At 39.9% G+C, this 144179-nt stretch overlaps 1 protein-coding gene, 1 non-coding gene and 1 pseudogene across 3 annotated transcripts; 2 read left to right on the top strand and 1 right to left on the bottom strand.

Moving 5' to 3' along the window:
• The first annotated feature begins 65779 nt into the window (after positions 1 to 65779).
• LOC103296988 (Putative N-acetylated-alpha-linked acidic dipeptidase) lies at positions 65780 to 123497 on the top strand. 2 transcript variants are annotated; one of them, XM_008153609.3, is made up of 19 exons: positions 65780 to 65897; positions 67768 to 67876; positions 75146 to 75332; positions 80701 to 80802; positions 88835 to 88960; positions 90846 to 91032; positions 98771 to 98864; positions 102150 to 102248; positions 102543 to 102628; positions 104570 to 104689; positions 106697 to 106779; positions 108181 to 108244; positions 111055 to 111122; positions 114387 to 114478; positions 115899 to 115989; positions 118941 to 119205; positions 119472 to 119553; positions 121054 to 121146; positions 123257 to 123497. In XM_008153609.3, the coding sequence occupies exons 1-19, from the start codon at positions 65780 to 65782 to the stop codon at positions 123444 to 123446; spliced, it is 2256 nt and encodes a 751-aa protein (XP_008151831.2). In that variant the 3' UTR covers positions 123447 to 123497. The 2 variants fall into 2 exon arrangements, with proteins under 2 accessions (XP_008151831.2, XP_054580870.1); XM_054724895.1 differs by lacking the exon at positions 121054 to 121146.
• A 3753-nt stretch (positions 123498 to 127250) lies between these two features.
• LOC129151235 (sestrin-1-like) lies at positions 127251 to 128909 on the top strand (annotated as a pseudogene).
• A 3633-nt stretch (positions 128910 to 132542) lies between these two features.
• On the bottom strand, positions 132543 to 132650 carry LOC114229763 (U6 spliceosomal RNA). Its single transcript, XR_003615699.2, has one exon. It is a non-coding gene; the product is annotated as a U6 spliceosomal RNA (small nuclear RNA).
• Between the last annotated feature and the right edge of the window lie 11529 nt (positions 132651 to 144179).

The raw sequence follows: 144179 nt of genomic DNA, 5'->3' as shown, positions 1-144179 counted from the left end.
CTGTTTCCTTCTCATTTTCTACATCCACATTATAGCTACATATTTATTTTTATTTTTCTTACTCCAAGTGAAACATATTTCCATCTTGCTACCTCTCAAAAGACTTAAAAAGGCAAACATCAAAAACAAACAGGCTAATAAATGATTGTACTTGATGTCTGGAAATTACCAGCCTGTCCTTCCAAGTTCTCTCTATTTTGAAGTGTGGATTTTCCAACTCTTAGTGCAGGTACAAAGGAATTCCACTAGAATAAACCTGAATTGCCAACCTTTTCATAGCATCAATTGGCTCCTGGGGAGCAGGGATAGTGTGGCTACTAATTACACTTTTCACCTTCCTCAGCACTAACTAAGTTATTCATTCCTTATTTCCCACGTCCTCCTTGGCCCATTCATTGATATTTTCCTTGGTAATTTGATAATCCAAGTCATTGCTTCTCCTTCCAAGAATATTTTTCCTCTACTCATCACAACTCTTCTCCTCACAAAACATTATGCCAGTCATTGTACCTATTTTGAAACGCAGTGTAATTATCCATCTCCTTTAGGAAGCTTTCTAAGTAGTGTCTATTTCATCACAATCCCTTCTTTATTTGAATTCAGAAAATTTAGATTTCACAGATTGGGTAGGGACAATACATAAGGTACTATCTTGTGACATGTTCTTATGTCGTTATGTAACTGTTCCATGAATATTGTTATTTATTCAACCAGATTGAAAGCTTCTTGAGAGCAAAGTCTAACACTTAACAAATGTGTGATATTTAGCAAGTTACTTAACCTCTCAGAACTTAGTAAGACAGAAAATGGAGGTCATAAATCTGTACTCTCTAGGTTACTTGAATTTAATAAAATAAAGAAGTAAAATACATAGTTTAGCACATAATCATGTTGAATATATGCTGTTTAATTTTCATGTGCAGTTTTTGAATATGTCTAACAAATGCTTGCTAAACATGTTTGGTTGAGTCATTACTGTGCTCATAGTGTAAATTAGAAAATACTGTTGCACAGGTAGGCCTGATGCATATGAAAAATAGGCAACTGTGATAGAGGTGATACATAGAATACCACCAGCCAGTCCTTGGTTCAGTGATTTTTTTCTTTCTTTCAGACATATTCTGATAAAATAAAATATTCCTTCAAGTTATAACCTTCAGCTATTAAAACATTAATTTTGATTGTTTTAGTTCCAATGCAGGAAATAAAATCACATGAATGAGAGTGATGTTTGGGCTCTCAGATACAGGCCTAAAATAAGAATCCTGGGCAACTGAGGACAACATAAATGTTCTAAAAACATCAATGAACAGTGGTGAAGAGCAACAAAATAACCAATGTGAGGAGAGTGGGGGGTACATAGGGGGGAAATGAACAAAATAATCATTAAAGTCAGAGTTTGCAATTTTTATGACCTCAAGTAGACTTAAGTTTGAAAAGGACCTAACAATCATGTAGTCCAACTACACAAGTCACGATGGAGAAGACATATTATTTATATTGAAAAGAATGGCTTTTCACAGCAAGTGTATTTTCTGTGCTGGTCAAAGCACGTTGGCAGCTGTTTGCATAGCTATTAAGGGCCCCCTTTATGTGGCTGCTGCACATTTTTTCTTGGTTCCAACCTTAGGAACATTTGTAAGAAAAAGAACACCAGAAGCTATTGCTTGCTTGTTAGCAGCACTTGAGTACATCCTTGTCTTCTGTGGCTCTGTTTTATAGTTTCTGTAGAGTCAGGGCCATTATTCAAAAGTAAAAGAGTTGGCTACCACCTGGTTTTAAATGGCCTCAGTAAGGAATATGGAATTTGAACAAGAATAAGTTCCTGGTCTTCATCTCTTCTCAGATACCTTTCCATTAACTAATAGGAAGGGACTAAATGTTATATTCCTGATTATAAGAATTTAAATTCTAGCCCAGCTACAGTGGCTCAGTGGTTGAGCGTCAACCTATGAACCAGGAGGTTATGGTTCGATTCCCGGTGAAAGCACATGCTGGGTTACAGGAGGCAGCCAATCAATGATTCTCTCTCATCATTGATGTTTCTATCTCTCTACCCATCGTCCCTTCCTCTCTGAAATCAATAAAAATATAATTTTTTAAAAAAGGAATTTCAAGTCTAGGAACAAATAAGCACAATGTGGTTTCCATGAAGGATGATGAGAAAAACAATGCCAATGTGTATGAATGATCTAAGCCCGGGTGCAGAGGTCACCAGGGATACCTGTTAATCACACAGAGCCCAGTTTATTAAGTTTGCTGAGCAAGCCACAACACAACGTTAACAAGGATAAACATAGTTCTCAAAAGGAAACATTTAAGGAAAGGTACTTATAGGATTATGGGTTGGAGAGGAGGTAGACATAGTGGTTTTGAGCAGAAGTTGGTAAGCATGGTCTGGAGAGGGGTTTGTGAGAATTTATAAATAAGACAAATTAGTGGGACAGTCAGTGGTCTTCTCTTTGAAACACATGAGTTCAGAATTAGGTTAAACCAATTCACCTGCAATCTTATCTTGAAACATATGGACCTAAATGGGGTGCTGTTAAAGTAATTTGGGCTTATGTAGTTTATGTTGCATGGCATCATTTAGTACAGTTTGTGTTATAAACTGTCATTTCTATTTTAACTTCTCAGAATATATGTAATAAGCCCTTAAAAGAGATTTCCAGCCTCACTACATTTGTGGGTTTCTAACAAGGAAGAATGGGGGCGGGGGGAATATAGCAGGTCCTCCAAAAATGTTGTTTCATTCAATGTCATCCTAATAAAAGAGTAATATGCAAATTGACCATCACTCCAACACACAAGATGGCTGCCCCCATGTGGTCAAAGATGGCTGCCCCCATGTGGGCACAAGATGGACATCACAAGATGGCCAGCAGGGGAGGGCATTTGGGAGGGACCAGGTCTGCAAGGGAGGGCAGTTGTGGGCGATCAGGCCAGCAGGGGAGGGCAGTTGGGAGAGACCAGGCCTGCAAGGGAGGGCAGTTGGGGGGACCAGGCCAGCAGAGGAGGGAAGTTGAGGGTGACTGGGCCTGCAGGGAAGGGCAGTTGGGGGGGGACCCAGGTCTGCAGGGGAGAGCAGTTGGGGGGGACCAAGCCTGCAGGGGAGGGCAGTTAGGGGTGACCAGGCCTTCAGGGGAGGGCAGTTAGGGTTGACCAGGCCTGCAGGGGAGGGCAGTGAGGGGCAAACAGGCTGGCAGGGGAGCAGTTAGGCATCAATCAGGCTGGCAGGGGAGTGGTTTGGGGGTGATCATGCTGGCAAGCAGAAGCGGTTAGGGGCAATCAGAAAGGCAGGCAGGCGTGCAGTTGGGAGCCAGCAGTCCTGGATTGTGAGAGAGATGTCCAACTGCCTGTTTAGGCCCGATCCCGGTAGGGGTCCCAGATTGGAGAGGGTGCAGGCTGGGCTGAGGGACAAACCGCACCATGCACGAATTTCGTGCACCGGGCCTCTAGTTTCATTATAATGTTGATGAGATGCTGTATGATCTTAACTCTTGTTTCTATCAATTAGCCTATGGTAAAATTGGTCTCAATATATGTTTTTTCACATAAAGCAGAGGTGGGGAATGTCTGGCCCACAGGCCGTATATGGCCCTGGAAATCATTTGGTCTGGCTCTTCCAAGGCATTGGGAGTGAGTTAATTTTTAAGTTGATAATTTTGTATGGACTTAAATGATGTCACCAATATCCAAATGGCCGCTGGCAGAAAAAAGGTTCCCCACCCCTGACACAAAGCCACAGAATCTATCAACAACACTAAGTGAGGATTTACTGTACTTTTGTGTTTGAAGGGACGATTCCAAATTTTGGGGTGGAAAATCAATGCTGTTATTACTTTATTCATTCCATCCAGGTGGTTTACTGAAGCAATACCTGGGAAAAATACATCAGATACTAGAAAACTTTAGGGTAATTTCTATTTCTGGAATATATCAAATATATATTTTATATAAGAAATATTGCCAGCCAGCCAGAATGGCTCAATGGTTGAGGATCGACCTGTGAACCAGGATGTCATGATTCAATTCCCGGTCAGGACATGGTAATATTCCCAGGTTGTGGGCTTGATCACCAGTGTGGGGCATGCAGGAGGCAGCCTATCAATGATTCTCTCTCATCATTGATGATTCTATCTCTTTCCCCCTCTCCCTCTCTTAAATTAATCCTATCTAATAAAGAGGTAATATGCAAATTGACCATCACTCCAACACACAAGATGGCTGCCCCCATGTGGACACAAGATGGCTGCCACAAGATGGCCGGCAGGGGAGGGAAATTGGGGGTAACCAGGCCAGCAGGGGAGGGCAGTTAGGGGTGACCAGGCTGGCAGGGGAGGATAATTAGGGGTGACCAGGCTGGCAAGGAAGGGCAGTTAGGGGTGACCAGACCAGCAGTGGAGGGCAGTTGGGGGTGACCAGGTCTGCAGCAGAAGACAGTTAGGGGCAACCAGGCCAGCAGGGGAGGGCAGTTAGGGGTGACCATGCCAGCAGGGGAGGGCAGTTAGGGGTGACCAGGCTGGCAAGGAAGGGCAGTTAGGGGTGACCAGGCCAGCAGGGGAGGGCATTTGGGGGTGACCAGGCCTTCAGCAGAGGACAGTTAGGGGCAACCAGGCCAGCAGGGGAGGGCAGTTAGGAGCAATCAGGCTGGCAGGGGAGCAATTAGGTGTCCATCAGGCTGGCAGGGGAGTGGTTAGGGGGTGATCAGGCTGGCAGGCAGAAGTGGTTAGGGGCAATCAGGAAAACAGGCAGGTCAGGTGAGCGGTTGGGAGCCAGCAGGTTTGGATTGTGAGAGGGATGTCCGTGCAGCCGGACATCCCTCAAGGGATCCCAGATTGGAGAGGGTGCAGGCTGGGGTGAGGGACACCACCCCCCCATGCATGAATTTCATGCACCGGGCATCTAGTGTGTGTGTGTGTGTGTGTGTGTGTGTGTGTATTTTTTAAAAATAAATAAATATTGTCAAGAACATCTGGCATTGTGAATGATTCAGCCATAATTTATCAGTCTATTTCCTAACAATGTCATCACAGTGACTGGAAATGCTGGCACATTTGCCTTTCAATCTAGAAAAGGCATTGTGTGCATACCAGAATATGACAGAAGCAATAATATACCTTTTGAGGAGCAAAGTAAACAGCGTTTTTAGAATGTGTGTGAAGCTTCTAACTCTAACCATACCCCCAACTTTATAACTGCCAGCATAAAATGGTTACTATTGGGTTCTAACTCATTTGCTTAAGCTTCAGCTTACTTAAAAATTAGGTAGAGAGTAGCAGAGACTTTCTTCTTAAAATTACAAATAACTAAAACTTATTTATGGCTAACACTTCTTTACTCTTTACTCTTGGGGAGTGCTCTTTCTCATTGGGAAATGTGCAGGAGACACTTGAGATCATTAATAGCCTACCAAGGGCATTGCACAACCAGGAACTGAGTTCTACAGCCAGAATGAAATTGCTGAATTTATCTTGACAATTGTGTCTTTCAATTATTTCAAACTTTGATGCACTTGAGTAAAACTGTGTGGTGTGATTTAATGAGCTCTGGAATAGCAATAAAAAACTTGGCTTCTTATGACTGTGCTCATTTTTTTTTATTCAATAGATATTTATAGAGCAGCTGCTGTGTGCCACGCATTGCTAGGCATAGAGTTCAGTAGGAGGAAACACCTACCCTCATGGAGCTAATGGTCTAGCAGGCTTACAGGCAGGTGGACAGTAATTAAACATGTGGTTATGTTTGTGCAAGTGAAGGGAATGGTAAGAGCTGATGGCAGTGCAGCTAACAGTAAAAGGTGTTAGAAGAAAGGCATAGAGACTTCCTATTGAAGTTAAAATTAAGAGAGGAAGAGAGAGCAAGGGGGAAGAGATAGAAAGCCTAGAGAGGAGGGAAATCATGCCTCCTTAAGATGTATATGTGTTGCTGTGTGTGCCAGGATTCCTTCCTTTCACATGGTTTTAATGGTCTTGATTTTATATGACTTTGTGAACCAAATCCTGATTGATTGGTCCAAGAATGGATAACTGGGCTAGCTCAAGCAGAAAGAATTTCTATACAGTCTCTCTGATGCCTAAAGTCAAGAAATGTAGAACTTAAAAAACTGAAGAGAGCAATATATCCATATTGGGAGAAAGCTGATTTAAAATGAAAGACTAGATACTAGGGACAGAAAGAATTCTAGCATCATTTGAGTCTCTAGTTCCAGGTCTTTCCAGAGACTAGCTATGTTCCTGTCTTTCCTGCAGCTTGGTTGTTTAACATTTGTTTTGATTCCATGTCGATAAAGCAATTCCCTTTTTTTTCAACACTCAGGTGAAATTGGCCTTTTTCTGGCTGATAGTTACTGGATTATTATAGCCTCTAGCATATGAGCTCCTTGAAGATAAGGGCCATGTCTTACTCACATTTGCATTTCCATCACCTGGCCATAGGCAGCTAGTGTCTATTAAAAAGTTCAGCTAACCTGAATCAAGTCACATATGGTCATCATTATTTGTTGAGCACATACTAAGTGTGTGACACCGAGTATAATGTTAGGGGAAGAGATTCCATATCTGTCTCCCATCTACCTCTCCAATCTCATCTCACAACAACTTTATTCTTCCCAGCCACATTAGCTACTTCTATCCATGGGTTGTTCGAAGTCTGCATTATTCTTCCCAATCTTTCTGCCTCTTACTTCACTCTTTCAGGAAAGCCTTTTCATACCTTGGCGTTAAGACTTGGTCAACTCTCCCATATATAGATCCTCAGAGGACCATGCACAGGTATCTCTAAATAGCATTAATTAGAAGTAGATTTTTACATTTGTTATTGTGATTACTTGTTTAATTTCTGTCCCCTCCTGTAATTTAAAGACCTAATAAAAACCCTAGGAATAATATGGCCCCAATATATATTGCTGAATGTATGAATGTATAAATAAGGTTGAAACTTGCTTTAAGGAGCTTATAATCAAGATAGGCTATACATATATTTCAAATGCATTGAATCTTTATTTTTATTTGGTAAATCTGGAGAGTACAGATGAGTCATAGAGACACTTAAGGAAGGCTTTGTCAAGGAGACAGTACATGAACCGAATCTTATTTGAAAGTTATCAATGAGAGTATTCATCTACTTTTGTTCTAGTAGCAAATGTTCCCATTATCTAAGTGGTTTATAGCAGCAAACATTTATTTCTTACTCCTATCATATGAGGACTATGATATGGCTGGAGTGCTAATGAACTGTATGCAGCTTGGCTTGGCTGAGCTCAGTTCAGCTACCCCTGTTTTCTCATTCTGGAATGCAAGCAAAAGGAGTAACCACTATCTGGGATAAACGGTATTGTTTGAATGGTGGAGGGACAGAGCTAGAGGCACTGCGTCACCCTGTGCATGCACATTCTGCTCAATTCCATCCACCAAAACAAGTCATGTGCCAAGGCCAGAGTCAATGGGAAAGGAAGTTTACTCACCTACCATAAGTAAGGAGCATGGGAAGGGAAATTGTAAGAACCAGTAAGAACAAAAGGACAGATGTGAGAACGCTCTTGTCAACAAATGTTTTGGGGGACTTCAACTTACTTTTTATTAAAGTTTCTATTTTAGAATAGTTTTAGATTTATAGAAAAGTTGTGAAGGCTGTATACACCCACATTCAATTTCTCCTATTAACATTTTACATTTATATGGTACATTAAATAACATTGGTGATTATTTGCTTAATTAATCACAATAATTCAACAATTTGATTATTTGTTTAATTAATGTTATGACCAGCATTACATTATTAACTTAAACCCATGCTTTATTCAGATTTTCTTAAATTTTACTCATTGCTCATTCACTGTTCCAAGATATCATGTAACTTTAGTCATATAGGCTCCTTTAGGCCATGACAGTTTCTCTATTTTTTGTTTTGTTTGTGAGGACTTTGGCTATTTTAAGGAATACTGATCAGATATTTTATATAATGCCCCTCAATTGAAGTTTTACTAATATTTTCGTTATAATTAGAATGGGTTTCATCATAATTAGAAGATCACAGAAATGAAATGCCATTTTTATCACATCACATTAAGGATGCATACTACAGATATGACTAATCACTGCTGATGTTGACCTTGATCAACTGGCTGAGACAGTGCCTATCAGCTTTATCATCTATAAAATTTCCCCACTCTATTTCCATACTATACTTTTTGAAAAAAATATCACTATGCACAGCCCATTCTTAAAGAATAGGCACTTTTGCTCCACCTCCTTGAGAGTGAAGTATTCACATAAATTATTTGGAATTCTTCTGCATGAGAGATTTGTCTATTTTTCCCATTTATTTATTTATTCAATCACTTATTTGTATCAGTAAGGGCTCATGGATATTTATTTTATACACAAAGTTTTATGAAGAAGTTAGACTCAGATTATTTAGAGCAAATAAATTAATCATTATACCAATGCAACAAAAAATAACATTTTTGGATGTACTCATTTTATTTTGTGTTGTTCCACTTTTCTATATGTTTGTAAGGAAGGCTTTCCTAATGGCATATGAACTTTGAAAGGCCACTGAGTAGAGAATTTTATCCAGGTAGAGAAAACTTAACAATGACTTCTTTAAAGCACAGGTATATATTTTTCACCTGGTGAAGTAGATTTAGCTGATGGATTTGGAAACCAATTGTCACTACTATGGAGGAACAGCTGAACTGAAACTAGTAAATAAATTGTGAGGTCAAATTTGGCTCAACATAAGAAAACCTTTTAAACAATTCTCAATGCACCCATTCAATAAATAAATATTTATTAAGCAACTAAAATGTGCTAAGCATTGCTCCTGAACTAGGACTATAATAACACTGTACAAGATGAAAAAGCCCCTTTCCTTACAGATTTTACTTTTCAGGTAAACAACAATAACAATTAAACTGAAGGAGAATAATTTCAGAGATGATTAAGTGTTCTGAAGAGAATAAATAGGCCCCAACCAGTGTGCTCATTCAGTGCACCAAAAGATTGCGGGTGCAATTCCCAGTCAGAGCACATGCCTGGGGTGAGGGTTGGGTCCCCTGTTGAGGTACATGCAAGAGGCAGCCTAGCAATCTCTCTCTCTCTCTCTCTCTCTCTCTCTCTCTCTCTCTCTCTCTCTCTCTCTCTCCTTCCTCTCTGAAATCAATAAAACCATTTTTATTGATTTTAGAGAGGAACGGAGAGCAGCAACCTAGCGATCTCTTCTCTCTCTCTCTCTCTCTCTCTCTCTCTCTCTCTCTCTCTCTCTTTCCCCTTCCTCTCTCTCTCTCTCTCTCCCCCTTCCTCTCTGAAATCAATAAAAACATTTTTATTGATTTTAGAGAGGAAAGGAGAGCGAGAGCGATAGAAACATCAATGATGAGAATCACTGACTGGCTGCCTCCTGCATGCCCCCTACTGAGGGTTGAGCCCACAACCTGGGCATGTGCCCTTGAATGGAATAGAACCCGGGATCTTTCAGTCCTCAGGCTGATGCTCTATCCACTGAGCCAAGCCAGCTAGGTCAAAACATATTTAAAAAACAAACAAACAAAAAAAGAATAAATAGGCTTCTATGATAAGATATATTGGTGGAGAAGTTGGAAAGGCCATTGAAGAAAATTTCTAAAACTATTATGCTAAGTGAAATAAGCCAGGCAGAGAAAGATAAATATCACATGTTCTCACTCATTTATGAACTATAATGAACAACATAAACTGATTAACAAAAACAGATCCAGAGACAGAGAAACATTGATCAGAACATCAAGCCTCAGGGAAGGTAGGGGAGGGTGGGGGTAAGAGGGAGAGATCAACCAAAGGACTTAAATGCATGCATATAAGCCTAACCAATGGACACAGACAACAGGAGGGTAAGGGTATGAATGGGGGGGGGGGGTTGGGGAGTAATGGGGGAATAAGGACACATATGTAATACCACAATCAATAAAGAAATTAAAAAATATATATATATATAATAAATAAAAATAAAAATAATAAGAACCACCTTATCAGGTAGCAACATTCTACTACCATAAACATTCCCCCTGTACAATATCATTAACATTAATTGAGAACTTTCTACTTCCCCAACATTTTTTTATATTGATTTCAGAGGAAGGGAGAAGGAGAGAGAGATAGAAACATCAATGATGAGAGAGAATCATTGATTGGCTGCCTCCTGCACACCCCATATTGGGGATCGAAACCAGAGCATGTGCCCTAGACCGGAATCGAACCTAGGACCCTTCAGTCCACAGGCCAATGCTCTCCACTCAGCCAAACCGGCTAGGACTAAACATTATTTAGTTTTTTGTGTTTGTTTGTTTTTTAAAATCTTCACAGGAGGATATTTTTCCATTAATTTTTAGAGAGACTGGAAGAGAGAGGGAAAGACAAACAGAAATATTGATGTGAGAGAAACACATCTATTGGTTGCCTCCTGGACCCGGGCCTGGGAGGAGCCTGCGACCGATGTACATGCCCTTGACCAGAATCAAATCCAGGACCCTTCAGTCCACAGGTCCAAACAAGCTAGGGCCTCCCCAGCATTCTTTAAGTGCTTTACAACTCATTGCCTTCTCAAACCAGCCAAACAGGAAATCTCCTCCAGCCAAACAGGAAATTGTGGAGCAACTATTCCCTATCAGAAGTGTCTGTGTTCAGCAAGAATTGTTAGGTCCTTATATCACAGCCCATTCATTGGCCAAGGGCCACTCCAAGGATGATGTGACCTCCACTCAAAGGCTCAAACCACCCTGACAATACTAGCAGCTAGAGGTTGTCAGGTAACTTCACTGTCTGCAAATGACAGGAAAGGAAATTCAGTCTGAACATCTTCCTTTCTGCCACAGGGGCTTGTCTGTATTGGGTAAGAGCAGCGATTTTCAACCTTTTCCATTTCATGGCACACCAACTAATTACTAAAATTCTGCAGCACAACAAAAAATATAATTTTTGCCTACCTGACACACACAAAAAATGTTGTATTGGCTAGTTTTTTTATTTGACAATCTAAGGGAAAAGAGGTCAGTGTCCCTGACTAAATAGACAGGTACTGCATGCTTTTAAAATTCTTGCGGCACACCAGTGGGCTCCCACCGCACACCAGTTGAAAGTCATTGGGTAAAAGCATCAGCTATATCGGTGTTTCCTGAATTCCAGGAAGCACACTTACTCCCTCCACCTGCAGACACAAGTCTTCTTCCTCAGGGACATTGGTTGTCAGGCAGCAGCTCCTCCCTTCCCTCAAGTCCTCCTTTCCCCAATCCTGGAATCCAGAGTGTGGAATTTCAGAGGCTTGTCATTTCTGCATGTAATTGGATTAAGAAACATAAATGATCTTCAGAGATTCTTAATTTATATAATCTCTATTAAATACCATAGGATATAAACCTAGAGGAAATTTCCATTGACATAATTAAAGAATAAAAAGAGTTCCTTTTTTCAAAATGAAGTCTAAACTGTGATCTTATTGTTTCCTCCTAGATCCTAAAAAGATATATTTATAACTGCTGGTATCTTAGGGCATGCTTGCTTCTGCATATTACAAAAACAGACTGAGATACAGTCTAGTACTTTCTGTGGACATCTGAATGACATATATTATAGAAAATCAATGGTTGACTTACTAAGAGACTAAAGAAATGCTGAAAATACATGCCCTCTTCCACTCCTATATTAATTACATATACATGAAATATTACAGATAATAAATGACAGTCTTTTAGAAATATAATAAAATATGCAAAATATTAGCTTATTGAGGGGTGTCACATTTTACGTGTCATTCTACAGAGTGAATATGAGGCACCATATCTGTCAGATTTTTTTTTCTAAGGAAGAGATCTTGGGCTTCCAACAGATTGTAAAGTAAATGGGCGTAGTATAAAATATAAGGAGTAAAGTTTAAAGTAAATGTACAGAAAAACTATGGTAACCCCTTTTTCTAAACAAAAATTGGATGGATATTCTTAAGTGGTTTGAAAACCAAACAGTTTACTAGAAATAAATTTGTCTGCTTTGCAAAACTGTAGAATGTTGAAATAGCTGACATTTATTGAATAGACTAAGTAGGATTATAAATATTGATCTAGTATGACAATGGCCTATAAGATAGGTTTCCCCATCTCCATTTAGCAGGTAAGGGAAAGAGACAGAAAAATTAAATAACATGCAGAGTAAGGGACAGAGTCAGGTCTCTAACTCTGGCACCAGAGTCAGTGCTGTAATCTCCACTCCCTGTTGCCTCTCCTACAGGGCAATCTGAGCACACGCATGATGAACACAGAGACAAGGAAGGACATGTTCCCATTTCCAGGAGTGCTATCTGTAGACTCTTCTACAAAGGGGTTGTCATGCCCTTTGGGATGTGCCTCAGATTAGAGTGCCCCTCGCACAGTCACATCCTTCCAGGGACTCCCCACATTCAATGGCTGAGGTGGGGTGGTAATGGCCCAATAGTGAGCAACCTGGATTGGCCATTTTAGTTCGGGAGCACCCTGTGCGGTTTGTCAGGGCTCTCACCGGGTCTGCATGGCAGTGACTCCTTTGCCCCGTGCTGCTTCCTTTCCTTCCTACCACAGCTCTGGATCACAATGGCACTTCCTAATAAAATGCCCTGAACTCTGGGTCAAGTTGGCTTCCTGTGTAGACCAATGATGACAACATGCCTATATGTGAGAGGTTATGGGAAATGAAGGAGATTTTCTCAAACTCCCGATTCCCCATATACAGTAATAGAGATGAAATAATAATGATTAATGTGGCAATAGCTATACAGGGAGTGAGCAAAAGTAGGTTAAAATTATGAGTATGTGAAACACACAGCTAATAAAACTACTATAATGATAATCCGCATGCATTTTTCCATACAACAACTGTAAACCTACTTTTGCCCACCCTGGTATGTGTCCGGCATTATTCCTAGCACAAATATTTTAAATAAAAGTATTTTCTCAAACACTGTGTGAAAGTGGTACTAATAGCATCCCTATTTTACAGGTTTATAGAGGAGACTAGGCAACACAGAAATTAACTTGGCTATAAAAGGACTTTTTCCCTCTTTCTGGGTCCTTTAATGTCCACAATGCCATGGTGAGAATGCTCAAGCTCATATATATGTCTACATGTTTCCAACTTTTTTTTTAAAGTTAAAAACCAACAGATCACTATCAAAAAAGATATGAGTGACTCTTGTAACCTTCCAGTTATCTACACACTTAAATAAATCCTTAAATGAGAAGTCAGTAAGTTTAAAGGCACAAATAAAGAGACAGCCTTTTTGACTTTGCTCCAGAGCAAAGCTCTCATATTGAGACATTTGCTAAGAGTGCCAAATAAGGTCAGAGATTCCCATTTGAGAGATGGTACTGACAAAGCAAAGGAAATTTCATCAAAGGCCTGAAAAACAGTTTGAAAGCAACCCGGGCATACTAATATTCAAAGGGTTGGCATGGGTGCGCGTGGTAAGTGGTATCAACCAAATCCTTTAGGTACAGTCAAGTAATTTACTTAATCATGCAATAAGGATTTATTTAGTAACTACTATAAACCCACCAAGCCAATTTCTTAGAGCTGCACAGAAATAGTCTATTATAGTCTGTGTCTCTAGCTCCTGATGTTAGGCAATAAGCCCTTTGATGCCAAAGTCTATACCTTAGTCACTATATATCCTCAGCACCTTTTGCAAAGTGTGATGCAAAGCAGGCACTTCAGGACATTAAAAACAAGTAAATATTTTCAATTAAGTACTGTACATTTCAGGCAAACAAGGAGTAGAGTGATGACCATAATTAGGCTCAATGGTGCCACTTGAATTGTCCAGTAAGCATTCATTGCTCATATGAAAAAAGAAGAAGAAAGCTTTCATATGCAAAATAACTGGGAAGCATTAGGTTAAGTCTTAAAAGGCAGAGAGAAAGAAGTATTGCCAAGAAATTAATGTTAATAAAAACATAATTTGTCTTACATTGCATTTGATGTGTCATATACTTTGATTTCTTAGAGTATATATTGACATTTTAATCAGCTAAGCACAAAGATGCTACACTTACGTTTATAGTCATATTTTTCTCTTTTCAATAAGGGTAAGAAGCACCACTTCAAATTCAAACAAGATTAAAGCCAATACTAAAAATGTCAGTTCAAATAGAACATGATACACATTGATGAAACAAATCTTAATTCCTTCAAGATCAAAACAGAAATATAATGCTCCTAATTGTTTCAGAAAAAGTCAGAATGTGTAATTCATTTTTGTGTAATGGACTTCATTTTTATTACAGTGTTGTCCTACCCAAATGCAGATGATGAGGGTGGATTGGAAATCCCTTCCAAACTACTACTGGTCAAGGACACTGTCTTCTGATGTCAAGGGTTAGGAATGTCCTGGGAAGCTAAGTGAGGAGTAGCCACAGCACAAACAGTTCAGGTGAACTCAGCGAATTGCCTAGCATAGCTGCTCAGCCCTTCTACTAGAAGGTTCTTACACATGGAGCAGGTAAGTGATGATGGGCTGCCCTGTCCAACAGTGCTAGGAATAGCTAACATGGAAAGTCGCATAGGTGATGTGCAGAAGCCAAGCAAATGGCCACCAGCTTAGGGTTACAAATCTTATCTTAGCATCCACACAGCTTCCTAGTGTTGATATCTGATATGTATTTAACAATCTCTTGGTAATTCTGCTTTGCTCTTCGTACCACCTCTCTTTCTATTCAGGCCCCTATGACTTATTCCAACTAGATCTACCCCTAACTTTCAGTTCATGAAGTTCCTTTTTAAAAATATGTTTTCATTGATTTTTTTAGAGAGGAAGGGAGAGGGATAGAGAGATAGAAATATTGATGAGAGAGAAACATTGATTGGCTACTTCCTGCACGCACCCTACTGAGGATTGAGCCCCCAACTGGGGCTTGTATTCTGATGGGGAATCAAACTGGTGACTTCCTGGTACATGGGTCAATGCTCAACCACTGAGTCACACTGGCTGGGCAATTTCATCTGGTGTCCACCAAAAGTGGAGTTAGACTGAGACAATAAAAGAGAGACCTAAGCAAACAAGTTTTTCCTAATATTAACCAGAATTTGACTCTATCAAGGAATATTTTGAGTGCTGGCTACCTACTCTTAAATTAGTTTCACTCTCAGGTCTCCTATTCAATGTCCTATAGATTCATATTTTTGCTAATAAGTGTTGGGATAAAGTAATTAGTGTAAGTAGAAAACTAAAAGAGTTGTTTCACTATAAATTTTGTAAGTTATTGAGATACATAAATATTTTATATTAATGTGGAATAGAGCCACACTAAAACTGGGAGAGGGATACGCTCCCTACTACTCCAGCAAGAAATGCAGCCCAACTTCAGGTTATTGGTCTTGAAGACTATAGTGAGCTCTGATTTGGTGCCTCCAGGATGTAGCATACCAGAATACCTGTACTCAGTAGTGAGTGCCCATTGCATGCAATTTGTCCTTGGAAAGGGAGCTAAAGCATTAAGAATAGAGAGGGAATTTGAAGCAAGGAAGCTGCTGATCAACTTAATCTGTGACATTTTGAAGTAGAATATTTGTAGGGATATTATCAGGAGGTGGGCTGAAAGCAAGTAAAACCAAGACTGAAACATAGATTGCATACAGGTGAATAGGAAAGATGAGCAAAAGATAATTTAATGAATCTTAAAACTGTTGATTATTTTAAAAACAAAAAACAAACAAACAAACAAACAAACAAACTGTTGATAATTGAGACAACAGCAAACAACCAGAACACAAGCAAGCATGAATCACAGTATAACTCTGGCCAAAATGGCTATATTGAGGGTTGAAATGGGATTAGGCATATAATTCTGAGTTTGATTGCTTGTGCTTGGCTGCTGTTAAGATAAATCTTTTGCAGAATGGGCTTGCCAAAGATAAGATGAAACAAGAGATAAAATTTAATCTGCTGGGATTTACTGCCAACGGGAAGAAATAGAGGTACTTTTAGGATGCTATGATATCCTGATGACTTATGGTTCTGCCTGTGCTTGGACACTGGAAACACAAAGGCACTTTGCCCATAAACATGGACCTATTGTAGAAGTATAGCAGAGGGCATTAGAAGGCTAGCAGGCAACTCTAATTCTCCAGGAAATGTGCATTCACTGCAAAACAACTATTATGGGATATATTGTGTTCAAAGGCCAAGGATGTCTGCATGCATCATAAGAAGCTGAGTGTTGAGGAATTAAATGTGGACTATGACTTGAGGTCTGAGAAATCTACCTCCTGATTGTACAAAGGGACAAGTGCTCACCACTGCATCAAATATATATATGTTGTTAAAGTTCCTTTTCACTGACTATAAATCTATCATCTGTCCCAATGCTAGCTTGTCTTAGAGTTAAAAATATTACTATGCTTAGTACTTCTAATTTTTGTGGCATAAAACAGTGTAAAAGTAGAGAACGCTAATACAAACAGAAACTGAATGTAATAAAATCCTGGGGAAAACATATAAATACGTAATAAAGCTGTACTACAGGAAAGAGAGGCTCTTGAAGACTTAGTGAGAAGAAATGTTCCAAAGGGAAATGAAGGAGAATCTTCATTAAAAACAAGTTGTAAAGGGAGGAAGAAAAGGAGATTGCAATGATGACAATGAAAAAAAAAAAGCTGTTATCTCAAGATGTGACACTGGAAGAGAATTTTGCTTCTGGTCCACATATCTTGAAAGGGAATAAGGTTACTGGAAAATAGCATAAGGCTATACTTACTGGCCAGTGAATATCTGAAAGGCATGGGGTACAGAGATCATAGGATAAATTCTGTGAAGGCCAGGAGGAGAGAGAGAAAGGAAAAAGACCTCTGCTGAAGGGCCTCCCTTAGTTCTCACACCCCTAAGTAGTTAATTCACTCACAGGCCAGGAACATGGGAGTGAGGCTGCAGAGGCAGGGAGGGAAAGAGGAAGAGGAATTCACCAAATGTCTATGTAATCCTCTCAGTTAATCCGAAAATGTGTGGGGTTTGTTTAAGCATGCTGATGTACCTCTGTTCCTGTAGTGCCTGATACATGCAAGTACAAGAATACTGCCTACTTTATTATATTACACTAGAGGCCCGGTGCACAAAATTCGTGCACTCAGGGTAGGCGGGTCCCTCAGCCTGGCCTGCTCCCTCTCGCAGTCTGGGAGCCATCAGTCGGACATCCTTAGTGCTGCCATCAAGGCAGGAGAGGCTACTGCCACCACCTCTGCACTCACCAGCCATGAGCCCAGCTTCTGGCTGAGTGGCGCTCCTCCTGTGGGAGTACACTGTTCACCAGGGGGCAGCTCCTGTGTTGAGCATCTGCCCCCTGGTGGTCAGTGCACGTCATAGCTGCCGGTTGTTCCACGGTTCAGTTAGTTTGCATATTAGCCTTTTATTATATAGGATATGAACTATTAAAACACCAACCAAAATGAGATTCTTTAAAAATTGTGCCATCGGCAGCTCTCAAATTCATAAAATGAGCAATAGAAATTATAAGCACAATTATAATACTCTCTCGGCACACTTTGGAAATGTGTGACAAGGAGCTAATATTTTACCCAAATTAATAGGTAAAATAAACTCCATCCAATATTTAGATATATCAACCATAACTAAATATTGGATGAAGTTTAGATGGCAAGAGGTTACAGGTTGGGTTCCCTGAGAAGCAGATTCTGAGAAGCAGATTAGTTTGCAAAAAGCGCATTAACAAGTGCCCTTGGGGTCCACATCTATATGCCTGAGGAAGGAGATGGAAACAGGGTAGGGTAGGGAGACATGGATCTGCAAGGTAAACTCCACAACAGCCTCAGCTGACCCCATGGGGAGCTCTGTAGCTACAAAGACTTTCTAGTGTTGTCCCAATTTGGGTCAACATAGCCAGGCCTTTATGCCCTGATACTGATTAATTATTTTATGTGGGTTACTCTGGGAAAAGTATATGTTTGGGCAAGGTGGCTATGTAGCTGGGACAATCTCTGAGAGGGCTGATAGTTAAAGGTTGTGATTGACAGCACACTCAACTTCAGGGCATTGAGTCCTTCACTGATGGGGGATCTGGAAAGTACATGGTATGTTCACCCCCTGGGATGTCTATGTATTCAAGATTATACCAGATATAATATGGGGAATATAGATGAATAAAATATTTAAGATATGTTTCTCTCCCTTAAGTAATAAAGTAAAAGACACCATGTAACACACACATTCAAGACAAAATAGAGCATATGTGAAAGTCAGTTCTGACACTTGAAAGTTGTGTGAGCTTAACCCTTCTATGCCTATCATCTTTATTTGGAAATCCTATCTAATAATAGACAAATATGCAAATTGACCATACCTCCGACACACAAGCCACACCCACAAAGCCACGCCCACCATCCAATCAGAGTGAGTATGCAAATTAACCCAAACCAAGATGGCTACAGCCACAGAGAGCAAGGTTTCCTAGGTAACAGAGGAAGCCAAGCTTTCTGCCTGCCCTGGCCAGGCCTAAGCCTCCACTCAAGCTACAAAGTTTCAATTATAGAAGGTAAACAAATTCAAACAAATGGCGGCAGAATGGAGCTTGAGAGAGCAGGCCAGGGTTGCCGCCGGCAACAGGGGAAGCAAAGCTTTCTGCACACCCTGGCCGGGCCCACCCGCTTAAGGCAACTAAGTTTCAATTGTAGAAGGTGAATTAACTGCCACAGAAATGGCTGCCGCCCTGGAGGGAACAGCAGGCTTGGCTCTGCTCCAGGCTACAAAGTTTCAATTCTAGAAGGAAAATAAATTCCAGATACCAGGGCCTCTGCTTGGGTTGCCAGGGGGCGTGGCCGGCCTGCAAACCATCACAAGCCCCTCGCTCAGGCCGCCCCACACCCCAAGGGAACCCCCACCTGATCCGGGACGCCCTTCAGGGCAAACCAGCTGGCCCCCACCCCTATACCAGGCCTCTATCCTATCAAATAAAAGAGTAATATGCAGATTGATTATCACTCCAACACACAATATCGCTGCCCCCATGTGGTCAAAGATCCTGCCCCCATGTGGACACAAGATGGCCACCACAAGATGGCCAGCAGGAGAGGGCAGTTGGGAGGCACCCGGCCTGCAAGGGAGGGCAGTTGAGAGGGACCAAGCCTGCAAGGGAGGGCAGTTGGAGGTGATCAACACTGCAGGAGAGGGCAGTTAGGGGTGACCAGGCTGGCAGAGGAGGGAAGTTGTGGGCAAACAGGCTGGCAGCAGAGTGGTTAGGGGTGATCAGGCTGGCAGGCAGAAGTGGTTAGGGGCAATCAGGAAGGCAGGCAGGCAAGCAGTTGGGAGCCAGCAGTCCTGGATTGTGAGAGGGATGTCCGACTGCCTGTTAAACGGGCAGTCGGACATCCCTTGAGGGGTCCCATATTGGAGAGGGTACAGGCTGGGCTGAGGGACAACCCCCCTCCATGCACGAATTTTGTGCACCGGGCCTCTAGTTATAGATAAAACTGTATTTGTGCCCAGTGTGGCTCAATGGTTGAGTAGTTGGCCTATGAACCAGGAGGTCACGGTTCATTTCCTGGGTTCTGGGCTCGATCCCCAGTGTGGATCATGCAGGAGGCAGCCGATCAATGATTCTATGTAATCATTGATGTTTCTAATACTTCCCCCTTCCTTCCTATCTCAAATCAATTAAAAATATATATATTTTTAAACTGTATTTGTTTTCAATAGCTGGTATAACAAATTACTACAAACTTAGCAATATAGAACAGAACAAATTTATTCCCTCACAGTGCTGTAGGTCAAACGTCCAGATGGCCTTGCCTGGTTTCTGTGCCCTGGATCCCACAAGATGGAAATCCAGGTGTCAGTAAGGCTGTGTTCCTTTCAGAGGCTCTATGGGAGAATCCACTTCCTTGCTCATTTGGGATATTGGCAGAATTCAGTTTCTTGAAGTTGTAGATCAGGGGTCCCTATTTCTTTGCTGACTGTCAGCTAATGGCCACTCCCAGCTTCTAAAGGTCACAGATATCCCTTGGCTTGTGGCTTCCTTTCCTTCATCTTCAAAGCCAATAATAGTGGGTCAAGTCCCTTTCATGCTTTGAATCTCGCCTGCATCTTATTCTCTCACATCTCTGATTGACTTGACTACGTTCCTCTTCCATTTTTAAGGACTCATGTGATTGACTGGGCCCACTCAAATAATTCAGGATAATCACCCTATTTTAACATTTATCACCTTAATTTGCATAATTTATTTTACCATGTAATATGTTCACAGGTTCCAGGGATTAGGGTGTGAACATTTTGGGGAGCCTATCACAAGTCCTAGTGTTGTGTGAAGAGATAATATTAAATGACTATATCAGACTATAGTGTAAACCCAGCAGGCAGAGGTAGGTAGAGGCAGACAGAGGCAGGTCTCAGGATGCCTTAGGCCTGTTGCTGACTTGCTCCTGGGCTCAGTGCTGGTGGAAGTCAGCCACTGTGCACAGCTTGGTCCTACCCATGCACACCCATGCCCAGCAAAGGTAACCACAAAATGTGGATCACTTTGTAGCTCCAAATATGTTGGCCACCACAGGCAGCATCTGATATTTACTTGCACCAAAATCCCTCCCAAGAGTCTGAGAACCAACACACCCAGACCCAACATGCCCAGATCAATTGGATCTTGATTTGTTGATTTCAGAAAACATCAAATCAAGATCCAATTAGCTTCAAAAATAGCTCATTAAAGAGAGCTCTCCACAGGCTCCAGCCCCTACTGAGGTAAATTCCACTTCATGTGGTCAGCACCCACAGAGTTCATACACTGTGGTCCGGGTTGATCCTCACAGTCAGTCAGTTTGAGGACTATCCCATGTACAAATGGGCCAGAAATAAGCAAGAAGACTTACTTACAACAGGAGGGCCCACACAATCCACACAAGGGACATTCCTGAAGCACCAGGCTCAGGTGATCATAGAGACTGTACCACTGGGTTCCACAGGACACCTACTATGTAAGGCCAACCTATGGAAGACATAGTAGATCTACATAATACACAGAAACAAACACAAAGAGGCAGCCAAAATGAGAAGATAAAGAAACATGTCCTAAATGAAAGAACAAAAGGATTCTCCAGAAAAATATCTAAATTAAATAGAGACAAACAATCTACCCAATATAGATTTCAAAAAAAAAAAATAATAATTAATATATATATATATATATATATATATATATATATGAATGCTTAAGAAACATAGAGGAGTAATAGATTAAATCTTTAAACAAAGGGATAGTAAACATGAAAAAGAACATAGAATCCATAAAAAAGAATCATTCAGAAATGAAGAATACAATATCTGATATGAATAATACACTAAAGGAATAAACAGGAGATTAGACAAAGCAGAGGATCAAATCAATGATTTGGAAGTCAAGGTAGGAGAATACACCCAATCAGAGAACCAAAAAGAAAAGAAAAATTTAATGAGGATAGTTTAAGAAACTTTTGGGACAATATGAAGTGTAACAACATCTGCACATAGGGGTACCAGAAGGAAAAGAGAGACAGTAAGGGATTAATAAACTATTTGAAGAACTAATGACTACAAACTTTCCTAACCTGGTGAAGGAAAAAGACACACAAGTCCAAGAAGCACAGAGAATCCAAAAAAGATGAACCCAAAAAGGTCCATACCAAGATACATCATAATTAAAATGGCAAAGGTTAAAGACAGGGAATCTTAAGAGCAGCAAGAGAAAGACAGTTAGTTACCTTCAAGGGAGCTCCCATAAGACTTTCAGTTGTGTTTTGTTTTTTAACAGAAACATTTCAGGCTAGAAGGGATTGACATGAAATATTAAAAGTGATGAAAGCAGGGACCTACAACCAAGACTACATTACCCAGCAAGGTGATCATTTAAAATTTAAGATAAAATAAAGAGCTTCCTAGACAAAAACACAAACAACAACAACAACAAAAAAAAAAAAACTAAAGGAGTTCATTACCCCTGAACCAGTATAACAAGAAATGTTAAAGGGTGTTCTTTAAGAGTAAAAAGGAAAAAACAAACCAACAGAGGAATAGTGTCATAAGGAATAAAATGATAATAAGTACATACCTATCAACAATCACTTTAAGTGTAAATGGCTTAAATGCTGCAATCAAATGACATAATGGTAACTGAATGGATAAGAAAACAAGACCCATACATATGCTATCTACAACAGACCCATCTCAGAACAAAAGATACGCACAGACTAAAAGTAAAGGGATGGAAAAATTATTTCATGCAAATGCAAATGGGGAAAATGCTGAGGCAGCATTACTTATATCTCACAAAATAAACTTTAAAGCAAAGGCTACAATAAGAAACAAAGAAGGATACTACATAATGATAAAGGGAGAAATCTAGCAAGAGAATATAATCTTTATAAATATTTATGCATTCAACATAGGATTGCCTAAATATATAAAGCAAATCTTGATGAAAATAAAGAAAGAGATAATAGTAATAAAATCATAGTAGGGGATTTTAACACCCTAATAACATTAATGGATAGATCTTATAGACAGGAAATAAATGAGAAAACAGGAGCCTTAAATGACACAATGGATCAGATGGATTTAATAGGTATATTCAGAGCATTTCACCCAAAAATATACATTTTTAATTGCACATGGAACATTTTCTAAGATAGACCACATGTCAGGACACAAAACATGTCTAAATAAATTTAAGAAGACATAAACCATATAAAACACCTTCTCTGATCATAATCATATGAAACTAAAAATTAATCACAATAAAAAAATACCCAAAGACACAGAGGCTAAATAACATGTTACTAAACAATTAATGGATTAATAATGAGATCAGGAAATAAATCAAAAGATAGCTTGAGACAAATGAATATGAGAACCGAACAACCCAAAATCTATAGGACACAGGGAAAGCAGTGCTAAGAAGGAAAGTCATAGCATTTCAGGCCTTCTTCAAGAAACAAAAAAAATTTCAAATATATCTAACCTTACATGTAAAGGAACTAGAATATGAACAATGAACAAAGCCAAAAGTGAATAGAAGGAAGGAAATAATAAAGATCAGAGCAGAAATAAACAAAATAAACTCTGAAAAAAAAATACCAAAGATCAATGAAACCAAGAGCTGGTTCTTTGAAAAACAATAATAAACAAAATTGATAAACCCTTAACCAGACGAGGACCTAAATTAATAAAATCAGAAATAAAAGAGGAAAAGTAACTGACATCATAGAAATACAAAGAATTATAAGAAATATTATAAATAACTATATGCCAACAAATTGGACAATCTGGAAGAAATGGATAAATTCCTAGTAACATAAATCTTCCAAAACTGAATCAAGAAGAAACAGAAAATCTGCCCTAGTTGGTTTTGCTCAGTGGATAGAGCAGACTGAAGGATACAGGTTCAATTCCAGTCAAGGGAATGTAACTCGGCTGCAGGCTCCTGGTCCTGGTCTGAGGCATGCAGGAGGCAACCAATGGATGTGTCTCTCTCACATCTCTCTGTCTCTCCCTCTCCCTTTCACTCTCTCTAAAAAAAAAAAAAAAAGAAAAGAAAAAAAATCAATGGAAAAAATATCCTCAGGTGAGGATTTAAAAAAAAAAAAAAGGAAGAAACAAAAAATCTGAACAAACCAATTGCAACTACTAAAATTAAAGCAGTAACCAAAATATTCCAACAAACAAAAGTGTGAGACCTGATAGGTTTACAGGTGAATTTTACCAAATATTCAAAGAAATTGAAGAAGATACAAGTAAGTGGAAGCATGTACTGTGACCATGGATAAAAATAATTAACATCATTAAAATGTCCATACTACCCAAAGCAAACTATAGGTTCAACACAATTCTTATCAGTATACCAATACAACAGTGGAATTTTTCAAAGAATCAGAATATTCCAAAAATCTATATAGAACATATATATATATATATATATATATATATATATATATATATGTGTGTGTGTGTGTGTGTGTGTGTGTGTGTGTGTGGGTATATATATATATACATATACATATATACATATATATATATATATATATATATATATATATATCCACAGCAATCTTAAAAAAGGACATAGTTGAAGGAATCACACTACCTGATATCAAATTATACCATACAGCCATAGCATTCAAATCAGCATGATACTGGTATAAAAACAGACATATAGATCAATAGAACAAAATAGAGAGCCCAGAAATAAACCCACTCCTTTATAGTCAACTACTACTTGACAAAAGAGGCAAGAACATACAATGGAGTAAAGACAGTCTATTCAATAAATAGTGTTGCGAACATTGGACAGAAAACAATGCAAAAAATAATGAAAGTAGATTACCTTCTTACACTGTACACAAAAATATACTAAAAATGGATTAAGGACTTAAATGTAAGACTCAAAACTATAAAAATTCTAAGAGAAAACATAAGCAGTAAAATCTTGAGCATTTCTTTTCATAATATTTTTTTCTGATATATCTTCTCGGGCAAGGGAAACAAAAGCAAAAATTAAAAAATGGGACTATGTAAAACTAAAAAGGTTTTGCACACCAAAGGAAACCATCAACAAAATGAAAAGACAACCCACAGAATGGCAGAACATATTCACCAGTATATCTGATTAGGAGTTAATTTCCAAAATATATAAGAAACTCCTAAAACTCAACACCAAAAAAACAAACAATCCAATCAAGAAATAGGCATTGTTCCTGAATAGAGACTTCTCCAAAGAAGACATACAGATGGCCAAGAGACATATGAAAAGATGCTCAGTATCACTGATTGTAAGAGAAATGCAAATTAAAACCACAATGAGATATCACCTCACACCTGTCAGAAGGACTATCATCAATAAATCAACAAAAACAAGTGTTGGCAAGGATGTGGAAAAAGGGGAACCTCTGTGCACTGTTGGTGGGAATGCAGATTGCTGCAGCCACTGTGGAAAACAGTATGGAGTTTCCTCAAAAAATTAAAAATGAAACTGTCTACGACTTAGCCATTCCACTCTGGGAATATATCCAGAGAAACCTGAAACACTAATTTGAAAGAATATATGCACCTCTATGTTCACTGTAGCTTTATATATATAAGAGTCAAGATCTGAAAACAGCCCATGTGCCCATAAGTAGATGAGAGGATAAAAATGTTGAGGCACATTTACACAATAAAATACTACTGGGCGTAAAAAAGCAAGTAATTTTACCTTTTGCTATAGCATGGATGGATGTAGAGAGTATTACGCTGAGTGAAATAAGCCAATGAGAGAAAGTCAAATTCCATATTATTTCACTTACAAGTATATGTGGAATCTAATGAACATATTAAACACACAAATAAAAAATAATTGTAGATACAGAGAACAGACTGATAGCTTTCAGAGGAGAGTGGTGATGGGGGTTGGGGGAAATAAGTGAAGGGATTAAGAAAACACACATACACAAAAGCTCATAGACATAGAAAACATTATGGTGATTACAAGAGGGAAAATGGGGCAAGAGTAGGTAGAAGATGGTAAAGGGGGAATGTATGGTGATGCAGAGACTTGACTTTGGGTGAATGCACAGTACAATATACAAATGATGTATTATAGAACTGTACTCTTGAGACCTATATAACTTTATTAACCAATGTCACCCCAATGAATTCAATAAAAGTTTTTTAAATAAAAATAAATATATTTTAAAAATGGTAGACTGAAAAATCCATCATGAATCTATTCTCTCAAAACTTCTGCTGTTTTTTTGTCATATAATCCATATAATCATATTTGGAGAAATACAAAGGAGAAGTTAAAGTGAAATTAAATTATTAATTAATACATTATTGAGGAAGTCAGATATTGGGGGCTTCTTGCACATACTTGAAAAATAAGTTTTGTTCTAGTTTTGGTGCTGCTACCCATTGATTGTGTGATTTTTGGTAAAACATTTTAAGTCTGTAGTTTCTTCAGCTATAAAAAAAGGTATTCAATCATACAAACTTTAAGAATTCGCTTGATCTAGAATTCTATATTATAAAAATATAAATAATGACTGCATTGGGGACAAATTCATTTTTCTCTTTCTTTAACCACCATTGGCTTTTCATATGTACTTATATTTTATTAACTTATTGCATATGTGATGTCATCTCCAAGTCTTTTTAAAGAGGAAGCAGCATATAATTAATTAGTCAATATAAAGAGAATCAACATTTAATAATAATCATCATTTCTTCATAAAAACACAAAATAACTAAAATTACATTTTTCTCTGGAATTGTAATGTTGCAGTGTTGTGAAAGAATGAAGAGATTTCCAAAATAAGGAAGCCAAGTTAAGTGTCACATTGATAATTTGAGGAAGTCCATGCATATGACACATTTAGACCTCTCGAATTACCTTCTCTGATGGATAGAGGCATTGGTACAGGGAACCTAAAAACAATTATGTTATGTCTAACTCTGAACTAAGCTTAAAATTGCTTGTAAACATGACTGTATCTAATGTCCTTAGGATTAACACTACTTCAAACTAAATAATGAAAGTTTAATTCAGGAGATATAGAAGTGCCCAGTTTTACTGTGTAACCAATACGTTGAAGACAACAAAAATGAACACCTCTGCTTTCAAGTACAGAAATAGCTTCAACTGACTAACCTAATTCTTCAACTTTATTTTCCCTCAGCAATCAATACTTTGATTTAAATGACACTTTTGGTGTTGAATTAATCCTGAAGTCAGAAGACCTGTGTTAAAATATTGGCACCTCCTTTGACTAGATTTGTGACTTTGAGCAAGGCCACAAACTCTGTGAACCTCAATGTGATCATTTGGGACATGAGATTAACAAAGAGTTATGTCTCCCCTGTGTTCTTCAAATGATTATGAATAAGATATAACAAAGGAATTAATTATAAAATTACTTTGTGTAATTACATTTATAATGATTTGATAAATTATTATAGACTAGAGGCCCGGCGCACAAAATTCGTGCACCAGTACAGTCCCTAGGCCTGGCCTGCGATCAGGGCCATCTTACCCAGCTGTCTGCAGCCAGCCCGCCCCCCATCACCACCCACCCCCAGTTCCCCATTCACCATCAGGTAATCGTTTCTTGACAGCTGGGGGAAGGGACCCAGAGGTTGGCTGTTCCCACCTGCTAACCAGCCCCGCCCCCGCTGCAGGTGGCCATCAGGTGATTGGAGCCTGCTGGCCAGGGAAAGGAACCAAGAGGTGGTCAGTGCACCTCATAGTGACTGGTCCAGCGGTCATTTTGGTCATTCTCCCATTAGGGTCAATTTGCATATTACCCTTTTATTATATAGGATAAAATAAAACCAAATGTAACAATATATGCAAGTGATATTCATTACACTAATTAACTTCATATTTTATGCAAATGTTATTAAATAAACTACAATTTTAAAAAATAAATTAAGTTTCAAGGATAAAATTATCTGAGAAGATATATGTATACATAAGAAGACTTTACATTCTTCTACTGACAACTTGTGTAAATCTCTAAAACTCACTGGAATTCACTTTTCTTAGCTGTAAAGAGTATGGGTTTGGTGGCGTCCATGCTTTCTTGAAACCCTAAAGTATGATTTGAAGAAAAGATTTGGAAGAAAGCTGCCATTTGAAAGTGAGATTTGGCATTAATAACAAAACTGTTGCTAGTGCATATTGCTTAATTGCAAATAAAAGAATCAAAGAGAAGGGTAGTATCTTTAAATCATTTTCTAATAGTGGATAGAATGATTGACTAAAAAACCTGCAAATGAATAGCACTCAATAGTGACTTAAAAGTTTATGATAACCATGACAACCAAACTCCATATCACTTATTATGATTTTCTTTCAAAATGTCAAGTGCCATAAGGCACCACACAGGACTGCTGTGTTTTCAATTAGACTCTCAACTTTGGCATGTGCACCCTCATAAACCCATTAAATGGGCACTGTACTTTGCACAGTGCCGTGTGATGCTGTTTCAGCAACCAGAGCACTAAAATTCTGCAAGTAGTCGTCCTAGGCTGTCAGGCAGAACAGGGCAAAGGTGCTCAATTTTGAGGGCTTGGAACCCTACATTTTTTGAAATCAGTGATGTAATAAAAATGATTCCTTAGATCATATAATGTTTTGCATACTTTATCTCATGTGATGCTGCCAAGTAGGTATAGTAGGTAGGATTTTTCCGTTGTATAGATGAGGAAAAGGATATATGTTACTGAGGTGATATAGCTAGAACTGATGCTAGAACTAGACCTCATATTTTCTAACCCACAGTCCAATCTTTTGCTTTGTTTTTATTTTTTTCACTGTTCCAGTCTTGTCAATAATAATTATGGCTAGTCTGACCAGTGTTCCTCAGTTGGTTGAGTGTCATCCCATGAACCAGGAAGTCACAGTTCAATGCCCAGTCAGGACACATGCCAAGGTTGTGGGCTCAATCCCCTGTAGGGGGAATGCAGGAGGCAGTTGATCAATATTTCTTATCAGTGTTTCTATCTCTCCCTTTCTCTTCCTCTCTCTGAAATCAATAAAAATGTTAAAAAATAGTAATCACAGCTATTATTTACCAAGCATTTACTATGTGTCAAGCACATGTTGAGCTTCTTTATTTTTTTAACTAAATCTTTTTTTCTTTAATTGATTTCAGAGAAGAAGGGAGAGGGAGAGATAGAAACATCAATGATGAGAGAGAATCATTGATTGGCTGTCTCCTGCATAGGCTTTTACTGGGGATCGAGCCTGCAACCCAGGCATGTGGCCTGACCAGGAATCTAACCGTGACCTCCTGGTTCATAGATCAACATTCAACCACTGAACTGTGCTGGCCAGACCATGCTGAGCTCCTTAGATACTCCATTTCATTTAATCAATGCCAAACCCCAGAGAGTAGAAACTTTTCTTATCTACATTTTACAGGCAAAGAAACTGAAGTTTGGGGGAGAAGTAGAAAAACCTTGCTCCAGGTCTCATAGCTAAGGGGTGGGGCCAGGACCCACACCCATGTCTGCCTGACTTCCACCTCTCCTAACCTCTCCACTAGGCAGCTTATTTGTCTCTGGAAGTTGCCATTGCAAAAGCTTCCCCTTCAAGTTTGCCTTGAGACAAAAAGCAGTTTGACTTAAAAATATGAAGGCAATGCAGTGAAAGAACCTACACTATTGCCTTTATAGGGCTCTCTTTTGGTATCTAATATTAGAATGTGATATTATTTTATATAATCCATACATGCTGAGTTTCAATTCCATGCCCAACATTTTGGAACAGAACTCTCTATCAAGCTGCTTTTCCTCACAAAACAAGATTGATAAGTAGTTACATGGTTCTATGTATATTTACCCTTGCAGCTTCATCTTGTTTGAGGTGCTCAGGAAAGTCCTGGACAACAACAAATACTCTCAAACCTTTATGTAATTCTGACTGCTCATCTATATTGATATATAATGATTTTAATATATTTTTTAGAATCCACCATACTCTTAAAAAATATTAATTTCATCACTCACTACAACAGTCATTCTGTCCTTTGCTTTTTTCTTCCTTCCTACCTGCTTGCTTTCCTCTCTCCATTCTTTTCCTCTCCCCTTCCCTCCCATCACTCATAGAATAATAATTCAGTGTGACTACCGAGTACAAACATAACCTGAGGGAACTCTATCTGAGGCAAGGGCCCATAAGTAAACAACTAACAGATACGTGAAAAGTAGGAACACTTCTCAGACTGTACTTAATGTAGATTTATGTAAATTAGCAAAGATCATGAAGAACAGTTCCCTAAGAAACACCTGCCCTGACCTTTGAATAGTACCAAAACACATCAAAAGAAAGAAAGAAGTCAGATAGCATTTTATACATTTCAAAGAGAAAGCAATGGGTAATATGAATTCAGTCTCATGTTCTGGCAAATCATTCCTCTCACTTACTAACCAATAAGCACAGGCTGTGTGCATGCTATTCTCCAGTTTGCAGTCTTATACCTCTGTTCCTTTGTCTCTGCTGCCCCCTTTTGAATAGTCTCCCAACCTCCTAACCAAACCTGAAATTTTTTGAAAGTCAGTTCAAGGGTAAGTCTTTAAGTCCTTTGTGAGCCTTCTTTGGTTCTGCCCTACAGGTTAAGCTTGCCTTCCTCCAGCTCACCTCTGCACACTGCACATCACACCTCTGTAGCAGTCATTGCTTTGCTGTGTCAATACCTGCTCATCTGTGTCCATGTCGCACTGAGTTACTTGTTATCTAAATCCTAGAATATCAATAGTGTGGCGCATTAATAAATACTCAATATATGTTCCTGGAATGAATACATTCTTAAAGAAACATTTGTGGCCTTGGTCTATATAATTTGGGTAGTAGAATCGTGGCCCTAAGTGTTAAGAACTCCAATTCGGGTTAGTCTTAAAAATACTTCTTCTGGCCTCAGCCTGGTGGCTCAGTTGTATGGAGCATCCTCCCATACATCAAAAAAGTTGCAGTTTTGATTCCCAGTCAGGGCACATACAGGAGGCAACTGATTGATGTTTCTCTCTCACATTGATGTTTCTTTCTTCTCGTTCTTTCTCTCTCTCTCCCTCTCTCTCTCTAAAAATCAATATACATAACTTCAGGTGAAGATTTAAAAAAATACTTCCTCTGTGGCTTAACCCTGAGTAAAAGAAATATAAAGAATAGTTTGAAATGAGAATGAATGGTGAGAGCCCTCACCGCAGAATGAACTACACTGTACATGCAATGTAAATATCTAACCAATACATAAATATTACAGAAAGAGATCAATGAGGCATTTATACAACAGTTTTTGAGTCTTCTACCAGGAGCTTATGTTTGCAGGCTGCTGTGGAACACAATGAATAAAATATTGAGCTGTGTGCATTTTAGGTAGGCGGATGGGTGGGCAGTACAGAGAACTGGTAACCAACAGAAAAAAATATTCAGAAATACCGAAGATAAGAAATTCGTTTCCCAGTGAGAGTGAAACAAAAACAAAACAAAACAAAAAATGACTGTTGCTAAAAGTGTCACACTTACATGACATCTGAAACAAATTTTGTGCAATATTTTTATAATAAAAATGAAACATTTTCTGGATGGAAAAGAGATTTCACACAACATATTAACCAACATCTGGAGACTGTGGAAGTGAAAAAGAACATGAAGGTTTTTCAGCATCACAGTAGGGCATAATGCAGGGGAGCCTGTGCTTAGAATAAAACTGAGTGTATAATAGGTACCCGAAATTCTCATGTGAGCTGACATTCCCAGTCACCACTGGAGATGAACGACTCCTTTCTACACTCCAAGCAACAAGAGGAGGGAATGGAACCATCACAAGTTAGAGCTGGAAAGTAGTAGGGACCATCTTCATTTGCCACACTTATTTTCAGATGAGGAACTCTTTCAGAGTTCAGAGAGTCAAAGAACTAAAAATGTCAGAGATGGAGCTAAAACACAAAATTTCTGATTCCCAGCCCAGTATTTTTCTTCTACACTAACCTATGTCAAAATCAGCAAAAGAATAAAATACTAAAACTACTAGGCTTAGAATTCAGAAGAATTTCTGTAAGGAAAAAGATTTTGCTCTATGTTTCAGTGTTGAGTCTTTGTTTCCTTCTTGTTTACCAGAAAGAGTGACATGGACCACAGTCTCCTAGTGACATCTTGTGTCTAAATCAGGGTAATACAAAGTATAGGAATAATGAAAATTAAGCACCTATTTTTATTTATTAACACTTTTCTGTGGTAATTAAATCCAAAGCTTGGAGAATCTATACTAATAAAAGGATAATATGCTAATTAGACCAAGAGACCTTCTGGGAGACTGGCCAGGGAGGGCAGTTGGGGGCCATGAGGCCAGCAGGGGAGGGCAGTTGGGGGCCATGAGGCTGGCAGGGGAGGGAAGTTGGGGGCCATGAGGCAGGCAGGGGAAGGCAGTTGGGGGCCATGAGGCTGGCCAGGGAGGGCAGTTGGGAGCCATCAGGCCAGTGGGGGAGGGTGGGGAGTTGGGGACGAGGAGGCTGGTGAGGGGGGCAGTTGGGGGTGAGAAGGCTGGCAGGCGGAGTGGTTAGGGGCGATCAAGCATGCAGGCAGGTGAGCAGTTAGGAGCCAGCAGTCCCGGATTGCGAGAGAGATGTCCCAGATTGAAGAGGGTGCAGGCCAGGCTGAGGGACACACACCCCCCCTCCAGTGCACGAATTTCATGCACCGGGCCACTAGTATGTTATAATTTTTTAAAATATATTTTTATTAATTTCAGAGAGAAAGGGAGAGAGCTATATAAGCATCAATGATGCGAGAGAATCATTAATCATTGATCAGCTGCTTCCTGCATGCCCCATACTTGGGACTGAGATCACAACCCAGGCATGTGCTCTGACTGTGAATTTGAACCATGACCTCCTGGTTCATAGGTTGATGCTCAACCACTGAGCCATGCCCGCCAGACTGTTACAATTTTTTGAAGATGGCTTTCCTGGTTCCCTTCCTCATTAACATGTCTAAAAAGTGTCTACACTCTTTCAGTAATAACTGAATTATTGGCAATCTTGTGCCATCTGAGTCTAAATTACATAGTGTATTCAACAAAGATTTAAGAAAACCAACAATGCGACAAAAACAGTTTCAGCAAGAGGAGAGTGAGGAGAGGTGAAGGAGGGTATAGAAGGGATAAAGAGTGATGGACAGAGACTTGACTTGGAATGGTAAATACACAAAACAATGTACAGATTATGTATTGTAGAATTGTAAACCTGAAACCTGTATAGTTTTGTTAACTGAGGACACCCCAATAAATTCAATACATAGGAAAACAACAGTTCCAGTGACTGGAGAAGCAAAGATAGATATCTATTATCTCTTTCCTCAGGAACATCACTGCCTACCTGGGGAAATCAACTCATTACAGGGAATTAAAATACAATGTGATGAGGGATAAAATTAAGATATGTATAAAATATGCTGAGGAAGAAGTGACTGGGAAGTCAGGAATGCTTCAGAGAAAATGTGACCTTTTTATCTTAATATTAAAAGGATTTGGGAATCTACATAACAAAAAGCATAGGGTCTCAATTTATTATACTAAAAGATACTTATATATATACTAGAGGCCCGGTGCACGAAATTCGTGCACAGAGGGGGGTTCTCCCTCAGCCCAGCCTGTACCCTCTCTAATATGAGACCCCTTGAGGGATGTCCGACTGCCCGTTTAGGCCCGATCCCAGTGGGATCGGGCCTAAACGGGCAGTCGGACATCCCTCTCACAATCCAGGACTGCTGGCTCCCAACTGCTTGCCTGCCTGCCTTCCTGATTGGCCCTAACCGCTTCTGCCTGCCAGCCTGATCACCCCCTAACCACTCCGCTGCCAGCCTGATTGATGCCTAACAGCTCCCCTGCCAGCCTGTTTGCCCCCAACTTCCCTCCTCTGCCGGCCTGGTCACTCCTAACTTCCCTCTCCTGGAGGGTTGATCACCTCCAACTGCTCTTTCTTGCAGGCCTGGTCCCTCTCAACTGCCCTCCCTTGCAGGCCTGATCCTTCTCAACTGCCCTCCCCTGCAGGCCGGCTGCCTCCCAACTGCCCTCTCCTGCTGGCCATCTGGTGGTGGCCATCTTGTGTCCACATGGGGGCAGGATCTTTGACCACATGGGGGCAGCTATATTGTGTGTTGCAGTGATGATCAATCTGCATATTACTCTTTTATTAGATAGGATAGAGGCCTGGTACAGGGGTAGGGGCCAGCTGGTTTGCCCTGAAGGGTGTCTCTGATAGGGTGGGGTTCCCTTGGGGTGTGGGGTGGCCTGAGCAAGGGACCTGTGGTGGTTTGCAGGCTGGCCACGCCCCCTGGCAACCCAAGAGGAGGCCCTGGTATCTGGAATTTATTTTCCTTCTACAATTGAAACTTTGTAGCCTGGAGCGGAGCCAAGCCTGGGGCTCCCTCCATGGCTGGCAGCCATTTCGGTTGGGGTTATAATTGAAACTTCGTAGCCTTAAGCGGGTGGGCCCAGCCAGGGTGTGTGGAAAGCTTTGCTTCCCCTGTTGCCGCCGGCAACCCTGGCTTGCTCTCTCAAGCTCCGTTCTGCCTCCATTTCTGTTTGAATTTGTTTACCTTCTATAATTGAAACTTTGTAGCTTGAGTGGAGGCTTAGGCCTGGCAAGGGCAGGTGGAAAACTTGGCTTGCTCTGTTACCTGGGAAACCTTGCTCTCTGTGGCAATAGCCATCTTGGTTGGGTTAATTTGCATACTCTCTCTGATTGGATGGTGGGTGTGGCTTGTGGGCATGGCTTGTGGGTGTGTCTGAGGTATGGTCAATTTGCCTATTTGTCTATTATTAGGTAGGATAGCATCTGGCATCTGAATGTTTTTATTACACTTCATTTATAAGTATGATCGTCACCAATATGTCTTTAATATTAATCAACTTGGTCCTTATAGAGAAAAACAGTATGCCACTGTTTCTGGTCAATAATATAGGGTCGTTCCTAATATTCTCAATATTTCTTATTTCTATATCTGGTAAGTAGAAGAGCTGGGGAGGGGGAACAAGTTGCTGATTTTGAAATATTCAAGTGTTACTTATATTCTTCATGGTACTGGAGATAAAAAGTGAAATCCATGCTGTCATTGTACTTACATTCTGCAGGGGAAGACAGTCAATAAATAAATAAGTTAAGCTATATAGTAAATTAGACTACCATAAATATTATAAAGAAACATTATCTCTGGCCAGTGTGGATCTGTTGGTTAGAACGCTCTGGCCACTGTGGATCTGTTGGTTAGAACGTTGTCCCTTACACCAACTGGTCATGGGTTTAATATCCTGCCTGGGTTGAAGATCAGTTCCACTTGGGGTGTGTGCTAGAAGCAGCCAATCAATGTATCTCTCTCTCTCTCTCTCTCTCTCTCTCTCTCTCTCTCTCTCTCTCTCTCCCCCCTTTCTCTCCTTACCTCTCTCTAAAAATCAATAAATAGATTTTTAAAAATAAACAATTAGAGATGAGGAATGGATAGTGCTGGAAAGGGTATAATTTTAAATATGGTGGTCAGAGAAAGCCTCCCTGAGAAACTGACATTTTAGCAAAGGCCAGAAGGAAGTAATGGAGGGAGACATGTAGGTATAAAGAGAGCTTCAAACAGAGGGAACAACAAGAGTAAAAGCTGTATGTTAGGAGCATGCACAGAGTGTGAAGAACACCAAGGAGGACAGTGTGATTAATGAAGGAGGTCAGGAAAGTATAGAATAAATTAGTTCTGAAAAAAAATAATGGAGGCCAGATAATGCAGGACAATTGGCCATTATAAGAAGAATGGTTGGAAACCCTTGTAGAGTTTAGGGTATGGGGATGACACCACCCAATCTGGCCTCGCTGCTTTGGTCAGAATAGACTGCAGGAGAGAAGCAAGTGCGGAATCAGGGAGACCAAAGTACAGTATTATATTTATCCAGGAAACAGATGGAGGCTACCCGGAGAAATGTTGGCAGTGAGAAAGTAATAACCAGATTATTGATACATTTTAAAGGTATAATTAACAGCACTGATTGAGGGATCAAATGTGATTGAGAAAAAGAGAAAAGTCACTTGGGAGGTGACTCCTACTTTCTTAAACAATTGGAAGAAGTTGACATTAAATGAAATCAGGAAATGTGTAGGAAGATCAAGTTTGGAGGAGCTGGATATCAAGGGTCCAACGTAGGATATATGAAATTTGAGATGTCTATTAACAGCACAAGTGAGGATGTCCAGTAGTAGTTGAATATAATCCTGAATTTAGTGGAAAGGACATTTGAGCATTATTAACATACAAATAATACCTAAAGCCATAAGATTGGGCGATATCACCTTGGGAGTGAGTGTTGATAGAGAGGGAAGTAAGGACTGAAACCCAGTGAACTCCAGTTTAAAAATAAGTGTGATCAGTAAAGAGAGCTACAGAAAGCAACCAAGCAGAGTAGGAGAATTGAGGAAGCAGTTTCCAGAAGCGAAGTAAAGGAGGGAGTCATCCAGGGCATCAAAGCTTCTGAGAGTTAGTTATGCTCGCTCTATTCCCACTGAGAGGTGTGTTTTTTATCATAAATAAATGCTGAATTTTGTCAAATGATTTTCTGAATCCATTGATATGATCATATAATATTTATCCTTCATTTTGTTTATGTGGTATCACTTAAACTGATTTGCAGATATTAAATCTCAAGATCATAAAAGCCATATATGACAAACCCACAGCTAACACAATGCTCAATAAGGAAAAGCTAAAAGTATTTTCCTTAAGATCAGGAACAAGACAAGGATGTCCATTTTCACTAGTTTTATTCAACATATAATTGGAAGTCCTAGCCACAGCAATCAGACAAGAAAAAGAAATAAAAGGCATCTAAATTGGAAAGGAGTAAGTAAAATTGTCATTATTTGCAGATGACATGATACTATATGGAAAGAACCCTAAATATTTCACCAGAAAACTATTAGAACTGGTAAATTAATTCAATAAAGTGGCAGAATACAAAATTAATATTCAGAGATCAGTTGCATTTTTATACACCAATAACAAACTATCAAAGAAAGAAATTTAGAAAAACAAACCTATTTACCATTGCATTACAAAAAGAGAAAAGAAAATAAGAGTCATTACCAGGGGTCCCTAAGGATATAAATGCATCAATTGCAGACACATATATCATCTAACAGAATAGAGACCCCAGAAATAAAATTATACTTATATGGGCAATTAATCTAACACAAAGAAGGCAGGGACATACAATGGGGCAAAGACAGTCTATTCAATAAATGGTGTTGGAAAAGCTTTACAGACACATGCAAAAAAAAAAATGAAACTAGACCACCTTTTTACACCATATATAAGAATAAACAACATGGATTAAAGACTTAAATGTAAGACTCTAAACCATAAAACTCCTAGAAGAAAACATAGGCAGTAAACTCCGCTGACAGTGCCCTTAGTAATATTTTTTTTCTGATATATCTCCTAGGACAATAGAAACAAAAGAAAAAGTAAACAAATGGGACTACATCAAACTCAAAAGTTTGTATACAGTAAAGAAAACTTTCCATCAACAAAAGCAAAGACAACCTACTGATTGGGAGAAGATATTCACCAATGACACATCTGAGGAATTATTATCAAAAATTTATAAAGAACTCATACAACTTAACACTAAAAAAAACAAAACCCAATTCAATAAGTAGGCATAGGACCTGAATAGATATTTCTCCAAAGAAGACATACAGATAACCGATAGACATGAAAAGATGCTCAAAGTTACCACTACTAATCATCAGAGAAATGTAAATTAAAACTACAATGAGATATTACCTCACACCTGTCAGAATGACTAGCATTAATAAATTAATAAACAAGTGTTGGCAAGGATGTGGAGAAAAGGGAACCTTTGTATATTGTTTGTGGAATTGCAAATTGGTACAACCACTATGGAAAATAATATGAAGTTTTCTTTAAAAAATAGAATTACTTTATGACTCAGAAATTCTACTTCTGAGTATTTATCCAAAGGAAATCAAAACATTAATTCAAAAATATATATGCACCCCTATGTTCATTGCAGCATTATTTACAATAGCCACAATGTGGAAGCAAACTAAGTGCCTATTAATATATGATGGATAAAGAAGAGGTGGCATATATATATAATGTAATATTACTTAGCCAAAAAAAGAATGAAATCTTACCATTTGTGACAACATGGATGGATCTAGAGAGCATTATGCTCAGTGATATCAAACAGATACCATATAATTTCACTTATAAGTGGAATCTAAAGAACAAACAAACAAAAAACAAAACACAGAACCAGACTCATAGATACAGAGAAAAAACTGATGGTTGCCAGGTGGGAGAGGGCTTAGGAGGATGAATGAAAATGGTGAAGGTACTAGGAAATACAAATTAGTAGTCACAAAATAGTCATGAGGATGTAAAATATAATATGGGGAATATAGTCGATAACATTGTAAGAACTATGTATGGTGCCAGGTGGGTACTAGACTTATTGGTGGGATCACTTGGTAAACTATATAAATGTCTAACGACTATATTTTATATCTGAAACCAAATGAAAATAAAGGATTGTGATTTTACCATTTAATTTAGCACTATGAAAGTCATGGGTAATTGTAAAAAGAACTACTTTTTCTTTTTCTTTTTTCTTTCTTTTGTTCGTGTGTGTGTGTGTGTGTGTGTGTGTGTGTAGACTTTTGGAGTAAATTCAAGTGAGAATGGGAGAAAAGAAAGGGGACAGAGTGAATTCAAGAAATCTCTCTCAAGAAATTCTGATGTATAGGGTAGGAGAAAAATTAGTTGATGGTTGGAGGTTGTTTTAAGGAATGGGGTTATTTTTAAAAAGATGTTATAGTATATGACTATGGGAAAGACCCAGTTGAGAAATATATTGCTTAAGGAAGATAGAGAGTCCAATTGAAGATGTGAAAGAGAATGAGACCCAGTACCAAAGATTACCAGATATGATATGGCCATTTCATTCAAGGTAACACAAAGGAATAAATAAATCATGTATAGAGAGGACAGGTGGTAGGAGGAAGAGGAGTGATCTACTGATTATTCTAGGTACAACCAAGACTTGGGCAATTAAAGGAGAATGAAAGTTCTCTGAAAAAGATATTGGGATTTGGGAATTTTAATCCATGGACATTTACAAAGATTTATGACAGGAATGTTGTAAAGACTGATGTTAATACACACATGAAAAAATCCTAAGGCCATAGAGAAGGGTAATGAGTAATATAATCTGACTAGAGGCCCACTGCACGAAATTCGTGCATGGAGGGGGTGGGGTTCCCTCAGCCCAGCCTGCACCCACTCCAATTGGGGACCCCTCGGGGGATGTCTGACCGCCGGTTTAGGCCCTGTGGGATCGGGTGTAAAATAGCGGTTGGACACCTCTCTCACAATCTGGGACCGCTGGTTCCTAACCACTCACCTGCCTGCCTGCCTGATTGCCCCTAACCTCTCTGCCTGCCTGCCTGCCTGATCACCCCTAACTGCCTCTGCCTGCCTGCCTGATCACCCCTAACCTCTCTGCCTGCCTGCCTGCTTGATTTCCCCTAACTGCCTCTGCCTGCCTGATCACGCCTAACTGCCCTCCCTTGCTGGCCTGATCTTGTCCCCAACTGCCCTCCCCTGCCATCCTGATCTTGCCCCTAACTGCCCTCCCCTGCCAGCCTGGTTGCCCCCAACTTCCCTCCCCTGCCTTCCTGATTGCCCCTAACTGCCCTCCCCTGCCAGTCTGATCTTTCCCCCAACTGCCCTCCTCTGCCAGCCAATTTGGTTCTGATTGGTCAGTTTCTATGCCAGTCAGCGTCAAAAGCTCTGCCTCCTAGACAGCCATTGGCTCCTTACATTCACCCAGATTTGGTTCTGATTGGTCAGTGTCTCTGGGCCTATCAATGGGGCCTGATCAGAAAGGTTGGGCTGATCAGCAGCCCTAATGGAGTCCTGGAGAGAAATGGAGGTGCAGCTGTTGGCCAGGCCAAGAGAGAAAGAGAGGCAAGTTCTGATCAACGGCTCCACAGAGGCTACAGATCAGACCCTGCCTCTTTCTCTGCAGGCCTCTCTCTGCGCCTGATCTGCAGCCCCCTAGGCAGTCAGTGCTGGGTCGGGGTGCTGGCAGTGGCCCCAGTCCGTGCTGGGTCACCACAGCAACCCAGCACTGACTTCTGGTCTGGCCGAGCCTTCGGTCATAATGGTCATTATGACCCTGGCTCTTTATTATTATAGACGATATGAGCATCAAGTTGGAAGATTTTTAAGGACAACAGAGGGAAAAAAATCTGGAGTGTCAACTAGGAGAAGTTGGGACAACTTCTGTATATCTAGGTCCAGTGACAGAAAAGGTATGGCATACAAACCAGCAACCACGTGAGAGCACATATTTCCTAGGTTTGTTATTGCTATTTTTCTTTCAACAGATATTTATTGGAATGCTTGCTATGTTCAGGTAAATCAATAGGGAGTTAAATAAAGACTCCATCATGATTTGATCCCTACATTTATTTTAATAGGTTTCACTTCTTTCACTTCTATTGGCATTCAGCATGTTTTAGAGAAGGGTTTTTCACATCCCTGTGTGATAGCCAGTTTTCAACTCAGAACATCATATTGTGCTTTCCTACTATTTCAATGGAAGAAGCTATTTTTTGGCTTCCTCTCTAAGGAATTCAGCAGAAAGAATGGTGACTGCATGTTTCCAGAGTGGGAGATTCAAATCAAGTGGTGCTTTATATTGTCTCCTGATGGAGACACTTCAAAGTGCTTTAAGTCTCTTCCAAGTGCGTTAAGAGTCTGTAGAGGAAAAAGTACCCATAAGACTTGCTAGGAACTTAATCATGTACCCTAAGCAACCAATCACTCAGATATAATTGGTAGGGATTTTATTTTAATCTTTTTTAGTTGCTCACCTGTCATCATCCCTGTACCCCACGGGTTCTTTCTCGCAGGCTTACAAATTGTCTTCTTTAAATGTGTTCTCTTTTTCAATTCACACAACCCTAATGATTCTTCTTTGTCTAGAGTCATTCACTCTGACAGTTCAATTCAATTCATTCATATGCTTATTATGAGTAAGATATCGGATCCTAGAGGGATGGAAAATGAAAAGATGAATAAATTCTGGTCCCTGCTGGCAAAAGGCTTGCTGTGAGAAGGAAGTTTGGTTCACACTGCCTCCCTAATCCTTTGGCTGGGCAAGAACAGAATATTGTCTCAAGCCTCCTCACATTGGCAATCTCCTGGGCTGGTGCCTAGCAAAAGGAATTATTAAAAAGCACCTCCGGTACTTCTTGTGCACATTAGGCCTATATTTGTCATCTGGATCTCCCTTTAATATGTGCTAAGGGATCCTGCTTCCCTAAAATTTCTTTCGGCTTCAAATTGCAGGTTATGTTATTACTTTGTACAAGTTTTATTTCTCTTTGTTTACTAAAAGTAAACTTCACAATCTTTAACTAAGAATACAAAGTATTCTAAAATCTGCCTGCAACCTATCTCCTGATTGTACACTTTGGGAAAGAGTACTCTTTCAAAAATAGAGTGTTAGAGTCAGAGACCTCATTCCAAATCACAGTTATCCCTATGAATAAGTCTTGGTGGTGTGTAGTATGGTAGAATAACATGAATCCAAAGCAAGGGTTGAGCAAACTTCAATATCCTTATCTGTAAACTTGGGACAACTACAAGCAACCTCAAAAAATGAGAAGGTAAATTAGGTAATGTAAATCTTTACTCCAGTCTCTGCAACTAAGTAATAATAATAAATAATGACAATAATAATAATAACAATAATAGCTACCAATGCCATCCCATTCTAGTTATTCTATTTCTCTATGCTCCAGGCAAATAGACTAGTGACCCAGAGGTTCTTGCTCTTTCCCATCATGACAAGTGCAAATGGGCTCTCTCCCAACCCTGCATCAAAATCAACTGTGCCTTGTAAGCTGAGGTCAAATTCTCTCACTTGAAGGACTTTCCAGACCATCCCATGGCTAAGGTTATCAGTGCAACCTATTCTTTATACATAGCTGTTTCTTTCCTATTTGGTAATTATCACCTATTTGTATGTATAAAACTACTGTTATAACATGTTGTTTGCCTTCTTTTCCTTCAACCTATTGATCATAATGTACAATTATTTTCTTTGTGTATGCTCCTAATGCTCTACCCCACGGTCGTCTTTGAGACTATTTGCTCCATGAGCAGAGAACACCCTCTGTGTTCACCACTGTATGACCCATATTCTGGTTGAGTGACTTGCATACTTACATCAGGCACTCAATAAATATTTGATAAAATAATTTAGTTGTGTCTTACAGTTTATATCCCTTACAAAACTACCACAGAAAATGTGACAGGCTAGGTTACTTCTCTTGATGAATGTATACTCCAGTATAGAACAGAAATGCCAAAGAAAAAGTCTGCAGTTAACAATATATTGTTTTGTTTTGTTTTTAATATGTTTTTATTGATTTCAGAGAGAGGAAGGGAGAGGGAGAGATAGAAAAATCGATGAGAAAGAATTATCAACTGGCTGCTTTCTGCATGCCCCCTACTGGGGATCGAGCCTGCAACCTGGGCATGTGCCCTGACCAGGAATCAAACCATGACCTCCTGGTTCATGGGTCAACACTCAACCACTGAGCCACATCATCTGGGCAAGATATTGTTTTAATCAGAGCACTGTATTATTTTCCCAGGGCTGCTATAACAAAATACCACAAGTGGGTGACTTAAAAAACAGAAATGTATTGTCTGACAGTTATGGAGGCTAGAAGTCCAAAACCAAGGTGTTGGCAGGGTGGGTTCCTTCCGAGGCTCTGAGAAAAGGACCTGTTCTGTGCTCCTACTCTATCTTCTGGAGGTTTGTTGACAGTCATTGGCATTCCTTACTATGTAGAAGCATCACCCTGATCTTTGCATTCTTCTTCACAATGCATCTCCTTCTATGAATGTCTATGTCCAAATTTCCCCTTTTATAAGGATACCAGTCATGCTGAACTAGGGCTGACCCTCATGATCTTTGTTTTCACTTCATTTCCTCTGTAAAGACCCTCTCTCCAAAGAAGGTCACATTCTAAAGAACTGGGGGTTAGGATGTCAATATAAATTTTTTGGGGAAAACATTCAACATATAATAGGTAGATAGAAGCACAGAAGTGACACATTTTTATACTCAGTCCAAATAAAAAAATAATTTGAGGTGGCTTACAAAAGATTCACAAAGTACAACCAAATGAAAAATATAAAAGGATATAGGGAAGATGTGTTAAATTAGCATGCTTCCCTAACATGTTGTGGAGCAAAAGTGATTAACCAAAAATAATTCTAAACTAATTCAAAAGGAAGATATTAAATGCAGTTATACGGGAAGTGCCAGGCATCCACATTTCCGTGCAATGTGAGGAAATTTTTCACTTGAGATCTCCATGAATAATATACTTTTTCTATGAAGAGTATAAGGTGTAGGCACAACACTGGTCAACTCACACAGGGAGAAACAGAAGGCAGAGAATGAAAAGGGAGTTACCCTGCATATATACACACCAGGGTATATACGGTGAATTTTGAAAATTATGTATGTGTATGGTTAATTTATTTTCAGTACAAAGAAACAGAATTCAGAAGGGTATAGTAAAAGAACATACTGTGAAGACAAATAGAAGAGGATTTGCATAATTTAGGCCAAGCAATAAAGAAAAATCCAACCAACCAGAATAAAAAATGAGTATCATAGGCATTGCTGGTTAAGGGATTACTAAAATAAAATAAAATAAAGTATTTATACCAGACTAGGCCCAAAGGTGAACAACTCCAGGGTGTGCCATCCATATCGAGCACCATTTGTATCCAATGGGGAACTGTGTAATGTTGGAAAATACATTAAAGAAAATTTCAAAAACTAATAAGAACCACCTTATCAGGTAGCAATCACTTTACCACTTCTCCTGCATGTGGGGTCTCTGACTCTCCCATGTATGCAGGAGATATATATATATATAATTTTCTCTTGCTAATCTGTCTCATGTCTATTCAATTATTGGACAAGCCAGAAGAACCTTGAGGGTTGAGAAAAAGTTTGTTCCTTCCCCAAAGGTGCAATTAGTGTGTTTTGTGTTTAGGCATAAGTAGGGAGTATTCCAGGAAAGTGTAATTTTTTATAGTCAAGCTAAGTAACCAAATATAAGATAAGTCTGCCTTTATTATCATTATTACTAGAGGGCCGGTGCACTGTGGCCAACCTCCCACATCCCTCTCTGGCCCCAATCATGCACTAGTGGGGTCCCTCAGCCTGGCCTGCTCCCTCTTGCAATCCAGGACCCCTTGGGGGATGTCAGAGAGCCAGTTTTGGCCCAATCCCCACAGGCCAGGCCAAGGGACCCCACAGGTGCACAAATCTGTGCACCGGCCTCTAGTATGCATATAAGATCTTTGGTTAATCTCTTCCCAAGCTTCCCCCTCCCCTCTGAGATTCATCAGTCTGTTCCATGTTTCCATGCCTGTAGTTTCTGCTCCTGCATTGAGTGTCTGCCCCCTGGTGGTCAGTGCGTGTCATAGCTACCAGCAGGCCAGTTGGCCTGTCACTTGGGCTTTTATATATATAGATTTGTTAACACATTAAGCGCCCAGTCAGTCACCGATGACTGACACTATACTTTCTGTCCGGAAGACAAAACAGGCTGGGCACTTAATGTGTTAAATATAGGCAGCTGGATGTTTTAGTTCCACTAAATAGCAGTCCCCACAGCTTGGGCCTTGCAAGACTAGTATATTTACTGTCATAGATATGTAACATCACTGAGTTATACCCTTCATTCAGAGTCTCTGGGGAAACATGGTGCTATATAATGGGGTGTAAATCCAAGATTTTTAAAAGGCCAGAGTAGTATTCTCATTTTTAAGTTTCTCTTTTCCCTTCCTTCAACTGAAGAGAAATAAGGCCATAAATATTTCTATCCCTTTCCATTTTTATTGTTGACTTTACATTTGAATCAGAGCTGTTGCCCTTAAGAGATTATCAGAAGATGGAATAAGTTATTGACAGAAAGACCCCTTTCTGGAATTTGTCATGCTAGATAAACTCTATCATTCAATTAAAACTCTGCACAGAAGAAACTAATTTGGATTAATAAGCAAGTGGGATAGATATTTGTGCTAGCTCATATTTTAATAGATAGGAGAATTTATTATTATTATTATTGCATACTTTGGGTTTGTACATTCTGGGCACTGAAATTTTGACAGCAAGGGTAAGAGAAGCCAAGCTGGCTCTATGGTTGAGCATTGACCTATGAACCAAGACGTCACTAGTTTGATTCCTGGTCAGGGCACACACCCAGGTTGTGGGCTTGATCCCCAGTAGGGAGTGTGCAGGAGGCAACTGATCCATATTTTTCTCTCATTAATGTTCTATCTCTCCCTCCCTCTCCCTTGCCAGTACTCTTTAGATTGATACATCTATAAACACATTTCATAATTTCTAGAAATATATATATATATTTCCTCATAGCACAAAAGAAAAATTGAATGTTGCTAATATTTGTGAAGAAAGCACTTACTATATGTACTTAACCTTGACAAATGAGTCTTGGAGCCATAGAAGCAGTTTGTGTTTTTAAAAACACACTAGTGTTCCCCCGCCCCTTTTTTTTTTCAGTCTTAGGAATTGGGGACGACAAAAACAGGTGGACTTCAACTGCATCTAGAGCTGCATTTCTGGTTTCACAAAGATTTGTAAGATTACAATATCTCTCAAAATTTGGGTTGAAATTTAAGTGACATCATAGGTTGATCTACATGTGTAACTACATAATCTCTAATTTGCTTCTTTCCCTCTGGGTATATAGTTTTATTTAGCTTAGGGAGGGGGATCAAAATAAAAATTCCTATCAGATTCTGGCATTAGTTTCCAATTTGGCGAAAATTTTGATTAAAAAAAGTTATTAAATCTTTTCAAATGTCTCATCATGTTTCAGCTGAGACAAATAGTAAATATTTCTGGCAGTTTTAAACAATTCAGTGAACCCAAGTGAATACAAGGGTTACTATCTTGTTGAGTCTTTCCCTCTGAAAGTCAGTGAAAGAAATGACAGCCTTCATGTCCCAGTTCCCCAGTGAGACACAAGGTCTTATTTCCACAATGCAATCAGGTAGAAGAGATGCAATCCATTAAAGTTGACATAAACATTTCAATTTTTATAATCTTATCAATTCTTACATTTTCTTTTTTTTTTTTTTCAGTCTAATTGTAGGCTGAGTAAGAGCTTCACCAATGGGTTTTGGTACCACAGTTCAAAAATTCCCATATCAAGGAGTTCTCTATCTCCTCATAATTTTAGCTCAAGAGTAAAAAGAGCCCTAGCTGGCTTGGCTCAGTGGTTAGAGCATCAGCTCTTGGATTGAAGGGTTCCAGGTTTGATTCTGGTCAAGGGCACATACCTGGGATGCAGGCTCAGATCCCCTGCCCCAGTCAGTGTGTGTGCAGAAGGCAACCAATAGCTGTTTCTCTCTCTCTGTCTCTCCCCCCACCCTTCCACTCTCTCTAAAAATCGAAGGGAAAAAAAAATATCCTAGGGTGAGGATTAACAACAAAACCCACAAAACAACAAAAAAGAGTAAAGAGACTTTGGGTCCCCAGCAAGGGGTTTAGCTAAGAGATTCTGGCTGGCCCTGTTATCAATCTTAAACTCGATTTAACTAGCCTGATGATTGCCCCAAATGATTGCAGGTTAGCTTTCTCATTGTAATCACTTTATACCAGTCTTTTAAATATCTCTGTACGCAAGTAAATAGAACAGACTTATTTGGGACCCTTAAATTTTGGGGAACCAATATGGGGTCAATTTGGCTCATTTAGCCGTTGGTACTGCCATGCTAAAACATTTGTGTTAACTCCATCAATGTTTATTTTATTTAGCCAATTTTTCCCCTAATTAGCACATTCCTCATTATAGTAGCCATTATTACTTTATATTATAATTTCCTTGAAAATGGAAGCAGTTTGGTAGGACCCTAGTCATAAATGGAGTTTAGCTCACATTTCCATCTGACCGTATTTTAGAGCTTCCATTCTGACAGCTACCTAGCCAAGTTCTTAGAATATAAATTTTTTAGATTGTCTTTGAGTAATAGTTTGCCATTCTTTTTCTTTCATTTTTCTTCTTAAGTGCAGGGCAATTGTATTTTTAATGTCCAGATTTTTACAATATCTGCAAAAGATAAAGGCAAATAGGAAGGGAAATGAGTAGACTGATTTTTGTTCCAATTTCTGTTCTTGCATCTGATTAAGAGAATCTTAATGACTAGCTAATATAACAATGAGAACTCTATAAGAAAAAAGTTTAGTTATTTATTTTTGATTTAGAAGTTTTTCTAATTAAAAGAATCCATTGTCTGGCCTTAATTGTAGGATCTATAGCTACTCAAGCCAATACTATGGATGCAAGAAGTATCCCCAAAGGAAAGTAGAATAAGATGTAACTCAAACAAAGTTTACTCCCAGAGTTAGCCAAAGAAAGATGAAGAACTCTGTCTTTATCAGCTGTTCCAAAACATAGGGAATAATGTGCTTTCCCCCTTTGAACAGAATAAAATTTAAAATTCCCTAAGCTTGGATCCACAGCCTATTCATCTGCCTGCCAGATGCATATCCATCATCTAACGGGCATCTCTGGGAGGAACAGAATAGACACAGAAAATTCCTTGAGAGCTTGTGATGGCTAGGTAGAGAGCAAGATCTGACTTGGCAAGTACATCCGCTGAATGATAGAGGCCAGAGAGAAAATTTTCTCACTAGTCATAAAGCCAAGCTCTCAGGATATATAACAAGATGAAAGGGGAGAACCATAGCTGAGTAATGGCCACAAAGTCCAGACTTCTGGCAAACTAAATATAACATCTCAACCCAAGTTACATTTCAGTTCCTGAGCCCTAAGGTGGAACAACCCCTTGGCTACTTTCCTATGAGACTGGACACAGGGATGCCAGAAAAGGCCTCAGAACTATTCTTAAGGCCTGAAGAAATTATTGATTACTCTTATCTCACCTCCAACCAATCAGCTCCCAGCAGGATTCCAAACCCCTAACTCATGATGTCTTGTGATTTTGCCCAATATAATCTGTAACTGAAATAGTAGACATTTAGATGGACATGAGCTGAGTAGGAACCATAGGCCAGATACAGAAGGCCACCATAATGAAGGCCCTGGTGCCTAGCAATGGGAAAACAAGTTATTGTAGCGTAGAACCTCCCGCCAGGGTGACCTTTCCTCCCTTAGCACATCACTGCATGGTAATACAGTTTAGACAGTCTGACATTTTATATCACTGGTCATGTGGTTCAGACCCTTCCTTGATGTTTTCTCCCCTGGCATGTCACTAGATATGGGTAAACCCTCTAGGAGGAGGAACAAGGAGGCCAGAGAATAGCCTCATATGACTCCAATACAAGCATTTGCATGACCACTCCCTTGAGCATTAAGCCCTCAGGACAATGAGGTTTGACCAGCATCAAATAATCTTAGGAACAAAGCTTTGGGTCTTTGGCTACAGAGACAGAGTTTTGATCAAACTAGAGATAACATTTAGGCCTCAATTATGATTCAGCACTAGGCCCAGAAACACGGCAAAATTAGAGAAGGCAATACCATGGCTGGCATTGGGACCAGTTGCAATGACTAATGACTCCTTACTCTAGCGTCAACCAATCAGTAGAGACCATGACCTTAAAAGAAGACACCTGGAAAGCTGATGAATATTATACTGAAATCCTCCCAAGGCCTCCCCTAAAGTCCCAGCCTTTGGAGAGCAGATAAAATCCCTTAAGACAAAGAACCCAGCCAGAGTGCTGCTTTCTATCTCACATGCCACACCTTTCCCCTTTCCCCACTTCAAGGTACACACCTTTGCTTCTTTCTCCTAAGCTCCAAGAGCCCTTCTTTTGCCTCTGTAACTTGTTTCCTGTGTCCATGCAGCCCAGCAGACTCACTTCTTCCTCTGTGACTTTCTAAATAAACTATAGCTTATATTTGAGTTCTTGCCTTTGAATTCTTTCTTAGCCAAACTCAGGGACCAAGGTCTAAAATCTGTTGCTGTTTGCCATTAACATAACCTGCATGCCATCAGAGCATTCAGGCTTTTGAGCATTAGCTTCCTGTTCTCCAGGGTGGCAACATTCATAAGAAAATACACAATATTTCTCCATTGCAATTTTCCATGTTTAGTGTTTGGCTCTGCGAGTGCTGGATGGACACACTCTTTCTGTTCTATAACAAAATAAACTGGTGAATAAAATAGAATCAGAGGCATGGAAACATGGAGCAGACTAATGAATATCAGAGGGAAGGAGGTAGGGGGGTTGGGAAGATGTTAGCCAAAGATCTTACATGCATATATGCATTACCGGTGGACACACACAATAGAGTGGTGAAGACCTGGGGTGGGGTGAGAACTGAGTGGAGGGGAGCAATGGGGGGGAATAAAGGCACACCAGTAATACCTCAACAATAAAGATTTTAAAATTTAAAAATTTTAAAAAAGTCCTTCTGGGAGGAACCTGCATTTTTTTTTTCTTTATATATTTGAGATGTTAATGTTCTACTTGGTCTTCCCAAAGAACCAAGGGCCATTATTTTGAAAATTTCATGGAGGTAACTTTTATCAGAAGGAAGAAAAAAAAAGGGGGGGAGGAAAAGCTATTTGGAAATTAGATGAATAAAATGTCTTCAAAATCTTCTTCACAAATATTACAAGTTTAAGCCATCTGAGCAGGTGCATTTTCCCAGAAATACAATTTGGATTCTGGTGTGTGTGGGAGGAAATCAATCGATGAGTCTCTCTCACATTAATGTTGCTCTCTGTCTCTACCTCTCCCTTCTACTCTCTCTAAAATCAATGGAAAAAATAGCCTCGGGTGAAGATGAACAATCAACAAAAAGAACTTCATTTGGTAGGGAAAAAAGGATAAAGACAAATATTTTCATGCAAGAGATGGATATGATCTATTTTTTTTTTAGGAGAACACAAGTAGTAGGGCATGAGCAAAAGAGCAGGAACCAAGGCTACTTTGTTTACTATCATATCTGCTGCATCTGGCATAGCTCCTGGTGCATAAAAGATACTCAGTAAATATTTCATAAATGAATGGATAAAGAATGACTTAGGTTTTTATCCTGAAGAACAATGGTGAATGTTGTCAGATAGGGCAGACAGGGAAGCCTGCCAAGAAGTTGGGGTGGGGTTGGGAGGTGGAGAGAAAATTTGTTGGGGTGGGATGATGGTTAATTTTGTGTAAACCTGATTGGACTGGAGAATTCCCAGATAGCTGGTAAAACATTATTTCTGGGTGTGTCTATGAGGATATCTCAGGAAGAGACTGGCATTAGATTTAGTAGACTGAGTAAAGATCTGCCCTCAGCAATGTGATTGAGTCAGTAATAGAACAAAAAGGTGAAGGAAAGGTAAATTCCCTCTTCCACTTCTTGAACTGGGATGTCCATTTTTTCCTGCCCTCTGAGATTGGAGCAACTAGTTCTCAGGACTTCAGGATTAGAGACTTACACCAGAGACTCCCCCACATATACACATACACAGCCCTTCTCAGGCTTGTGGACTTGGACTGAATTATATCACTGGCTTTCCATTCTCCAGCTTGCAGAGGACAGATTGTGAGACTTCCTGGGCTCCATAACCATCAGTTCCTATATATCCTATTGGTTCTATGTCTGTAGAACCCTGATTAATATGGGTGGGTAGTAGACCAACTTTTCTTTGCCCATGTGAAGTTTGAGTGGCCTAGTACACTTCCAGGTGGAGATCTCAATTAAGCAAGTCAGTATTTAATTCTGGATCTTGGGGGTGAAGTCTAGGCTGACAATAAACATGAAAAAATGAACGATTCTATTAAGATCAGTGATATTTAGTGACACCAGCTTCTGTAACAAATAAATTTGTTGAGTTAAAAAAATAGTTTATTTTTCACTTCTCTCAAGTCCAGCTAGGCATTCTTTTTTTAAAATATGTTTTTTATTGATTTTTAGAGAGAGAGGAAAGGAGAGGGATAGAGAGATAGAAATATCAATGAGAGAGAAATATCATTGATAGGTTGCCTCCTGCACACCCCCTACTGGGGATCAAGCCCACAACCTGGGCATGTGCCCTCAATCGAACCAGGGACCTCTTGGTTCATGTTTTGATGCTTAACCACTGAGCAACATTGGCTGGACCAACTGGGCATTCTTGATTGCTGGTCACTCCTCCACACACTGATTCAGGAATTGATGATTTTTCCATTTGAGGCTATATCATCCTTCAGGGCTTCTGACTCCTCTGATAGATCCCATGCATTCAGGCAATGGTTGTGGTGAAAAGAGAGAGTGGAGGATTGTGTAGGAAGTTTTTAAGGGCTAGGTTTAGCAGTGACATGCATCATTCTGATGCCATTGTAATTACCTGGTTATTATTTAACAGGAAAGGAGGAAAGGGAAGACTAGATGTAGGCATGCCATTTATGAAGCTTTGCCAAAAATCTACATTTAACACTGTCCAAGTCTGTTCCCCACTGGTTGATGGGGGAAGACACTGGACAAAGGCAGTTTAGAGGCATGCCCAGCCAGGTCTGTGACATGGGAAGGTGCTTGCCTGTCAATCACACCTGAAAACAGGTAATTGGCCAGGATGGGCGTGGCTGCTGCAAGTGCTGGAAACCTGAATATATAAACTTCCAAACAAAGAAGTTCACTCTCCCCTCTCTTTCTCACACCTGCTGAACCATCTTGGGACTTCTGCTGCAGGGACACACTCTCCTGTGGCCACATGGCTCATGCCCATGTAGGGCTCCACACATGGGTTAATAGATTTTAATCTGGCCTGAATACCTGGCTGCAACATGGAACAGAAACTCTGGACACTGGCCTTGTTTCCGGCTCTGCTGGAACCCCAGCTGCACCTTTTTCAGGATTGGCTTAAGGGGCAGGGGACTAAGGAACCTGAGAAATGGGTTCCACATCCCATCTTCCTGTGGGGGCTTCTGAAAATGCTTATTTCAGCTCTGCCCCGAGAACCTCCACCTCATTCCCACTAGTGCCTGGGAAATCTGGCCCACTAATTCTTCTGGTATCAATTCCTCCCACATTTTATTAGCTCTTACACAGTAATATGGGCCTGCCTAGATTCAGAATAGAATTGAGGTTTTTTAGTCTCTATCTATATGCCTAGGAAACAGGGAAATGTGTTTGGTGAACTTCTAGCCAGTTTCTGCCAGAGACAGAATTTGAAATTTCTTAAGAAATATTACTGAAAGAAGAGAGCACAGGGCCAAGGCAGAGCCTTGAGACACCCCCACATTTAAAGGGCTGGTAAAGGAGGAGTTGGCCAGGAGACTGAGAAGGAATGGCAATATGAAAGGAGTGACAGTGTCTAGAAGAGAAAGTGTTACTGGAGAACTACCAGTTAAATTTGCTAAACTCTGAGTGTCTACACTGTGACACTTTTTTTTTTTTTAAATGTCCTTGAGGACATTTTTGGAAAAAACTATTCAGAATTTTACTTTGATTTTGATAATCAACATTTGGTTGACTGAAATTAAAATTTTAAATTTAATTTAGCATAGATATCTTATTTTGCTTATAAATCTAACAAATTTTAACATTTATAATTTTAGTCTTATTATGCCCACTTAGTTATTTAAATACTGTCAAACATTTTAAATGCACTTATACATTTAATTTAGTCTATTAATTTTTAGTCACTTCAATCGTCTGTCTAACAAACCTCTCAAGTACTTAAAATTAATTCTTATAAGTGTAATACATTCATGTTATAATTACAGGGAATCTTAACTATTTTATCCATTCCAGTAAAACTGCATATAAATACAGTAAGTAATTTGAATTTAAGACCCAAAAGATAAACTCAATTATTGTATTATACAGCTTATATTAGAATCAAAGCTAATTGAGTAGGCCAAATTCTCCAAAAAATTAGACATCACATTTTTTTGAAATACTAAATATGCATACATTTTTTACAATTAATAGATTTAATTACTTACCATTTCTATGTTTAAATCTAAATAATTAGAAATATAATATGCTTTCTCATAAGGGAAACATTGGTGTCAGCACAGAGTCTTCAAGGACACTCTTAGATGTTTGAAATTTGCATTATTTACATGATCTGGGATACTGACATATATGCCTGTGACACAGTAACTATATCAACTCACTAAATAATCTTATAGATCTTATAATCCTTGTAGATTTCATGCTAAAGTTTAGATATTAACTAATTCTTCTTCTCACAAGACTCTGCAACCCTACTCTGGTAATTATATCACTGGATTTGATTTTCTTTGGTTCTTATATTATTTAAAATTAGAGGCCCAATGCACAAATTTGTACATGGGTAGGGTCCCTAGGCCTGGCCGGCGATCAGGGCCAATCTGTGGGGTGACCGGTGGGTGATTGGGGACCCCCACTGGCACCCACTTTGGCTGGCCTGGTGCCACCCACTCACCAGCCCCGCCCCAACCGCCGCCCCATCCCCTCCCAATCACCCCCGCCACCCTGCCAACTGGCCCTGCCCCCTGATCACCCCACTGCCGCCGGTCGCCTCCCTCTGCAGGGTGACCAGCGGGGCAATCAAGGGGCTCCCACTGACACCCGCCTTGGTTGGCTTGGGGCCTGTGGGCTGGGGGCAGCTCCTGCGTTGAGCATCTGCCCCCTGTTGGTCAGTGCGGATCATAGCAACTGGTCGTTTCCCCAATCGTTCCACTGTTCAGTCGATTTGCATATTAGGCTTTTATTATATAGGATATCTTCCTAGATAAGTCTAAATACTTCTGATCTTCATGGAAACCTACACTTTTGTCATGCTTTTTCTATTTGGTAGGAACAGATGTCTTCTGGATCTAGATAACTTGCATGGTTATACAGTTCCACCAAATTCACTTATTTCACAGAAAGAGAGAGAAAGAAAGAGAGAGAGAGGAATTGGCCATTGCCTTGAAAAGAGCATTTTCAAGTGGAGTGGTAGAGATTGTAAAAGGGGGTAAAATTGAACACTTTACCTATAATTGTGTATGTAACTGAGACAGATTTACAATCAAGTATGTATGATTTTAAAGTCGCAACTTAGAGAAGATATACTTGGCATATTTGCATTTGTGAATCTTTGTGTCTTTTCAATATTTGTTGTTGCTGTTGTTCATTTTTTTATTAGGTTAATAACCTAAATGAATCTAAGATTTAACATTTTAGAAGCTAAATTTTCATTAATTTATTATCTTGGTTATAATTTGGGCCTTTTAGATACTTGTTTTTAGAATTTCCATCTACTTTTTTTTACTGTAGTCAGAATACTTAACGTGAGAGCTACCCTTTTAACATATTTTTAAGTATACAAAACAGTATTATAATTTACTAGAGGCCCATTGCAGGAAGATTCCTGCAATAGGGCTTCCTGCGGCGGTCTCCGCTGCCCCGCCTGCTTCCCTCCCTTCTCCCCCGCCCTGCTTGCTTGCTTCTCCGCAGCTTCGATCCCTTCTGCAGCACTTGGCTTCCTTCTACGCTATCTTCAGTCTTCGCTCTGTGCCTGGATATGCAAATTAACTGCCATCTTGGCTGGGTTAATTCTCTCCTGATTGGCTGGTGGGCATGACTTGTGGGTGTAGTGGAGGTACAGTCAATTTGCATGTTTCTATTAAATAGGATACTGCACAATATTACCTATAGGCATAATGTTGTGCACCAGATATCTAGAGCTTATTAACCTTGCAAAACTGAAATTGTACAACCCTGATTAGCAACTCCCTGGTAACCACCATTATATTCTTTGCTTCTGATTATTTTAGACTAGAGGCCCAGTGCATGAATTCATGCACCAGTGGGGTCCCTCGGTCTGGCCTGTGGGGATTGGGCTGAAACCAGATCTCTGACATCCCCCGAGGGGTCCTGGATTGTGAGAAGGTACAGGCCAGGCCAAGGGACCCCACCGGTGCACGATTGGGGCTAGGGAGGGACGCAGGAGGTTGGCCAGCCAGGGAGGGATCATGGGAGGGCTCCAGGGCATGTCTGGCCTGTCTCGATCCCATAGGGATCAGGCCTAAACCAGCTATTGGACATCCCTCTTGCAATCTGGGACTGCTGCCTCCTAACCGCTCACCTGCCTGCCTCGTCACCCCTAACTGCCCTCCTCTGCTGGCCTGGTCGTCCCTAACCGCCCCTGTCTCAGCCCCTGCCACCATGGCTTTGTCCAGAAGGACGTCCGGAAGGATGTCCAGAAGATGTCTGGTCTAATTAGCATATTATCCTATTATTAGTATAGATACTTCACATAAATAGAAGCAAGCAGTATTTTCCTTCTGTGACTGCCTTATTTCATTTAGCATCATGTCCTCAAGGTTCAGCTTGATGTTGTTGCTTTGCATATTGCAGGATTTCCTTCTTTTTAAAGGATAAACAATATTCCATTGAAGGTATATAGCACATTTTCATGGACATTTAGGTTGTTCCTACATCCTGGTTGTTGTGAACAGGGCTGCAATGAACATGGCAGTAGTAATATTGCTTGGAGATCCTGCTTTCAATTCTTCCAGATATATACCCAGAAGTGAAATTGCTGAATTATATGGCAGTTCTTTTTAAGATTTTAAGGTCCGGCGGGGGTGGCTTAGCGGTTGAGCATCGACCCAGGAACCAAAAAGTTGCTAGTTCAATCCCCATTCAGGACACATGCCACAGTTGTGGGCTCAATCTCCAGTGGGGGGCATGCAGGAAGCAGCCAATCCATCATGTTCCTCTCTCATAGATGTTTCTATCTCTCTATCCTTCTCCCTTCCTCTCTCTCTAAAAGAATCAATAAAAATATATTTAAAATAAAAGATTTTAAGAAAACTTCACCCTGTTTTCCACAGATTCTATACCATTTTGCATTCTCATCAACAGTGTACAAGGGTTCCAATTTTTTTTTTAAGTAAAAATCAAGCCACAGAGATTCTGTTCGTTTCTAGTTTGAAATAAACAATGAAACGTGTTTCCAATTCACACTCCTCTCTCCCCAATAAAAATGCACTTTAACTGAACCTTCCTTCAGTTTCTGTTCCACATATTCTCTCAAGAGCTTTGAAGAAGATATTTCTTTAGATATATGCTCATTCAATTCCTTTCAGTTTAGCTCTTAATAACATGTTTTTCTCAGAATTTCCATTAAGGACCTTCAAAACTATGACCTTTACCTATGTTTCTTCCCACTCAGCTTCCGGCTGAGTACTTACTTTTATATTTCAAACCAATCTCAACAGTTTTCATTTTGCCCCTTACAAATCACATTCATCTTGCTTCTTGCCACACTAAAATCTAACATGCTATGATTATCCTGCTATGTGTGGAATAAAAGGCCCTTTCTACTTCCTCTGTGTGGAGAATGCCTTTTCATTGTTCAAGTACTTAAGGGCCACTCTTTCCTTTTCAATGTGTAATCACAACAAAATTTCTGGTGTTACTTTCCAGGACAGATTTCAGCTTTGATTCAATATATTAAATTTTTGGTAAGCTTAAAAATAAAAATTCCACTTTTCACAACTATTCTTTAAAATATTATATAGTAAAGCTACTAAAAATAACAAAGGAGGTAATTTATGCACTGATATAAAAGTCTGCATTATTGAGTAAAACAAACAAATTTTAAAATTTTAGGCATACATTAAATATATAACTTTCTACAAAACAAAAAGAAAAAAAAAAGTAGAATATCCAGTAAAAAATTTGACAAAACATTTGAATAGTCACTCTAAAAAAACAGAAGTGCAAATGGGCAGCAAACATAGAAAAATCTGTTCCATTTCATGATCCATTAGGGCCGTGGTCGGCAAACTGTGGCTCGCGAGCCACATGTGGCTCTTAGGCCCCTTGATTGTGGCTCTTCCACAAAATACCACGGCCTGGGCGAGTCTATTTTGAAGAAGTGGCGTTAGAAGAAGTTTAAGTTTAAAAAATTTGGCTCTCAAAAGAAATTTCTATCGTTGTACTGTTGATATTTGGCTCTGTTGACTAATGAGTTTGCCGACCACTGCATTAGGGGAATTCAATTTATTTGATAAAAATGTGGAGGAATTAGAATTTCATATACACTGCTGGTAAGAGTGTACATAAAAAGTAGGCCCATTTTCTAAAGCTAAACATAAACATACTTGTGACCTCTAGATAAATATACACTGAAATAAATACATATGACCTCCAATAGATATGCAAAAGAATCTTCATAATTAAAAAAAAAGAAGAAAAAAGAAGAATCTTCATAGATGCACACTTTCTAATAGCTAATAATTGGAAACATTCTAGATGTCTGTCAAGAAGAGAACGGATAAATAAATTACAGCATATTTGTACAATTGGTTAGTCCATAGCACTGAGAATGAATGAATTATTGCTACATGGGAAATATGGTCAAAAACAAAAACAAACAAACAAAAAAACCCTAACCGGTTTGGCTCAGTGGATAGAGCGTCGACCTGCGGATTAAAGGGTCCCAGGTTCAATCCTGGTCAAGGGCATGTACCTTGGTTGTGGGTACATCCCCAGTAGAGGGTGTGCAGGAGGCAGCTGATTGATGTTTCTAACTCTCTATCCCTCTCCCTTCCTCTGTGTAAAAATCAATAAAATATATTTTAAAAAAAAGTTTAGTGAAATATGGTCCAATGGTATGTGGAAGACTGCTCCTACAAGATTATAAGAGGCAATTATGGGCATCTCTTTCCAACTGCATGTTCAGTTACATCATGTTGTTAGCTTGAAATCTGCTATGGTGGGAGAATTTGAATAATGGGAATCAGAAAATGTACAAATCAGGATTTGTCCCCTCCTTGGCAGAGTAGATTTACTAGCACACCACTGAAAGTATCTCACAAACATAATTCTGAGTGAAAGAAGCCAAACACAAATATATATATATATATATATATATATATATATATATATATAGAGAGAGAGAGAGAGAGAGAGAGAGAGAGAGAGAGAGGAGGGAGGGGCCCGGTGCACAAAATTTGTGCATGCGGGGGGTGGGGGGACCCTCAGCCTAGCCTGCACCCTCTTCAATCCGGGACCCCTTGGGGGATGTCCGATTGCCGGTTTAGGCCTTATCCCCAATCATCCTTCTCACAATCCTGGACCACTGGCTCCTAATCACTCACCTGCCTGCCTGCCTGGTCGCTCCTAAATGCCCCCCGCAATGGCCTGGTCACCCCTTACTGCCCCCCCTGCTGGCCTGGTCACCCCCAACTGCTGCCCTCTCCTGGCCTGGTCACCCCTAACTGGCCCCCCCTGCCAGCCTGGTTGCCCTCAACTGCCCCCCCCAACAGCCTAGTTGCCCCTCAATGACCCCCTGCCAGCCTAATCACCCCCAACTGCCCCCCTGCCAGACTGCTCGCCCCTAACTGACCGCCCTGCCGGGCTGGTCGCCCCACTCAGCCTGCTTGCTCAGTCGTTTGGTCATCCCTCACTAACCCCCCTGCCAGCCTGGTCGCCCCCAACTGCCTCCCTCTGCCGGCCTGGTTGCCCCTAACTGCCCCCCCTCCCTGCCGGGCTAGTTGCCCCATGCAGCCTGCTTGTTCAGTCGTTTGGTCATCCCTCACTAACCCCCTGCTGGCCTGGTCATAGGCAGCTATCTTGTGACGGTGTGAGGGTCAATTTGCATGTTACCTCTTTATTATATGAGGGGATATTATATATACTAGAGGCCTGGTGCATGACACTCATGCACTGGGGGGGAGGGGTCCCTCAGCCTAGCCTATGCCCTCTCACAGTCCATGACCCCTTGGGGGTCCTTAGTGCTGCCACGGAGATCGGAGAAGCTCCTGCCATCTCCTCTGCGCTCGCCAGCCATGAGCTCGGCTTCTGGCTGAGCAGCACTCCCCCTGTGGGAGCACACTTACCACCAGGGGGCAGCTCCTGCATTGAGCATCTGACCCCTGGTGGTCTGTGCGTGTCATAGTGACCGGACATTCTGCCATTAGGTCAACTTGCATATTAGGGTTTTATTATATTGGAGATAGATAGATAGATAGATAGATAGATAGATAGATAGATTCCATTTCAAAAATAGGCAAAACCAAACATTGGTGTTAGAATACACAACAGGAGACTAGTGGGGATCCTGCAGTGGGAAGAGTAGTGAAGTAAAGGGGATTTAGGAGGTCATCTACAGTTCATGGTGATGTTCTATTTCTTTTTTCTTTTAACATATTTTTATTGATTTCAGAGAGGCAGGGAGAGAAAGAGATAGAAACATCAATAAGAGATTCATTGATCAGTTGCCTCTTGCACGCCCCCTTCTGGGGATTGAGCTCGCAACCCAGGAATGTGCCTTGACTGGAATTGAACCTGGGACCCTTCAGTCTGCAGGCCAGTGCTCTATCCACTGAGCCAAACCAGCTAGGGCTATTTCTTGATATTGATGCTGAATTACCAATCTTTTCACTTTTGTAAAAGTTTATCAAGTTGTGATAAATTTTCTTGTGTACTTTTCTCAATGTATGCATACATTAATTAAAAGCTTTCTTAAAAATAAAGACATAGCATAATCTCATTTTTTGTGTTTTTTTAACTTTATCATTGAAAGTATTACATATGTCCCCTTCATTTTGTGTTGTGTTTTTTTTAAGTACTGTATGTATGCATTTAACAAAATGTCTAGGAAAGATTAGTACCAAAATGTTTACAGTACTTCTGGAAGGTAAGAGGGGACTAAAAGATTGTTTGAGCTTCTTCCCATACTTCTATATACATTTATTAAATAATAAGCAAGTTTTATTCTACTAATAAAAATTAACAGAAAAACTACATTTTACTTAATGATTACAAACTGTTTTTCATCAAAAATGTCCTTTTACCATCCTGTCCCATCATTAGATTGGAAAGAGTATAGTTAAGTTTTCTTATCTTACTCAAAATTCCAAAACAAAAAAATTTGCAAAGATTCCCCTAGTATAGGTCAAGTTAGCATAAGGAGAATGGGAATTAATTACTCTGAAAGAGTAGAATTTAAATGAATCATTAAGAAATATTCTCATTTATGCTCCTATCTTATTGTTTAAATCAATTTTCTTGATTTATAATTTAAATATAATAAAATGCATAGATTTTAACTGTATAACCCAAAGAGTTTGGCAAATGTATATACTCATATAAACAGCCTTCAACATAAAAGGACTGAAAATTTAAACACACACACACACACACACACATATATATATATGTATATAATCACTTGGAGAAGTTAGTTCTTTTATCTTTCTGTGCTATGCCTTTTAGTGTATAATTTAGAGTTCAGGAATGCTGTGTTTATACTTTAACTAGCATTCAGGAAATATTAAAATTTTTCCTCGAGGAAGTATTTTTGAAAAGTAAATTTGTATTTGAGGCTGGGGATAAAAGTAACTAAAATAATTTATATTGTTTTCTCTTGAACAAATCCCAGAGATGAGTATAACACTCTTTCACTTAGTTCATGTCTATAGGGATACATCTTATCCTCATTATCATTTTTACTGATATGATCTCTTTCAACTTGTAAAAGAAATCTTAGTATTATACACAGAATATTTTATTTTTACTATTTGGAATGTGTTTATTTACTGTTTTTATAAAAATGGGTTTTCCTTAACTTTAGGTTACCATAATGATAATGTATTGGTTTTAAACACAGGAGATTACTGAGTACATATATGAGGGTTTATTTTAAATGGTCTGTTCAAATAAGCTATTGATTTTATATGAATTTTTTAAAAATATAGAATGACTGCATTTGTCACTCATTCAGTTATCTAAATGCTAGACCTCTTTGCTAACCTTTTAAACTACTATGTACAAATGGAATTTTATTATTCCTATTTTATAGATGAGTAAATAGAATTAGCAAGACTAAGTAAATTACATAAAAGTATATGACAGGAAAAGTAATGGAGAATGCTGCCAAAAAGAGTTCAAAATGTAGACAGCCTACAATGCTTTGTTAAAAATTTAGAATCCAGCCCTAGCCAGTGTGGCTCAGTGGATCGAGTCCGCCTGCAGACTGAAGGGTCCCCGGTTCCATTCCGGTCAAGGGCATGTACCTAGTTGCAGGCTCCTGGTCCTGGTAGGAGGCAACCAATGGATGTATCTCTCTCACGTCAGTATTTCTCTCTGTCTCTTCCTCTCCCGTCCACTCTCTCTAAAAATCAATGGAAAATATCTTCTGATGAAGTTTAAAAAAAAATTAGAATCCACATATAGTTCTTAATTGGGGAATTAAAATCAGACTAGAGACCTTGGAAAATCAATCTGACCTGTTAGAGCTCTCGAGACTTCTTCCACCTCAATTCACAGGAAAATTTCAGGATTTCTTGGTCCATGCTGTTTTAAACCATTTCATCCTAACAAGGTTAGATTATGTACAGTCTCTCCAAGGCTAGTTAGCCTGTAACTATTTTTTTCTGATTTAAAAATACTGTGGTTCCCCCCTGATCTGCAGCGGCTATGTTCCAAGACCACCCCCGCCCCCCAGTAGATGTCTGAAACCACAGATACTACCACACCCAACATACTGCTTTCCCTATATATACATACCTATGATAAAGTTTATTTTATAAATTAGACACAGTAAAAGGTTAACAACTAATTTAAAAAAAAATTATAACAATATATTGTAATGAGTTATATGAATGTGGTTTCTCTCTCAAAATATCCTATTGTACTGTACTCACACTTCTTGGATGTTAGCTGACACCGTGCCTACGTGAGATGACGTGAGGTAAATGACGTAGCGTGGTGATGTAGACGTGGTGACGTATGTGTTGACGCAGCGTCAGGCGACTATTGGCCTTCTGAAGATTCATCAGGCATATCGTGGAGCCATAACAGACTATGTCTTGTCTTCTATCCACAAATTTAATACCTTTCCCATCTTAAATAATTACTTACCATGCACTGTGGCCGTAATTTTTGCTTTTTGAGCTGCAGCAGCAAAACTAGCATGAATTTCTTTTTCCTTCTTCACAGCTTCACCGGAAGAAGACTCTGTTCTTACCGAAGAACTTAACAATCTGAGTATAGGAATTTTTTTTTCTTTAGTCAAGAACTTTCACTTTTTTTTTCTTAAAGGAAGCACTTTATGGCTTCTCTTTCTCATATTCCAATTGCCACCATCACTATAATCTAGCCAGCTGCTGTGTGGTTAAAGAAAGCGATGGTTCTCGTCCAGGCTGGGATTGCCAGGATATCGCGAGATTTCAGCACGCTATGCAAGAAAACTCAAAATTTAATGAATTGTTTATTTTTGGAATTGTCTATTTAATATTTTAGACCTTGATTGACCACTGATAACTGCAACTACAGAAAGTGAGACTGAAGAAAGCTAAACCATATTGAGGGAGGGTGGGGCGTGGAACTACTGTAATCAATTCTAGCCGGGCACAGGTGGGAGTCATAATGCCTACGACCTATTGTGCATCAGCTTTTCACGGAACATTTACAATTCCAAGAATCAGAAATCGCAGCTTAAGAAAAAAAAAAAAAGTTTTGTTTTTTGTTTTGTTTTATTTTTTGGTGTTTCTATGACCCAGCCAGTGAAAAGGTTAACTGGAGAACACAGGCTTGAGCCTTACAAAATCTCACAAATGTCAAAGGGAAAGCTCATTCTGCTAGCCTAAGCCCTGCACAAACATGCTCCCCTTGAGTGGTTATTTCACAGAAATTCCTGAAAACCATCACCCCTGCACAGCCTATCAAGAAAGGACGTCTGGCGCCAGCAGAAGGGCAAAGGACAAGGCCATAAAACTAGGACCGGGCACGGTCCTGATACCTGGGACAAGCCGAAGCCCTGTCTGCAGCTCTCCCTGAGCACATAAAAAGCCTGCTCCCTCCCCAGTTCACCGCTGGCTCTTTCTCCAGTCAGACCACCTGCACCCAGGTGCCTCAAATAAACATCATTTTGATTACACTAAGTCTTGAGTCCATTCTGTGGGACCTCAGCCCAACCCTGAACCTTTCACCCAGTACTTGGGCCATGGTGATAATTAAGAAATGCCTTTTAGATGGGATGAAATGCTAGTAGCAGAGGCAGGTATATTACCTTTTCCTTATTTAATGTTTCTATTCTGGAATCTACCATTTCCTGCACTTAGAGAAGAAAAAGCTAGTTAGGTCATATTTTACCTTCTCTGCCTACCCACAAAGTAGTGCCACACATTTTCTTGTATGTGTGTGTATGGAAGGGCATATGGCACTATAAAATATTTCAATATATTTTTCCAGCAAGAGCTATTGAAGTTAATATGAATCATTAGGACTGCATATGTTCTCCTGAACACAAGCTGTTGCTGTTTTTTTAATCTCCGCTTTCGGCTATTGTTATTTAACCTTTTATTTAGGCCTCGTCTTCCCACTTTGACTAAAGTTCTTCAATAACAGTAATCATTTCTTATACCTCATAATCGCTTCATTGCTTAGCATAGCATTCATTCATTTCAAAGGATGTTATTGTGTAACTCTAGAAAACAGACAGGAACAAGATATGGACCCTAGCACCATGAAACAAAATCTGAAAGGAAATAAAAGAGTAAAATGTGTAAAAAAAAAAAAAAAAAAAAAGCTAACAAAAATGAAAGAAAAATAGAGATCAGTATTAGTATCAAAACAAGAATAAACATGTGTCAGATCTTATAAAAAGGATTGCTCCTCTCCTCATGGGACTTGCAGTCTGGTGGGGAAGACATACCTTTTATAATTAACTAGAGGCCTGATGCACAAAATTCGTGCAAGAGTAGGCCTTCCTTCCCCCGGCTGCCTACACTGGCTTCCCTCTGGCACCTGGGACTCGGGCTGGCTTCCCTCAGGCTGCCTGTAGGCACCCAGGACCCAGGGTGGCTTCCCTCCAGCCATAGTTTTGTTAGGAAGGATGTCCGGAATGACATCCGGTCAATTAGCATATTACCCTTTTATTATTATAGATTAATATTATAAATACATTAAACATGGAAGGCAATGCACTATGTGCTTTAGATGAATTATTTCATGTAATTATCAGGACTTTCCCCAAAAGAATTAAAAAATCTCTAATATGTGGTTATGCAAGCCAAATGAGGTTTTTCTGTTGTCACTTCTATTATTTCTCTTTCATATATGAGGAAACTAATGATTAGTGTAATTTGCTTTGGTAAGCATTAGATCACATTATACCTCCTGTTAGGTCTGGTCAAATAAGTGAGTCGATACCCCTCCCCTGGGAACTGACTTTTCAGGCCATTTCACTATGGACATTCCCTTTTGCTGAGACCACACTTTACTTGCTGAGACCACATTCCCTTATCCCTCCCCTCCGGACCTGCACAGAGAACTCTCTTCCCAGAAAAAGCCCATCAGAAGTCTTTTAAAAACCGCTGACTCCCATCACTGGGTGCTGGAGCCATCCAGGCTCAGCCACCTGGTGTGCTGATGATCCAATAAAGTCGTAATACCTCACCGCCCTGGCCTCGTGCGTTCCTCCTTCGGAGACCTAACACTTCCTTCTTCAACTATTGAGGAAAGATGGTAGATGACTTTTCATATAAGGACTTCTAGAAGAAGAATAATGTGAAACCCAGTTGGAAACTCTCTTGTTTCTCTTGATTGTGTATCTATTATATTGTAACTTCTTGAGGTGAGGGACTTTATTTTACACATATTTGTATCCGTAATTCCTGGTACAAAATAACCATTTAATAAATACACTTTCAGCCCTACCTGGTTTTGCTCCATAGTTAGTGTAGGCCCATGGACTGAAGGATCACTGGTTTGATTCCTGTCAAGGACTCTGTTGCAGGCTCAATCATAGGCCCAGTCCAGGCACGTGCAAGTCAGGCATGTGCAAGTGGCAATCAATCAGTGTGAGAGATGAGTTGATGTTTCTTTTTTAAAAAATATATTTTATTGATTTTTTTACAGAGAGAAAGGGAGAAGGATAGAGAGTTAGAAACATCAGTGAGAGAGAACCATTGATCAGCTGCCTACTGCACACCCCCTACTGGGGTTGTACCCACAACCAAGGTACATGTCCTTGACCGGAATAGAACCTGGAACCCTTCAGTCCGCAGGCTGACGCTCTATCCACTGAGCCAAACCGGTTAGGGCGATGTTTCTTTCTCTCTGTCTCTCCCCATCCCTTCTACTCTTTCTAAAAATCAATGGGAAAAGAAAATCCTTTGATGAGAATTAACAACAACAAAAAATATAAATACACTTTCAATGAATGAATGATTGAACTGGAAAACTTGCCTTCAGCAAGTTACAATATAATTTCTTTAAAAACGGTTTAATAAAATAGTTTATTAAAATCAATGATGTTCATTAAGAGAAAGAGCACAGTGGTAATTCAGCTTGACACCACCACCTCCTAGACAATCCAACAATCAGAATGGAACACGAATTTTTTTTTAAAGCTTTATTGTTGAAAGTATTACATATGTCCTCCTTTTCCCCTTTGACTCCTTCTAGCCCGCCCCTGCCCCCAGCCCCAGGTCTTCACCACCCTATAGTTTGTGACCACGGGTTATGCATATATGCATACAAGGTTTTTGGTTGATCTCTTCTCACCCACCTACCCCACCCCTCCCTTCTCTCTGTGATTCCTTTCTTTTTTCTTTTTTTTTTTACTTGACTTTACTCATTATAGTGCCATAAAGTATTTAATAGGATTTCAGAGCTGAAAAAAACAACAAACATTTGAGAGATCATTTAGTTTAGTCTAACAACTAGCCTGGAGCCAGGTCCCTCCCTGCACATTTTTCTAGACAGACGAAAGGGGAGCATTCTATTAAATTACACCGGCAACCCTTACTTGTCTTTTTGAGAATCAGATTTTGGACTGGAAGTGAAGAAAGGAGACCAGCTGCTTCCTCCTTCCCTTCCTTCCTTTTCCCCCCCTTTTGGTGAATAACCGAGAGCTAGAACTTTTCAAGATAAAACTTTTTTAAGCGTTTCTCCCGAGGGGCCGGGCCGGGTTTTCCTTTCTGGCCACTTCCACGGCCTCCCTCTCGCTGGGATTGGTTGAACATCAGCTAGAAATACCTTGAGGGCGGAGAAACTGGACCCCGGGCCGGGAGTGGATCCTAGCCTCCCGGGAAGTCGCGGATCCCCTGGGCCTGGGCTGCAGGAAGCCTTCCACCCGCAGCGGGGCCGCAGCAGAGGCGCAGGTGCCCGGAGCCGCCGGTCCCCGGAGCCGCCGCCCTGCGCGATGTGGAACCCCCTTCCCGAGACCGACTCGACCTTCGTCGCCCTGCGCCGCCCGCGCTGGCTGTGCGCTGGGGCGCTGCTGCTGGCCGCCGGGCTGTTCCTCGGCGGCTTCCTCCTCGGTAGGGGCGCCGGCCGCGCACACCCCAGCTTACCCCGCAGTTCCGTGCTTGGCGGGACTCGCGGCGCCCGGCGATGTGGGGTCCCGGGACGGTGGTTTGGATTGGGGGAAGGTGGGGATGAACCCCCGCCAACTAGATGAGGGTTCCCGGGGGGCGGTGCAGGGTTGCGCTCTGGACAAGCTCCTGTAGGACAGGCACCCAGGGTAAGGAGTAGGAGGGAGAGACCCTGAAACCGGACTTCCGAAGGTCCACCCTCTGGGGCCTGGGGAACTGGTATGTTTTAGGGGGAGCAGCAGGTTGTCCAGGGAGCTTTGCAGGAAATGACTCTTACCTGTCTGGGGTCTGTTTCTACTCCTGAGCTAAGATTCAAGGATCGGCTGCCTCCTGCATGCCCCGACCTGGGGATCCAGCCCACAACCCAGGCATGTGTCCTGACCACTGGGACTCGAACTGCGACCTCCTGGTTCATAGGTCCATGTCCAACCCCTGAGCCACCCCAGTGCGGCCCTTTCCTGGACTCAGAAGACCAGTGCATAGACCAGCTAGCTAGGTCAACGCAACTTAGCCCTCTTGCCTCCTGGGTGACCTTAAGGATCATTAAAAAAATTTCTGAGCCACATCCTACTCATGCTAACATGTGGATATTAGTAACTGCCTAGGGGTGTTGTGGGGCTTACGTGAGATAAGGGCTCCGTAAAGACACACTTCAAATTAAGTTTCCATGTTCTCAGTTGTAAAAATGGCAAGGTTGGCATGGGGATTAAAACCTGTATCTCTTCAGGGCATTTTATTCCGACTATAGCCCTCAGCCCCATCTTGTACTCATTGCTCAGTGGCTGACACATTATTTTCACTCCGATTCTCTGCTCTCCCCTCCCCCACAAGCCTCTCTCCCCTTCATCCAGTTCATTCTCCAGATCTCAGTTCCAGCATTTAATCCTCGGTGTGTCCTTCCCAGACCCCACAGGCTAATCCTTTGTTTTGTGTACAGGTGGACCTGGATTGCCACTTGCTGCCAACTATTTATTTCAGTGTGCCTGTGTGTGTGTGTGTGTGTGTGTGTGTGTGAGAGAGAGAGAGAGATTAATAACTGGAAAGTTGAGTGCTGATTTTGGTAACTCCTTTATGCCCAGATCATATTATTTCTCTAAATAAATCCTGTAATCCTTTCCCTGAGTTTAAAAGCCAGCTACAAGGGCTTCCTTTCTATGTCTTCTGGCTACCCATTGCCTCTGGCCTGTGTGCACTGGGTGTCTTGTCTTGCGGAGATGATGGGTAAATTATCATTTCACTGTGGCTTTGAGAAGTTGAACTTCTCAAGCCTACTTCAACTGAAAACATAAAAGCTTCGTTTATTTTCCTTTAGTTTTTGAGCCAAAACAAATTACAGGTCTGAGTTTCCTTTAACTCTTTGAAATAACTTATGTACTTGAAACATACTCATAATTACTTCATTATAAACTTTGACTAAGAGCTTATTCTGTATCAGCAGAGAACAGTCCCTGGAAATATATGGAGCTCCTTATAACCTTAATTTTCAAGAGATCTTGTTTATCCCTATTAGTTGAAACATTTAATTTTAGTGTGGATTTCCTCATAAAACATTTCTTAGAATAATAGCAATCTAATCATTGAAATCAGATAAAATATGTAGAAGTTGATTTATAATTTAAAAGTCTGTGTGCATGATTTTTTTTTCTCTGTAGAAGTAGGCAAAATAAATCTCAGAAAATTGCAATGAATGCTGGAGGTCATTGGTAGAAAAAATAATAAGGAAGAATATTTTACATATGGTAGAAAAAATAATAAGGAAGAATAGGGCCTGTCCATGAGCTCACTTCTCATTTCTATATTTGTATGTATTCTACAGGATGGTTTATAAAATCTTCCAATGAAGCTCCTGACATCGTTCCACAGCATAACATGAAGAAGGCATTTTTGGATGAACTGAAAGCTGAGAACATCAAAACATTCTTATAGTAAGCATATACTTGAAAGTTTATATGGACAGTTTGTTGGAAAATTTAATCTGTTTCAAAGTTTTGATCCAAAATTGCACATACAGGAACTGACTTTTTAAAAGCTTTATTTGTTGAAGATCTTGTATCACATTTTATCTGGACAGGATTATGTATTGCAGCTGAACTAAACCGGTATGGATGTTTTAAAGCAGGAGTCAGCCAACTCTGTGGAAGGCGCCTGCTTTTGTAGGCCAGCTGATCTCTGTCACAAACCCAGCTCTGCTATTGTAGCACAAAAGAAGCCATAGAAACTGCATAAATGAACAAGTGTGGCAGTTCTGATAAAACTTTAGTTATGGACACTAAAATTTGAATTTTATATAATTATGTCATCTATTTGAATTTTATATGATTTTTCACCTATGAAATGTGATGACCATTCTTAGCTGTGGGCTATACAAAACCAGGAAATGTGCTGGATTTGGTTGGTGGAATTTGTTTTCTTCTGTTTTAGAGGAAGATAGTGTATTTTGGTCAAAATAATAAATGTGGACTTAAATTCAAATTTGACTTTACATTTCATCTTTGCCCATTGATAGCAAAGTAACTTTGAGTGAATACTTAACCTTCCTCAGCCCTCCTTTCTGCATCTATAACATGAGGACAATGATACAGCTGTGATGAGGATGAACTTAGAGAGCATATATGTGACATAGTTTACAATCTAGCTTCCTATTTCCTGAAATAGCTTTCTAGTGTAGAGCCAAAGAGGTAATTGAGTAAATTAAAAATGTATTTTTAAAGCAACTAAAAATAAAACCCTTGTATAGACTGTATATATATATTTGATTAGAATTTTAGCTTTTCAAAGCATGAAGTTCATTTGTTTATTTATTTTTAAGTATGTCATTTTATTTATTTTAGAGAGAGGAAAGGAGAGGGAGAGAGAGCTAGAAATATCAATGAGAGAGAAACATTAACATTGATAGGCTGTCTTCTGTATGCCCTCCTCTGGGTATCAAGCCCACAACCCGGGCATGTGCCCAGACCGGGAATCGAACCAGTGACCACTTGGTTCATGGGCTGACGCTTAACCACTGAACAACACCGGCTGAGTGAAGTCCATTTTTTTAAAACAAATTTGCTTAGTGCATGTGTTAAAAAATACTTGTCCCTTATAGTAATTGAAAGATTCTTTAGTGAATACAAGTTATAATTTTATATAACAAGAGTTTTATATATACATACATACATGTGCATAGTTGTGTACACACATAATCATATAGACACATATGCCTATTTTAATTTTGATAGAATCAAAACTATGAGTAAATATTTGTTGAGGCACCTCCCAGGTCTTTGGCAGGGCCTTTTCAACAGAGAGACCCTGAAGCTTAAACTTTGGAAATCCATCCTCTGCCTCTTGCTATTTCACTGTAATCCTATATAATAAAGATGTAATATGCAGATGGTCCTTACGCTTTGAATCTTAATGACCAGATCACAGATCAGCAGGAGGGTGGGGCAGTGAGCTACAAGCAGGCTGTGGAGAGCTACAGGAGAGGGCAGGGCAGCAAACTATGAGGGCATGGCTGGAGGGGGTGAAGGGAACTCCGGGGGGGGGGGGGCAGCAGGCAGAGAGCTACTGGAGCACGGATTCGTGTGCAGAGCTACTAGTTAATTATAATAGCTATAATTAAAATGGAGGTCAGGCAAGGTTTAATATTTAGAGCTGCTGTCCCTGGTTCCTTCTCTCTTTCCTTTCATGTGGTATGGATTGACCAGAAAAGAATAAAAATTAATGTCTTTTGTTTATTTCTTTTTTTGGACCCTCAAGCAAGATTGAAACAGTCAGCATCTTGATTATTCTCTATGGCCCTGACCAGGCTGTTCTAACTGTTCAGAATTCAAGGATGTTTATCATTAACACACAAAAGGAAGAGATTAAGAGAACCCTCATTCATCCCTCCAAGGACTGCAGAATCTCCAGAAGCCTTCTGAACTCCAGATTTCCAATCTTCCCATACAAATTGTTAGCAATTTTAAACAATTTAGAATTATTACTATTTTTTTAAAAATTGGTATTCTTGCAGGATCAACAAATTACTTGTGACATACTTCTCAATTGATTAAAACAACAAATAATGTCAAAACTGCTGTTTAATGTCAGTTATCTAATTGAGCCTCAAATTTTTGAGAACAAGTGAGGTGGCTGCAGCCTCCCATGTACAGATGAGAAATTTCTGCCATGGCCAGGATTACATATGTTAGTGGCAAAACCTGAAATACACCACTTGTCTGATTTTATACCGATTAACTTACTCATTCTTGAAAAGGAGTCTTTTTTTCTACTTGTCTTTTTCAGGATCAGCTTTGCTCTAAATGAGTGGGTTCAACCCTGATCATAGCACATGGCTGTATCCTAGTTGGTGAGAATGAAACTGATAAAAGAAGTTTCAATCATATAGCAAAGTATGATAAAGTCTCCTTTTTTTTTTTTTTTTATGTGAGCATGTTCAAGACTCCTCATAACAACACTTCTTGCTTGTAGGGACACAGTTGTAGCTGTGACTTTAGGAAATATGCCTAATCTGCATCTGCTTCAGTTATGTCACAGTTTGTGATCTGTGTAAAATAGAGGAAAAGAGCCACATGTTAGCTATTTTGCTGTATTCTTTGCAGTAGGTATACACTGATGAAGGAATAGATAGACTTTCAGCTGCCTCTTAAATTTCTGTTCTTTTTCCAGAGTAAGTAAAAGGGAGGAAATAATAAAGATTAGAGTGGAAATAAATGACTTAGAGACTAAAAAAACTCCACAACAATATAAAAGATCAATGAAACCAAGAACCGGTTCTTTGAAAAGATAAACAAGGTTGATGAACCTTTAACCAGACTCATCAAGAAAAAAAAAAAAGAGTGGACTAAATAAATAAAATTGAAAATGAAAAAGGAGAAGTAACACCTGACACCACAGAAATATCAATACGGAATTTTTGGACTGGAACCCAGATTCTTTGTCCGCCGGAATCGAAGAATGAATCCACGGACAGGAAGTGGTATAGCAAAGGTGGAGATTTATTGAAGAACAAGTACAGATTCCCACATGGGGAGAGGGAAAGAGTCCCACAGAACAGACTTCCAAGTAGGGAGGGGAAAGGGTCCCACTGAGTTCCTTTTTCCGATTTCTTATAAAGGCTGCAGATCCTGGTGCCTTGATATCCCCTCTGATTGCTCACTATTCCCTTGGACTTGTTACTATAGTAACTCCTGGGCTCAAAGGTTGAACCTCACATGGGACATGTGAGGTTCTCCCTCCCTCCTTCCTTAATGTTTTTCTATTCTCTTTGGGCTTCTTCTCTTTCTGATGAAGGGCTTCCTTCCCTTTATTTTGTAAATATAGACCTTTTGCTGTCCCCAGCTCCCTCATTCTATGGAAATGTACCTGTTGTAGCTTTCCAGCTCCCCCTTTCTATGGGAATATACCTTCTGCTGCTCTACAGCCCTGTGCTTTCCTCCATGGTCCCCTTAATTTCCAAAATTTCTAAAATTTCCCAAACCTGTCCCATCTTACCCCTAAAATTCCTATTTCAATATGAAGGATTGCAAGAAAATATTATGAATAACTACCTGCCAACAAATTTGACAGCCTGTGCAAATGGATAAAATCCTAGAAACATACAATCTTTCAAGTTGAATCTGGAAGAATCAGAAAACCTGAATAGACCAATTACAACTAATAAAATCAAAGTAGTAATAAAAAAAAAAAAAAACTCTTACCATATTCCAAAAATGTTGGGAAGCACGAGAATTGGTTGGAAAGTTTGTAAGGAGGACATTCTGATAAAAGGGAAGTGTGTGGAAGGCTGCCTGCCCTGTTTACCGGAATTCCAACTTAGGGGAGACTTAGGCGAGTGTGAAGGCAGTGTCCCTATTATTCCTTGACTTCTCCAAACAAGTCTGTGTGCATGCAGACCCCTGGGTGTTGACTGGAATCCTTATGCTTAATCCCTGGGTGCCCTTGCCTAGAGGACAATGTAAACACATTTGTCTTCTCAAGATTACTCACCCTACTGACTGTATCTAAAGATAAAAATTCCAATAAAAGCCTAATGAGGCAGGCAATCGAGGCTGCCTGGCTTCTTCCGCCTGGCCATCCCTTAGCCCTCTCCCCCACAGTGAAACTGTGTTGGAGTAATCTGTTCATCACAAAAATTTATATGGAACCACAAAAGACCCTGAATAGCCTCAGCAAGCTTGTGAAAGAAAACCAAGGCTGGCGATATCACATTACCTGATATCAAACTATACTACAAGGCTATAGTAATCAAAACAGCATGATATTGATACAAGAACAGGCATTTAGATCAATGGAACAGAATAGAGAGCACAGAAGTAAACCCTCACGTTTGTTGTTATTTAATATTTGACAGAAGAGACAAGAATATCCAATGGGGTAAAAGACAGTCTCTAATAAATGGTGCTGAGAAAATTTGACATGTACATGCAAAAAATGATTCTAGATTATCAACTTACATAATACACAAGGATAAACTCAAAATGGCTTATAGACTTAAATGTAAGTTAGGAAACAATAAAAATCCTATAAGTAAAAAGGCAATAAAATGTCAGACATTTCTCAGGGCAATATTTTTGCAGATATATCTCTTGGAGCAAGGGAAACAAAGAAAAAAAATAAACGAATGGAACTACATCAAACCAAAAATACTTTTGTACAGCAAAACCATCAACAAAATGAAAAGGGAACCCACTGAATGGGAGAACACAATTGCCAATGATATATCTGATAAGAGGTTAATTTCAAAAATATATAAAGAAATCAAACAACTCAACACCAAGAAGACAAACAACCCAATTAAAAAAATGGGCAAAGGGCCTAAATAGACACTTCTCCAAAGAGGACATACAGTTGGCCAATAGACATGAAAAAATGCTAAAAGTCACTAATCATCAAAGAAATGCAAATTAAAACCACAGTGATATATCACCTCAGGCCTGTCAGAATGGCTATCATCAATAAATCAATGAACAAGTGTTGGTGAGGCTGTGGAGAAAAGGGAACCCTTGTGCACTGTTGGTGGGAATGCAGATTGCTGTAGACATTGTGGAAACAGTATGGAAGTTCCTCAAAAAATTAAAATGGAACTGCATTATGACCCAGTGATCCTACTTCTGGGAACATATCTGAAGAAACCCAAAACATCAATTTGAAAGACTATATGCACCCCTATGTTCATTGCAGCATTGTTTACAATAGACAAGATCCAGAAACAGCCCAAGTGTCCATCAATAGATGAGTAGATAAAAAAAACAGCATTATGTTTACACAATAGAATACTATTTGGCTGCAAAAAAAAAAAAAAATACCTTTTGGGACAGCATGGATGGACCTAAAGATTATTATGCTAAATGAAGTAAGTCCATCAGAGAAAGACAAATATCATATGATTTTATTTACATGTGGAATCTAATAAACAAAATAGAGTGACAAACAAAATAGAAATAGGGGCATGGATACATGGAGCAGACTGTCAGATAACAGAGGGGAGGGTTTTTGGGGTCTGTATGAAAGAAAGGATTAAGCAAAAACCAAAATATGTATACAAAACACATGGATAAATGGTCTGGTGATAGACAGAGGAAAAAGGGGAAAAGGGGACCAGGGGTTAGGTGGAGATGGGCAAAGGAGTGTGGGGCGGGGGGGGGGGGGGGGAAGAGCCTGTGCTTTCAGGAATGGGCACACAATGCAATGTGCAGATGATGTTTTGTTGAGTTCTATACTTGAAAACTATGGTTTTGTGAACCAGTGTCACCCCAATAAATACAATTTAAAATATTGTGTTTTTGCTTGGCTGGTGTTGCTCAGTGGTTGAGCATCCACTCATGAACCAAGCGGTCACCAGTCAGTTCCTCGTCAGGGCACATGCTCAGGTTTTTGGCTTGATCACCAGTAGGGGGCATGCAGGAGGCAGCTAATAGATTTTGATGTTTCTCATTGATGTTTCTATTTCTCCCTCTCCCTCTCTCTCTAAAAATCAATTAAGAAAAATTGTATTCTTTTGTTTCTATATTTTGAAAATATACAATATAAATCCTATGTAGGTTGTTAAGGCCTTAAAATTTACTGAATGGGGATTTTAATACTATTATTGTAAATACAATTTGAAATATTTTAACATAAGTATAAAAAGTAATCACAGGAATTTTTTAAATTGAGAGTTATTTTTCTTGGCAGTTGATTTTTCAAATTAAAAGTTCAGATACACTGTAGAATTAAACATTTGAAGTTGGGATCATCATAGCTATGTTGCCTATTAATTTTTTTAAATTGCCCTAAGAATGGCAGATTGATTTTAGTAAAACCTCCATATTTAAAACCAGAAATTGATGAAGTTCAAGAAGTTAATGAGCTAGAAATAAATAAATGTCTTTACATGATATATGATGCTTTGACATGTGGAATTTTCTTTTTCTTTTTTTCCATTAAGGAGTATAAGTTGAAAATACCAATGAGCTGAACCTTCAAGGAAATAACAAATTTCCAGGCAGAACATATTTAAAACACACAAAAACACCAGCATCTACACATATATTTAATGAGGAATCAGTCTACTCATGAAAATTATATCTGTTAGCCAAAATATTGGTTACAAAAATTTAGTTTTTAAAGATATTCCTGGTTAAACTAATTCTCACCCTTGCTTTTGAAGTGTATTACTATGCATGATGGATAGAGTTCAAGAGGTTCAGTTTAAGCTTGTAAATATGTTCACATTATTCCTTGCTAATCAAAAGGTTTCTCACTTGAATATAACTTTCAATATTGAAAATACTTGTAATTACCAGTAATTCTTGGCATGTCACAGCTTGGTATTTTGGATGAAAATATTTTTTCTCTCTCAAATATTTTGCACAGTGACATAAAGATAGGCAATTCTATGAAAGTTTCAAAAGTCATGGCTCTTCAGGAAAGAATATGGCACTTCCCTCATGTGCTATTCAAGGATATGTCCACTGGGTCACATGTAACAATTCTCTGCACAGATCAGTTTCTCCACTTTTTCCCTTCAATGAGGACAAATTGGATCATGAAAACTTCAAAATACACTTTGAAAATCTACTTGCTGCAATAATTCTACCATTTTCTGTTTCCAATGTATTACATTTCAAAGTATTTTTATGTAAATCTGCCTTAATTGGTTGTTGATTTGAGATAAAGTCTGACTACACGTTAATTTCTAACTACTTTCAATTTTTGTTCGCCAGTAATTTTACGCGGATTCCACATTTAGCAGGAACAGAACAAAACTTTCAGCTTGCAAAGCAAATTCAATCCCAGTGGAAAGAATTTGGCCTGGATTCTGCTGACTTAGCCCATTATGATGTCCTGTTGTCCTATCCAAATAAGACTCATCCCAACTACATCTCAATAATTGATGAAGATGGACATGAGGTAAAGAAAAAAGAAAAGAACCCCCCCCCCCATCTATTCTTTTCAAATACTTCCTATGAAAGAATGCACTATACATCTGTAGTTATTGATATAAATCAATATTATTGAAACTGGTAAATGATGCCTTGAATATTTCATTACCAGTATCAACTTTCTTATGCTGTTCGAATTTAATGCTGATGTTGGAAAGATTCTGAGAAATTAATATTTGATAACAGTTGATATTTTCTATTTTTTAGTATGTACACTAACTTAAACTATGAGATAATAGTAAGCTCCCAAACAACTAAAATTGATACATTTCTGAGAGGTTCAACTATAAAAGATACTGCATAGGTTGAGGGATGCTAGGAAAATCAGAGACCCAGTGTGCAATTTGAGCCAGAAAGTTTTTATTGGTTCTTAATGATTATGTCTCATATGGTCATATGGTCATGTGTTCAGCTCTGTACCCAGAACTCAGATGTGAGTACTTGGAAGGAAAGGCTATAACATATCTAGTCTAAAGAATTTACAATCTTGTTTGCAAGTTAGGGCACATACTTAAAGAGAAGACAGCCCTGGCCAGTTTGGCTCAGTGGCTAGAGCATTGGCCTGTGATGGAAGGGTCCTGGGTTTGATTTTGGCAAAGGGCATATACATTGGTTGCAGGCTCTATCCTTGGCATTGATGTATCTCTCTCACATCAATGTTATTCTCTCTGTTTCTTCCCTGCCCTTCCATTCTCTCTAAAAATCAATGGAAAAATAGCCTCCACTGATGATCAACAACAAAAAAAGGGAGGGGGGGGAGGTAATCCATGTAATTGAGCTATTTCTTATCATAAAATATATTCAGTATGAAAGCTCAGAGCTCATATATTCATTGCTAGTTAGCACACCTTAGTTTTAGAACTACCGTACCTAACTAAAATAGTCCTCCTCAATCCAGATAGCGTCCTTCAGTTCTTTTCTTAGCTGGAGCTTCTAAATTATATAAAGCTTCAAGTTTGTTTAGCTTGAATTAGTGGTCAAGCTTGATCAATAGTGATATTAAAAATATACATATGCTTAAATCTCTGTCCTGATCTATCAAATGTGGGGATTGTCTATGTACAATCAGGAAAATAGCTAATTTCCAGTCCCTTTTTCCTTCGTTAACTCCCAATTTTGACTGTAGCTTTGCTTTTGTTATTCCATTTCATTATTTTTGCCATTACAAACATTTATGCAAGTCCTAAAGCCTGTTACATAATATAAGCATATCATAGAAGTTTCCTTTTGGGGGTTTTCCTGAATGTTGTTAGTTGCCTAAAGCTTCTTAATTTTTTTTAAAGTTATATCACTAGTTTATTTTCATTTATGTTGTTTAAAATTTTATCTTTATTGTTGAAAGTATTACAGATGTCTCTTTTTTTTTTTTTCCCCTTTGCTATTGACTCCCTCCACCCAGCACCCCTCCACCCCCCTCTCAGGCCTTCACCACACTATGGCTATGCAAATCCTCCTATATAATAAAAGCCTAATATGCTAAGTGTCCAGTCGTCCAGTTGTTCATTCAACCAATCAAAGTGTAATATGCTAATGATATGCTAAGGCCACTCAACCACTCACTATGACGTGCACTGACCACCAGGGGGCAGATGCTTTGATTGGTAGGTTAGCTTGCTGCTGGGGTCTGGCCGATCGGGACTGAGCGAGATGGCTGGACACACCCTAGAGCCCTCCCACGTCCCTCCCTGGTCCCGATCGTGCACCAGTGGGGTCCCTCGGCCTAGCCTGCACCCTCTCACAATCTAGGACCCCTCAGGGGATGTCGGAGAGCCGGTTTCAGCCCAATCCCACAGGCCAGGCCAAATTCATGCACCAGGCCTCTAGTCTACACTAATAAAAGAGAAGGATGCAAATTGACCATACCTTCGTGATGCCCACCAGCCAATCAGGAATGAGTATGCAAATTAACCCAACAAAGGTGGTAGGTTAATTTGCATACGCAGGTGCCAAGCGGCCGGGGGCGGGGCGAGACGCTTGCGTCGTCACCATGGCGACGATGCAGGCATTCTGCACCGCCTCAGCTGCTCCGGGCCTCTGGGCAGCATGGTTAGATGGAAAGGCAGCTCTGGGCCAGAGCGAAAAGGCCGCTCTGGGCTAGAGCGAAGGTGGTGCCAGCAGCTACGGGAAGGAAGGCCCATTCTTGCACGAATCTTTGTTTATCGGGCCTCTAGTATCTAATAAAAGGCTAATATGCAAATCAACCAAACAGCAGAACAACTAGTTGCTATGACACACACTGACCACCAGGGGGAATATGCTCAACACAGGAGCTGCTCCCTGGTGGTCAGTGCGCTCCCACAGGAGCACCACTCAGCCAGGAGCCAGGCTCACGGCTGGTGAGTGCAGCAGCGGTGGCAGGAGCCTCTCCTGCCTCCACAGCAGCGCTAAGGATGTCTAACTGACAGCTTAGGCCTGCCCCCCACGGCCTAAGTCGTCATTTCGACATCCCCCGAAGGCTCCCAGACTGCAAGAGGGTGCAGGTCGGGCTGAGGGGACCTCCCCATCCCCGTGAGTTCAGGAATTTCATACACCAGACCTCTAGTATGCATATAAATTCCATGGTTAATCTCTCCCCTCCATCCCCCATCTTCCCTCTGGGATTCCACTAATTTCATTTATGTTTTTATCCAAGTTCCACCTGCACATAAAGAATCACAGAATCGTGTAGTTCTCCAAAGTGCCTTGCTTCCTTCCTAGTTCCCCCTTTCCTGAGGCAATCACTATTCAAACCTGAGTTGATTCTTTTGATATTTACCACTGTTTCCTTAAATAGCATGCTTATATTGGTTGTGTTTCAGATTCAGGCATTATCTTTTGACATCCTGATAGTTCAGCTCCATTTTTATCCCGCTGTCCTAACTACAAACGCTCTCTTACTGTCTCCCCAGTAAGGGGAGAGGAAGAGAGAAATATCCTTGCCAGAGGGAAACATTGATTATCTGCCTCCTGCACGGCCCCAACCAGGGATTGAGCCTGCAACCCAGGCATGTGCACTGACCAGGAATTGAACAGGTGACTTCTTGGTGCATGGGTCAATGTTCAACTATTGAGCAACACTGGCCAGGACAAACTGTAACCTTTATTCTCCTTTGCAACACAGACAAGTTCCACTTCCCACAGGCAACAGATATTAGTGTTTTGTAGATTCCAGAAATATTTTAAGTATATACAGACACATTTTTTATCTTTGTTTATGTAGAGATAATATATAATATAAATTGAACTACATATTGACTGGTTTATCATAACAAATAAATAGAAATTTGAAAGCCAAAATTGTTTTAGTTATGCTCAGAATAGTTAATTTGGGGCTATATTAGTGAATTTTGGAAAGTGAACAATGTACATTGGTATATAAGACTATATATATGACCTTTGAAAAAGTCACCCAAAATGATTATTTCCTTGACTTTAAAAAAGTTTTTGTAGTTGTTAGAATAACTCATAAATGCTTTAAAATCCACTTGCTCAGTAGTGCTATAAAACTGAAGATTAGTAAAAAGGCAAATCAAGTGAGACAAGCTTGAATACTCCCTTGGCTGAAAGACTTGCTGATGTAGTGACTTTGCTTCTAGACGTATTTTTATTGCAGTTTAGTGTATTTTCTTTTATAATCCTTCCCAGTGATTCAGATGAGTTTGCACCCTTTGTGGATACCAGAAAAATTATGAGAAATATGGGAGATGTGAGGATTTTTGGAGGATAGTAGTTTGGTTTTATGTTAGGCTCTGTCAGCCTCAGGAGAGGTAGCTTACTAGTGCTCCGGTTAGTACAATATGTCATCCCAGATTCACTCCCCAAATCCCATCACCTGTACTGCTGCACTGGCATAACGTTCAAAAGAAGTGGTGATAGCAGATATCCTTGACTGGAGGGAATGTTTTAATCATTAATTTTGATATTTGCTGTAACTATGTTAAGGAGGAATCAGATTTTTCAATTTCCAAACTACAAAAAGACATAAATTAACATAACCTATCCAAAAAAAAAAAAAAAAAAAGGAAAGAAGCATAGGGGGAGAAAAGGGGAAGTAAAATCATATAATAAAAAGGTGTAAGTGACCTTACCTACTATATATTAGTAACTACAAAATCATATAATTAGGAATTCCTTGGGGCAATTTGTTTCCCTTCTACTGCAAGCCATCACTTTTTGTAGGACAGGTTTATTTCTAGTTTATTCTTAATCCTAAAGAATGTTGCTTTTTTAAAAAATATATTTTTATTGATTTCAGAGAGGAAGGGAGAGGAAAGAGAGAGATAGAAACATAAATGATGAGAATCATCTATCGAATAGGCTGCCCCATACTGGGGATGGAGCCTGAAACCCCTGCATGTGCCCTTGACAGGAATTGAACTGGGGACCCTTCAGTCTGCAGGCTGATGATCTGTCCACTGAGCCAAACCAGCTAGGGCAAGGATGTTGCTTTTGGAAGACTCAGCTTTTATGCAGAGGTCTCCTGTTACACTCTATTATTTGGATGGGCTCTAAATTTGTTTTTTAATGCCTTTGCCCTCCCATGGAGTCCTAGGCTTTGATAGATCCAGCTAAGGGAAAAATTATTTTATTGCTCATCTCAGAATTCCTGCTTTCATGTTATTCTTTTAGCTTCTGATTCTTTCCTAACCTTACCCCCCTCCCCCAATTCAGTGATACACTTAAAAATATAATACTGTATGTTTGGTTCAGTGTTTTAAGCTCTTTTCAGAGTGAATGTTGTTTATATATCTAGATACTATCAGATATAGATTCTCCGCAAAATGTAATTTTTGTTATTGAAGTGAACTTAATATTTAATGTGTTCCTAAGCTTTTATCTTTGCATTGTTCTAAGTCTGTGGTCGGCAAATTGCGGCTCACGAGCCACATGCGGCTCTTTGGCCCCTTGAGTGTGGCTCTTCCACAAAATACCACGGCCTGGGCGAGTCTATTTTGAAGAAGTGGCATTAGAAGAAGTTTAAGTTTAAAAATTTGGCTCTCAAAAGAAATTTCAATCATTGTACTGTTGATATTTGGCTCTGTTGACTAATGAGTTTGCCGACCACTGTCCTAAGTGACTATGATTACCATACAATGTTGCTTTTTATTTTTAGAATAAAATGTTTCTTCTAAAACAAAAGCTGGTATATATAGATTTCCTCAGGGTCTGTAATTTCTTCATCTCATAAAAGCCTACCATAGCTTCTAGCACAGTGCTAGGTGTTTGATATGTATTCTCAAAATACTGAAGGATTGATTAACCCTCTACTGACAAAAAAAGATAATACACGGTTATCCTTATTTAATTGTAGAATCCAAATTTTACCTGATTTACTTCTGATTATTCCATTTCTCTAGATTTTCAACACATCATTATTTGAACCACCTCCTCCAGGATATGAAAATATTTCAGATGTTGTGCCACCTTACAGTGCTTTCTCTCCACAAGGAATGCCAGAGGTAAAAATCTAATGCAATAAACAAAACAAAACAAAACAAACAAACAAACAAACAACAGCACCCCTCATACATCCAGGCAATAATTAAGGGGCATCCAGGCAATAATTAAGGGGGCATTAAAAGGTTTTCTTTTTTTTTTTTTTAATATATTTTTATTGATTTTTTACAGAGAGGAAGAGAGAGGGATAGAGAGTTAGAAACATCGATGAGAGAGAAACATCGATCAGCTGCCTCCTGCACACCCCCCACTGGGGATGTGCCCGCAACCAAGGTACATGCCCTTGACCGGAATCGAACCTGGGACCCTTGAGTCTGCAGGCTGATGCTCTATCCACTGAGCCAAACCGGTTTCAGCAAAAGGTTTTCTGATACATTCCAAATTCATCCTTTTTCACACTTAAGAAACTAGAATTTCTTACTAAAAAAAAGGAATATTTATTATTGTGTTCATAGTACATTTTAAGATAAAATTTACTATGCATAAATCAAAATGTACATTTATTGACTTTTGACAAATTGATTTTTGACAAAATTTACTATGCATAAATCAAAATGTACATTTATTGACTTTTGACAAATGCCTATACCTGTGCAATTCAAACCCCATCCACATATAGGCTATTACTAACAAAAGTGCTTTATGCCCCTTCTCAATCAACTCCACACACCCCGAGGCAACCAATGTTCTGATATTTTTGCCACTGTTGATTAGTTTTGCCTATTCTAGAAATTCATATAAATGGAATTGTATAGCATGCAATCATTTATTTCTAGTTCTTTTTGCGAAGCATAATCTCTGAGATTCACATTTTAGCGTTTATCAGAAGTTTGTTCCTTTTTATTGCCAAGTAATTCCTATTGTATGAAAATACAATATCCTACTGTTGTATAGCACTGAAATTTTCAAATAATTCAAATAATCATATTGTTGCCATTTTCAAATGAAGAGCATGAATGTCCATTCTAGAGAGTCTTATGTGATTTTCACAGTAAAGCACTGTGCATACAGTCATCTGAAATTGTACAACTAACCCCCAGGTATTTGCACAGTATTTTGTTTTTTATGAGACAGCTATATTTGAAACAGTTGAATATAATCTATTAGTATATTTTTTACAAGTTTTCTCTCCTGCTATAATATTTAATATGAAGTAAATTCAAGTTTGAACATATTAATTTTAAAGTGCCTAGGATATATTCACAAGAAGTTGCTAATTGACAGTTGGGTATATTGAAGCATCACTCAATAGAGAGTTAAGGGCTTGGGCTATTATTGGAAACATCTTGAGTAAAAAAATCACATTTAGAATTACATTGATATTTACAAAACTATCTTCACCAATCAGGATTTATAGGGACAAGTTAATATCAGATAATGCCATATTTTTAATGAGAAAGTTAAAATTTATATTATTTTTTATTATTTTCAAATGTATTTGATTAATTAACTTATTTATAATTTTAAAATGTCACAAACTTAGAAGAATTTTTTTTGTTGTTGTATGAAATTTACTTTGAATGAATACTTGATATTTTACCTAATGATATAATATTGGAAAAAAAATTCCCTAAAATTATTACATAAACAGAATGTTTGCAATTATTTAATAATTTTATAATTGACCTGAGGTAGAAATAAGTGATATAACAGTCAGCAATATTGTTTCTTAAATATTTGTTATTCATCTCATACTGGTTTAAATATTACAAATATCTTCTAATTTTTTTTATTTGTTATTTACATTGTTCTTTATTTAAAATAAATCTTTAGTTTTGATGTTGTATAATTGTTATCTTTATGTTTATACAAGTTGGATCTCCTTTATTAATCCCCTCCATTATTTATAGTGATATGTTTGTATAAGTGGAATATAAAAAAGCACAAATACATCTTTATTATAAAAATAGCATAATACTACCAGATTGGAGTTAAATGTGTGTGTGTGTACACAAATGATATATAATAGCAAAAATTATAACAAATTTAATTTAAAATAGACATAAAAATAAATAAAATAAAATATAAAATACATTTTAAAAATCTTAAAGTTAAATGAGTGTGAACTAGTTGAAGAACACTGAAATTTATTGATCTGTGAAAATATCCTATCTAATAAAGAGGGAATATGCTAATTGACCCTCACCCTGTCGCAAAGATGGTGGCGCCCACAGCTAATAAGGAGGGAATATGCTAATTGACTGCCATGCCCTCAAAGATGGCAGCACTCACAGTCACAAGATGGCAGTGCCCAGTCCCCTCAGCCCCATTGGGGCTGCACGCACGTGGCTGCTCTGCACACCTGCCTTCGGAGTCCCCCAGTCCCCTCAGCCCCCCAGCTGCCTAGGGCCAACCCAAGGTGCAGGCAAGCCTCAGATGGCGGCTGCCCGAGGCTCAGGTAATCAGGGCTGGCTGAGGCTTGTGCTGCCAGCAGTGGCAGCAGCAGAGGTGTGATGGGGCGTCGCTTTCCCATGATCACCAGGTCGCCTCCCACCCCTGAGGGCTCCCAGACTGTGAGAGGGGGCAGGCCGGGCTAAGGTACCCCCCCTCCAGTGCATGAATTTTCATGCACCAGGCCTCTAGTCCTATCTAATAAAGAGGGAATATGCTAATTGACCCTCACACTATCACAAAGATGGCGGTGCCCACAGCCAATAAGGAGGGACTATACTAATTGACTGCCCTGTCCTCAAAGATATTGGCACCCACAGCCAATAAGGAGGGAATATGCTAATTGACTGTCCCACCCTCAAAGATGGCAGTGCCCACAGCCACAAGATGGCGGTGCCCAGTCCCTTCAGCCCCCTAGCCACCCAGGGCTGCCCGAGACTCAAGAAACCAGGGCTGGCTGAGGCTTGTGCTGCCGGCAGTGGCAGCAGCAGAGGTGTGATGGGGTGTCGCCTTCCCCTGATTGCCGGGTCGCCTCCCGCTGCTGAGGTCTCCCAGACTATGAGAGGGGGCAGGCCAGGCTGAGGGACCACCCCTTCCAGTGAATGAATTTTCATGCATCGGGTCTCTAGTTATGTATAAATAAACATTGTATTTCTGGATGGGAAGACAGGGTTATAAGGAGGAAAGTATACCCACATTAGTTTTGGGTTTTTACTGTAAAACTCCCTAAATAATTTTTGAACTTTGACAGAATTATTCTACTCATAAAAGAGTCATAGTGATTATTAATGCACATTTTTTAAGTATACTTAAACTACTCCAGATTAATAGGAGGACCTAAGGAGCATGCAATTCTTCATGGGACTGCTATTTGTATTCAAATATTAGATGAGTTTGCTGGATGGTATGCCTCACTGGGTCCTCTATAACCCAGCCAAAGGAGTGTTAATTCTTTTAAAATTATGTCTGTTTGTCTGTGTGTTTAAGGTATTTCCCTGTCAGTAATTTTGAATCTTCATCTGAATCATCTGGAGTATGAAATTCTGGATTTTGCTTTAGCCTATTTGAAATTAGCAATTTGACAATGTCCATAAAATGTAGTCTAATCTAGGGGTTCTCAAACTTTAGTATGAATCAGTGTAATCCAGAGGGTTTGTAAAACTCAGATTCTGGTCCCTACCCCCTGAGTTTCAGTAGGTCATAGGTGAAGGTTGAGAGTTTGTTCCCACGGTCCCAGGTGATGTTGATTCTGAGGGTTCAAGAACCATGCTTTAAAAACCACTGGTCTTGCCTCTCAGTTTTGTGTTCTATTAACAAGAGCAGAAAGATGGAAGCTTGAAAGAAATGGAAAATTCTAGGTTAACAGTGCAAGATTGTATTTATTTTCAGTCATAGAACAATGGTGCAGTGTAAATTTTACAAGGTCATTGTCTGAAAACAAAGCTTTTTTCTAATTCACAGTGGCAACTTGCATATCTATCACAGTGTTTTCATTTTCAAAGTCTACTGTCACTTTAAAACTACTGTCTTCCTTAGTGCCTTCTCTATTATAATTTGTTTTGTGAAAACTGCAGATTTATCAAAAGATTGACAAAATTTATAGAGATTTAAAGCAGTAGTCTTTAAATAGGGATACATTTCAAGTAGGATACTTAAAAACAAAATTCACTAAAATCGAATTGCTTCATTACTCTGTAGTCACAAGTAGAATAAGAGTGAACTCCAAAGAGGCCTAACAGTGCTAAATCAGACATACAGAACTATCATTAATAGTGCATTAACATTGCATTGTATTAGGAGAAATAAAAGTAATCCTTTTACTGAAGCAAAGATTCAATTGCCACCTTTTCAATAGACTTTCCTTTCCTCCTTTTTATTTAAAATGGTCCTGCCTGAGTACCAGTTCATTGTTTGCCTACTCTATTTAAACTTTTTTTTAAATATATTTTTTATTGATTTTTTACAGAGAGGAAGGGAGAGGGATAGAGAGTTAGAAACATCAATGAGAGAGAAACATTGATCAGCTGCCTCCTGCTCACCCTCCATTGGGGATGTGCCTGCAACCAAGGTCCATGCCCTTGACCGGAATTGAACCTGGGACCTTTCAGTCCGAAGTCCAATGCTCTATCCACTGAGCCAAACCGGTCAGGGCTATTTAAACTTTAAAAAAATTTTTTTCTACAGCACCTATCATCTTTTAAAATACTGTGTCATTTACTTAGTAACTTTATTGTTTATTATCTGATCTCTCCTTCCACAATTGTGTAAGTTCCTTCAAAGTCAAGAATTTGGCATATCTCTAATTCCTAGAACTCTACTGAGCACATAATAAATTCATATATATATATATATTATTTATATATATATATATATATTTATATTTGTGAAATCTGAGAATACACTTGGAAACAACTTCATTTTAGTATCTGTTATAAATTTGTTGTGCATATGCCATGAGAAATGTAGTCAAAGAGGGAAACAAAGATGTTAGAAATCGTCTAGGGACAGGGGCTTCAAGCTAGAATGTGTGAAGACTTTCCAAAGGCAGGCATGGGACCATTTTAAAGAGATGAGTTGCATCATCTGTTTCTCAGTGTACAGTGTACTCTCGGATGGAATTGGGAATTAGCCTGTGGTGAGATCCTGCTGGTACTCTGTCACCATCTCCTTATTTATAGTCATTTGTTTTCCTCTTATTAATGAAAGACATCCTCCACCCGTTCTCAAACAATATAAAGCATATTTTTGATTTGTAAAAGAATCCCTGTGGCTCCACACAAAGAGATGGTAGTGCAAGATTCTAACAGCTGGCTGGGTAACAAATGATTTGACAAATCATTTTTCAAAATTAAAGCTGAGCCTAATTGAGTTTCCTACTGGCATCGTTAGAATTAACCTGTATAATAGATCAGTGTATGATTTGGGGTTTATATCTTGGAAAGAATTTAAATAATTTAGTGAAGATTTCATGACAAATATTTTTCATTCCTATCCCAAGGTTTCTGAGAACTTTTATCTAATAACAGGAAGTGTGAACAGAACTGATGCTGAGTCCTGTCTCATTCTAGCAATAGTTTGTTTATTCACAGATCCATGGCCTAATTTTTAATATTTCATAGCATCAAGAGACATTTTTCAAGTACAATTTGATGCTTAAGTACTATTTATAAAAAATTGCAATGATGTTGTTAGACTCAGTTAGATACTATTATTATTATAACTTACTTCTGGAGAATTTTCATTACACAGATAGCCTGTCATAGGCAATACTTTTTTATTGTTTTGTTTTGTTAATCCTCACCGAAGGATATTTTTCCATTGATTTTTAGTAAGAGTGGAAGGGAGGGTGGGTAGGGGAAAAAGAGAAAGGAAGAGAGAAACATCAACATGAGAGAGACACATCCACTGGTTGCCTCCCCCCATGCACCCTGACCTGGGCTGGGGATTGAACCTGCAGCCTAGGTATGTGCCCTTGACTGGGAATAGAATCCTTAACCCTTCAGGTGTGGGCCAATGCCCTAACCACTTCCTAACGCTGGCCAGGGAGGAAATACATATTTTTAAAAATTAAATTTACATGTTAATCAAGGGACGTTTGCCAGTGATTAATAAAAGACTTTCAAGCATACCCAGAGACTGAAATGGAATTTACTAGTAACATGCTAAATGTTAATTAAGTAGTGTTCTCTTGGGATCGATATTTTTGGCAGGGAGGAGAAGGAAGCTGGATTAAGCAGAGGGAGAAGTTTCACCTCAATGCCAGCTCACGGACACCCTCAGCTGACAGGATGGGCAGCTCTGGAGTCAGAATTGCCCATCATATTGGTCCTGGGTTGGACTAAGATGTCCAGGTCTTTAACACTTCCACGTCAATCAGTCATTGAATGTGTTGCATTCTAAAAAAGGACATGACTTTGAGCAAGGTGACTGTCTGTAGCAAACCTTGAGGAAGGGGCTGACACCAGAATGCTGTCTGCTGAGAGCCTTCCCTGCAGCTGGAGCAAGAATCTCTCACTGAAGGGAAATCTGGCAGCACATGCCAGAGCCCAGCACAGATACATTTTACTTTAGAGGAAAATGTTTTGGGGGAAAAAGGGACAGAAGTTCGGGGGGGGGGGGGGGGAAATCAATGATAAAATTCTGACTAAAGAGAATAGTGTATTTCTGTATTTTTAAAATGATGATATTGAATAGTAAATCATAATAGTCTTTAAATTCTTTTGGACACAAAAAGTGAGGAAAAATTCCTTGAAAAATGTTAATACTTATATACTGAAAATTGCATCATTTACAACTCCTTAAAGGTATGATAAAAAATTTTAGATGCCAACTTAAAAATATTGTTTTTCAAAGTCAGTGTAGGAAGTAGGTGAGCAAAATACGTTTGAAGACTATTGATCTAATCTAAAAGGCCATTTTATAAATGAGAGTCCAGTCATATGCCACTTGGGACATGTTCTGGAAAGTGCATTGTTAGGCGATTTCATCATTGTGTAAACATCATAGAGGGCACTTCCACAAACCTAGATAGTAGAGCCTATGACACACCTAGGTTATATGTTATGTCTCTGTTGTCTGTGCTGTCCCTCGTTGACCGAAATGTCGTTATGTGGCAAGTGACTATATTGAAACTCAGAGATGTTGTAAGACTTACACATAATCATACTAATGATGTGAAGCCAGACCGTAGAGCAGTGATATTACTTGACCTCTGACCTTTCTCCCTTACCTAGTGATTGTGAAGACCCATTAAGCTACCGTTTCTATGCAGGAGGCGGCTGGCTGATATGGCACTCTTCCAGCAATCCTCTCCCTCTCCCTTCTCTCTCTAAAAATTAATAAACTATTCTTTAAAAATAAAAAATAAACATTAACTGATTGTACTTTTTACATTTTTTCAGCAGTGTGTTAGGGATTCACAGTCTCCACATCCTAGAGAATAATTTGTTTGGTCAACCATAATTTATTTAAACTTTTATTTTATAAGTTTGTCATGCTACTTCACTCTTTGATTGTATTTTTTTCTAGGAATTAATGGTGATCCTTTTCTCAGAAGTGTATTTGCTGAGTCTATATCTTTGTTAAAACATCTTATCATATGTTCTGCCTAATGTGCTATGAGTTCTGGCAATCTTCTTTAACAATAGGACAGTGGAACAACAAAGATGGATGTTGGAAATTCATTGTGTGCCTTTTTCACTTTAGGAAATAAACGTTTTTTGTGTTAGTAAAAAAAAAAAAAAAAAAAAGCTACCATTTCTGAATATACTCCAAAGAGAATAAAGCTCTCATCAAGGACTTCTTAACCTAAGGTATCTGGACCCCTTTAAATTGCATGCAGCAATGTGTATATTTATATACATTTCCTTCCTGGGAAATACTTCTATGGCTTTATAGCTGCTATAGAGGAGACAGATATATTAAAAACAAACAAAAAAACTTGCTGTTAAATTCCTATGTCTAATCCAGCTAATTGCCTTCTGAATGCAAGTTCTTTCTCTCTGAATCTTTTATCTGAGGCTCCTGCTTCTCTGACACTCCTGTTTGCTCTTGCCTCTTCTCAATTTCAAAGATGTGAAATAGTGCAGAGCAACCTGCTTGTATTCAGTTTTACTTGTTCTAAGTCATGCATGATCTCAACAGGGTGATCTAGTGTATGTGAACTATGCACGAACGGAAGACTTCTTTAAACTCGAGCGGGATATGAAAATCAATTGCTCTGGGAAGATTGTTATTGCCAGATATGGGAAAATTTTTAGAGGAAATAAGGTAAAAATCATCTCCTTTTTGTTCTTCACAAATATAAAGTTATATTGTGTCATATGTGTAGAATCATATCCTTAAAACTTTTTGAGGATCATGATCTCCTCATGTTCTGTAACATGCCCACCTTATAGTGAGGACACCTCTGCTAGCTCATAAGACCGGGTTTTCGTTTTTTTAATATATTTTTTATTGATTTCAGAGAGGAAGGAAGAGGGAGTGAGAGATAGAAACATCAATGATGAGAGAGAATCATTGATTGGCTGCCTCCTGCATGCTCCCTACTGAGAATTGAGCTCATAACCCCGGGCATGTGCCCAGACTGGGAATCGAACCTGTGACCTCCTGGTTCACAGGTTGATGCTCAACCACTGAGTCATGCTCCTGGGCTAGACAGGGTTTTTTAAAAATATTTTTATTGATTTCAGAGAGGAAGGGCGAGATAGAAACATTAATGATGAGAGAGCATCACCGATTGGCTGCTCCTGCATGCCCCCCACTGGAGATTGAGCCTGCAACCTGATCATGCACCCCTGACCTTAATCAAACCCGGGACCTTCCAGTCCACAGTCCAACGCTCTATCCACTGAGCCAAACCAGCCAGGGCTAGACAGGGGTTTTGATGGGCCATTGCAATGTGGCTAGTGTGATAGATAAGGGAGGATAGAGCAGATTTTTTTTCCATGCCTACAAATTATGCCTATGGTCTACAAAGAAGTGTGTGCTGGATTTGTTGTTAATCTTGATTCAGCAGCTTTTATTATAATATTAACTTTGAAAATATTTACTACCTTTAATTTTAACACATTGCGGACCAATAGTTTTATTGCTAGATTTACCCAGTGGCCAGATAAGTTTCTATTGAATGAGTACAAAAAACGTTTTACATAAATATTGAAGGCATGCTTTAAAATTAAATACCCGTTGCATTTCAAAGTTATTTATTACATGTTCTTACAAGCTAATATCTTTTAAAGATTCTTGTGATTGACCACAAGCTTTAGAACAGAAAATGAGAATTCTTGTGATCCATCTGCAATGTGTTAATATGAATTGTTATAGGTAATGAAAGAAACCAGTTTATATATACATAGCAGTTTTTAAAGTTATGATCACTTGATTTGTTATATATATATATAAAATAAAAGCCTAAGTGACCACTAAGGTGGAATGACCAGAACAACCAGTTGCTATGATGCACACTGACCACCAGGGGGCAGATGCTCAATGCAGGAACTACCCCCTGATCCCCTGTTGGTCAGTGCACTCCCACAGGGGGAGTGCCACGCAGCCAGAAGCCAGGCTCACAGCTGGTGAGTACAGTGGCAGTGGCAGGAGCCTCTCCTTCCTCCGGGGCAGCCCTAAGGAGCAGCAAGCAGGAAGGCGGTAAGGAATGAGGGGTCCCGGACAGCGAGAGGGTGCAGGCCTGGCTGAGGGGACCCCCCTCCTCAGTGCACGAATTTCATGCACCGGGCCTCTAGTATGTGTGCGTGTGTGTGTGTGTGTGTGTGTGTGTGTGTATGTGTGTGTGTGTTTTTTTTTTTTTCCTTGGGAAATTAAATTTCAGAGGTATTCCCTTACAACCATAGAAAACAATGGGAATCTGGCAGGCTTGTTGTGCTTTTAGACTAGTGACTTGTGGAAGAAAACAGCAAGTACTTGCTACCACTAATGGGTACATTATCCGCATGTGCTACTTTTAGGGCTGACACTTTTGAGCCTGTAGTAGGGTGGGAAAAAGCCAGTTCTCTGTGAATTATTCTTTGTTGTAGGTCTAATGATAAAAGGTTAAAAATAAAAAGTTTGGTTTCTTACTTAAGGATAATTTTGAGAATTGATATAACCAGATTTGGAACAACCAACCTGTAGTAAGAGACATTGTGTTTCACAGGTTAAGAACGCCCAGCTGGCGGGGGCCAAAGGAATCATTCTGTACTCAGACCCTGCTGATTACTTTGCTCCTGGGGTGGCATCCTATCCAGACGGTTGGAATCTTCCTGGAGGTGGTGTCCAGCGTGGCAATGTCTTAAATCTTAATGGTGCAGGCGACCCTCTCACACCTGGTTACCCAGCAAATGGTGAGCCATCAGGCCTTCATTATCATGGGAAACTTCACACTTTAAGTGATTTTATGAAAGGACTTCATTTGACAACATAGTATGTCTTTTTCTTATTCTATTTGCATCTAAGAAAAAAATAATTAAAGAGGTTTGAACTCTGAACATTATCAATTCAGTTCCCTTGTTCCTTGTTTGGAACCCTTGGGCCTGATGGGTTTTGGAATTCAAACATTTAAAAGTAATGCGGTGCATATACCATACATTGTGTAATACTTAAAGAGAGGCTGGGACAATAGAGGAAGCAAGCATAGACATATTTTTGCAGCAAAATGTATGAATAATCACACCAAGCTGGGTTACAGAAGTAGTATGAGTAGCCTGTGTCTGCTTAAGTCAGATTTTGCTGTCAAATGAATTTACGTCAAATCAGGTTGTGTTGCCAAGTGACTCTCCTCCAAATGCATGGTTTTCATAGTTTTGGAATTTCACAATCGTGGATAAAGGATAGTAGAACAGAAGCTCTATAACCCCCTGAAATGAGACATTTAGAACACAGAGTCCAGAAAATGCTTATTGCATCTTTGCGATATAAAGACAATATGATAACTTTCAAGGAGTGTTTCCTAAAGGCCAGCTCTTCACCTGCATTAACAATCCTTCGAGCTTGGTAGTATTGTTCTCTCTATTTGACAGAAGATGGACATGAGGCTAGGAGAAGGAAGCAGTGTGCCCCAGATTATGACACCACTAAATGAGGAGTGGGGGTCCAAAGTCAGGCAGTCTGGCTCCAGAGTCCACATGCTTGTCTGGTGCTGAGATAGTTCCCTGTACAACTGTAGATCATTAACAAAGGGAGTGAATTCATTTGAATGTGCTTAGTTTGTGTGGTTTAAAACTAACTGAGCTGTATAACTTGGATAAAATCTGTTGCCAAGTGTCTGTTGTTGTTGTTGTTGTTTTTTAATTCTTTATCTCTTTATCAAATTATAGATTCCTCTAAAGCTTATGTACTTTGACTTTGTAAATCACATAAATATACTGGGACTTATGTCACCCTCTAATTTAAAATGATATTTTTTAGGGAGGAAAGTCATGTTATTGAATTCCCTTTGGTGCTGTATTTCTTTTTAAAAAATATATATTTTTATTTTTATTTATTGACTTGAGAAAGAAGGAAAAATATCAATTTGTTGTTCCACTTATTTATACATTCATTGATTGATTTCTTGTATGTGCCCTGACTGGGGATCAAACCCATAACCTTGGCATATTGGGACAATGCTCTAACCAACTGAGCTACTTGGCCAAGGCCTGCTCTGTTCTTTAAAAAAAAATTTTTTAACTTTTTATTATGGAACGGTTCAAAAAAATATATTATACATAATATACATTACATATCACATATAATGCATGATCAGAGATAATTACCAACAGTCAGTTGTCAATCTTGTTTCATCTGTTTATCCCCATTTATTTGTTTACTAGAGGCCCGATACACGAAATTTGTGCATGGGGGGGTGTGTCCCTCAGCCCAGCCTGCACCCTCTCCAATCTGGGACCCCTCGAGGGATGTCCAATTGCCAGTAGGATTGGGCCTAAATGGGCAGTCGGACATCCCTCTCACAATCCAGGACTGCTAGCTCCCAACTGCTCGCCCGCCTGTCTTCCTGATTGCCCCTAACCTCTTCTGCCTGCCAGCCTGATCACCCCTAACCACTCCCCTAATAGCCTGATCGATACCTAACTGCTCCCCTGACAGCCTGATTGCCCTTAACTGCCCTCCCCTGCAGCCCTGATCACCCATAACTGCTCTCCCCTGCAGGCCTGGGTTCCCCCTCCTCCCCCAACTGCCTTTCCCAGTTGCCCCCAGCTTCCCTCCTCTGCCTGCCTGGTCACCCCTAACTGCCCTCCCCTGCAGGCTTGATCGCCCCAAACTGCCCACCCTTTCAGGCCTGATCCCTCTCAACTGCCCTCCCCTGCTGGCCATCTTGTTACAGCCATCTTGTGTCCACATGGGGCAGCCATCTTGTGTTTTGGAGTGATGGTAAATTTGCATATTACTATTTTATTAGATAGGATAGAGGCCTGGTGCACGGGTAGGGGCCAACTGGTTTGTCCTGAAGGTTGTCCTGGATCAGTGTGGGGGTTCCCTTGGGGTGTGGGGCAGCCTGGGCAAGGGGCCTGTGGTGGTTTGTAGGTTGGCCATGCCCCCCAGCAACCCAAGTGGAGGCCCTGGTATCTGGGATTTATTTATCTTCTATAATTGAAACTTTGTAGCCATGAGTGGAGTCCAGGGTCGGCCTGGGTGTGCGGAAAGTTTGGCTTCCTCCATTGCCGGGGAAACCCAAGCCTACTGCTTGCTCTGTGGCCACAGCCATCTTGGTTGGGTTAATTTGCATACTCGCTCCTGATTGGCTGGTGGTCATGGCTTGTGGGTGTAGCGGAGGTATGGTCAATTTGCATATTACTCTTTTATTAGATAGGGTTTATTGTTATTGCTCTAGAGAATTTTAAAACAAATGTCACATGACCTATTGTCATTTTACCCATAAAAAGAAAAGATTTTGCAATCATGTGAAGTTCTTAGTAGATAATTTAAAATTTTGGGGGAGAAAAAAGAAAAATTGCTTTTACTATTTTTTAATCTAAAGAAATGACAGAATGTACATTTGTATTTTGAAGTTGAGTTTACAAGCACTAAAATTCACAAATCTTTAGAGTTCAGTTCAATAAATTATAAAAATCGCATATATCTATGTTACTCAATATAAAATACTAGAGGCCCGGTGCACGAAATTCGTGCACTGGGGGGGTGAGGGGATGTGCCCCTCAGCCCAATCTGCACCCTCTTCAATCTGGGACCCCTCAGGGGATGTCCAACTTCCAGCAGTCGGACATCCCTCTCACAATCCGGAACCGCTGGCTCCTAACCACTCACCTGCCTGCCTGCCTGATTGTCCCTAACCCCACTGCCTGCCTGCCTGCTCGCCCCTACCTTGATCTCCTGCCAGCCTGATTGCCCCTACCTTGCACTCCCCTATCAGCCTGATCACCCCAAACTGCCTGTGCCTTGGCCCCCCGTCTGGCCTCCCTCTGGAGGCACCACCCCCATAACCCCAATGCTGCTGCCACTGCAGTTGGTTATGGCTGCCTGAGCCTTGGCCTTTGTAGCCACTGCGGCTTTGTCTGGAAAGATGTCCGGAAGACAACCACTCTAATTAGCATATTACCCTCTTATTAGTATAGATTTGGGGACCATTAAAACCACGCAGAACTTGAAGAAAACACATGGCCCTGGTCAGTTTGGCTTAATGGAGAGAGCATCGGCCTGTGGACTGAAGAGTCCAGGTTTGATTCTGATCAGGGGCACACATGCCTGGGTTTCGGGCTCAATCCCCAGTAGGGGGCCTGGGGCGGCAGCTGATCAGTGATTCTTTTTTTTTTTTTTAATATATTTTATTGATTTTTCACAGAGAGGAAGGGAGAGGGATAGAGAGCTAGAAACATCGATGAGAAACATCGACCAGCTGCTTCCTGCACACCCCCCACCGGGATATGTGCCAGCAACCAATGTACATGCCCTTAACCGGAATCGAACCTGGGACCTTCCAGTCCGCAGACCGACGCTCTATCCACTGAGCCAAACCGGTTTCGGTTGATCAGTGATTCTTATCATTGATGTTTCTATCTCTCTCTCCCTCTCCCTTTCTGAAATTTTAAAAATATATATTTTTTTAAAGAAAACACATCATCTTCACTTTGGGCTTTGTCATCTTACAATATCCTTTGTGCAGTGTTTTAACTTCCCTCAACTTTCCTTTACCCACCTTTAAAGTGCAATCTATTTTGGGGAAGATGATCAGGAAAGTGATTCCAATGGGTAGAAGTTTTTTTTGGAGGGGATGGGTCATGAAGATATTTAAAAATTGAGCATGGTGATGGTTGTACCACTCTGAATTTACTTTAAAAAACCAGTTCATTGTACACTTTAGGTGACATGTACAGTATATGGGTTATATCTCAACAAAGCTGTTCTTTTATTTCTTTTTAAATAAAGACCAGTCTTATAATCAGTTGCAGATGTTTTCAGAGGCCCCTCAAGATTTGCTCACCATGTCCCAAATCACGGCTGTGATTCCCAGTTGCCTCCACTCCTGGTGGATCTGGATGGTGTGGTTTGCAAAGGAGAAGGTGGCAAGAGGCTTATGGAATTTCGGCAACCCCATTCCCCCGGTCTCCTCATAGGGCACCAGGGCCATTCCCACTGGGCCAGCTCTGCTCCCTTTAACCTGTTGGGCAAAAGAATCCTGCGTGCTCTGGCCAGAAAGTGCATTCTTTCTTAGGTGGCCCGGATGCTTTTTTTAAGGTCATTTTATGGATTCAAAAGAATAAACAGAGATGTGGAAAGCTTTTGTCAAAATCCTTTCACATGGTTCTTCCAATCTCATGGGAAATGAGATGTGGCTCTGAATTCATCCCAAAGTGTGTCTTTGGGCAAAAGCACTCAGAATGGTACAACTCCTGCAGAATGCCCCACTCACTTTGCTGTCAGGACTCAGGGGGGCTTGAGGGTGAGCGAGGCGGCAGTGCCAGCACAGGACCTGGGAGAAGGTAGCGCTTTCTACACTGCCCAGGCCACGTGGACTACAGCAGTACCTGCCCAGGTGGGCAGGGTGTTTCTGCTGTTTTGTTTTGGTCTGGCCTCCACCCCGTCAGCCACGGACCTGTGCCTGCACTGCGACTGAATGGTTTGATGGCCCTACTTTTTGGTGGACAGTGGATGCACTCCCAGAGACTGGCAGTTAGACTCTGGTGGCTTCTGAGTCCCTTGCGGGGAGAGCCCGGCCCTAGGTCAAGAACAGACTCAGGCATCCTCGGCCAGGAGGCCTCCTTGGGCTAGGGGCCGCCACAGTTTGAAGGCTGGCCATGACCCCAATCCTGGCAGGGGTCTCCTCTGGGGTGCTGGCAGGCCTGGTCTAGGGCTGAGGGCGGTTTAGAGGCCGGTCATGCCCCCGATCCTGGTGGGGATCTCCTCTGGGGCGCTGGCAGGCCTGGGTTAGGGTCACTGGCGGTTTGGAGGCCGGTCACGCCCCCGATCCTGTTGGGGGTCTCCTCTGGGGTGCTGGCAGGCCTGGGCTAATGGCCACCCTGGTTTAGAGACCGGTCAAGCCCCCGATCCTGGTGGGGGTCTCCTCTGGGGCGCTGGCAGGCCTGGGCTCTGGCGCCGCAAAGGGAGAGGTTCCTGAACCTGCTTCCCACACACCTAGGCTAGGATCCATCTTGTAGGAGGCGGCTTCAATGCCCGGGGTCGGTGACCAGGTCCTCCTGAGCCTCGCTTTCTGGGCTGCAGTCCCACGTCTCCCAGTGCCCCAGCCACGGATGCGCCCACGCAGTTGCCCCCACCACCAGCCACCTCAGCGCAGGCCACAGCAGCTGAAGCCAGCCTCTTGGAAGCCAGGCCACCACACCCACCACCCCTAGTAGCTCTCTGCTGTTTGCTCTGTGCCCTGTCCACTGGGGTCGGGGAGTGCTCCCAGCCCAGAGGCCCTCCCTCCCTCCGCAGCCTGGCCTGGGAAGCTGGCCTCATGCTGGGGCTACTATGCCAGCATGCCCACTCGGCTACTATGGGTGCGACACGGGCCCCACGGAGGCCAACCTGGAGAACGTGGACCCCAGCTCTGCATCCGGCTGCTGCAGATGGCCTCGGTGGTCAACTACCACCTGCTCCTTCCACTGGCCCCATTGATCCCTCTCAGCACCAGCCATTTAGGCGAGGGTGGCGATCGCCGGGGACCCCGCCCCGGGAGGCTGCTGGCCGTGCCCGGCCAAGCCCCCCCCGGGTCCCAATGCAGCCCTGGACACCGGGGAGGCTGCTGGCCGTGCCCGGCCACGCCCCCCCGGGTCGCGATGGGTCCCGGGACCCCAGGGAGGCTGCTGGCCGTGCCCGGCCACGCCCCCCCGGGTCTCGATGCAGCCCTGGACCCCGGGGAGGCTGCTGGCCGTGCCCGGCCACGCCCCCCCGGGTCGCGATGGGTCCCGGGACCCCCGGGAGGCTGCTGGCCGTTCCCGGCCACGCCCCCCCGGGTCGCGATGCAGCCATGGACCCCGGGGAGGCTGCTGGCCGTGCCCGGCCACGCCCCCCCCGTGTCGCGATGGGTCCTGGGACCCCAGGGAGGCTGCTGGCCGTGCCCGGCCACGCCCCCCCGGTCTCGATGCAGCCCTGGACCCCGGGGAGGCTGCTGGCCGTGCCCGGCCACGCCCCCCCGGGTCGCGATGGGTCCCCGGACCCGCGGGAGGCTGCTGGCCGTGCCCGGCCACGCCCCCCCGGGTCGCGATGGGTCCCGGGACCCGCGGGAGGCTGCTGGCCGTGCCCGGCCACGCCCCCCCGTCTCGATGCAGCCCTGGACCCCGGGGAGGCTGCTGGCCGTGCCCGGCCACGCCCCCCCGGGTCGCGATGGGTCCCGGGACCCCCGGGAGGCTGCTGGCCGTGCCCGGCCACGCCCCCCCCGGGTCGCGATGCAGCCATGGACCCCGGGGAGGCTGCTGGCCGTGCCCGGCCACGCCCCCCCGGGTCGCGATGGGTCCCGGGACCCCCGGGAGGCTGCTGGCCGTGCCCGGCCACGCCCCCCCATCTCAATCCAGCCGGGGACCCAGGGAGGCTTCTGGCTTTTCCCTACCACGCCCCTCTAGGGTTGCCATCGCTCCCCAGGACCCGGGGAACTAAGAGGATTTGGCGGCCGCCATCTTGGTTTTCTCAACGGCCATATAGGCACCCGGAGTCCCGCCCCCTGCCTCTCGCAGGTCCAATCATGGGCATAGCGGAGGTGCGGTCAATTTGCATGTTACTCTATTATAAAGTAAGATAGGGCACTTCCATGAGTTCAGAAAGTTCTGGTTGTTTTTACTGCACACTCAGTAGCACCCACTTTCTGGTGTCTGATACCATTGGTTAGTTTGCCTGGTTTGGGGCTTAATATAAAATGAATAAAACAGTATGTATTCTTTTATGCCTTGCTGCTTTTACTCAGTATAATGATTTGAGATTTATCCATGTTATATCAGTAATTTGTTCTTTTTTTGTTGTTAATCGTCACCCAAAGATATTTTTTTACATTGAGTTTTAGAGAGAGTTGAAGGGAGGGAAGGGGAGAGAAAAAGAAACATCTATGTGAGAGAGACACATTGGTTGCCCCCTGCATGCACCTTGACAGGGACTGGCGTTGGAACCCACAACCCAAGTTCATGCTCTTGATAAGGAATTAAACCCGAAACCCTTTGGTGGGCAGACTGATGCTCTAACCACTGAACACACCGGCCAGGGCAGTAATTTGTTCCTTTTAATAACTGAGTAGCATTGTATTGTGGGACTATACTACAGATCATTTATTCATTCTCCTGTTGACTGACACCTGGACTGTGTCCAGTATTTGGCTAAGATAAATGGGCTATTATAAGCAGTTTGCATGAGTCTTTTCATGGAGATATGATATGTTTTCATCTTTTTGAGAAACAGAAATCCTGTGCCATAGTGCACATTTCTGTTTAAAATTGCTTTTCAAAAGAGTTATCCAATGTGACTGCACAATTTTATACTCTCATAAGCACTGTATGAGAGTTTCCGCCGCTCTGCATTCTAGCTAACGTTTGAAATTGCCTGTCTTTTTATTTCAACAATTCCAGTAGATGCAATATGAAAATATGTTTAACATGACTTACAGAAAATATTTTGAAAAGGGCTGACTTTTTATTCTTTCAGAATATGCTTATCGACATGAAATCCCAGAGGCTGTGGGCCTTCCAAGTATTCCCGTTCATCCGATTGGATACTTTGATGCACAGAAGCTCCTGGAGTAAGTTTGTAAGAAACAATCAGATAGAGTACTTCTCTTTATTGGTAATCTTCAACTTTTAACTTTTATCTCTGAGGTGGGTGAAACACTTAATTTTATCACCATTTTATAGAATAATGGTTCTGTTCTGGAATTTACTTTACATATCAGTATGTCCTGTGTGACAGCTGTGAAAATGAGCCTTTCAGATCTCCAAATGCAGGGAGCATAACTGATCAATTGCTCCAGCCACTGTGCCTTGAAATGCATCACCCTGTTTGTGTCAGGGCCACGCTTCCCACAGCTGCTCCCAGTCATCGCCTGAGGGCCTCAGGGATGCTAAACCAGGCCCCTTATGGAAAGCACTGCTCTTCTGATGAGAAATTTTGGCCGAGGACTCCCAAACATCGTTGCTCAACTTGATGCTACCACCCACCCAGCACTCTTTTCTTCTTCTCTTTCTTTTTACCCCATATCAGACCTTCATAGGAGTCCAATGGCTTTCTCAGTCTTCCCTACATCCCTTGCTATTTTCCTCAGAGGTCTCTCCACTAATAAATCTCCTACTCATCTAATCCTCTTATGTCTACTTCTTGAGGACCTGGAATAACTCACTGATAACGATTTCCATTTTGTTTTCCTTTCTGTTCCTCTTCCCCCTATGTTTTCATTATTGAAATGCCTGCAAATGTGTTATTGCTTAGCCTGGCATTGGGACTCTTTCCCCTTTCTCACCCTGCTTTCTCGTGTCTGGATGTCCCTTGTTCTTCCTTATCCTTTAGGACTGGAGAGAACACTGACTTCTGAAAGTAGAATTGCTAGAAACCACAGTGTCTGGTCAGTTAGTCAGACACTGTGGTCCCTCGTGTCTTTGAGTTCAAGACATTCTTGATCATTTTATTTTAGGGACTATAATAAAACTCTATATAACTTAGTGCAGTGCCTTCATTTTTTACAGGTGAGGAGGCTAACATCAGAGAATTGGCAGGATCTCTCCAATTTAAGGGCACATTAAATAATAGTACCCTGGTCCTTTTATCTTTTTACTAGAGGCCCACTGCATGAAATTCGTGCATGTGGGGGGGTCCCTCAGCCCAGCCTGCACCCTCTCCAATCTGGGACCCCTCGAGGGATGTCCAACTGCCCGTTTAGGCCCAATCCCGGTGAGATCGGGCCTAAACGGGCAGTCGGACATCCCTCTCACAATCCAGGACTGCTGGCTCCCAACTGCTCGCCTGCCTGCCTTCCTGATTGCCCCTAACCACTTCTGCCTGCCAGCCTGATCACCCCCTAACCATTCCCATGCCAGTCTGATTGATGCCTAACTGCTCCCCTGCCAGCCTGTTTGCCCCCAATTTCCCTTCTCTGCTGGCCTGGTCACCCCTAACTGCCCTCCCCTGTAGGGTTGATCGCCTCCCAACTGCCCTCCCCTGCTGGCCATCTTGTGGTGGCCATCTTGTGTCCACATGGGGACAGTCATCTTGTGTATTGGAGTGATGGTAAATCTGCATATTACAATCTTATTAGATAGTATAGAGGCCTGGTGCATGGGTGGGGGCCAGCGGGTTTGCCCTGAAGGGTGTCCCGGATCAAGGTGGGGGTTCCCTTAGGACGTGGGGTGGCCTGGGCGAGGGGCCTGTGATGGTTTGCAGGCCAGCCATGCCCTCTGGTGACCCAAGCGGAGGCCCTAGTATCTGGAATTTATTTATCTTCTACAATTAAAACTTTGTAGCCTGGAGTGGAGCCAAGCCTCCTGCTCGCTCCGTGGAGGCAGCCATTTCTGTTGGAATTTATGTATCTTCTATAATTGAAACTTTGTAGCCTGGAATGAAGGCCTGAGCTGGCCAGGGCTGCAGAAGCTTGGCTTCCTCCATTGCCAGGGGCAACCCTAGCCTCCTGCTCTTCCAGCTCAGTGGCTACCGCCATTTCTGTTGGAATTTATTTACCTTCTATAATTGAAACTTTGTACCCTTGAGTGGAGGCCTGGGCCAGCCAGGGTGTGTGGAAAGCTTGGCTTCCTCCATTGCCAGGGAAACCCAAGCCTCCCTCTTGCTCTCTGTGGCTGCAGCCATCTTGGTTGGGGTTAATTTGCATACTCACTCTGATTGGCTGGTGGGCATGGCTGGTGGGCGTGGCTGGTGGGTGTAGCAGAGTGATGGTTAATTTGCATATTACTCTTTTATTAGATAGGATCTTAGCTTTACTACATGGATTAGGATTCAGGGTTGGACACATATTTTTAGAGCAACATAGATTATGCTTTTGTCTAAATATGTTTATAAAGTCTAAATATTCCTGGTATTTAAAAGATAAAAGTGAATAAAATGAAAGCGATTTTAGAATTACTTCTGATAGTGGAAAACTATAAACTACACAAATCTTTAATAATTGATAAGTAGTCAAATATATCACAGGCTATGATAGTACTGGAAGCCATTAGAATACACATTGTACAGGAATACTTACTGATATGGAAACATGGATATGCTATACTATTAAGGGAAAAATAGATTTCAAAACAATGTATAGTGTAATTGAAATTATGTAAATGGAAATACATTGACACAGTTCAAAATTAAAAGGGGTATACAGGAAGAAGTTTCCCTTTTACCCATTTCCACCCCAAGGTATTCAATGTTATTAATGTAGAATATATCATTGTAGAAATATTTTACGTATAACCAAACATGTGTATATATTCTTCTTCACCTGCTTAATATAACATTTTTGCATACTTAATTTTTTTCTGTTTTGACTATTGATTATGCCTTTTTGCCAATGTAAAAATGACCACTCATGTTATTTGATTGTTGGTATGTAACATTGTAATGTATGACTTTGCTGTGTTACCTAATCTAAGCCTCAGGCTCCTCATCTGTGAAGTGGAGATGATAGCACTGACTTCATAAGAGTTGTAGTAAGGATTTATTTCTTTTAAGATTTTAAATTTATTTTTTAGAGAGAGAGGGTAAGGGAGGAAGAGAGAAACATGGATGTGATAGCCAAACATCCATTGGCTGCCTCCTGCACACCCTTTCCCCCCTACAGGGATCAAGCCAAAACCCAGGCATGTGCCTTGACTGGGAATCGAACCAATAACCTTTCAGTGTACAGGAAGATGACCAACCAACTGAGCCATACTGGCCAGGACTGCAGTAAAGAGTGAAATGGCGTATTATCTGCAAAGTACTATTGCTGACTCATAGAAACTATTATGAACAGACACTCAAGAAAGCAAGTTTATTGACACTTTAGCTTGCAACTTCAAAATTACCTCCAGCTATTAATACTTTTTGTGTTCAACAGAAAAATGGGTGGAACAGCACCTCCGGACAGCAGTTGGAAAGGAAGTCTCAAAGTGCCCTACAATGTTGGACCTGGCTTTATTGGAAACTTCTCTACACAGTTAAGAGACTCTTTTTATTTTAGGGGGAGAACACCTCTTTTTTTTTTTTTTCATTAAAAAATAAGCAATTATAGAGGATGATTAAAAAAAGTAAGACCTATCTAGTATCAGCAAGAAACAAAATCACAGGATGAAGAAACTACACTTACATCATTATAGTCAGACAGGTGGCCAATGTAATTTTTGCCTGCGTGCCTTTAGAAATCTTTTAAACAATAAGGTAAGATTTAAAAATTGTGGGTGGTAATCTGTTAATCAGTAATTTTTGAATGTGTTCTTTATGTTTGCATTAGAAAAGTCAAGATGCATATCCATTCCAACAATAAAGTGACAAGAATTTACAATGTGATTGGAACTCTCAGAGGAGCAGTGGAACCAGGTAAGTTAATCAGCATGTAGCAAATGAGCAACTTTTCTTTGCCAGGTACTTACTGCTCCAAGCTTTGGTGCTATCGGGTGAGCAAAGCAAAGCAACTCTTTGCCCTAATGGAACTCATATAAATACAAAATACATAGATATGAGGTGATTTTGTACTGTGATATATGTTGTTAAAGAGAGAGAGAGAGAGAGAGAGAGAGAGAGAGAGAGAGAGAGAGAGAGAGAGAAGTGAATGGTGGGGCTAGGTTGATAAAGTGTGCACGCTTTGGAAGATCAAGGGAGGAAGAAGCGCAGGGAGAGATGGATTTTAGGTGTTTTCTGGATTTGTTTACCACATAGTTTTGCATGGGTAAATATCCTCATGATAACTATAAATATCTATATAAAAGAGCACTAGAGTCCTGGCTGGTGTGGTTCAGTTGGTTTGATTCCTGGTCAGGGCACATTCCTGGGTTTTGGGTTGAATCCCCAGCAGAGGGCGTGCAGGAGGCAGCTGATTGATGTTTCACTCTCACATTAATGTTTCTCTGTCTCTCCTTCTCCCTTCCTCTCTATGAATCAATTAAAAAATCTTTTTAAAAAGATAGCACTCAGAAAATTAAAGTAACTTTGAATTAATAATTTTTAAAAAAATTGAAGTTGAGCCTGACTGGTTTGGCTCAGTGGATAGAGCATTGGCCTGCGGACTGAAGGGTCCCAGGTTCGATTCCGGTCAAGGGCATGTACCTTGGTTTCGGGCACATCACCAGTAGGGGGTGTGCAGGAGGCAGCTGATCGATGTTTCTCTCCCATCGATGTTTCTAGCTCTATCTCTCTCCCTTCCTCTCTGTAAAAAATCAATAAAATATAATAAAAAAAATTGAAGTTGATGAAATATATAGATACATGCTTTCCAAAGGATTTCAGATGATCTGGGGATTAATATATTAATGTTCCAGTTCCTTAAAAATTATTGGGTTATATATTTTTTACCAAAACAGATCTAATTAAATTGTATATCTTTCTTACAAGCAGCCAGTGTTTTTCTTCAATGATCAAGAATGTTGATATGCTCCAATGAAAACTAAACAATATATAAGTGGCTATTTGTTGAATTTTACTGAGTACCTATTTTTTACCAGCTCTATGCTAAGCATCGGGGATGGTGGGATAAAAAAAAAAAAAAAAAAAAAAGACATCACCTGGGAACAAGGAGCTTATGGCTGGGAGGGGGGACATGCATTTAAGTGTGGTAAATACTTTTACAGATATGAAAAGATTGCCCCCAGGGCTGGGTAGGGAAGCAATTCCCTCTTCCCATGGAAACTAGGAATGGTTCATAAAGGGGGGAAATCTTTGACCTGAATCTTGAAAATAAATAAATAGAAGGAGTAGGAAGTGGAGGACTTGGTATTCAGCCACTGTGTTCTCTTAATCTGAAAATACTGGAAGCAGTGCTAAGTAGGTAAAAGAGGAGTAATAGAGAATTATGTAAAGATGTGAATAGGATAATTTATACTTAATTATCATTATATATGTACTTAAAATTACTATAATACTATACATTTGCTTATCACTCATATTTTCTTCATACATCAAAATCAGAACAAAATACATTATGTGTTTACACATGTGTTCAGGAACCTTGCTATCTTCCTCTGAGTCTTTCTTTAAAATTTAATTTATTGATTTGAGAAAGAGAGACAGAGAGAGAGAAACATCAATTTGTTGTTCTACTGATTTACACAATTTACACATTCACTGGTTGCTTCCTGTATGTGCCCTGACTGGGGATTGAACCGGAAACCTTGGTGTATCAGGACAATGCTCTAACCAACTGAGCTACCCTGCCAGCGCTTCCTTTGAGTCTTGATGCTCTGTGATCAGATGCTCTGGAATCATTTGCAATGTGCTTTGTTACTGACTTGGAATGACAAGTAATTTTGCAATGATGCTTTTTAGACAGATATGTCATTCTTGGAGGTCACCGTGACTCATGGGTGTTTGGTGGCATTGACCCTCAGAGTGGAGCAGCTGTTGTTCACGAAATTGTGAGGAGTTTTGGAATTCTGAAAAAAGAAGGTAATGTAAGTGAAGAGTGAAAATGCCTACTTCTTTGAGTCTCAGCTTAGTTCCCTGTTGACTGAGTGTAAAAATGTCACCTCATAGATTTGTATGAAGGGTGAACTGACAGGATACACGCAGACTATGTCATCTGAGTAGCATAGAGTACTTAGCAGTAGCACAGGATAGCTTTCAATGAACTGGGCTATATTACTTATGTTGGTTAGTTAGTTATATTGCTTATTCATGCTTGCATTTGTATAGTAATATTTACTTTATTGATATTTACATATTAAACTATAATCTGAAATAAAGGAATTATGCCGTAAGTGGTTGCTCTTAGCAACTAAGAAGATGGAGATGGTTTTCTTCACAGAAGAGTACACACCAGAATTAGGTCATAAGCCAAAGCTTCCTGGCCTGGGAACTGTGAGCGGAAGTTCCTGGGTTCTTCCAGCCTCACACCTCAGATCAAGTGTACTAAGTAACTGAGGAGATCGAAGCTTATTCAGAAAAATACTGGTCTTCTCGACTAATGAGATACTGTCAAAAATTCAATATCTGCATATTCGTAAACCCCAATCTTTGGATTGCTCTCCAGAATTTAGGTTTATACTCTTAGCACCATTATTTCAGTCATTTTAAATCTTCATATAAAATCCAAATAAAGTTTAGTTTAAATAGTTGCTTTTTAAAATAATTACTATACAATGACAGCAGAAAGTCCACTCTGTTTACTGACCCTGCAAACAAGGTGTCTTGGGGCTGTAAATGTGATCCTTATTTTTTTTTTTTTTAGCAACAAGAAAACAACAGTAAAAAAATATGTTAAGTTTGCATGATACTTATTTTCTCAGAGAAATGGTGCTTTCACATGTGCTATCTATTTGGAACTCATAGCCACCAGGGAGAAGTTAACCTACTTATTTCTATTCTCATTTTACAATGAAGATAACCAAGGTTTACAGAATTAGGGAACTCACTCAAGGTTCTATAGCTAGTGTGTGGCAAAGACAGAGAACCAGGGCTTAAACTCAAATTTCTGGCTACCAGTCCACAAAACCATGATGTCTCTCTTTAAAATAAAAGTGTAAAGGTGCTTTATTTTTTTTTTCACACAACTATGTTATATTTTTAGAAAACAAAATTATGGAGACCTGAATTTGCATAGTTTATGAATTCTGTAGTGTTTAACATTATTACAAAAGGTTTTATGATTTCATAATATTTCCTATGTTAAGTACAAAACATCGCTGGGATCGTTCTAGAGCATGCCAAAGTATGCAAAGATGAAGAATAATATTAAAGGAAATTTGAATGATGCTATTAAGAAACCTGACAAAAATGAAACACTGAACTCAACTCATATAGGGATACATCTTCTGAATAAGCACAAATGAAATAGTTACTAAAATAGTGGACACTTACCTTTTTTGGATCACTTATTAAGTGCTATATTTATAAATACTAATCATTTAATCCTTCCAACAATCAAGTAGTATCTTTCTGGCGTACCAATGAAGAAACAGAAGCTTAGTAAGTTTGAATGGCTTTCCCTTGGTCATACTGCTAGTTAGTGAAAGAACCAGGGTTTGACATAAGATCTTTCTTTCACACCAGTGTTACTCCAAGCCATATCATCTTCCTGTTGAATTTTATATAGGTTTTAGTAGCCACAGACATTGGCATTGTTAACTGAGCTTCTGTTGAGGAATCCTGGCACAGTTAAGTGAGATCATACAACCAGCTGACACTGAACAATCACATGATGACAGAACAACAAACAGGAAGAGCTGTCAAGGATTTTCTCTGTTGTATCTGGTCTCTAAACACAGATCACATCCAGCACTCTCTTCTTCCGCTCGAGGCAGCTGCGGGTCACAGGTGGTTTCCTATGCTCGGCCAATCTTTATAAACCTAAACAATCCATGGTTTTGTTTGTTGTTGCTTTTCCTGTTGGGCTTGGCAATGTTGGAGAAAGTTTGCATTTTTTCAGCATTTATATGTATATACATACTATTTTAGGCTGGAGGCCTAGAAGAACAATTTTGTTTGCAAGCTGGGATGCAGAAGAATTTGGTCTTCTTGGTTCTACCGAGTGGGCAGAGGTTAGTGGATGGTTTGCTACAACATATATTTTCATAATGAGATAACAGTTCGAACTTAATTCTCAAGGATGTGAACATAACATGTGAATCCAGTGAAGCAATATATCCGTGTTCAAAAATCAACAATAAAAATATCTCTGTCACCAAAGAACTAAATGCCATGTGGACATTTCAGAGCCAGTTAATGTCTGTTGTCAAAATAACTTTATTTTCTGCAAGTGTGATAGGAACTAAGTAAATTCACTAGAAACCAAACAGCAAAATAAGATTCCATGTTTCTATTACCTTTTCCAAATTAGCTCTTAAAGCTAAGCACATTGAAATAACCCCTGAGCTTGTGTAGTAAGGTATATCTTTCACAGCTATCTTCTCTATATCATAATGACCTACTCTGAATTAAATCATGCTAAATTATCTTCCCTAAATCATAATGACCTACTCTGAATTAAATCATGCTAAGAGTGAGGCATAAAGTCCCACCACATAATATTTATGTGGCCCCTTGGAAAGTAATTTTTATTTGCATGTATTGTTGGCTTTGTGTAATAGGCATTAGCTATAAATATATGCAAAGTTGACACTGATTCCATTCACTTCAAGTCATCTAATCAATATTTATTGGGCTCCTATTATGCTCCATAAATTATGGGGAGACCTGTAACCTTCAATTTTCTTTGGGGGAAAAATAAAAGTAGTATTTCTGTAGACAAGAAAGTTTATGCTGGCATCAGGAAGAGCCTAAATATGTTAAGATATGATTTGTCTCTTTCAAACTGTTTTCATCACGTGGAGTTGCATTTTTTTTTCTGTTTTCTTTCTTATATTCGAGATGCTTAGGAAATTGCATGTTTAAGAGATTCAGAATCCATTTGATGTCTCAAAAGAAACTGCTACACTTCCTTTTTTTTAAATTGCAATGGTCAATGTTGACCAGTAGGTGGTGGCATTTTACAGAACTTCATATTTCAGGGTAGAGGACATTGATATTCACATATTTTTAACAGGTATATTTGAAATAACAAGATTTTGTACTTAAATAATGAGATATTCATGAGAAGACTTCCACTGAAAGGATCTCTTATGTCATTCATATTTACTAAGAGAATTTCTTGAGGGATAAACTATACTCTGGTTAAGAAATCAACTTCACTTCCTTTTACCAAATTAAGAATGTGGACAGTCTTAGCTTACATTTTAGCCTTAAAAATGTTTTGTTATTCTTACCAATATTTTTTTATTTAAATTCTTTCAAACGAATAATTTTGATAATCTTATATGTCAAATTTGTGGATAATTTGGGCCAGTTCAATTCAGAAACCTGCACACATTTAATGGAATGTGCATTTTTTAAGGGGGAAGGTATGGCTGTATGTTTATGTTTTTTATTCTTTCATATTATAGGAGAATTCCAGACTCCTTCAGGAGCGTGGTGTGGCCTATATTAACGCAGATTCTTCTATAGAAGGTGAATATCATTGGTCTCATAGGAAAATATGGGATCACAGAAGTAGGAGCAGTTTGGTTCATACACTAATAAGGAAGGCAAATTGACTGGCATGTGGTTAGGGCAGTGGTCAGCAAACTGCGGCTCGCGAGCCACATGCAGTTCTTTGGCCCCTTGAGTGTGGCTCTTCCACAAAATATCTGTGCGATTGAAACTTCGTGGCCCATGCGCAGAATTCAGTTTTCGGCTCTCAAAAGAAATTTCAATCGTTGTACTGTTGATATTTGGCTCTGTTGACTAACGAGTTTGCCGCCCACGGGGTTAGGGCATCTGCTGTTGCTTTGTCAGGCTCCTGCTCCTGACTCACCGCAGCTGTGAGCCCCAGAGAGCTAATTTGGGAAAGCCGCACTCTGCTTCATTTCATCTGGCAGATTACCTTGTATGGAGTAGGACTTCAGTAAATACCTGTTAAATGAATAGGTGGATCATGGAACTAAAGATTTCAATGGTTTTCGAATGAGTAGCACAAAAGGTATGATTTTGTTCTTGTTGTTCCCAGACTAACGGATGTTCATTTTTATTTATTTAAAAAATGTTTTTCAATTACAGTTGATATTCACTACTAGTTTGAACATACTGTGATTAGACATTTATATAACTTACCAAGTGGACCCCCAATAAATCTGGTACCCATCTGGCACCATACATAGTTAGTACAATGTAATTGACTACGTTCCCTTGCTATACTTTGCATCCCATGACTATTATGTAACTGCCAATTTGTTTTTTTTAAATATATTTTATTGATTTTTTTACAGAGAGGAAAGGAGAGGGATAGAGAGTTAGAAACATCGATGAGAGAGAAACATCAATCAGCTGCCTCCTGCACACCCCCTACTGGGATAGAGAGTTAGAAACATCGATGAGAGAGAAACATCAATCAGCTGCCTCTGCACATGCCCTTGACCGGAATCGAACCTGGGACCCTTCAGTCCGCAGGCCGACGCTCCATCCACTGAGCCAAACCGGTTTTGGTGTAACTGCCCATTTGTACCTCTCAGTCCCTTCACCTTTTTTCACTCCGCCCTCAACCCCTTTTGATGGAGGCATGTTGGCCTTTACATTTTCTTCTTTGTTCACATGTGTGAGCTACAGTGCCTTCTAACTTAGTCTACACAGTGCATTTCAGTTATCCTTTCCTCCTCATCTTAGGTTCATGGCTAAGCACCTGGCCCTCTTCCTGTCACTGTCACTTCCTAGCTGTGTGATCTCACATTGTCACTCACTTTCTGTGACTCAGTTTTCTCACCTGTATATGGAGTTACTAAAAGCACATACCTTAAAGGCTCTTGTGAGGGCAAAGTAGTTTATATTTGCAAACCTCCTAGACCAGTGATGGGCAACCTTTTGAGCTTGGTGTGTCAAACTTGGCCAAAAAACCGAGCATAACTCGGGTAGTGTGTCATTTTGAGGAAAAAACATTATTTCGCGATATTAATAGTTTAAATAACATAAATGTTTTATCCTCGGCATGCAGCCGCCTCAGCGGCTGCGTGTCATCAGAAATGGCACTGACACGCGTGTCAGAGGTTCACCATCACTGTTTTTGTCCTGCACAGAGTGAATCTTCAAAAAATGTTAGCTTGTATTATTATTATCCTTACTTAAAAACACATAGTAAGATGAGACACTTTGCCACACAGAATAAAAACTCCATATATTTTTCCAGAGTAGCATACTGTTCTCTTTATTGCTAGTCTTTTTTTAAGATTTGATTTTTAATGTGTTTTTTAAATTTATTTTTTATCATTCCATCTGTCCTTTTAAATGCAGATTTTTAAATCATTGGATTTTAGTGATTATGTCATTCTCTGTTGTAAAGTGCTACATTGGCCTGGCATGGCTCAGTGGTTGAGCATCTACCTATGAACCAGGAGGTCACAGTTTGATTCCCGGTCGGGGCACATGCCTGGGTTGTGGGCTTGATCCCCAGTGGAGTCGTGCAGGAGACAGCTAATCAATGATGTTCCTCTCTCATCGAAGTTTCTCTCTCTCTCTCTAAAAAAAAAACAAAAAAAACCACAAACAAACAATAAAAAACATAGTTTAAAAATAATAATAATAAAATAAAATGCTGCATTGTCTCCCCATCATGGTCAGGATTAAGAACAAATGACATAAACGTATATAGAATTTAGCTCCCCCAAGTCCACAGTGTAGTTTTCGTAAGTGCATTATACATAAAAGTTTAATATTCACAATAACTCTGTGAGGTAAATATTGTTATCCCTCTTGTACAGAACAGGGAACTGAAATTCAAAGGGATTAAGTAACTTTCCCAAAATCACCCAGATTTACAATCTTTACAAGGGTGGGACTGAGATTCAAATCTACCTGCTCTGTTTCAACTTTATCTTTCTAACCACTACATTCTTGCTACCTTATACAGGTTTTTGATCTCATATTACAGATAAATGGTTCTGCCTCTTGCCTTTTTTTGTTCTGAGGTAACCTTTCAGAAAACAGGACATTAGGCCAGAGGTCTAAGTGAAGTGGGAGAGTAAGTCCTGCAGCTCCAATGCCAAACACTGTTCCAGGCTGAGGGGACGGTGTGTACAAAGACCCTGAGAAGGAGTCTGTGTGGGCAGAGTGGGAGGTGAAGGTTTGGGCAGGTGACCTGAGGTGGCTTCATCTCTGGCACTGAGGACGATGAGTTTTGATTGGACTCAGGTTTTAAGAGGATCATTTGACTAAGGAATTAAGAGTGGTCTTTAAATAAAAAAATAAAATAAAAAAGGAAATAAAAAATAATCAAACTTCTGGTCTTTCAGGAAACTACACTCTGAGAGTCGATTGTACTCCACTGATGTACAGCTTGGTATACAACCTAACAAAGGAGGTACAAATAGTTACATATAATTTGAGAAAATCTGAGTTCAGCAAATGCTATTGTCTTGAGATACCATTGTTATGTTAAGCATCTGTGTTGTTTTATAACTTCTCTTTTCCTCTTATAGCAAATATCCACTCCATAGGACATTACATCTAATAAAATGTTTACACACATTATCCCATTTCTCCCCTCACCACCCCTAAGCAACGTGTCTATACCCCCCACTTGGAAACTGGGGCTTAAAAAGCATTAGCCACTGAACTTGTCTAGTACCTGAACCGAGACTTGGTTCTGGGGTTTAATGCCTTAATTTTAAAACTGGTTTGTACTCCTTAATATAATTAATGATATCAAGTAACCCAGGATGCAGAAAGACAAAGTTTCTGATTGAGGAAGGATATAATTAAAAACGCACCAAGTGCTGGCTGCTAGGGACAAAGCAATTTGGGCAAGAGGCTAGGTGAGAACATGTACCCCTTTCCTGACTTCCTGACCTGGCTCCATTCCACTGAGTCCTACTGGGCTGGGCTGACAGCTAAAGTTCTCTTACGCTGACTGCAGCTCCAGGGACTGAACTTGGTGGACAGGTGATGCCTGAATCCATGAAGGACAGGCAACTCTTCACTTTAGTCCTCCTGCCTCATAAAACCATTGTTCCTGAATTTAGTCAAAATGAATGGGTTTTTGGAGTGGCAGATTTTTCTTGTTACTGCTAATTTGCATTGGAAAAGGAAAAAAAAGACTCACCCATTTAATAAAATTACTAATTGAAATGTAATTGCCAAGAAAAGTTCAATGCCCTAGCCAGTTTGACTCAGTTGATAGAGCATCTGTTGACCCACGGACTGAAGGGTCTCAGGTTTGATTCTGGTCAAGGGCAAGTAACTCAGGGTGTATGAGGAAGACAACCAATCGATGTGTCTCTCTCACATCAATGTTTTTCCTCTCTCTGTCTTTCTCCCTCCCTTTCACTCTCTCTAGAAAATCAGTGGAAAATATCCTCAGGTGAGGATTAACAACAACAAAAAAGAAAAATATAATATTTCCCTTCAGGTAGGGATTTTAAGTAAGACAAATATCACTAAACTTTGGTTTCAAAAGCATGGAATTTAATCTTATAAATTAGCATGTCCTACAGGACTAGAAAAAATTAATTTGAAAAATACATTTTATGTTAAGAGCTCCATCACTTACCTGCAGTTTTATCAATTTCCATAAAGTGTATAAAATTTTAAATATCTGAAACAGGGTATTTCAGTGAGCTCCCACTGTTCATGTAACGTAAGGTAAGTGCTAAGGACACGTGGCAGCTGTATTTGTTTACTGGGACAATTGCATTAACACTACTCTCTAGGTCAGTGATGGGCAACCTTTTGAGCCTGGTGTGCCAAACTTCGCCAAAAAACTGAGCATAACTCGGGTAGTGTGTCACTTTGAGGAAAAAACATTATTTCGCAAATGTTTCATCCTCGGCATGCGGCTGCCCAGCGGCCGTGTGTCATCAGAAATGGCTACGCATGTCAGTGCTGACACACGTGTCATAGGTTCGCCATCACTGCTCTAGGTCAACTTTGAAATGACGTGATGATTGACAATTTGGAGGTTTTTTTGATTCTGTTTTGTTTGTTTTGGGAAAGTGAATTACAACATTTCAACTTTTAGTGATAAACAGAGAATTTAGTCTTATGTTTTTACACTGTTCCAAATTTGCATTTCTCAGAATAAATGGAGTGATACTGTCCATTATACCAAAGTGTTGTAAATTTATAAGCTTGAGTAAAATTATTTTGTTGCTATATTTATTAATAGTTTACAAGTTAAGATGTAGCATAACTTCTCCCTCCCCACACTTATGCGAATTTATTTATGTCACCATAGACATTCGTACATACCTCTGTTACAGCACCCACCAAGCACACTGAATTCAATGTTCTTACTTACATTTCCCACTAGTGGGGAGTTTAAAAAGTGTCTTGTTGAAATTGGTATTCCTGGAACTTCACAACAAGTCTTAAACAGCGTAGGTACTCTATAGGCTTTTAAAAATAGAATTTCTTGAAAAATAGAACATAGGACATTTATTAAATATAAAATAAAAACATTATATACCATATATATTGTTCAATAACCTATGAGTAACTAGGGGACATTAATTAAAGTTTATTTGCTAAGTGGTTTTGCCATCACATTTCATGTTCTGAGTCTAGAATTCAACAATAGGTCGTATTTTACTTTGTTCTCATCTGTAAAACCAGAAAATGTATTTTAAGCCCAGTATTAATACAATTACAATATATACTCAATTAATTAAAGAAAATATTAGTGCATTTATTTTGTTATATATTACTTAATGACTTTAGCTACCGTGTTGGAAAAGAATATTAAAAGAAATACCTTCCTGTAACTAGCTTACTTCTTTTCCATTATTTTTATAAGAGGAGAAATAATGTTTTCAGAGTAGCCCACTTAATTCATTAAAAGAAATAAATTCGCCGAAGCCGGTTTGGCTCAGTGGATAGAGCGTAGGCCTGTGGACTCAAGGGTCCCGGGTTTGATTCAGGTCAAGGGCATGTACCTTGGTTGCGGGCACATCCCCAGTGGGGGGTATGCAGGAGGCAGGTGATCGATGTTTCTTTCTCATTGATGTTTCTAACTCTCTATCTCTCTCCCTTCCTCTCTGAAAAATCAATAAAATATATTTAAAAAAAAGAGATAATTTTTTTTTTTACATAATATAACCATTCCTTTGAATACAGTGGCTTGGTATAATATGTGTAGCCTCTTTTCCATACATTCCATGTATTGTTTATAATAGTTGCACTTGTATATTATAAGTAGTGAGCATTTTCCCATATTGTCAGAAACTCATTATTGTAAATCTTAATGACTACTAAGGTACAAATTGCTTCCCTTGTTTTTTTTGTTTTTGTTTTTGTTTAATCCTCACCTTAGGGTATGTTCATTGATTTTAGAAAGAAAGAAAAGAAGAGGGATGGGGGGAGGGAGGGAGAGAGAAACATCTATTGGTTGCCTCCTGTTTGCATCCCAACGGGGGACTGAACCTGCAACATAGGTATGTGCCCTGACCAGGAATCAAACTTGAAAAACCTTTTTGGTGTTGGGGCAACACTCCAACCAACTGAGCAACGTGGCCGGGGTACTTCCCTTGTGTTGCTTAATATAGTTTAGCTATTCATTTCCTGGTTAATGGACATTCAGATTTTAAAACATCTGACTCATAAGTATCCTCTCTCTTTTTAACGTGTGCAGCTCCAAAGTCCTGATGAAGGCTTTGAAGGCAGATCTCTCTATGAGAGCTGGAATGAAAAAAGCCCTTCACCAGAGATCATTGGCATGCCCAGGTAAACAACCAAACAAGCAAAGAGACAAAACTCTCTACTGAATTTAATATGGGATTATGCTGGAAATAAAACAGATTTTTTTTCAATCATTAATAAAAACATGTATTTGTTTTAAAAATTCTCTAACATTTGATAAAGAAAAAGTGATGTTGAGGTTCTCAAATAAAATATTACTATGTATGTGTTTGAAGATAAATCTCTAGGCCATCAAGAGATGCTTTCCTTTTGAATAGGTAATATATATGCATGGTAAATAAAATATTATAATGGTTGTGAGTAATTCCCCTCATATTTCCCCTACTGACTCTATAAATATCTTATTTTCTGAACATCTTACAATTAACAAATATTTTAGTTACTGTAAGAAAACTATAGACACTATTGTAGATTTGGTTGTGTAAATAAAATTAATTTTAGACTGTAATAAGATATACAAAGAATTTATTTATTTGAGTAAAAAGGATCCACAGTCCTAAGGATATTAAGGTTGGAGATTTTAGGGGAGGCCCCGGGGTTTCCTCCCCTAAAATCTCCAACACATACATAATTTTATTTACACAACCAAAACTATAATCCCATACACATACATAATACATAAATATTACTATGTATGTGTATGACATAATCCCATACACATACATAGTAATATTTTATTTGAGAACCTCAACATCACTTTTCCTTTATCAAGTGTTAGGGAATTTTTAAAACAAATAAATATTGAGGGGAGATCTCAATAGAATATTCAGCAGCTTTCCAGGTGTGTCCTTTCAGGGTCAGGGTCTGATTGATTGGTCGAGGTCAGGACTGGGGGTTATTATTCAATACAGCTGGGCCCTGAGGTCAGCTGTGGCATCCCTTGTCTGGTTTTGCTGCCTTTCTGGGCCTGGAGCTGAAATACAAGTGAGACCTAGATGAGATGTTATCTCTAGGGAAGAAAGCTCAGGAGGTCCCAACCACAACACCAGCCATATGCTAAGGGAGGATAGGTCACCCTGGGAATGAGATCCCACCCTACAATTATCCATTACTGGGCATCTGGGGTTTTCTGCCTTGGTGACCTTCTTCCTACCACAGAATCGAATGCCATCTCCAGATATCTAGTGTCAGTATTGAGATGACTGGTAGGACCCCTGTTGGTTTCCTGAAGAATTGCTTGTTGTTGATGTGGGGATAATCCCCTTCCTCCCGTCCCACTCATTGGAATGGGAACCCAAAAGAACAATGGACACCTAACAAAATATTCTTGGAGTAGATATTTTGTTGTCAAAACTAATATTTCTCTCAAAAATTTTTTCTACATGTCTAAGGTAATACATTTAAAAATTATATTTAGCTTTTACTATAAGAATGATGTTTAATTAATCTTTAATCTGTACTTGATGAAGAAATCTCAAATAATTCTGAATTTTATCCCTACAAGGATTAGCAAGTTGGGATCTGGTAATGATTTTGAGGTGTTCTTCCTAAGACTCGGAATTGCTTCAGGAAGAGCACGGTATACTAAAAATTGGGTAAGTCTATCCATAAGTACTTCAGGATTATTTACATTTTAGCTAAACAAATCAAAACTAGAAATGTAGGAATTGTCTTTGATTCCTCTCAACCCATACTCATTCAAAACCAATCTCGTATCAAGACCTGCAGATATTTGAATTTTTATTTGATTATATCTCCAATCATTAAACGTGAAAGTTGTAATAACAAATGGCATAATACAAGTCATAGTTTTTTTTATTGTTGCTGATAATGATAGTGACCATTTTATAGTTTTTATTTTTCTGAAAGTAACATTGATATATAATTTGTAAAATCTCACATAGTATTTAAAGAATTGATAATGAAAAAACAGTGGTTCCCCTATCCCACTTACATGCTTGTCTTTCAACTAATCTTTTTATATATATATACTAGAGGCCCGGTGCATGAAATTTGTGCACGGCAGCGGGGGTTGGGGATCCCTCACCCCAGACTGCATCCTCTTGCAACCCGGGAACCCTCGGGGGTTTTCCAACTGCCAGTTTAGGCCTGATCTCACAGGGTTGGCAGTCGGACATCCCTCTCGCAATCCGCTCGCCTGCCTGCCCGGTTGTCCCTAACTGCTCTCCTGCCTGCCTGATCATCCCTAACTGCCTCTGTCTTGGCCCCTGCCATCATGGCTTCATCTGGAATGACATCCAGAAGGTCATTTGGCTGTCTGCTCTAATTGGCATATTATGATTTTATTATGATAGATATATACTAGAGGCCCAGTGCACGAATTCACACAAGGGTGAGATCCCTCTAGGTGGCCTGTGGAGATCAGGCCCCAGCTCATGCCCCCAGACTCACAGCCCCGCAGCCCTGCCTGGCACCCCACCTTGGCCTGGTGCCACCTCCTCACCTGCTCCACCCCCCACCGCCGCAGGACAATTGGCGGGGTGATCATGCCCCCATTCGCACCCACCTTGGCCTGGTTCGCTCACCTGCTCCACCATTCTGCTGCAGTCCTGCTCTCATCGGGGCCCATGAGGGCCAGCAACACCTCCACTGTTGCCTGCTGCCAGCACCACGTCTCCAATACCCACCATTTCTGCACTGCCCCCTGGTAGTCAGTGCACGTCATAGCGAGCGGTCAAACTCCCAGTCTCCTGGTCTCTTGGTTGAACGAACGCGCAAAGGGATAATTTGTATATTAGACTTTTATTATATAGGATATATATACCGTATTTTCCAGTGTAAAGACGACTTTTTAACCCAGGAAAATCTTCTATACACCCAGTCATCTTATACACTGGAAAATATGGTATTTTTTTATTGGTTTCAGAGATGAAGGGAGAGGGAGATAGAAATATCAATGATGAGAGAGAATCATTGATTGGTTGCCTCCTGCACACCTCCCACTGGGGATCGAGCCCACTACCAGGGCACATGCCCTTGACCAGAATCAAACATGGGACTCCCTCAGTCCGCAGGCTGATGCTCTATCCACTGAGCCATACCAGCTAGGGCCAACTGATCAGTTTTATGTATTATCCATTTACTTCTTACTAGGGATGATAGGCATTCAGTTTTCCCATATGACCTCTACTCTCAACGCGCAAATACTTAATCCTGAACATATTTTCTCAGTATATAGTGGCACTATACTTGTGAATTAGGAGACTTTTATTGTTTTCCTCCATGTACCCATAACTAATTTATCACAAACTCTTCAAATATTCAAACATATCAAGTGATGTGGCAGATTTCATTATCCCACAAGGTTTGTTCTCTGGTTCCTCTGGGTTCTCTGGCTGTTCTCTCTGCCTGGGACACAGCTCCTGCCTGTGAAATTTCCATTCCCAGAGAAATCTGAGGGTACCTTCATTTATCTCCTCTATTGTATCTTCTGTGCTCCGGATTTTGTTTCCTCCTCTTTCTGTATACTCTCTACTTGTTTTGAAGCACATCCTTCAGGCACTTCTTAAAAAAGGTGTATGAAAGCTAAAGACCATGCATGTCTGAAAACATTATCTATGCCACACACAGTTCTTCGGTAGTTTGTCTGGGCATCGATTTTCGGTTGAAGATTCTCTACCCTGAGAAATTTGAATTCATGGCTTCATTGTTTTCCAGCCTTGAGGATTGCTATTGAGATTTTGGGCCATTTGATCCCAGTTCCTTTGTCTCTGATACTTTTTAAAAGAATATTTTTAGTATCTTCTCTTTTTTTCTTAGCGAGTGGGAGGGAGTGAGGTTAGGAGAGAGAGCGAAACATTGATGTGAGAGAGACACTATTAATTTTGAATTTATACTGAATAGCTCTCATAAATGCGTGCATTCACCATTCACCACGAGCAAACAAATGCACCAGGCTGGGGGGTGGCTTAGTGTACATGAAAAATCGGCCAGCAAGTTTAAAACTGCTGTACAAATCAGGCCAGTGACAACAGAACCAATTAATGTGTGGGATGTGGTGTGATCACATACTCATCATTCCTCAAACATTATTTACGAGTGGTGACACTTGGACTTAAATATGTAGACTATAGTTGTATATATGTAATATTTCTTTATGTTAGCGAAATTGCTACAGGGCTTTTTTTTTTTTTCAACATATGCCCCATGTTTAAAATTTGTTAACAGTGACTTAATAACAAAAAATTCACCTGTTAATTTAATTATAAGCAAATCTAGGGCAAAAGCGTTTTAAAATGAACAGGATATTAATTTTCACATATCACATAGGGACAGGAAATTTTGTCCATTAAATCCAAAGTCCGTTAAATCAAGATCCATAAAATTGAGGGTTTACTGTAGTCAAAACTTGGGACAGGTTTTCATGTTCTATTAACCTGTTAATGAGTGGCTTATTGAAATACTTAAATACTTTCCTATATTCATTACTGACCAAAATAGCCTAATTAATATTAATAGTAAATATGTATTTTATGATAAACTATCTTACAAGAGATATATTTTGTTATTTGCTTTTCTTTTGTAGGCAATAAACAAATTCAGCAGCTATCCACTGTATCACAGTGTTTATGAAACTTATGAATTGGTGGAAAAGTTTTATGATCCAACTTTTAAGTATCACCATGCCGTGGCCCAGGTTCGAGGAGGGATGGTATTTGAACTAGCCAATTCTGCCGTGCTCCCTTTTGACTGTCGAGATTATGCCATGGTTTTAAGAAAGTATGCTGAGAAAATCTACAACATTTCAATGAAACATCCACAAGAAATGAAAACATATAGTGTGTCCTTTGGTATGCTATACATTTTCAGAATTCATTATCTGTATGTTTCTGTTAATCTCTAAAATATGATGACATGCCTGAGGTCCATTTTTCATTTATTGTTGTTCTATATGATCAAATATTTTCTTTATGTCTATGAATGCATTTTTCCTCACTTGTGCTTATCTGGAAATATACAAAATGTTAATACCTTGTAAAATACAAAGAACAGCTTACACTATTTTTCTCTTTGCTTCAGTTATAGCAATACCATTAGGTCCCAATTTCTCTTTCAGACTCACTCTTTTCTGCAGTGAAGAACTTTACAGAAATTGCTTCTAAGTTCAGCGAGAAACTGCAAAACTTGGATGAAAACAAGTATGTGCTACATCAAGGAGTTTGGTGTTAAAATATCTTTGCAAGTTTTTGCTGCTTCTGTCCCTTCACTCTAAGCATATAGGCTGCCATATCTCTCAAAGAAAGACCCACTTCTGACATCCTGAGTGGCAACTGTGCTGCTGAGAAATGCTGATGCCTCCTTCACTGCCAACTCATTAGTGCAAAGTCCCCAGCTGACCATTGAAGGGCCTCCACCGCCTGATCAAAGCTTTCTCCAGCTTTCTCTCTTGTGCTTTCAGTATCTCTCCATCAGACTTCAGCCAGACTCTTATTCCTGAATACACCTTCTTCCTCCCTCTCCTTAAAGTCATTACCTCCGCAAAGAGTTATTTTCTTCCACTTCCACATGGAAAAATTCTATTTATCTGGAATAACAAATATTGTAAAGCCATCATTTTTGGATTAATTCTGTATAAAGTCACAAAAATGAAATGTAATTTTAACAGATTTTTAAAATGGGAAATAAATAATGTGAAAACATTAAGGAGTTTTTTTTAAGGTAGAAATTTGAAGGTGAATATATCTTTATATTAAACATATTACAATGATACACATATCAAATCCTCGGGGATTGATGCAAGAATACATTGAAAGAGCCAGGGCCAGTTGTTCAGTGGATTAAGCATAGTCCCATGAACTAAAAGGCTGTTGGTTTGATTCCAAGTCAGGGCATATGCCCAGGTTTAGTGCTTCATCCCCAGTAGCAGAAGGCAGCTGGTTGATGTTTCCCTCTTCCTTTCCCTCTTCTTTTCTCTCTGAAAATCAATAAAAAAATCTTAAAAATTAATACATAGAAAGATCAGAGTAGATAGTCCAAAAATAACATAGTGATATATATAAGGTTGTATTTTTTCTTTCAAACCTGTGACTCCTTAAGAAAAAGATTCACCCTAACCTGTTTGGCTCAGTGGATAGAGCATTGGCCTGCGGACTCAAGGGTCCCAGGTTCGATTCCAGTCAGGGGCATGTACCTTGGTTGCAGGCACATCCCTGGTGGTGTGTGTGTGGGGGGGGGGGGGGGTGCAGGAGGCAGCTGATTGATGTTTCTCACTCATCAATGTTTCTAACTCGCTCTCCTTCTCCCTTCCTCTTTGTAAAAAAATCAATAAAATATATTTTTTTTAAAAAAGAAGAAGATTCAAGAAACAGAAATACTACAGCAAAATGTAAGAACAACAACCACAAAAAGTCTTGCCTGTGTTTGAATACCCGGGTTTATCAATTAATTGTTATTTCAATATAATTAAAAGTTACTGTCATTTTTTCCCATTAGCACACATAACTATTTTTGTGGTTTTATAAGCCTCATCAAAATAGTATTTTATAAACTTTTAAAAATGTAACTACATTATTGTTCTTAATGGGAAAGTATAAGGATTTAAAATATATTTGCATTGTTCAGTTTTGTTCTAAATTTTTTGTTTGCTAGGTAGTGCACTCATTTTCATGTTGTTATAACTGTATTCATTTCCTTTTCAGCCTAATGTTATTGAGAATGATGAATGACCAACTGATGTTTCTGGAACGAGCATTTATTGATCCTTTAGGGCTACCAGACAGGCCTTTCTATAGGTAAGGGGGGGAAATGACTCATTAAAATTCCATTTCTGTTTTTTGCACTGTAGAAAAAATGATCATAATTGATTTTTTGCAAGCAAATAGAAAAAGTTAAAATACATGCAGCATATGGGGACTATACTGTTTCTTTTTTATATGACATATGATCACTATGTATGTTTTTTCTTAGTGTCTTGTTTCTGATTATACTAGTAAAAGAATATATGTTCATTATAAGAAACTTAGAAGACCCAGAAAGTCCCAAGGAGAAAATAAAAATCTCCCCTTTTCCATCAGTTAGACATAAAATTGTATTTGTATCTTGATGTGTATAATTTTAGCCCTTCTCTCATTTTAAATGTATTTGTGTTTTTATACATATATATATACACATAAGACATAATGAATATATACAGGGTTGGGCAAAAGCAGTTTTGAACACACACCCCCACCCCATGCACAAATTTTGTGCACCAGGCCACTAGTAATAATATAATAATAAACTGTGTTTCATGTACTCACAACTGTAAACCTACTTATGCCCATCCCTGTATTTATAATTAAATTTATACAATATATAACATTAATTTACTCTTCTAATATTGACATTTTTTTTCTTTCTATTTTTGATGGATGTAGTTATTTCTGTCCCCAGGTTGGTCTTACTAATAAGTATTGCAGAATGAATTAATTATTGACAGTTAGAAATGGCCCAATCTTTCTGTAGGGATTATCAAAGGATTGGAATTGGCAGTGAGGGCATTATCCAAACAGGGTGACTGGTTCTCCTATGGTGGGATGATTATGCAGGAGGCAGAACTGTTTTTTTGTTTGTTTGTTTTATTGATTTCAGAGAAGAAAGGAGAGGGAGAGCTAGAAACATCACTAATGAGAGAGAATCATTGATTGGCTGCTTCCTGCATGCCCCACACTAGGGATCAGATCAAACCTGCACCCTGGGCATGTGCCCTGACTGGGAATGGAATCGTGACTTCCTGGTTCATAGGTCGCAATGCTCAACCACTGAACCACTGAGATATGCTGGCTGGGCAAGGCAGACCTGTTTTTAATGATTCCTCATGCTTTTACGAGTAGCTAGGCATTCACACACGTTTGCCTGGCTTCTTTTTTAAAGAGGAGGGAAAGCAAAATAGCAAGTTGGTTGCTCACAAATAGGACTTCAATAATCAGAGTTCTGCTACATTTCAGGGGATAGAGGGGAATTATTGTGCCTCTTTTCTTCTTAAAATATATTTCAGAAAGCAAGGGGGTGGGGGGGGGAGGGGAGAGAGAGAGAGAGAGAGAGAGAGAGAGAGAGAGAGAGAGAGAGAGATCAATGATGGGAGAGAATCATTGATAGGCGTCTCCTGCATGCTCATCAATGGGGATCCAGCCTGAAACCTGGGCATGTGCCCTGACCTGGAATTGAACTGTGACATCTGGGTTCATAGGTGGACTCTCAACCACTGAGCCATGCTGGCCGGCTGTTCTTTACTTTTTACTTGTTCTTTCCGGCCAGGGCTATTATACAAACTGACATAACTCTCAGCAAAACATCTCCTTCTGCCTAGGTCTGGTTGAAGATTACAGAACTGTTTTTAATGATTCCTCATACTTTAAGCTGGGCATTCTAACATGTTTGCATGGCTTCATTTTAAAGAGGAGGAAAAACAAAATAGGAAGTTGACTGGTCACAAATAGCACTTTCATAATAGAGTTTTGCTGCACTTCAGGGGATAGAATGGAATGGTGAAAAGTCAGCACTCTTTTGCCATGTGCCTTAAGACTGATCAGGCCTCATTCCCCCTTCTTTGAAGTACTAATATTAAGTATTTTAGAGTTTATTTTTAAGCCTTGTAAAATTATAGGTGAATTCTGTCAAGTGTGGCCCATCGTAGGTGACAAGCTGTTTTTGATATTGTTGTTATTTTTGTTGCTCAGAACCACTTTGTCTTTTTAAAGATAAATATAGCTAATTAATGCACAGTCATTCCGAAGACTGGTCTTTGGAGGTAGTTGAACTTGGAAGTTGAATGTGGCTTACTGAAACCATAAAATTAGAATTATGTGAACCAGAATTATGTGATAGTTTACTAACAGATAGTAAACTATTTTTTACCAACAGGCATGTCATCTATGCACCAAGCAGCCACAATAAGTACGCAGGAGAGTCATTCCCAGGGATTTATGATGCTCTGTTTGATATTGAAAGCAAAATGGACCCTTCCAAGGCCTGGGGAGAGGTGAAGAGACAGATTTCTGTAGCTGCCTTCACTGTGCAGGCTGCAGCAGGAACGCTGAGAGCAGTGGCCTGAGGCGCTGCTGTGGAGAACACAAGTTGAGTTGGTATCTGTTGCTCAGAAAGAATCCTCATGGCTGTATTATAAAACTAAAAACTAAAGTTGTGTGTATCTTGGTATTTATTTCCTTCTCCCTATGGATCAAAACAGAGAGATAGCCGATTTTTATTCTCTAGTTACAATAGGTTATCCTGGAATCGAAGGATGTGTTAAAATGAAGGCGAACAGCCTAATATGTCAAGACTTATGTGGCATTATCAGGGAATCAAGTCTAATTCAGCACTTCCAAACCTACTCCTGGCATTGCACACAAAGATAACATCAGTTTGGCCCTGGCCTGTATGGCTGCAGGGTTAGAGCTTTGGCCTGAGCAATGAAGGGTCTCACTCAAGGGCTCATACCTGGGTTGCAGGTTCTATCCAGGCCCTGGCCCAGGTGTGTGTGGGAGGCAACAAATTGATGTACCCTTCTCAGATCTCTCTCTCTCTCTCTTCCCTTCTTCTCCCTCACTACCTTCCACTCTCTCTAAAAGTCAATGGAAAAATATCCTTGGGTAAGAACGAAGGAAGGAAGGAAGGAAGGAAGGAAGGAAGGAAGGAAGGAAGGAAGGAAGGAAGGAAGGAAGGAAGGAAGGAAGGAAGGAAGGAAGGAAGGAAGGAAGGAAGGAAAGGAAGGGAAGGAAGGAAAGGAAGGAAGAAAGAAAGAAAGAAAGAAAAAGAAAGAAAGAAAGAGAGAAAGAGAGAAGGAAAGAAAGAAAAGAAAGAAAGAAAAAGAAGAAAGACATGTTTGTGTAAGAGCACACGGGAAAATTCATAAGGCTGAACTAAGTCAGAGGCCTCAAGCCCTGCCTGGCCCCCAAGGCTGAGAGGATACTGTCTTATCACATGAACTAGACAACATTTGTAGTGAAAAATAATAAAGAAAATAACACTTGTAACCCGTCCGAACTGAATAACCATACGAATAAAAGGAACATTGCCATGATCCTTGTTCCTCACCATGTGCTGTTGCCTGGTGTGCCTTTCTCTCCTGGCAGAGATACCTACTTTCTTGAATTTTGTTGCTGTTTCCCATTATTTATAATTTTATCACGCATGGCTAGATCGTGTATGTGTTTTTGGCTTTGTGTATTTTTTGAGCTTTTTATAATAAATAAAATTATACCATGTGCATTATTCTAGGTCTTGAGTCTTTTCACTAACCTTGGGAGGCTGACCTATGCATTATTGTGGCTGTAGTTCACTAGATCTCACTGACACAGAGCATACACTTGCGTGAATATTACATTTATGAGCCAAGGCCCAGGCAAGATACAGAAACATCAATAGGGAGAGTGACTCTAAAGAATGATTGGTCTTAACAACACTGCAGCAATGAGGTACCGTCTAGTAAAAGGGAAAGAGTACTCCAAGAGAAGAGAATAGCGGATACAAGGAATGGCCACTATCGTAGGTCTGAGATGGAGCAGCCAATGAAGAGTCTTGCCCCACCGTGATCCTCCCGAATATTAGAGAAGTAGCTGTGGAGCTGCACTAGCAGAACTTGCTGTAAATCGACCCCAGAACTCTCCAGAAACCTGACTCTAGACCACTGTGGGCGCTGGTGACAGGGAATTGTCTTCCAGAGACATGACAACAAAACCAGCCAAGGAAAGCTTATAAAGACAAATATAGATAGAATTTCAACTCTGGTTACTAGGGCCAATCACTCTGATTTCTCATTTCAATTGAGGCATTGTCCACTACATTTACTTGAGTAAGACAGATCTTTCTGGGTGTTCAATAAATGGTTTGGGCTATTTGTGAAGAAATCAATTTGAAAAGCCAAATACGGAATTTTCAAATAATTTAAACTCAATTTATGTTTATTCCAAAATATATACTTATTTTTTAGCAAATTACTATTTATATTTTAATAGGTAACTTAGATTTAATTTGGAGCATTCCATCCAAAATATCTTTAAATGGAATAATTATTTCCAGAGATAATAACCATTGAATGTGAACCATAAAATCAGAAGAAAATGGGACTGTAGATGAATAAGTCTAGATAACCTACTAAACCTAAAAATTGGAAAAAATCACAAAGTGAATGCAAACAAGTAAATATTTTAGAGCATACAGAGAATATATTTTTTAAAAATATAACAAAGTGTAACCATAACTAACATAAAGACACTTTAAATCAATAAGTTCAATATTAATAATTCAATTCCAAGTCTGACCCATAAGGGTGAGTGTGTAGGTCTATGTGTCTGTGTGTATGTGTTAGTGTGTCTGTGTGTGTAATGTTTAACTTAGGAGAAAAAACATAAAAGGAATAAGGACATAAAGCCAAGCCACAAAGAGTATAGAATGAAAATGTATACTGTTAAGACCTCTACCCTTTAAATTCAGTCACAACCATAAGATAGAATTAAAGTTATTACCAGGCAAAGCAAATAAATAAATAAATAAATAAATAAATAAATAAATAAATAAATAAATAAATAAATAGACAAAACTATGATGGAAGTATATGTTGGAAATAGTTTTAATTGAGTAAAATTAAAAATGCATCCAAACAAAATTTTTAGTTGTAATGAAACAAGGTGAGCGCCATTTGCAACATCTCTAGATGCTCAAATAAGAGAAAAATGTGGGGTACTAAATAGACATATTATAAAAGAAGAAAAGCCTATCTCCAAGAGATAAAGCAAAGCAATTTTGCCTGGCCAGCATCGCTCAGTGGTTGAGTGTTGACCTATGAACCAGGAAGTCACAGTTGGATTCCTGGTCAGGGCACATGCCTTGGTTGTATGTGGGACTTGCAGGTGGGACTTGCAGGAGGCAGCCTATCAATAATTCTCTACATTGTTTCTCTATCTCTCTTATTCTACCTTCCTCTCTGAAATCAATAAAAAAAAAAGAAAGAAAAGCAAATTTGTGTCAATTAAATTAGGAATAAAATAATAATCAGAAAATACTGAAATTGAAAAAAATACAATAAATGAAATCATCAAAAATTGGCTCTTTGTATAGATCAATTAAATTGATAAACATCAGGATGGGGCTGGGCGAAGGGACAGGCTCTGTGCCTCTGGCCCAGGGCCTCTGCCAGCTCCACAGCACAACCCAGTGCTGGGCAATTGCAGGGCAGCTGGGCTTCCCTCTGGATTAGCGGGCGGTGGGCGAGGACGCAGACGTCGGAAAAGAAAAGGCATCTGCCCAAGGGGCTGGCAGCTACTGGGCGGGAGATGCTTTCCTTCTAAGTGGCTGCCAAGACCGCGACTGCTGGAGGCTGCCGCCCCCTGGGAGCGCCTGGATCTTTGGGCCGCAGCAGCCAGCAACCCAGGGTCTGCTAGCCTTCCCCTTGCTTCCAGCCAGCATTGGGCCACTGCCAAGGCACGGGGAGGGCGGGGCCTGGTGCGGAGGAGGGCGGGGCAGGAACGCTCCCAAGAGCCTGGTGGCTGCTAGACAAAACCCCTAATGGCTGGAGGGCACTCCACTGGTACCAGCCTTTTTGGGAAGAGCACGGATTTGACAGCTCCTCTGCATGAGAATATCCGCTGACCCCACAAGACCCAGGCGAACTCTTCACTGTCCAGCAAAGCCAGCACTGCAAGGTTTCAACTTTCCAACTTTGGTTTTTGAGTCTGATCAGAAAAGACTGCCCCTTCTTGTAGGATAGGGTGAGCTCTAGCTTGCAGTTCCCTATAGAAAAGACACTCTGGTTCCACATGTCACCAGGACTTATGTTTTCATGAAGATTCGATTTCTCTGACCCTATTCTTACATTTCTCGTTTAAAAAATATAAAGTGCTTTTGGGCACATGCTGAAAGGTAACTGAAGACTGCAAAGAAAAATCTCCAAATGTCATGGCTGAAGGAGAGAATGAAGTGAGATGGGATGGGCTGTGCAGTAGAGATTCAACTACTAGAGAGACGGCACTGGAAAACATTAGGCAGGTCATTGTGAGAAAAACTGAGTATCTTCGTTCGGTGAAAGAGACACCTTACCGTCCATCAGACGGGCTTTCAGATGCTGGTTCTTTGGATGGGTTGAAGAAGCTTCTTGCTCATCTGCTTATGCTTTCTAAGAGGTTTCCCTGTAAAGATGTAAGAGAGAAAAGCGAGTTTATTTTGAAGAGCGTCCAGGAACTTGGAATTAGAATTCCTGGACCACTGGGACACGCACCAAGCAGATTTATCCCAGAAAAGGAGATTTATCCCAGAAAAGAAGACACACAAATGCATGCTTTATTTGCAGATTGTTTTGTTGCTTTGGGTCCTTTGGATAACATTACATTAGTGATGGTTTTTCACCCACAGTATTTGGAAAGTTCCTTAAAAACTCAACACTATCTACGGCAAATGGCCGGGCCATTACCCCTGCATGACCCGCACTACATTGGAATAACGGCTGCAGCAAGACATCAGTGCTCCTACTTAGTGAACCTCCATGTAAATGATTTCCTTCATGTTGGTGGGGACTCCAAGTGGCTTAATGCCTTAGAGAATGCTCCTCAAAAACTACAAAAGTCAGGAGAACTGAACAAATTGTTAGCCCATAGACCTTGGCTTATTACTAAAGAACACATTGAGCGACCTTTAAAAGCTGGAAAGCACAGCTGGTCCCTGCAGAACTGGTACATGCAGTAGTTCTACTCACACTGTCATTCTCTTGCCTCGTTCACATTTGGCTGTGGAATCAGTCCAGAAATTCACTGTGATGGTGGCCACACATTCAGACCTCCTTCTGTTAATAACTACTGCAGCTGTGACATTACAAATGCAATCACAGCAGGAAATGTTTTGATAAGTGATTCCTTCTTTGAGGTCAAAGCCCTCATGGAAAAGATGAGGCAATTCCAGGAATGTCCAGATGAAGAAGAGGCAAGTCAGGAAGAGATGGCCTTGCGTTTTGAAATAGCAAAAAGAGAGAGCATGTTTGTCTTCTCTTCAGATGATGATGAAGTTACATGAGCAAGAGATATATCTCATCACTTTGAGGACACTAGTTATGGCTATAAGGATTTCTCTAGACATGGGATGCATGTTCCAACATTTCGAGTCCAGGACTATTGCTGGGAAGACCATGGTTATTCTTTGGTAAATCGCCTTTATCCAGATGTGGGACAGTTGATTGATAAAAAATTTAACATTGCTTACATCTTATTTATAATACAATGGCAATGCACAAAGATGTTGATACCTCAATGCTCAGACAGGCTAGTTAGAACTATATTCACTGCATGTTTGGAATAAGATATGATGACTATGGCTATGGTGAAATTAACAAGCTTTTGGTCATAGCTTTAAAGTTTATATCAAAACTATTGTTTGCACTCCTGAAAAGGTTACCAAAGGAATGTATGATAGCGTCTGGAGGCAGTTCAAGCACTGCGAGAAGGTCCATGTTAATCTGCTTCTTACAGAAGCTAGGAGGCAAGCCGAACTCCTTTATGCTCTGAGAGCCAGTACGGGCTATATGACCTGATGCCTTTCCTTCATTAAAGATGATGGAATAATCAGCAGATATAGTCTACAAGAGAAATTTTCTAAGCCCCAGGACCAATGGTAGATAAAAGAATTCAGAAATCCATTGTGCCATGATTCCTTTAGATTCTGCTATTTTACTGTGGAAATACCATTGTTAGCACGAGCAGAGAATGCTTGGCAGCTTCAAGTTTAGAGCTGTGAAGAAGGGTTGTCGTTCACAGTATTTTGCTTTCTGAAGTACAAGATGCTGTATGACTGTTTTAATACAGCAAATAGTAGCTCTCCAAACACTGTTGCTTTTCTGTTTTAAATAAGATAACAAGAATTGGAGCCTGCAAAGAATGGGACTTGGAAAATGACATAAGGCTTTTTACACAAACAATTTTAGGTCTTGGTGCTGCTATTCCTGCTGGTGGAATGAATAGAGTGACTATTCAGTTAAGCTATTAGTAATAAAGTGAACGCTGCTACTATCTGAGCCTACATACATAATTTTTGTGGTTTCAAATTAAACTTGCAGATGTATTAATTTTGTTGCATCTAAAAAAGCATAGAATTATTACTCATAGCTCAGCAAAGACTGTTTTGATGGTAACAGTTCAATTCTTTCAGTATAGTTTTTTTAAATTCAGTTATTGGATGACATTAATTACACTGTCATTCTTAAAGATTTCCTTCATAAAGCAATCTTAAATGTAAATGAAAATGTGTAAATTAAGAAAAGCTGGCTATCTCTTGACATGCTGTTTCTCAAGATCCCCTGACACTGGAGGGCAGCTATCTTGTGCAGTGTTTTTGTTGCCTCCCGGGAGTTGTGGGAAATGTGGCTATAGTCTGCTGCACAGCCCGGGTGCATTCTGCTCCTGCCCCCCTCATTGACCCCACTTTAAAGGTGTGCACTCCGTAAGTAATAAAGCTGGAAAATAATTTCAATCAGGTTATTAAACGTGATTTACAAAAATGTTGTTTGTTTGAAATGCAAACAGGTTTGAAAAATATGTGTTGAGTACTTTGTATTCTGGAAGCCTGAGCTGCTTTTGAAGTCTGTCAGTATTATTGGTATTTTTCAATAAAGAATAACTTTTCTCCAAAAAAATAAAAATTTAAAGTAAATAAATAAATTAATTGATAAACATCAGAGAAAAAGAAGGTGTTCGAATCAAGAACATAAGATCAATAATAAGAAGGCAAATATTAATGAAGTAATATGAGGATTTTATGAACAATATTGTGCCTATGCAATTGACAATTTAAATGATTATGAACATATTCCTTGAAAAACATATGTTACAAAAGCTATCGCTATGGTGGGTTTTGTGAGAACCTCTGAAATATATTGTTGAAAGTATTACATATGTCCCCTTTTCGCCCTGTTGTCCTCTCCCAGACTGTACCTGCCCCCAGCCCTGGCCTTCACCCCGATACATTGTCTGTGTCCATTGGTTATGCTGATATGCGTACAAGTTCTTTGGTTGATCTTCCTCCTCAACTGCCCCTTACCCCCCGCCCAAACTCCCTTGCTTTCCCTCTTAGGTTTGATGGTCTGTTCGATGTTTCTGTGTCTCTAGATCTATTTTTGTTCATCTGTTTATGTTGTTCATTATATTCCACAAATGAGTGAGATCATGTGATATTTATCTTTTTCTGATCGGCTTATATCAATTAGCATAATGCTCTCTAAGTCCATCCATGCTGTTGCAAATGGTAAGAGTTCTTTCTATTGTACAACAGCATACTATTCCATTGTGTAGGTGTACCACCCATCTAATCCATTCATCTGCTGGTGGGCACTTAGGCTGTTTCCAAATCTTAGCTATTGTAAATTGTGCTGCTATGAACATAGTGGTACATATGTTCTTTCTCATTGGTGTTTCATGTTTCTTGGGATATATTCTTAAGAGTGGAGTTACTGGAGTTTCCACAAACAAATTAAAAATTGAACTCCCATTTGACCCAGTAAAACCTCTGAAATATTTTCCATTGCATCCAAAGTATGCTAGTGAGCAGTATTTGCATAGCTATCTATGCAAATGCTAGAATTTACTGTGCTCTGAAGAGATATGAAATAGCATCTGAAGATGCCTTAACATATTTTCGAAAGTTCACCTGAAACCCAGTCCTGACAGAACTTGAAGCTCCTGCCTTCAGGCTGTTGCTACCAGCATATTGAGGACGCCAGGTTCATAACTGGCTTAGGATCTGGGTCTGTTCTGCATCTTCCTGTCACAGTGGCTCCTGTCAGCTGAAAAGCAGATGACCACGAGAGTCTGATGGGGGCTGCTTTGCCTAAGTATCTGTTCACATCTATCTCTAGATGCCCAAAGAGTCCTGAAAGCAATTTTGTAACTCGTTCACCTTCTGCTAAAACTCTTTCCTCTAATCATACTGATGTCAGCTGGAATTCATCAGTGGCTGCTAATAGCAAAGTCAGGCCACTCTGCTCAGGGTGTGAAGGTGCCAAACTATGAAAGGAGCCTTGCACTGATCATGTTAAAATCCTTGTTCTAGTTCAAAGGGCTGTGTGCTGCTTCAGCCCTGGATTCTCACAGCATCCCCAGCCTGTCTCCACCCTGTCCCCACCCTGCCATGTGAGGTCAATTGAAGGTCCCTTTTTACTCACTTGGTGCAAGGGAAACTCGGGGCACTAAAGAGCATTAGTGTTCTTTTGAAACTAACTTTTGGTCCTTTTGTTTTTTATTTCCAAACTCTCTGATATTTGAAATATTGGAATCTTTTTAAGCCTAATAAATAATACCTTTTATCAACATCCTATTAGATTTCACTTTTTATATTTTTATCTTTACATGTTGTTGTAGTTACTATGCTACCTAGCAAAACTTAGTTAGGATGGCCTAGCTTCTGTATTTATTATTTAAAGAAGGAATAAGATTGCAGGGCCCAGGTTATAGAATTTTAAAATGCTATGTGACATAATCACAAATCTGGGAAATAATATTGCAAGGGAAGGTTGGACAAGTCCCTCTAAGGGACAGCACCATGGAACAGACTGCCCACATAATTACTTGATATGGTCTACAAAATTAGAACAGTAGACATTTCTTTCTCTATACGTTATGTAAATGACTGGCAACATAATGAGAAATATTTGAGGCATTTCCCAGAATTAACTTAGTAAATGTCCTCATATACACATGTACATGTACCTTAATAGGATATGCACTATTCCTTTTCTTTTCCTTGGTCTCCTCAGGAAACATTGTGTGAAGTGCCATTCCTGGTTAATGAACCTTAGGTTAATTTACATTTCTATAAACTGATTAAGAGGGCAGCTACTTCAACTCTTTCTGGGATATGTGGGCTTTGATGGCTTTGAAAATTTGTTTTTCAATAGTTTTTAAAAGGTGAGTTTTAGTCATTCATTCATTCATTCATTCATTCACTTAAAAATATGGAATGTGCCCTAACTGGTTTGGCTCAGTGGATAGAGCATCAGCCTGTGGACTGAAAGGTCCCAGGTTCTATGCAGGTCAAGGGCATGTACCTTAGTTGTGGGTGGGCACATCCCCAGTAGGAGGTGTGCAGGAAGCAACTGATGTTTCTCTCTCATTGATGTTTCTAACTCTCTATCCTTCTCTCTTCCTCTCTGTAAAAAATCAATAAAATACGTTTAAAAAATATGGAATGTTTCACGAATTTGTATGTCATCCTTGCCCAGGGGCCATGCTAATCTTCTCTGTATCGTTCCAATATTAGTATATGTGTGCGAAAGACAGCACAAGGTGAGTTTTATTTAGATATTTATGAAAAGTCAGATTACTTTTATAAAATTGGAGATAAATTCCCAAAGATTTGATCATTTAGGGGAATAAATTGCATGGCCGGGGCATCACTGATTTGTTAACTTGTGATAGTTGTCAAGAAAATACAAATAACATGCACCTCTGTTAAAAATGATTTTCTAGCCCTAACCGGTTTGGCTCAGTGGATAGAGCGTCAGCCTGCGGACACAAGGGTCCCAGGTTTGATTCTGGTCAAGGGCATGTACCTTGGTTTCGGACACATCCCCAGTCGGGAGTGTGCAGGAGGCAGCTGATCAATGTTTCTCACTTTGATCACACATGATCAACACTTTGACTAAACTGAACCAGTATAGTTTAACTGAGTCGGTTTGATTGGGGCACATAGAAACTATTGCATAGATATTAAGGGTGTGTTTATTTAAAGTCATGGAATCAGAGAGACAAAAATAGAGAAACTGGTTCATTAATTTATAGTCTGTATATGCACTAGTGAACCAAACAATAAGTGAGGTATGATTGCGATCATGGTTTATTTTATTTTATTTTTTTTTAAAAAATCATAAATTTTAGAGAAAGAGAGGAAGAGGGATAGAGAAAGTGAAACATCGATATGTTGTTCTACTTATTTATTCATACCTTGGTTGATTCTTTTATATACCCTGACCAGGGATCAAACCCCAAACCTTGGCGTGTCGGGATGGCGCTCTAACTAATTGAGCCTACCAGACAAGGCCCAGATCATTGTTTATTTTAAACAAAAAGCATGCTGAAGACTCTTGTCTCATTTTCTCATTTATATCTTACCATAAACCCAATGTGTGTATGGGTTTTTATTGGAGTTAAATTAAAGTGTAGATTAGATACCAAGTTAATAGGTAGATAGAACTCAAGCAGACATACTTTTATCCAAAGGTCTTTTTTTTTTTTTTTCTCATCTGGGAGGAAGAATCACTTCATGTATCTCCTTTTCTCATTCTGTCTGTCTTTCTTTTATTTCAGTTTCAGAAACATGGAGTCACACACCTTGCCAGGCTTACTGAGGGAACTCACCTGCTCCATCTGTATGAACTACTTCCTAGATCCGGTCACCTCAGACTGTGACACAGTTTTTGCCATCCCTGCCTGTGCCTTAGCTGTGATGCGGCCCAGATTCCAATGCGCTGCCCTCATTGCAGACAAGTGTCAGAGAAGCCAGATTTCAAAACCAGCATCCCACTCAGGAGCCTGGCTTCCCTAGCAAGAAAGGCCAGAGCTGACTCTGTCAACAGCTCTGAGGAGGAGTTAGTTCTTTGTGGCACACAAAGCAGCAAAGAGGCTCTTCTGTGACTTTTAAAAGGAAACTCTTCTGGAGGCACTGCTCTGATTCCCCGAACCATGTGGCTCACAGCCACAGTCCGACACAACAGGCTGCTGAGGAATACAGGGTAAGTGGTGCCTTTCATGCAATTTGGTAGATGTAGGCTCCTAAGTGAGAGAAAGAAGATAATAATGAAAAGAAAATTGTTTGATGATAATGGAGCTGGTAATGTTTCAATGCAAAATTCAAAATTATAAGTGTATCCTGGCAATGCTGTTGTCAACTTGGACACTATAATCAGAGCTGTGTTAAGCTTTTACTAAGGTAGATTTCTTTAGATATTTTGTCCAAATATGTAGAATTGGTGTTATTGTGGGGAGGTGTCTAGCACCAGGAACCCTGGTTTCTGATGCAAGTCGGACTTCTTCATAGTCAGGATACATGAAAATCTGGGTGCCAATTTCTCAAGAAATGGTCTGTAAGGTCTCCCCAAACTTCTGATTATATGTCTCTGTCACCTCTGATGATCCAAATATGGGAATGAAATCAGATGAATGTAAAAAGATCAGGCCTCCTCATTCTAACTCAAGGTGACAGTGCTTTCAATATCTACCTTTAACCATAAAAAAGAGGATACAATTTACAATAACCATCTTAGGTGTCACTAAAGCTCCTGGTTATTTTGCAGGAGGAATTTCTCAAGAGAATGGGCTCCTTATGGAATATGTCTCAAGAAATGCAAAACAATGTGAAGATAGAAGCTAAGAAAGCGGAGTCATTGCAGGTAAGAATGAACATGTTCTGCTTAGTTTTATGATTATATATTTATGCAGATTGAGAAATGCTGGCTTATAGTTTTAGGCGCATTGGAGTTAAAGAATATTGGTTAAAGAATAATAGTTTCTTCCCTGCAAAAAGCAGTTGTTTAAAAAATATATCAGCAATCACAAATATAATGACCAAATATACAGTATATATGGTTTAAAACAATGCATGCAGTCCACCCTCTGCTCTCATGGAAGCTAGTGGAAAGAATGCTACTACAGTTGACTGTGGATGAGTGTGGGAGGCTAGGGACCTAACTGTTTGCAGTCAAATATCCACATATAATCTTGGACTTGCCCACAATTTTCTTATTCTTTCTTATCTGTAAGGCATTGTTTGCTGGATCCCCTGGATACCAAATTCTGGGGGTGTTCAAATTATTTTGTAAAATGTTGTAAAACAATGCATAAAATTGACCCTTTGCATTCATAAATTCCAACATCAGATCAAAAATATGGTCTTGGATCTGCCAAGGAATTAATGTTTGAATCGCAAATATGCAGACATAGATGGTCAACTGAGTATTTATTGAAAAAAATCACAGTCCATATGGATGTTGTTCAAGAGTCAATCAACTGTGTGTATGCAAGCCTTGAGAGGTATTCCCAGTTCAACTTCGAAGGTTTGATGAGTTTTTTCAGAAATGGAGTAAAAAACAATACCACACTGAGTTTAACTGTGAAAAAGATGAGATAAATAAAGTAGCACCAAGAAAAAAATAGAGTATTTTTTAAAAATCTGTATAATATGGTATATAGTTAAATCCTTAAAGTACCTAATACAATCAAGCAAAGGAGCAATAGAAAAATAAGGTAGTGAAGAAGAAATGGTTGATGGAGTAAGAACTGGGAAGCAACATCACAGGGACTCTTTATTTTTTAATTTTTAAAATATTTTTATTGATTTCAGAGAGGAATGGAGAAAGAGATAGAAATATCACTGATGAGAGGGGATCATTAATCAGCTGTCTTCCTTATATCCCCTGCAGGGGATTCAGTCCTAAAGCCCAGTATGTGTCCTGACCTGAAATTGAACCTGACCTCCTGGTTCAGAGGTGGACACCCAACCACTGAGTAACATCAGGTGGGCTGGTCTGAGACCCTGTAGTGGGCTTGATTTAACAGAAAAAGGGACCAGGAACATAGGGTCAGGATGTACAGAAGGGCTTTCAAATACTCAAGACACTTTGAGGTATGAGGCAAAAAGTTTCTCAAATATTTTCTTGATGAAACTAAGGAAAAGATGAAAGTTTGACAATCTCTTTCGAGTGAGAATGTGTAATCCCTTTGATCCTCTATCTGTGCAGGAGTACGTGGCCCTTAGGAAGGTGATGATCAGAGCTGAATATCAGAAGATTCATCAATTTCTCTATGAGGAGGAGTGCCTCTATGTGGACACAATGGAGAGAGAAGCAAATGAGATCTTCCAACAACTGCAGGAAAGCAAAGTCAGAATGACCCAACAGACAGAAAGCCTGAAAGAAATGTTTAGAGAGCAGATGGGCATGTGCCACAAGCCAGATGTGGAGATGCCCCAGGTGAGAGGGGAAGGTCCATCCTCAGAGAGAGGAATCCTATTATGGACAATGTGGCTATGATGCCTGCATACACCATTACCTTCAACTAAATGATTATGCTCCTGGACTCCCATCATTGTGTCTATCCAGTCAGACACTTATTTTCTTTGGAAGCTCTTTGCCTAAGTAGCTGACGTAGCATAAAGTGATTTCAGTGTAATCTGAAGCACCACCTCTACAGAGAGATTGTCCAAATTCAGTCAATCCCTGAGCAGGGCAACATTAACTTTGCTGTAATCATTCATTATTTACATTCAGCTAATCCACTGTCACTCTCTGCTATTGCCATAAAAGCAACTTGCTAAAGACATTGAGGTTTTGACCCTTGCCTAGGTAAGATTTCTAGAATTTGGCAATCAGTTCTAAAGCTCTCTCTATTTTTCATTGGATTCTCTGTTTTGCTTTCATTGTTATAAATGGTCAGATCTCTCCTTGGGAATAACAGGGCAATGAGTGATATTGGAAACCTAGACCTGGTTGCATCACTTCACTTCTCTGCCTGACCTCCTTGCATCCTCAGAACACCTTGAGGAAGGTCTGCGTGTTTTAGTTTAAGTGTTATTATTAAGATGGCCTCTGATTGTTCCTTAAAGGGGAATAGGAAAATGTACATTATGAAACAAACTCTAGAAAATATATAAAAAGACATAATTTGCATGTTTACCTTTTTTTTCTGTTTGTTTTGCAGGATTTGGGAACTGTGTTGGAAAGGTGAGTTTATACTAATATTTTATGTGGAAGTCATTTTCTTCTTGATGAGGGAGCTATACATGTTTTGAGCCAGAAGTCTTTTCCTCTGTAGCTATTTCCTGTTTTCTTTCAAAACTGACCCTGAGGCCTTCTGGTCTCAGAAGTTTCCTTTCCATGTGGCTGAATTCATATGTACCTGAAAACATCTGAGTTCTGAATTTTCTTCCAGCCCCTCTGCCCTATCCTCTCCCTATTTAGCACAATAAACATTACTGGAGTGATTTTTGAAGTATCACAGAAAAGGTACCTTACACTGCACAGTTGGAAGGTGAAAAGGGCAGGATATCGGGAACTTTGCTATAAATGTGAGGGTTGATTTTGTTCCAAGGACTAGCAATGACTCAGCCTGTTCCATCACTGCAAGTCAGACCTCAGGGGGAATGACCTCCTGGTGCCCCCTAACAAGTTAGACCTTCAGGAGCAAAGCTGCCAAAGTGCGAGTTAGGTGTTCCTGCCTGAGGGAAAAATAAAAAGAGCAGAGCTGTTTGGATCTGTGGACTCCCCACTTTCAGAAGCTGAATGTCTCATTGGTGAGGACTCTGAGACTCAAGTCCCAAAGTCTCTGCCTGGATGTTCTGCTCCCTGTCAGATACCTAGGGGTTTGCATCCCATGAGGTGGATTAGATGCAGGAAATGATTCTCAGTCATTTTGGAAATGCAATAATATCTGAGAAGAATGGGGAAGTTGGCATTGGAAATAATTTATAAATTTAGAAAAGAAGGTAACATTTCTTATATCTCCACAAAAGTAGACTATAATATATACTTCATTAACTCAGAATGAGAGGATCCTGATGAAATATATTGGATGAAAAGCTATGATATTTAGACTGGTTTTGTGACTAAAATTCTTCTCTAAATGTCACTGATGTCATTCTTCACAGAACCGAATTGGTGCAGAATCAAATGCCTCAACCAGTGAATCCGGACCTCACTTCTTGGTGCTGCACTGGACTCCTGGAGTTGCTGAACAGGTTCAGAGGTAAGAGCTTGCCTGTGGCATTAGGCCTCAATTTCTTTGTGGTTCTTAGTTTTATAGGTTCTTGTTCTATTTTAACTTTATCTTTTCTCTCATGAAGGCAGTCCATCTTTTTTCAAAATTATATCTTCTTCCCTTGTGTAGCCATATCACAGTGAACTTTGTAGCTTATATTGAAAATAAAAGCAAGATATTTATTTTTATTGACATTTGGTATACATAGAGTAAGAGAAGAGCAATGAGGTTGACCATGTGGTCACAAAGAGATAGAATATTTAGTTCTCAGAGTAGACATCAATATTATATGTTTAATCAGTTACCCCACTTTTGAATGTTTAAATATGGCACTGACCAATTTAAATCTGTTGTACATTGTAAGTGCATTCATCATGCATTGCACTAAGAATATTTATTACTTATTAAAATCAGAAAGTCCAAAAAAGGACTGAAAATGTCATAAGCAGAATAATTTTATTGCTGTTAGATAAATGTCAGAACCACTGACAGAGAAGGATCTGTGACCACAGCCCAATCATATTAGGCTCATAGTAGAGAGCAGGTCTAAACCCCAGAACTGAGATTGAGATTAGACTTAATGCAGGGTCTGAACAGATAATGAAAATCCACAGCACTCTCTTCAGAAATTACTAATTATCCATAATATGTATTTCAATCAAATATTTATATTCATGAAAAAGTATCATGTGCCACTTATACTCCAATAACAACCCACATAATAGCAAAGTGCTGACTATGTATTAAATAGGACAATCAACACAAGATGAGATTTCTAAAGGAAAGAAAAGGTTTTATGTGTGACCTGAAACAAACTACCCAGAGGTTGACATTAAATCTCTGCTTCACACTGTCACACTCTTTGTGACATTTGCGGAGGTTTTGTTTTCTTCTTCTGTGTACTGTAAAGAACTTCTGTGTAAAGGTAGTGATAACACTTGTTCTTTGTATATGAGCCAGTTTGTACTCTCTTTGCTATCTTTATTTTGTACTAGAGGCCCGGTGCACAAAATTTGTGCATGGGGGGTGTGTGTCCTTCAGCCCAGCCTGCACCCTCTCCAATCTGGGACCCCTCAAGGGATGTCCCACTGCCTAATAGGATCAGGCCTATACAGGCAGTTGGATATCCCTCTCACAATCCAGGACTGCTGGCTCCCAAATGCATGCCTTCCTGATTGCCCCTAACCGCTTCTACCTGCCAGCATGATCACCCCCTAACCACTCCCCTTACAGCCTGATTGATGTCTAACTGCTCCCCTGCCAGCCTGATTACCCCTAACTGCCCTCCCCTGCAGGCCTGGTCAGCCCTAAATGCCCTGCCCTGAAGGCCTGCTCACCCCTAACTGCCCACCCCTACAAGTCTGGTTCCCCCCAACTGCTCTTCCCTGCAGGCAGGGTCACCCCCAACTTCCCTCCTCTGCCAGCCTGGTCATCCATAACTTCCCTCCCAGCAGGCTTGATTGCCCCCAACTGCCCTCCCTTGCAGGCCTGGTCCTTCCCAACTGCCCTGCCCTGCTGGCCATCTTGTCGCAGCCATCTTGTATCCACATGGGGGCAGCCATGATGGAGTGATGGTCAATTTGCATATTACTATTTTATTAGATAGGATTTCCCTGGAGGAGGGGCAAATGAGGAGACTCTGCCCCCCAGGCCATGGAAATTCCATTTATTGACTTTTTTTTTTTTTTGCCTCTCTTTGCAGTGGATAATGTCCTGAGTGATGGAAACATCAGTCTCTTCATGTGTATTTCTGAGGATGCGAGGAGTGTGTTGTTTCCAGCTGACCATTACAACATGTCCAGGGAGCCCCAGAGACTGCGGAGTTTTGTGATTTGGGGAACACATACCTTCACCTCTGGTAGACACTACTGGGAGGTGGATGTGCCACACTCCTTGTGTTGGATTCTGGGAGTCTGTAAAGATATCCTCATAATGGAAAACCTTTTCTTTATTGACTGGGGGGAAGCATCTGTTCTATTTTCCTTGGAGATGAATGAACATTATTATATCTACACTAACTGCCCACTCATAATTCATCATGTGAATATGGCTGTGGGTAAGATTGGAGTGTTTCTGGATTATGACAAAGGAATTGTGAGCTTCCATAATGCTGGCAATGGTTCCCTCATATGTAGTTTAGTTTCTTCCTCCTTCTCTTCCCCTCTGAAGCCTTTCCTTTCCTTGGAAGCTTCATGAAAAGTTAACTTTTGGCCATTTACTTGATGATTTCCATAACTGTGTACACTATTTTCAGGAAATGTCCTCTGAGCTATCAGGGTGATACCTAGCACATTGTAATTTAAGGGTACATAATTATTGTATGTTTATAAAATGGCATAACCACAGTAAATTTATAAATATATTTATAAATTATCTTTTATTGTATATATATTATTGTTGATAGTATTGTAGATGTCTCCTATTTCCCCCTTTACATCCTGCCTCTCAGCCCTACCCACTCCCCATCCCACAGGTCTTCACCACCATATTCCACCTCTGCATGGGCTATGAATGTAACTTATTTTGTTTTCTCTTCTCATTCCCCAATCCCCTCATCAATGAATGTCAGCCTGTTCCATTCTTTTATGCTTCTGACTTTATATTATTGGTGAATTCATTTTGTTTGTTTGATTGCACACAAAAAGTGAGATCATGTGATACTTGTCTTTCTCAGATTTGCTTATTTCATGTAGCATAATACTCTCCAGGTTCACCCACGCTATCCCAAAGGGTAAAATATACCTGTTTTTCACAGCTGCATAATATTCCATTGTGTAAATACCCCATAGCTTTTTTAGCCATACATCTACTGATGGTGACTTGGGTTGTTTCCAAAGCTTAGCTATTGGGCAAGGCAACTTGGACGAAAATACATAAATGAGACTACATCAAAACAAAAAGATTTTGCACAGCAGAAACCACCATCAAAATGAAAAAGGAACCCACTGTATGGGAGAACATATTTGCCAATGATACATCTGATATGGGGTTACTATCCAAAATATATAAAATATTCATACAACTCACAAAGGTAGACAAACAACCCACTTAAAAATTGGCAGAAGGCCTGATTAGGTATTTCTCCAAAGAGGACATACAAATGGCTAAGAGATATGAAAACTTTCCCAAAGTCACTAATCATCAGAGAAATTCAAATTAAAACCACAATGAGATATCACATCCCACCTGTCAGAATGCCTATCATCAAAAACTCAACAAACAGTAAGTGCTGGCAAGGGTGTGGAGAAAAGGGAACACTAATTCACTGCTGGTGGGAATGGGCATTGGTGTAACCACTATGGAAAACATTATAAAGTTTCCTCTAAAAATTAAGAATCGAATTTCCATTTGACCAGACCATCCCACTTCTGGGAATATAGCCTTAAAACCTGTAATACCAATCAGAAATAATATATGCACCCCTATGTTTATAAATTGTCTTTTAGTAAAAATGTTTATGACGGAGCATTTATTCCTAAATATAATCAATGAATCAATGGCTTTTAAGAAAAAAAAAAAACACAATCATACTAAGGTAAAAGGTCAATACTATAAAAGTCATCTCTTTACTGTATTTAATTCATGAATTTTAGTAATATCAGAAGGTTGTGTAACAATCAAAAATATCTAATTTCATCACAGTTCCATTACCCCAAAAGGAACAATTACTTAATAACATTCACTTCCTATTCACTCTTTTGCCCTCCTTGTCAACCCAGAATTGACTCTCAATCTTTGTGGACTTGTCTAGTATATACATTTCAAGTATAGGGAATCACACAATGTGTGTTTGTTTTGGATCTGGTTCCTTTCACTTGTCATAATATTTTCTGATGTGTGTTACTTGACTATCTGAACCAGATTTGATAGCAAAATAAAGAGGTGTATATTTCACGTTAATAAACAAAAGAAATGGTGCTAAATCTCCCCTTGAATCTGACCTAGTTGGGTAGATCCCACTGCCTGAGGTACTTTATCATTTCCCTAAATCTAGTTACTTATGACTTTTCAGCTTAAATAATAGTTTTTTAAAAAATATATTTATTTATTGATTTCAGAGAGGAAGGACGTGATAGAAACATCAATGTTGAGAGAGAATCATTGATTGCTGTCCCCTGCATGCCCCCCGCCGGGGATGAAGTCGGCAACATGGGCATGTGCCCTTGGCCAGAATCAAACGTGGGACCCTTCAGTCCACAGGCCGACACTCTATCCACTGAGCCAAACCATCCAGAGCTTAAATAACAGTTTTTGAAGGACGTCCTCTCTGACTCCACAGACCTGTGTAGTTTCTCTTAATCCAAACTTTCTGAGCATTTTATACTTATCATAATAGTCAACAAACTTTCATCAAATTGGTAGTTATTTATTGCTACTAGACTGAAATTCCTAAGAGTAAAGACAGTATTTGTGTCTTTTCCCACTATTCAATGCAACACTTAGAAAATAAATCACAATAAATATAAGGTTAAAAAATGAATAAATAAATCTGTAGTATGCTTACTCCGATGTAACTGTAAAGATTTTCCTAAATGGGACACATAATTTACTAATCATAAACTGGAATGTATTCAATTTTTAGTAGCTTGTATGCATTGAGATTGTCGCGACCCACAGGCTGAGAACCGCTGCTGTAGAGCCTAAGGCCATCGGAAAACACAGATATTTACATTACAATTCATAACAGTAGTAAAATTACAGTTATGAAGTAGCAACGAAAATAATTTTATGGTTGGGGGTCACCACAACATGAGGAACTGTATTAAAGGGTCATGGCATTAGAAAGGTTGAAAACCACTCTTAAAGACTGACTCAGAATTGCTTTAGGCAAAGCACGATGTGCTAAAAATTGGGTAAAGTTAGTTAAACAAATCATTCTGAATCAAGAAAAGTGACTAGAGGAATTTGAATCAGATGGACGGAGTCTCAATAGTTAAAATGGTGCTACTACCAGGGACAGTTTCTGCATCTGGTACCCTGAGCCTTTTAACTTAAACTTCCATGTACTCCCTTAAATATATCTTTCATTTCATTTAGTGGTATTTCATTCATTGAGCTATTTAAACAAGAAATGTATGAATTGTTTTTGGTTCCTCTCAACCCATTGACATTCAAAACCAATCTCATTTCAAGACCTGCATGCATTTGAATTTTTATTGGATTACATCTCCAATCAGTAAACATGAAAGTTATAATAACAAATAGCATAATACAAGTCTTAACTATTTTTATTGTTGATGCTGATAATGATAATGACAATTTTATAGCTTTTACTTTTAAGAAAGTAACATAAGTATAAACTTCATAAAATGTCACATAGAACTAGAAGAATTGATAGTGAAAACCCATGGGTCCCTTATCCAACTTACCCACCTCTGATTCTGTTCAGCAGACTGAAGTGCTTTCACCTGATCAGTTTTATGTATTACCCATTTACCTCTTACCAGGGAAGATAGGCATTTAGTTTTCTTACATGGCTTCTTCTCTCGGCCTCCAAATACTTAACCCTCATCCCATTTTCTCAGTTCATGGCTGCACTATACTAGTTGATTAGAACACTTTTATTGTTTTCCTCCAGGTACCCATAAGCAATTTACCACACACTCTTCATCTATTCAAACACATCAGGTGATGTGGCCAAGCTCATTATCCCCTCAGGGGCCTGTTCTCTGGCTCCTCTGGGTTCTCTGGCTGTTCTCTCTGCCTGGGACACAGCTCCTGCCTGTGAAATTTCCATTCCCAGAGAAATCTGAAGGTGCCTTCATTTATCTCCTCTATTGTATCTTCTGTTCTCCGGATTTTGTTTCCTACTTTTTCTTGTATGCTCTCTACTTGTTTTGAAGCACGTCTTTCAGGCACTTCCTGAAAAAGGTGTATGAAAGCTAAAGACCACGCATGTCTGAAAATGTTATCTATGCCACACACAATTCTTCCATAGTTTGGCTGGGCATCAACTTTCGGTTGAAGATTCTGTACCCTCAGAAATTTGAATTCATGGCTTCATTGTTTTCCAGCCTTCAGGATTGCTGTTGAGATTTTTGGGCCATTTGATCCCAGTTCCTTTG

The sequence above is a fragment of the Eptesicus fuscus genome, chromosome 13, assembly GCF_027574615.1.
Source record: "Eptesicus fuscus isolate TK198812 chromosome 13, DD_ASM_mEF_20220401, whole genome shotgun sequence".
NCBI classification, from domain to species: Eukaryota; Metazoa; Chordata; class Mammalia; order Chiroptera; family Vespertilionidae; genus Eptesicus; species Eptesicus fuscus.
Note: the sequence above shows the minus strand (reverse complement) of the source record. Positions and strands in the feature narration are given on the sequence as shown.

Bases quoted from the DNA above. Each gene is read 5' to 3' on its own strand.
- LOC103296988 (XM_008153609.3), top strand. From the start codon at position 65,780: ATGTGGAACCCCCTTCCCGAGACCGACTCGACCTTCGTCGCCCTGCGC. The intron at 104,690-106,696 runs GTAATGTAAGTG...ATACTATTTTAG, and splicing joins TGGAATTCTGAAAAAAGAAG to GCTGGAGGCCTAGAAGAACA. The intron at 111,123-114,386 runs GTACAAATAGTT...TAACGTGTGCAG, and splicing joins TATACAACCTAACAAAGGAG to CTCCAAAGTCCTGATGAAGG.